At 45.8% G+C, this 144,179-nt stretch overlaps 2 protein-coding genes across 2 annotated transcripts; both read right to left on the bottom strand.

Moving 5' to 3' along the window:
- Positions 1-43,531: 43,531 nt before the first annotated feature.
- Positions 43,532-45,383, bottom strand: FOXL3 (forkhead box L3; the record flags this gene model as incomplete). Its single annotated transcript, XM_080354152.1, has 3 exons — positions 43,532-44,014; positions 44,363-44,531; positions 45,277-45,383. The coding sequence occupies 3 exons, from the start codon at positions 45,381-45,383 to the stop codon at positions 43,532-43,534; spliced, it is 759 nt and encodes a 252-aa protein (XP_080210278.1).
- Positions 45,384-65,239: 19,856 nt separating this feature from the next.
- FAM20C (FAM20C golgi associated secretory pathway kinase) lies at positions 65,240-118,298 on the bottom strand (the record flags this gene model as incomplete). The annotated part of the gene is made up of 10 exons (XM_080354127.1): positions 117,262-118,298; positions 115,236-115,408; positions 106,798-106,876; positions 77,935-78,027; positions 76,065-76,180; positions 68,287-68,467; positions 67,557-67,666; positions 66,218-66,299; positions 66,060-66,119; positions 65,240-65,492 (listed from the first exon to the last, which is right to left on the bottom strand). The coding sequence occupies exons 1-10, from the start codon at positions 117,771-117,773 to the stop codon at positions 65,240-65,242; spliced, it is 1,659 nt and encodes a 552-aa protein (XP_080210253.1). The 5' UTR covers positions 117,774-118,298.
- Between the last annotated feature and the right edge of the window lie 25,881 nt (positions 118,299-144,179).

The raw sequence follows: 144,179 nt of genomic DNA, 5'->3' as shown, positions 1-144,179 counted from the left end.
ACTGGAGTATGGTGGGGGGCAGCATTCAGAAAAAATGCAAGATAATTGTCATGAGGAAAACTGACATTAACTCAGTTTATTCAGTTTTGCTTACAAAATACCGTGGCAGATGCTAGAGGTGTCACTTCAGCTCGGATTTAAGTGGGTCACAAGGGTTTACAGACACCTGGGTTCAGGAATATTGCTGTAGCCTATCTGAACACAATAATAGAGCGTACAGCAGAGCACAGCCTTACCTAAACCTGAGGGTTTGGGTTGAGCTGTGCTGAAAGTAAATGCCAGACTCATGATATTGATCTAGGATTAGCTTTGCCACAAAGATAAAAAGGTCTTGGATCCGGGATGGGTCAATTAGCATCAACTCAAGTATCTTCCAGCTAAACCCATGGTCGGAGTTGTAGACATTGTGATAAAGCCACGTGACAGCTTTGGACCTGAAGTTTGATCCAGGGCTAGTGTGGGGGTATAACATCCTTGTCACTGTGCTGATAAGTGAGCGAGTCCTTCTGCCCGGCTCCCTATGGTCCCTTCTCTCCGCATTGGTGCTTTTTTCCCCCAAATAGCCTGCAGACATCCCTGCTGTCCTGCGGGCTGCAGCTCTGCCCCTTCCTCTCCCTGCTGCTGCAAGACCTGGTTATCCCTGCTTTGTACCAGCTGCAGTATCTAAATTAGGGACCCTCACAATTAAATTAGCAACAAATAAAACCCAACTGCATTGAAAAGAAGCACTTTCTCTGACAAACAAGTAAGCAGTACGCTTTGGGACGGGTAGGTCTCCCTTGTCTTCCCCTCTCCCTGCCACCTCCAGCTTTGCTCAGGGTGCAGGAAGATTGGTAGGAACCTCAGAACAGATGTAGCAGTTCCTCACATGGACATTGGCACAAGGAGAGATCTTCCCAAGCATGAGAAAAGGCAACTACAAGAGCCTGGCTGATGTAAATAACTGAATCAGCACAGTAAGTAGTTGAGAGTTTGTGGCCTCCTCGGATTTTGTCTCTTCTCGCTTGCACAAGTCTTGCAACAGAGGAACAATTTGGATTGTTTTCAAAATATCAGTAACTCCCAAAGACTCTTGCACAGGACTGTGCAAAAAAGCTGTAAATCTCAGTAATATCTGAAATGGTGCCAGTGGCAGCTGGTGTCAAAGCAGAAGTTGCCTGAGTGAGCACGGAAGATACAATAAAAAAGGGATTTTGCCTGAGACAGAGTAGGCAGGATGTCAACATTCAGGCCTTGTCCTCTTCCTCACAGGACGTAAAGCTGATCTAATTATCATGTATTCGTTACAAAAAGGGGGAATGTTATAACTATACAGTTAAAGTGACCCAAGAAGTGGAACTGTCCCTGAATAATGCAGTCATATAGAATCTATCTTCATACAAACGCTGCTGGTTTGGCTGTAGAAGAAAGGAAATTAAGATCATTAACATAAAACTTAAGGAAAATAAAGAAAAGAAGCTGCCTTTTGCAGCCCCATACTCCTGCTCCTTACAGTTCCTACAGCAGCCAACGCTCGTGGTCTTTATAAGAGTTATCTGCACAAGTATTAAATGAATCAGAAGAAAGTCACAAAGTTAAACATGTACCGGCTAATGGCGAATGTCTGAATGTATCTGCAATTGATGTGGGGAGGAAGCTGTTCAATTTACTCAAACCATGGAGCGATTGGAAACGGCTTGCTCAGTGCTTTCGAGTGCTCTTCCAGCAGCATGGCATGTTTCCTTAATAAGAATCTGTATCATCCCATAATACATCATCAGGATCTTCATTCTGCCATACTCCAGGGTTTTAACACTGCCATTGCACTTCTCAGAAGACCTTGATATAAGGCTGTGGAAGTTAAAGTGACTCTTTTTTTAGAAATGATTGTCTGGGTTATTCAGAAGCTTCTCTGTAAATACACTCCTAATGGATGTTTGCATAAGTAGAGTCCTTTGTGTATATGATATCTTGTGGCTTAGGATATTGATTGACCTATGACATACTGTAAAATCCAACTGGACTGGAGTGTATGTACATTGAGCTTGTATTTCTTTTTCTCTCCTTGCATCATATTTAGATAAATTCAACACAACCTCGTTAATCAATGTTTCTCTCTATTGAGATTTTACTCTTCAAAATTCATAGCACTAGTACTAAGAAGTACCCGGATGTCTTTGACTTGTACCCTCTACTGCAGGGCATACATAATTTGCTCATTTAATAATGATTTTAAAATGTTTAAAATCTAAACAAAACAACAAGTTCCTACTCTTGTATTCAGGTGTGATTTATCCCTTTTTCATGATGAGACAGGCGTAATAATTATATAAGCCCTTGGGCTAGTATACATGAGCATTAAAGTGAATTATGACATGATCAGACTGCTAAGGAAAGCCACAGTTATTTTGCAGAAACGGGGCCAAATTCTGCTCCCCTGTAACTAATTGCAATGCTACAGAAGTCAGCAGTTACTTTCCTGCAAAATTTGTTCCATGCAACCTAATGTAAACTTGAGATTTCAGTGTTGTCATACTCGTGCACTCTGCCATCAAGATAATAACACCGAAACAAGATGATAATTGTTCTGTTTTACATTGTAAGTGCACCCCTAACACTTTGTGAAACAATGGGAACAAAACAAGTGATGACTCAAATACACAGATTTAAAATATGTGTGGTTTCCGACGCAAAGCATGAAGGGGGAACGTGAAAGAATTCTGTAGCTACAATAGTTTGACCGAAGATCGGAGAAGTTAATGGGAGTCTTTCCATTTTTCTTTCAATAAGATTTAGATCAGATCCCTTTGGGGAGTCATAATGAAGTTTATTTGCATTATAAATATACAGTTGATATGTCAAATTATACTACTATCATGAGAAAAAGATTACATACAGAGTCACAGCCCAGCTGAATTTCACATGAAAGAAAATTACATTAAGTTACTATTGCCAAATTCTAAAGGGAATGACATTTGACAAAGAAAACATTCATACTTCTGAGTTACAGTCACTACATTTTATTCTTGCTGTGGCGATACATATATTGCATTCACTAATGAGCAATCTGTCCCTTTTAAAGATGGCTCCTTGCTGACCTTTCTCCATATCTTCCTCCTGATCTTATCATATGTCTTAATGGGAAAAAACCCATATGTTTTTACTTCAAAACAGTTGACTGCTATTGGAGATTGGGTAGGTGGACTAGTGGCAACTGACTTATTTTGAGGTAGAAATTGTTGTCTCCATGGACTTCTTAATTCAATGACTAGATTGATTTATAAATTAGCTTTTCTTTTTTTTATTCTCTAGTGAAGACAAAGCATTAGTGCAAAGGTGATCTCTTATTTACAGTCACAAACTAGGCTGGCTGATTTATGGCTTTCATTCTCTGAGTATTATATATGTGTAAACCACATCGTGCTTTTGAGGAACCACAAGTTTTGTGAAGACCTCTGCATTTAAAAATGAACAAACTCAACCAACATGTTATTATTTACACAGAAAATGGAGATGGAGAAGAGCCTTTGACAAAATTTACATCAGAATGTGTTCTTTCACTTTAGAAAAATGAAGTGATTAACACGCTTTCATCAAGCACTCAAAATCCAGAATTTTCAACCATTTGTACTCATTACAAACATAATTTGGTAGGTGGAATTCTCATTGAGCTCTGACCTGCTTGATGTGTTTTGGTAAGTGAAAAACGAAGTCAAAATCTCAGCAATGTGGAAACAAGCACGTTCATTTTCCCAAATCACCATACTGAAATTCTCTTCCTAAATTAAAAACATTCTAATATATAATGATAAGTTTCACATATCTCTAATTTTGAGGGATATCATTCATTTTGATTCTAAATTACTAAGCTCTCCCTGTATTACATATTCTCTCATTACTGTATGTAGTGACAGGTTGGAAAGAGGACGGAACAGAATTAAGTCTAAGAGAAGATTGCAGCAAAGGGATGGAGGAGTTTATCTGTCTGTTTCCTGGAGTCTTCAGATGGTGACTAGATGCCTACAGATAAGACATGTTTTAATCAAGGAGTTAGAGAACTCTGTAGTTGAAATGACATTGAGTGAGTCACGCAGTAGATCAGACCAGATCATCCAACAAAATCTTTGGTCATTGGAATATACCTCCCACCGCATACAGTTAATAGTATTTTCAAAGAGTCAGACCAGATCTTTCTAATTCAGTCATTTCAGTGAGAAAAGGAGCTTCAGGGGACCTACATGTCATTTCTAAAAGACCTAAATGTTAGAGCTGACCTAGGATAATGTGACAAAAGGCACTGAATTAAATTCTGGCTCCACGGAGCCCAGGAGGGAGTTTGAATTCAGTGGGGCCATGTTACCACCCAGTGTGTCAACGGGAAAATTGCCAGTTTAAAGGAAGATAAAATGATATAAGATGTTTAACTCCTGGAAGCCAAATAGAAAATATATTCCAGTCCCCAGTACCCCACTTCCTATCATCCACTCCTCCCAAACTGGGCCAAATGGAGAGTGACATCAGATTTATTGGTCTGTCTCAACACAAGATATGTGTGAGGCAGGTCTCAGCAGAAGACATGAGGCGGGAAGGTATTTTTTTCTTCTGATACATAGAATAGGAAACTAAGGGAGTGAGAAATGGCATATATTGGACAAAAAAACGTTAATCGGTAGATTCACTGCGTCACAGAGTGGTTGAGGATGGAGGTCATTGCGTCCAATCCCCCTGCTCAAGCGGGGTCACCTAAAGCACGGTTCTGTTTCACAGAAACATCCAAGGACATATTCCAGTCTTCACCATCGAAATTCAGTGGTGATGCCATCAGACCTTTCTTCCAGGTGCAAACTCTTCTCCATCTCTCTCAGTGCTGCTGTTTTGCATTCACCCACAGGTCTTCCAGCAGGAATTGTTTGACATGCGGGTAGCTGGTAAACCCACAGTCATTACGAGAGTCAGAGGAGAGCATAACTCTAATTACAGGAAACGGGAGGAAGAAGGGGGGTACTTTCAGCGTGTTTTATTGTGATTTAAGTAGGCTTCTAAGATATGAGAAGCCGGCAATCATGTCAGAGGTTACGAGGAGTTTCTGTGCAATTGCAAGTCCATATTTCTCAGTCCTAACACACAACCTGGGAGAAGGGCAGCCAGAGGTGAGTAGCAGAACCAGGAGGAGGAAGAGAGCTGTTAGCCAGCTCTGGTTTGTCTCTCCCGCTTATCAGATCGTAAGTTCACAGGCAAACTCCCCATAGCCCTTCCAGATTAACTGTCCAGCCAGACTCCCCAGCAACGGGCAATTGCAGACACAGGAGAGCAGGTAGGGAGGTACGGGAGCAGATCTTCTGCCTACGATGAGCTGCGTGGGATCCCACCATGACACAGCTCGGTTTCCTTTGCATGCAAAGCTCACAGGTTCCCCAATGGGCTGGACTGGGTTAATTGGTTATTTGTTATTAGGAAAATTCTGACAAAGATCAACACCATGCTGTGAATGTTCGGTGGGCACCTCTCTGTGTTTTTTGGCTAAGGTTTTCTCTGCTAGATGCATATTTCAAACTCAACTATTTCATGTTGGTAGACATCCCAAAGAATGTAATTGAAAGAACTGAAGTCATTTGGGATACAACTTGGCATAACAGAACACAATTGCTTTGCTGAGATTATTCCAGTTTTACATCCACTTACGAAATTGTAACAGAAATTTGTCCACTGGTAAGATTTTAACATTTGAATTATTATTTCAATTTCTTTTTTTTTTTCCTTGTCAACCAGCTTTTCCAACACTGTAGATGATATTTCCTATTTTAATCCATCTGGGGTACAATTGATTTTTTTCTCTTGCAGTTCCCATGGCGGAAAGAAGAAAATGGGCATCGGTTTAGATTGTCTCTGCCAGGAAATACATAATAATGCTGTCATTCTTAAGAGAACTCCGCAGCAGCAGGCTCAGACAGCTACAAAGTAGAGCACATGTATGGATTTGTCATCCTGCCCTACTCTTAAACAACATTGGCTTCTTTGTCAATTGTGAGGAAACAAGGGGGAAAGCCCCTTGGAGGCGAGCCACACTTTTATTTGTTCCTGAGCTCTGATAGCAATGTTGGCTGCAGCACAACCCTTTTTTTAGAAAGGAGAGGTGAGCATCTGTGCAACTTGCTCAGAAAAGTCAACAGATATGTTTGACAAACGCATTTTCTTGACACGCGTTGACTTGCGACATCCAAGGACAGGATGTGTGTGACCATGTAAATCTGGAGTTCATGACAGACCAGGAGTGCTGCTACCTGTGCCCTCCAGCTCCACGTCTGGTACGCAGCAGCTGTTGGGTGTGGGAGTGCCCCACCACGCTGCCGACACCGGGTGAATCACACCTTGGTGACTGGGTAGGCACAAACACCCTTTTTGCTCTTCTGTAACACGTCCACTGTTTTATTTCTATTTAAACCAGTGATTTAGCAGGACTGGATCTTTCATCAGTTTTAGCTGATTGTGGCAGGTCCTGCTGAGAGGAGACGTATCTGACTTTACCTCCTTCTTTTTTACTATACTCAGTGTATGAAGAGATTCAGCTCAATCTTCTTCTTGCGGCCCAGCAGACACTAGATCCATGGAGCTAAAGTCCTACCAGTTCCCACATGCCTATGACTGTTTTATATCACCTTTAGTTAATCACAGACTGCCTTGTAATAGCTACTTTGCTCTCTAAGTCGATGTAGCTGCAGCTCATGGAGTATGACAATGAGCACTGGTAATACCACTGCTATAGTCCTGATAGCAAAACACATTTCCCTTGAAAAATGAAGGTCGCGAGTGATGGATGAAACCTGGTTGAGTGATGCACTTCCATATGCGTTAGCACATACTTTGCCCAGAACAGACTGACATCATTTTAAAGAAAATCTCTGCAAGGGAAGGGAAGGAAATACCCTCCTTCCTTTTTGGTGCTTTAAGAAGGCTTGAGATTTCCCCACTCTCCGCTTGTTTCTAGACATTCAGCTCCTCTTAAAGTCACAGGCAGCACTGAATGTCCATTTCCAGACCTCCTGTATAAAGGGAGATTTCTGTGCAGTGCCCCAGTGGTTCCCAACAACAAGAGAAAACTAACAAAATTAATGCATTTAATAGCACACGTAGCTCAGAGAACATTTGATGAAGCAGGCCGGCTCTTTCGCTATTGCTCATTCACCACACATATCCCCAGCAAGGGGAACCAGAGCTACCAGATAACCCTGTAAAGCAGCTGAGGCCAGTTGCCAATATTTAGGCATAGTTCAGGTTATCTCATACTAAAAAAGATGCAGGAGAAGCTGCATCAAGTGCAACCTGTGCCCTCCTGGAGCCCCACAACATCGTGCCACTGGAACACGCTCTGCATCACCTCTCCAGGAGATGCTGTGCTGCTCCAGAACTCCCTCCCATCAGCTCAACAGCTAGTCTGAGCCTCACGTTGATAGATAAAAATAAATAATCATGATAGAGAGTTAATAACTAGCTAATCGAAGTTTAGAAAGACTGGTAAAACCATCACAGAGCTAAGAAGCTTTCCATAGATTAAGTCTGAAAAAAAGTTGACAGATGAACAATGTTTAGCTTCTAATCCTTCTCTATCCCTTGCTCAGTCTCAGGGAGAGAAAGAGACCTTTATGTCTTTCTTCTCTTTTAGATTTTGTAGTTTTCGTCATTAATCTTGTGTTTTTCCTCAGGTGAGTCCGGCTCTGTTTCCATTCAGCCTGAAGGCTGGGACCCTGGAAAATATCTTCCGAATGTTCAAAATCTATTTTTCTCCCTCATCATAGTTCTTATTCCTCTCTTCCCTTAGGAAACATAATTCATTAAAGATCAAGAAGAGTTTAATTCAAATTTAGCTTTTATTTTTAGCATTTCTCCCTCCTCCCCTTCCCCAGCCCCACTGCAGTTTCTTTGCATATTGTGTTTTCATCAGCTGGACTGTGCTCCCAAAACCAGCTTTCCGTCAATGTTAACAGAGTTATTCTGCATTTGTATGGGGAATAAAGATCTCCGTTTTATACCTCTTCATCATTGAACCAGAGCTGCAGCGCACAGGCTCTGCAATCTTTCAAGGTTTCCTTAATAAGGAGTATTTACGCTTGCCACAAAAATATAACCTAAGGATTATACAAGAATAAAACTTCCTTTTGTCTTTTCTTCCAGGTGTCCGTATGTCTGCAACAGGGAATCCAGCCAGCTCGCAGAAGCTGCCTCTCCTCCAGGAGCCGCATACTGAGGCAAATTCCCAGCTTATTAAAAAATAGTTCTCTTATTTTGCCATCTTGTTTGTTCTACGATTCCACCGTATTCTTCCCCTGTCTCTTTTATTTTGCCTCTGGCTTTTTTTTTTGGGAAAAAAAAATAATAAAATAAACAACAAACCCCAAGAAATTCTTGAATAGATCTTGATTTTGGCCTTCATGTCACTTCCAAACTTGTGTAGGAATTGATAGGAAGGTCCAATATCCAGATGCTCTTTGTCCTGTGAAGAGCTGTTTGCATGAAGAAGCTCATGGGAACTTCCAAAAAAACCCTAAAAACCTTAAGGTATACCATAAACTTTCTCTTCAGCTTCTGACAGAAGTGCCTAAAATGCACTGTTGTTTAACTCTTAAATCAAAGCTGGGGTGGCTAAGACTTGACTAACGCTGCCACAGAGCTTAATGTGATACAAACACTCCATTTCTAAACTGAAGTTGGGTGTTTTAGTTTTCCTGAGCGATTCCCGAGACAACTTCTTAATTCAATGGTGGAGTTTGTCTGTTTGTTTACCTCATAACTTCCACAATGTTTTTCTAGATTTTGAAGGTAAAACCCAATTAGGTTGAGTTCCAGAAAACGGACCCATCAAAATAAAGGAAAATGTGATGGTCTGCAGGTTAGTTCATGAAGACACTGAGTTGACCATGGCAACCTATTACATATTTTAAATTATCTTCCATCTTTCATTACTTTTTGAAGGAAAGGATTAACATAAAGGGAGCAGAATACTTTCTTCTTTGAATGCTATAAATTAATTATTTTTTCCTAATATACACTGGTGAAAAATGGAAAAGACAGTGTAATATTTCACTGTGAATCATGGAAAAGGCACCCAGACTGCCTGCTCTGGGACAACAGACAGTTGCACAGCTATTTGTAACTTAATTGAATTTTGCAATGCGGTTTCACAACGCCACTTTCTACCACTTCGTTTTTAAGGATACGGCCGCTCGCTACTCAAAACATCCCAATTAGGCTCCTGAGGGAAGACTTGCAGCTCCGCCTGCTCCTGGCTTCTCATCATCTTTCACCGGGCTGTACCTGGTGCCCGCCCCGGGCTACGCAATCTGCACAGCTCATCCAGGGCTGTTGTTTGATTACAGGAGCTACACCTCCCCATCATAACACATTCTTGTCCTTTTACATCACGCAGTGAACCGGCAGCCTGGTTCAGTCATTGACAGCCTTTGGTGTCTCCGTTGCACAACGGTTGTGGTTTTCATACGACTTCTTGCTTTTTTCTGCTCTACCATAGCGGAACCACAAAACCTCCTGTACTCCAGTGGCAAAACGTGTTGTTTTGGTAAACTTTTCAACCCTCCTGACATGCTGTAGGGCTGAAGGGTGGGAAGAGCTCGTTATGCCTTAATGGCCTGAGTGGATTCAGCATAGGGCTGAGGGTACAAGTGTTTATGGAAGGAAGAAAAGTGAAAAAAAGGGGTTTACAGAGGGGTATGATGTCACCCAGATCACAGCCTATTTCTGGAACTAAGCTGTGATACCCGTGATACGTTCTGACACATAAATGTTGCCAAGTAAAACTGATAATATAATTGTTAATATGGCAACAGCCAACTGTTTTTCAGATAAAGAGTTAAACTCTTCTATGCAATATAGTATTTGTGGAACGTAGCACCTAGTCAGTTCCATGCTTTCATTGGCTCTGGGATTACTTACTATCATATTTAAATAAAAAGACTAGATTATTGGGTACCATAAGAACAATGGATCGCTTAATGGTCTCGCGGCATTTATCTTAAGTCAACACAAAAGTTTTGAGTTCCTAAGCCTATGTCAAGGGCACTGAAACAAGGGCCACATTCAGTGAACTAGTCATTTGTTTATTTTTTAATGCACAATTAAGTATCTTATTTTGGGGACTCAGATATACTTAGATGATTTGGTTAAATGTGGATTAATTTTCAAAAAAATCGTGTCTGTCTGAGGAACAAAATCTGATAGAAAAATATTAAAGGTTATTATGTGCAATTTGTTCTAGACAAGAGTAATGATCAAACAACCTCCTCGTCTCTTTGCCACAGTGCAAATTCCCTGCTGATAGAGGTCCACTTTGTATAGCATCCTTCACATCAGCTTTGTTCCTAAAAGCTTGACAGGGCTCCACAATATAATTAGAGTCATTAGGAGTAAGTAATACCAGATAATAAGAGATACTCTAGAAGTGTAGATATAGAAGGGAAGGGATGGGTTCAGATACGAAACAGAGAGAAATTGTAGCCCAGAGACACAAAAACTGCTCAAGGGGTCTCAGGACACAGAGGCAAAGAATGACAGCCAGGACACAAGGTGTGCAGGGAACAAATGGGGGACCGAAGGGTGAACTGCACTTGAAAAGCAAGTGGAGCATCTCCAGCACCTGCAGAAAACGTAGGCAGGCCAGAGTGTGCAAGATTTTTAGGTGACTACGTAAGAGTTTCAGGGAATCAGAAGTGTCCCTGGGTCTCAGACTCCCCTGTGCTCTCCAAAAGCTCAGACACTTTCGAGTAAAAATTAGAAAATCTTGGAGTGTTTAATTTTATGAGTCAATGCTTTCAACCTCTTAAATTCTGAAATTTCTGATTACAATGAAATAAAATCAAGCTTTTGTTCTGGTCTGAAGTGGGTCACTGCAGTTCACTTGCAGCGATGGCAAATTTACTCCACTATAGAAAGAAAAATAGGTCTCTTGTTGAGTATTTCCTTCAAATACAGAATGATATTAGAACAGATTTGCTGTGTGATCGAACGATTCCCATCGGCAGCGGTGTCACAATCAGAAAACAGGCGGGCACTTCTGCCATTCCCCAGCCCATGGCAGCCTGCTCTCTTCAGTGCTTCTTCAGAGTTCTTCTTCTCTCCGAGACACTTGCAAAGTTCACAAAAATCAGCGAGAATTAATGTCGGTCACATTTTTCTCACAAGCACAACCAGTAATTCATGTTGGGGGAAAGAAATTAGCATGAAGGAAATTGCAAAAGAAAAGTTTTGCCTCTTCGCTTGCTCCCCTGCCTCCTGAGGTGCCCATGGCGGCTGGCACAAGGGACTCAGGATTCCCCACCACCGGAAAGGTGGGATCTGCTGTTGGCAGCAGCAGCTTCCAGGGTGGGGTTTGTCTTGGATGGAGAACGTGTCTGTCTTGGCAGTGGCTGATCCGTGTGACATGTTTCTCCCTCACCCCCATGTCTGCATCCTCCTCCTGTGCCAAAAGCCAACTCCACCACTTGTGTGCCCATAGCCTAAAACAGCTGGTGGAGGCCACATCAGGGAGAAGATAGGAGGATAGGTAGGATTAGCGGAAGACGGGATAGCATTGGTGACCAGAACAGTGCGGCTAAACCCCTTAGCGATGATAAACTAATTATCTTCGCCCAAATCGCCATTAGTGAGCTGGTTACCACTGGACAGCCCCAAAAGCAATGATTTCTTTAGGACAGCATGGCCAGGCCATGTGTTGGCAGAGGACGCTGTTGAACTGAGGCCACTTCCCAATTCTCACCCACAACCTGGATGAAAATCTCTTCCTCCACTTGTCAGGACAGGCTCTAGAGCTTCATTTCAAAGGCAACGTCAGCCAAGCACAGGTTTCTGTTCCACAGGAATATGTTGATCCTACTGCTTTCGTGTGGCTGAAGGAGAAAATCATTTGATAAATCTGCAGAATGTTTTTATTGTCATGTCAACAAAATATTTTCTGCCTGCACAGACTGTGGAAGTACTTAGCGTGCAGCATCCGTCCAGTTTTGGAAAACGCTTGAAAACCACCGACAGAATCTCACTATTCCTTTTTTTAGCTACATAATGAAAAAGCAAACAAGAAATATGCTGATTCCCAACACGAACTGATTTTTTTTTTTCTGAAGCAATTTAATTTCTAGCTTTGATCTGATACCAGAACCCAAAGGACTTACTATTTCTAAATAATGAGTCTAATGTTTATGCTCTGAGCCTGAACTTTTCTGGTTTTGGAAAAAATGTGACTTTACATAAAAGTCCTTTGATTAAGAGATCTGCAGTCAGAGAAGTTTTCGATACAATAATGAAAAGGCCTTTCAGATCGCTAACTTGAACACTGCTCAGCATGATATTACTCAAGAAGGGGAGAAGCCGACAGAACAATCACACTATTAGTCTTTGCTTTGCCAAGTGTTGTGTTAGTCATATTCCTGGTCAAATCTCCCAGAAGCCTTACATCGCACGGAGTGATGCACGCCTGATAAACGCACCCTGACCTGGGTGGTCTGTTGTGCCGCCTCTCTCTTTTTATTGTTTTTTAATCCTGTTTCATTGAGGCTTTAGGAGGTGATCACTATAAAGAGGGATAGAAGAGAAACAGAGGCTATTTTCTCTTGCTACGGTCCATATTCCCCTGCACCAGGAATGGTACCCAAGTCAGGCTACAGGAGGCTTTCCTGCCAAGCAAGACCGTGGCACAAAATACACCCATTCTCCGCCCCATGAGAGCATGCGAGCATTGGGAGAAGGGCTGCGGTACCCTCATCTCCCCCTGGGTGCTGGCAGCATCCCGCCGCTGGGCTCGCCCTGCTCCCACTGCTGCGGAGGTCGCCCCGCTGCCCTGCTCCCCGCTTTGCCAGCCGTGAGATTGACGGAGCGACTTCCACCCCTGCTAAGGAGGTTGAAGTTTCGAAGTCGAACGCCTGTGTTATTTATGCAGAACTGACACGTCTCTTTGTCCTGAGCCATGTGGCCCAGATTCCAGCCCTTGTATCTACAAAACATTACTCATGTGCGCGCTCCTCTTTCAAGTCCTTGATTCCAATGGGATTACTCACATGTGCAGGCATACCGCGACGCTGCGCCTGATCGCGGCTCTGCAAAGCAGGGCTAAATCCTGCTGCTTTCAGCTAATTTACACCAGTGCGCTGGAGATAAACATCTGAAACAGGAGCGGCTCACTGGGAAGAGAAAGATCAACCTAATACCTTCTCCTCCTTATTTCCCTTCCACGTTTCCCATCTCCGCCGTCATCGGGGCAGCTGCGGTAAGGTCTGCTCTTCTCTGCCATCAGGGCACTGCTGCGTACTGGGGGTTAAAAAGAGAAGGCACTTTGGTTTTGGAGATTTATTGCTTTCCTCCTGCTATATTTGTAGAGCTCATCGTTACACTCTGCCATCCCCAACCCTGCAGCTGTCTGCACATTTTTTCTCTGGTTCTAGAGTTGTACTTTACTGAGGAAATAATAATTATTAAAACACACAAGGTCACGCTCTAGATGAACTTGGAAACAGTTCAAATATGTTTCAGGTTTTAAACTATTTAGCAGCTATGGCCAAGTGGTGAGTTCATAACAAAAGAATGGTTAATTTCACACTTCAGATAACATTTCCCCTGGAAAGCAGTAAAGCATGTTGGTACAGAAATTGTTGAAGGTTGAAAAGACTGGAGACACATAATCAGTCATTAGTGCTGATAATTAGATATTAAAGGCAGGCTCGGGGAGTGGGCATAGTGGTTGTCTCTGAGCCCCTTACATTTAAATCACTCTTCTAAACTTCTTCATGCTCAGAAAGGCACTGTGACTTTGTGGTCTCCTACTGTGGGACATCTCAAGAGCTCCCCCGCAAGTGGCACTTCTCCCCTGTTGCAGATGACACAGCCCTTGTTGTGTGTCACTGGACAACATCATCACTGGAACTCAAATTCACAAACCAGGCACTGAAATAGCAGCAAATAAATCACCAATGTGCCTCTCCCCGGGTTCCCTTCCCCTGTGCGCGGGGACGGCGGAAGGCAGGCAGCAGCAGGTGCTTGTGGCTTCCCCATCAATCTGCATCAACAATAATCACTGTTTTTCCCTCGCATGCTGTGAAAGGGATTTTGACAAAGCAGGTTTTGAAAGATCAAACCTCCTTTGTTCAGACAGCAGCCTGAAATGGTTCTCTGTAAGCCTGTGTGAAATCTGTGGCTAAAGCAGGTTGATCTTTACTGGTTTTCTTCCAAAACTCAGGCTCTCGCATGCAAACCTCCCCTCCTCCATTAACCTGGATTTCAGTGTTGAGGTTTATCAGCAGCTCTTCAAAAAAATCACTTAAAAGAATGTTTCTCTTAAACAAAACAAAACAAATCCCCCAACTATCTGTGCCTTCCTGGGCACTGATATCCAAAAATGAATGCTAGATATGACAAATCCTCCCACAGCAGCTTTCCCCTAGGAAGAGCAATGGCCCAGCCAGGGTCACCCAGGCAGCCTCAGCCCCAGGTCCCCAGCCCATCCTGCACCGGGGGAAACACACGGCACAGTTGACTTCTGCAGCTGGAGTGGAGAAAACCAGGAGGTGACCAACTTTATGAGCACATCCCTGAGGCATGTGCTACTGCCACCCACGTGTCCCGCTGGCGTGACGGGGGGTGACACTGGAATCCAGCCTGTGGCTTTGGGGAAACCAGTGACAGCCCTGGCTGCTGGGGCTGGTGTGAAAGGTGATGCTTTGTCTGGGTTATTGCCCTACCTGGGGATGTTTTATTTTCTCAGCTGTGCACAGCGATGGACATGCCCATGGACTGTCTCTGAATCACGTCCTGGTGCTGGCTATTCAGCTGCACAGCAAGGAGGCCACGAGGCCCAGCTCATTCAGCACTAGTTTCATTTTTCATCACCATTACCAAGGTTTGGATTTTAACTTTGGAATGTCTTTATCTAAAATGAAATCAAATAAGCACTTGGTGGCAGGGTGTCCTACACTCCCTGCTCACCTAAGGGAGCTTGTGCAATGTGCAGCACTCGCCCCACTGCTGCGTGCATGAATCAGTTCGCCTGAGTTAGCGCACATACCCGTCTACCTGCATGCAGTACCACACACACATATGGCTGGTAACACATATTATCCACGCTCAAAGTTTCACACCAGAGCAGGCTTCCCAGCCTCTGGGTATGGATAAGGATGGCTGTGGGTGCAGTTAAGCTCAGAGAGAGATATCCAAACAAAATTAAATACATTTAAAACCCAAAGTATGTTTTAAACGAGCCTAGTGTGGCACAGGGCAGGACACAAGCAGGTTTCCATCCTCATGATTCACGCAAAAGCAAGTTCTGCAGAACAGCAAGCCCACCTCTCATAACTCTAGCCATAGTGTGGGGACCTGGGAAAGGTTTTCCTTTATTTGGCTTCATGACCCGTGTTCTTCTATAGCATGTCACCAACTCTAACTGCTGTCAAAAGCTGGACACAGGAAGAAAAGGGCACAAGGACCTGCAGATGGACCAAACCCACCACATGACCAGACCACCCAGATGGGCTCCATGTTTGTGTGCCCACAACATGGACAACTGGCAAGTTGGAGCTGGAGAGTGGCCCTGGGCCTGGCCTTACTCACAGGAGTGGATGCAAACACCTCGTTTTCTCCCAAAGCCTTTCACATTGTGAAAGCTTGCAAACAAAAGCAAGCTGATTCCTGCCTTTGCTTCTACCACAGGAGGGATGGACAGAATGAGAGCAAGCGTTATGCCATCTGCTTTCCATGGGGTGGGGAGAGCTCAGCTGTGTCCCACACTCAGATTTGGGAGAGCTGAAAGCCCTCTGGTTTCTCAGCAGCTTCCAGGCTTCCTTTTCATCCTGAACCTAACGGGTGAATGGCAGCAGAGCTCATGAGGATTTCCAAATGAGCTCAGAGGAGCTTGTTCATGAGAACTTGAATCCTTGGCAAATAGCCCACAATAGCTGATATTTTTCCAGTTTATGGGGGAGAGTGTTTTTCAGCTATACGTATTTTTTAGCTCCCATAATCAACACATTATTTTAATGCTAATTCCCCCTGCATCCCTTTTGGAACCATGTACACTCTTTGGAAGGACACATTCCCCCGTCTGCAAGATTCACAGGCTTTTCACATGAGTGTCTTCTCACCCACTCCCATGTATGAAGTTTGGTTCCTGGGTAACCTCAATGGGTTGTGTGGAAAGTGGATCTGCCACAGGCTGACAAAATGAAACACTTAAGCCTCTAGGAGGTGGGTGAATGGCACATTGAAGTTAATAGACAAGGGACATGACATACTAAATAAATAAAAATAACAAAGAAGGGAGAAGAGCAAGAGGAAGCAGAAGACAGGTCCCTATCAGCCACTTGCTGATGTTGCCCCCTGCCCAGTCGGCTGTAGACTGGAGTGAACCTATTCCCCATCTGCACCCACACCTCAGCACCACCCAGGCTGCATGGAGCTGTCTGACTAAATCTCGCTGCTTTTGTCTTTTAGAAACATTGGGACTATTATCCGCAATATTCCACCCTCGTGTCATTGAAGAAGAATGTTCTGAAAACGAACCGCTGAAGACTATGGGGTTTATAAATACCAAGAGCCAAGAGTAAGCTCTTGTGTAAATCCATTGCCTTGGATAGAGTTACTACAAGGGTGATGCCCCCCCCCACCCCATCTTAATCAGTACCATTTCACTCTAATTTCTGCAATAGTTTGGAAGTAGCACTGGGAAAACCTCTAGCTGCCTTTTTTTGTTGTTTTGTTTTGGCAAAACTGTGGATTCAGCAACATGAAAAGGTTTTGTGAATTTGCCTCGTTTCTGCTGAATTGTTCCTGCCGTGGCAAACAAACAAACGTTCCGAAAAAGCACCCTTTAAAACTGAATGGTTTGATTTTTCCCTCAGAACAAATATATTAACACTTGCCACCATAGTTAATGACAAGTTAAAAACATTGAAATTGTAATGAAATTTCTCCAACTTGAAGGGAAATGTACCATCTTGTCCCAGACAAGCTATTCTGTTGGTCTCAGAGCGAGCTGTAAATTTATTTGCTTTTACAGCTTGCTAAAGTATGTAAACCTTTGTTTTCTGAGTTGATCAGTTAATTTCAGCATTGGTTTACCAAATCGTCAGGGGCACAAACCAAGAAATACTAACAAGCAAACAAACAGTGATCTCATCTGGCTCTACATGGGCGGCTGGAAGGAGTGAACAGATGTTGACTTGCACCACTACAAGTTCAGTCTGCAAGCGAGATGGGAAGATGAGACCATCTGCTCCAAAGAAGACCACCAGCAATATGTTGCCTTCACAATGCCACTCCAGCTTCCAGAATTACCCAGTTGTGACCAGGATTGGAATTCACCTGTGCCATTTCAATATGTTGATTTTATGCCTTCTCAGTTTGTGAAGTTTGCACCTAATCTGCTGTGTTGTTTCTTTTCAGCATGAGCAATAGCAGAATTGGTCAGTAGAGTGTTTCAGCAAGCCATGGTCTCATCTCACTTTTACTGTTCCGAATCGTAACGTGACTGCTATAATCAGTGTAGCTATATAAAATAACCCTGGGGTAGTCATTTCTCTTTCTTCCAAAATCAGGGCTGGAAATTCAGCAGCAATCCCCTGATTTGGAAAAGGTTGATTTTTCTTGGATTTCCTTGCATACCAGGAACAACCTTGAAAGCCAAGACCTCACCCTCACACACACGAGTTAATGTGCTAAACAATATCAAAGTTTCACTCCATTGCTTCTTCTTCCAGAAGCAATGAACCGACTACTTAAAGATGAAAAGCTGTACAAACTTGTACAAACAACACCGTTTACAGCACAATTTGCAATGCTTTTGTTCAAAACCAAGGACTTCTCCTCCGACTTGCACCAAGGCTACTTCAGTATCTCTCTTCTGCACCATATCCTTGGCAATTCCCACCAATAAACCTCAATGGTGAGGAATTGTCAAGATTTTCAACTGGCGAATCACTAAACTCTTCTTTTCATACCTGCGTATCTTTTGGCATCTCATGTTCACAAGCTGCTCTGCTGGAAACACGAACCTGTGTTTCATGGTCATCTTTGGTGAATTCTTTTGGGAGGTTGCAAACACCAAGAAAAGAGGAGAAACGGATGGATCTGGAGAGAACAAGCGTGTGGATGTGAAGGGGGATGCTGGCTCGTGCCAGACATCGAAACTGCTACCCCCGCATCCCTTATACAGCGCTTCTCTCTGCAAGGAAAACCCCAACCTCTTTGCAGCCTGAATTAACAAGTTTACCTTGAACTGCAAAAATACACGATGTGGACACAAATCTGATCTTGTTTACACTGCTGAGACATTCTTTTCATTGAAATTAAACCATTATAAACATAGTATAAATGAAAGGGCACTTTAGCCCTGTCTAGTTTGGTAAGGGCTAAAAGTACTGTTAGTCTGTAAAACGATAGGCTACCACCGGATTTTAGAATACCTGGGTTTCCAGTCAGGCAAGTAAAATATTGGTCAGGTTGCAAGGACAATACCCTCTCAGAGCAGCTTCTTTTGTGCTTTCCCGGTTCCACATTCACCAGCAGAGCACATTGGAGACAGGCACAGCAATGAGAAAGTGTCTTCGGAGCCCAGAGTGCAATGTAAATTAACATGGCTTCACCATTTCTCTATGCTCAATTTTGCACCAGAACAAAATGAGTCAATTTAACTCATTGAAGAGGTGCTGCGTTACATGTGGGACTGATTCAGAAACCAAGAGAGGGAGCTACTTGCTTGCTGTGAGAAAATAAATCTCCATTCAAGTTAATGGAGTTACACTAATTCACTTCCATGGGGATTTTCTTCTGTTCCCTGAAGTATCAGCTCACAGTAGTTAATGGGCGCTTTGGCACGGATTTAGGAAAGCCTGAATATTGTCCCGGTTAGTAGGTGGTGATATTAAAAATAAAACAAGGATAAAATTGGACAGGTAGAGCGTGATTTTAGTATTATTCAATACATGTAACTTGCAACATAATTAATTCATTAAAACTACACTAGAACTGGATATTCCAGGTACAGTCTGCGTTGTGTCAGCCTAATGACATCTAAGTGGGTTATGCACTTCATGACTTGTCAATCCATAGTCATCCTGCTTTTACAAAGCTCTAAAATTGATCCAGTTAACTTTGTCATTATCTAAAGAAAGAACATGAGCGACTGAGCAAAGTGCTCTGAACTCCACGGCTCCATCCATCATCTTGCCCTAAGGACCTTGCTGTCTTGCTCTCTTGGAACTGTTCAGAAAGAGATTAAGCAGCAAGTCTTCGAGAGCAAGATTAAAAGCAAAACTGCGGGGTGTGCTTGTCTTTGTTCAGCAACTTCTCCCTCCGTTCTTCGGAGCCAGGAGAGGCGGCTGGAGAAGTCGGGAGCTGCAGCTGAGCAAGGCGGGAGGCAGAAAAAATCACAGTGTTGGAGAGAATAGTGTGCGCTGGCAGGCACTCCGTTACAACCGTGTTAACAAGCAGACCTTGTTCAGGGGAAACGTGGTAATCAGGTTTATCTGCACACTGTCCCTGTTCAGGTTTCACAGTCGTGTCCCTTGTCCCTGCAGGACCTGGCTGAGGCACCCACTACTAACAATGGGAATAACCGGGCACCGTGCGCTCCTGTGTCAGCCTGACCCTCCTTTGCTCTTTTATCGCTATGTTAGCTGAACATATTGACTGTAAGGAAGTTTTAATACATCTAAACATTTCCTGCTGCCTGAAATACTTTCTGTTCGACACAGCAAAGACAAGAGCAAAACTAAGAGAAATATCCAAAGAAACTAGGAATTTCTAATACCCCGTGTAGTAGCCAATCTGATAAGGTGTCCATTAAGGCCCTGCATGCTGGGAAGGGATGTAACACACAAGACTGGATGTTGCTTTAGAATGTTTGATGTACGCAAAGGGAAATCTTCTGGAAAGCATCACTTCTGCCTACTGGAAGACCGGCAGTAACATTTATAAAGCAAACTAACAACACAGCTAATGATATACCTACACCAATAAATCATATCATGGGCCTGATCTAAATGACACTCAACTGCATGATGCTGCTTAGGACAGGGCAGGTGCGAGCAGCGTGAGGCTGTGGGACCCCATGGCCTTTCTGTCAGGATGCACAACCTGGGTGTACATTGGGGGCTCCAGCGCTGGTGGGTGCTGGATGGGCTGTGAGGCAACAATTCCAGGCATAGAAAGGCACTGTTGCTCAGTTCAAGACATAATACACTTCAATGCATTTTAACAACAACAACAACAAAGTAAGTGTGGCAGCCTAACCCTCCCTTCCTCCTTGCTATCCAGTTTTGGAAGCTGAATTTTATCTGTCCTTCCCTGGGAAAGGGTGAGGCAGCTCTTACTATACGTGCCTGGTAAGCTACTCTCTATGCGGTTTAGGTCGCAACTGATGACCATTTTTCTCCTTGATATAATAGGTTAATATGGGCTCCCACAATAATGATTAAGGTGTCTAAGGAGGAAATGGGGTAAGGTCTATGTCCTCCTTGGACGTGTTGTTCAGTTAGCTAAATGATAAATAAATCATCAGACGTCTGTTAAAGTGTGACATAAGGAAATAGCCCACTAAATTGCCTTCCTGGTTTCTTCTGCCGTTTGAACACCTTCCAGGTAAACTCTCCGGGATATTAACAGCCCTTGGAGAAAGAAAGGATTCAGTTCAAAGCACAAATAGTAGAGCAAGGGCACACAGAACAGATGTACCGGAGGGATCTGCTCTGTCCTGAGCAAGGACGAGAGACTCAGGAGCTCCAGAGCGAAGGATGTCTCCAGGGATGTCCAGATCCAGTAGGATCTTGTCTCCCCTTATTTAAAAGCAGACATAAAATTCGGAAAGCATACCACAGGGTTTCAGCTCACACGTACTATTTGCATGTGTGATAATTGTTAACCTGGTTAAATGAGGCAGTTTCAGTAAGAGATACCAGCACTATTTCTTTCTGGTCCTTCCTGAACGATTTATGTTAATTGTTCAGGAAAACCAATATAAAAATACTGGTCCTTTGAGACTACAGGCTTTGTGGCTGTCTCAAGCAGAGTACAAATAACTCCTTGTATATGGTTTAGCAGTGGGCATGCAATCTTATGCAATTCGAGCGGCCAGGAGCAGAGTATTTTACTTTTTCAGTTTAGGGCATCTGTCCAGGAATTACATGTTAAAGAATTGAGAAATGAAATCCACTGGAGTAACTGATGTGCTGTTGTTGTTGGACTCGCAGGGAAATATTTCAGCCAAGATTCCTCCTCAGACACAGAGATCAATTTAACTGATGGCTCCTTGCTTGGAATCATATTGCATCGGACATTTGAACCGCAAATAACATTGTCCCTGAAACGGAGCTGCCGGATGGCCCGAGCAGTGCGCAGGCACAGCTACTGCGAGGGAAGCTCTGCATCCTGCGCGGTGCAGGGTGCCTGGACTCAGTGCTCAGCCATGTCAACGGGCACAGTCCTGCTTGTTTCAGTGGTGCTACTGCAGTTTACAGCGGCTGTTTGACTCCTTCAGGGCTGCCTGGGGAAGGAAGGGCAGCGCATGAGGTTTGGGAGAGAAGTGGTGGATGGTCACGGTGGAGTGATGCGCGGGGAGCTGCCTGAGACGATGCAGTCTGGGCTCCTGGTTCACATGTTTGCCTCTAAGAACAGGCAGCAGTAGGTGTTAGCACTGGTGGACAGTCCCGCACCATCTGATAACTGCTCCTGGTTTTCATTCGATCGGTTTTAAAGCCTGACTCAGGTGACACCTCACTTCACCCAGACACCTTGGTTACTCCCGAAGGTGATGGCAGTAAGAGGTGTGACAGCAGGTACATGGCCACCACCAAAACCATGGCGAAACAGTCTGGGCAGCTACCAAAGGGGCCTGAGTGATGTGGCAGAGTGTGCTACCCTCCCTGGCCATGTGAAAGGACGACAGCAGGGTTAACGCTCTTCACTGAGGGCTTTCCTGCTAAATCTGCACCTGTCTACCTGCACATGTCTACACAGTAATGGAGTGCCTGGGACACATAAATAACCGGCTTCCTGGCAGGTCATTCGAGATGGTGTAGGACGGTATGTTTTTATATCATTCCTTCCAGTCCTGGAGATATGAGATGATCTAACCATCAAAGATAAGCAGTGTCAGGTCTGGTCAGTATGGAGATGAGAGACCTCCAAGAAAAACACAGGTGCTCCAGGAAACGCCGCTGCTGATCCAGCGGCAGCAAATCCCCCGGGAGAGCCATAAATCGCTGGCACTTCTCAGAGGAACAGGGTGCAAACTCGTATGTGTGTCCTGTCGTGATTCCTGCCGGAGAGCGCGCTCCGGCTCCGTGCTGCTCTCCTGCAACGACGGGTGCACCCGCGCGGCTGCAGTGGGCGCTCCTGGAGCCCTTCACCATGGCTGTAGGGTGGTTCAAGAGGCACAAGTCTCTCAGATGAACCACCATATGCACAATTATTCGGCTACCTAAAATATGACCCGCACCCTGTGGCTTGTTTCGCTTCCTGCGAAGGTCGCACACTGTGCCTGGTGCAGAGCGGCTCCCCGCTCCACCCCAGAGGTGGGTGAATGCCAGTGCTGAATCTGTATTCCTGCAGATGACAGGAGTTTATTATTACCTCTAGAAATGATGTTGCAATATTGGTCAGTCACCACTAGCAACCGGCTCCGGATTTATTCTCCTTTCTTGTTTTGGGAGGAATGGATGTCGAAGCAGTACTTTGGAGATGAAATCATAATTCATCTCTACAGCGCTGCTTTTTCATACTGTTTGGTGGTTGGGTTTGTTTTGCCATTATTTTTTTTCAATTCTGCTGGCAATTAAACTAGTAGACAAATATCTGACCTTCCTGGAAGATACAGGCAACCCTTGTGTTTTGAAGTCTCCCTCAATTGCTAAAGAAAACTTGAATGTTGCAATTTTCCCAATTCTGAGAACACAACCTTCTGTGAATTAACATTTCACAGAAGCTGCAATTATGTGTTTTGGAGGAGGAAAAGGTGGGAGGGAAAATAAGAAGTGAAGAAGATATTCAAAGAAATCTCGGGATTGCCTGTAATCCTCACCAGATGCATCAGGACGAGAAGTGGACCCAGTTTCTAATAGACAAGGTGTGACAGCTGATTTCTCCACACAGAAAAATAGAGCTATATTGTGCCACAAGTTAGACTGAACAGCAACCCAGTTTATAGTTAAACGGCTTGGGAGCTTCCAGAAAAATCTTTTCTGCCAAACCTTTAGTACTATTGCCACCATGTGGTGAGATCTGATGAAAGGCTCCTCTAGCTGCCACAAAGTGTATTTATTCTCTATGAATCGTCTCATATCAACCGCATTCAGAGAGATTTAGAGATCGCTATATTTGTAATGATGACAGGAATGGCAATCTTTTTTCTGCCTTCTTGGAGAAATCCTTGCATGGGCTGCAGCCAGCTCCTCCGAGTTTTAAGTCTCAGCCTCCGTAGTAAAGTTACCCCAAAGGAGTTGGCACTTTCAGCTGGACCCGAGCCCTGGGCATGAGGGACCCTCCAGCTTTCCTGCTACATCCCAAGGCTCTTCCTAAGTGCTCAGGCTGTTGATAAACCCCCTCTAACCAGCCATCTCATGGGTACTGCAGGAAAATAATGCATTTCCATCCAGGAGAACTCCCCTAACCTACTTCTCCCGAGTACGCAGCCGTTCCCTCCTAATCCCCCGGCACCACCGTGGGGACTCGAACCAGAGCGGAGAGTTCCAGCTGGTGCAATAACCCCCATCACATGCAAGGCCATGATGAAAAGACATCGGATGATATGCAGCCTGATGGGACTGAAACCACAGGGCAATTCTGCTAATTGTCCGTAGAGCTCTGCTTTGCTTCCCCTGAAAACGTCTCATTGAGATTTTCCAAGAGAAGAGCAGACAGAGGTCTCACTACTAATGCAAACCGCAAGGATTTTCAGAATAAAACGTTTCATAGAAGAAACATTGAAATAATCTACTTCATCAAAATTATTCCCTTGCCTTTTTTTTGGCTGTAAAGTTTTCAGGACAGTTTTGGTTCTGTATTTTACTTTTTACTTGTTGAAAAAACAGAAACTGACTTGTTTGAAAAATTGCCAGACTGGGAGAGTCTAAACACTCCTGTCCTTTAAACAGACACGTCTGTTGTAGACAGTTATAGGTGCAAAAGAGCAGAAGAATAGGCTAAGGGAAAAAACCATACCTCTCTACTGTCCTGTGCTTGGCCATCTATTGATGTGTGCTGGCACCATTGCTACCCTAACAGCCTTTTTCTGTGCTGGCTCATCTATTGCAGAGCTGCTGATCATTTCCTATCGTAGCAGGTGGCTCACCCACCTCCTAACGCCAAAAAATTGCTTTGCTCCCCTCACCTGGCCCTTGTCTGATGACCCCAGTGGTGCCTTTTGTAATGAATCGTGTTATGTTACTGCTTCTGCCAACCAGCGGTTGTGTCTGCCCAAATCGGCTCCTCACCCCCAAATCCTGGGGTGAGGCCTGAATGTTTTTCCTTTTTATTTTATCAAGTGTATCCATGGAACCCTCTGACTACTTATAACAACCACAAAACCCCCATCAATTCACCAAGAAAGCCTGCCATAAGTCTCCTCAAAAGATAATAGGGCTTTAATCACAGCAAGACTCACCCTTTTGAACTGTGCTCTTGAGCAAAAACTACATGAGGCAAACACAGTCCTTGGCACATCTACATGGAAAAACTTGAGAGTGCTCCACGGCTTGGCCTCCGAGCACAAGCCTGAGCTCTCGCTTTGTCAGTCTGATGGGATTTTTACTACAAGGGGTTTTTTCATCTCTTTTTTTTCATGTGTTTATTTGCTCCGTTGTTGGGAGAGAGGGAATCTCTAGTTGCCAGATACCAAACTGTGTATGAGCTTTTCGAGCAGTCCATGAAAAAACCTCTTTTCCTTTCTATACGTGGCAGTGAGAGAGCTGTTTCTTTCTCCAGGCTTTAGCTGGTCTTCTTTAGGCTGGACTTAGGGAGGTTATAATGACAGTCATTGAGGTTCATAATAGAAACCCAGGCCCAGATTCTCAGTTAGAAAAAAGTCTTTTGCAATTAGCGGCAACTTTGTCCCAGGATTTCAGAAACATCGCCCAGGTTAAAGATACTGTTCTCAGCAAGGAAAGCTGCTAGTGGGGAATTTAGCAGCTATTCCAGCTGAAATAACATTGGGATTTTCTTTCTCCTCTTTACAAGCAGTGTGACTCCAGCATCTTTCCTTCCAGTGTCATTCACCCTGTTTTTTCTGTAAATATCGGTACATATTAATATTACAGACAAAAAGTATGTTAAACTAACATTAAGAGTTCAATGCCAGTAAAAGGAAAAAAAAAAAACCCAACACACCAGCATTGAAACAATTACTTGACTTTAAACTCACTGCTTGTTTCTGGCAGGGTACCAAAGCATATGATTAGCAAGGTCATGCACTTTGATGAAGTTCCCTGGCACAGTGGGAGAGTTAAAATAATGTATCGTAGTTCCTTTTGCTGTGGGGTAATATTACAAACGTTGTTTATTTGGTGTCTCTCCTGCCTCCAGCCATCGCCACTTCAGACCGGGAAGGCACCAGCTCTCGCAAGGCAAACAGGGTCAAAGCCGGCGAGGTGTTGGGACGTGAACCGGCTGAATGTTTGTGGCCAAATATTTTATTAGCAAAAAGAGAAGAAAACGTGGATGTGAGTCCCTCTGACAGGCTTGTAAATTGAATTTCTCAGGTGCTTCAGCCAAGAGAAGACGATAGCTAACAGTAATAACTCATAATGCTCTACTCTGCACTTCACAAGGTTCTCAAGATTAAGCTTTGGTTTGCTTTGATTCCAACAGTTTTGATGGAACTTTTGTTTAGAGAGAGTTCTCAACATGCTTGTGCGTCAGGGAGAGAGGAACAAAGGAAATGATTTCGTGGCAGATTTTTGCTCGGAATGTTTTGTTCGAGTGAAATTTAAGAGTCTTTTTTTCAGTTCAAGATTGTTTATGTTAAAAAATCAGGTGGAACTTCATCTTGTAGGCTGGTCAAAAACCTGAAGTCCTTTTCTGTATGGCAGAGGGAATAGTCCTGGAGCTCCAGTAGGTAGGTGCTTTCCCTTAGATAATGTTGATTCATTGCTTTGGGAAGTTACTTCCTGACACCTGCTGTTCAAAGCTAAAAATGAAGTGCTCTTTGCTTGCAGATACTCGTCCCCTGGTGCTTCTTGAGAAGGCACATTTGCTAATCAAGGACAGTGCGTAGTGTCTTCACAACATTTCTCTAGTATCCTGCTTGGCTGCAGCATCCTCAGAGCTTTCGGCTCTTTGGATCTCAATGGCAACCTCACCGTATCTGGTGTATAAAAGTGCCCCAGCTCCCAGAGCTGTGTCATCGTGTGACAATTTCAGCTTTTCATTATGAGAACATCATCTTCAACCCTCGGGATTTATGTGGAGCAAAATGTGTCCCGAGTCACACCTCATTCTCAAAAGCCAGATGGCAAATGGAGAAAAGAGAAAATGTGCAGAAGTTGTTGACCAGGGGGAAGGGTTTGCACAAAATTGCAGGTATTTTAACCAATTTTTGCTTTTAATCCTTGAAGTTCTGGATGCTGTAAGACAGGCAATGAACACTCCATCCCTGGATGTTCCCTGCATGTTGCTCACTACACCTAATTAGATACTGGTTGCTTGCCTGGAACTGGCTTCTTTTCAGCAGCCTTTCCTGGTTTTCTAGTCTATTGAAAGGTGCTAGAATGTACCTTAGTACGGTTAGTTTATATTCATTATTATCTATCATGGTAACTTTATTTACAGTTGATTAAAGCTCTTGGTTAGGGAGGCTGAATTCTTACATGCAGCTCTTGGCTGTTCTACATTAAAGTGAGGCCAATATTTATAGAAAACAGAATATGGCAGCAAACTTGGGGTTTTGCGGTTACTACAGAATGTCCCCATTGTTTTCTTTCCTGGTGTGCTTCCCTCACCACTTGCCTTCAATGGCCAGGTTTGCTTTAGTTTCTTGACAGAATGTCTTGCCAAAACCATTGTTTTCTGACTAATATCACAGCCTGACTGTACTTCGGATAGATAGATGGAGCAAATAATCTCTTTGCTTCTCAAAGAGAAAGCAGCACTGAAAACGTCGTGCTGGTCCCTTTCAGGTGAACGGTGCTGCAAAACAGCCGGCTTTGCAGACAGTCAAAATCCAAACCAAGAGCCTGGGAGGAGTAAGGAGCGTTCAGCCTCCCCCAGGGAAAGAGTTAGTCTCCTCAAACCTAGATGGTTCCTGGCTGGAGCATTTGCTTTTCTTTGCATTTTGCCTCTCAAAGCTGGCGAGGAGCAGGAGATGGTGTCCCAGCTCCAGGAACCATGGAGAAGGTGGAGGTGTGTGAGGTGTCTCTTGCTCTGCGCGGCCTTGACGTGGGGACTGTGGTTTCTGCCACTTCTCCATGTGTGGGTGAAGGACATGGTAGGTGTTCTAAGTGGCCCTCTCTGGAGATACTTTCCTTTGAGGATTGCAGTGGGCTTTGCTCAGTTTCTGTTGGTGCGTGGTTGGGATCTCCCGCAGGCTCCTGAGAGTGGCTGGGTGTGCGCACATCCGTCACACACAGCGTGACAACAGCCGTGTCCCCTTCCTCCAGCCTGCTCCCACCATCTGCCCCCTGCTCCGGCACCAAACCCAGGTCCCTCTCTGCCCCGCAGACCCCACCGGCTGACTCAAACCCCAAACCAGCAATGCGAAGCGACCCTGAGAGCCCAAACTGGGGCCCTGCATTTAATCAGGGATTAGTCTGAAGGAGGAGGAGAGATTCTTGTAGCTTTCCTAATTTTAACCATAGTTAGTGCCTAATTAATGAAACACTTAACTTGTCTGGGGCATGGGCTTGGTGGGGGGAGTGATACCCGAGGCCAATCAGCACTGATGTATTCTGCTTCTCTTGCACTAGGGCAGAGCATTTCTAAGTGATGTGTGTGTGATTGCTTCCAGATTTACAATTACTTCCATCCGTTTAATGCTGGATAAAAAAAAAAAATTGTAATAATAATAAAATACTCCAAAGAAGTTGTTTTGGCATAATCTAATTTTCTCATGTGAAACAGTTTGTAGACCAGATGACCCCAAACAATGGACGAGTTTGTGTCAGCCTGTCTGTTCTTGCTGCAGGGAACCTTCCCCTCTACTGTCCTCCTATAACCAAATGTGACAACTGTCCCTTATTTGTACTTGTCAGCTCTACTTGAGGACTCGGATGCTCCTGCTTCAGCCAGGTTGTAGAGCTGGCAAGTGATGAGCACATTCCAGCAGATGAGACTGGACGTGTCTCCTGCCAAGGAGGAGACCAAAACCAGACTCAGGCAGATTTTTTCCCTCACTAAACAGCAAATGTTGGGAATTCTCTATGAGGCTAGCCAGAGGTTAAGGGACACGGCCTTGGACTTGGGTAAGATGCAGATTAACTCAAGAGCTTTTAAAATCCATCTATCTGAATTGCGTCTTAAACATCTCAGTTCGGATAGATTCCCTTAGCTGAAAATCAGTATTTCATCCAAGGAACCGCTGAGGGACTTCTATGAGGACCTCTTGGCTGGCAAGGAGAGAAAGGTCTTCGGTACTTCAGTATTTGTGTCTGGGAAGAGGAAGACCCTGAGGTGTGAAGGCTCCAGTAAGCTCTGCACACAGCAAAGACAACGTCCTCTACTAGGATATGACCCTGCTACTATATGAGAGTTAGTTTAAAATAGAAACTAAAACATTTATAAGACTAAAGACCTGCATACCTGCACTACCCCCTCCCTTTAATTTGTTCCACACATTTACCGTGTGTTCCTTGGTTTTCATGCAGTAGCTCTGGCACCTAAAATTGTGTAAAAGGGACTTTGCTCCCTCTGCCGAATTCAGACATGGAGAAAGGGGCTGGAGCTGTGGTGGTGCCCTCACACCTGGTCTGGTTTTGGCCTTTGGTGCTGTAGATGTCACCAGCAGCGCAGGGGAAACAGCAGCTCAGAGAAAAGAATTAGCAAATAGAAAGAATATCAAGTTCTTTTTAATTCCTAATGAGTAATTTAGATCAAGTTCAACTCTTCTGTGATCAGGATATGAAGAAGAAACTGGGACTCAGCAGTCGTCCTGCTCCTAGCTTCTGTGTCTGTGTCTTCTGTTCTTTTTCCTTTGCGTTTTTTTCCTTTGCTAATTGATTTATTTAATATAGAAAATAATTCAACTAGACAGAGGAATGCATGTTTCATTCTGAAGGGAAAATGTTCTGGATATTTGTATTTGAGTATCCCAAGATGACAACAACAGGATAAAACACAGTGTTACTCTTACCTTCAGACACTGTTGATGCTGGTCTTGCCACACCATGTAAAACTGCAGATGAGACGTTCTGCACATGATTGAACAGGATCACACCAGAGCAGGTTCAGCAAAGTAGGCAATATCGCTCCAGGGGTCTCGTATGAGAGAGACAGGAGGATTAGTTCATGGACAACTGTTTCATTGCACAATTCCTTTCTCTTCGCATGTTATCAGTTATAAACAACGTATAGGGTACAGAACCTTACAGGAGGAATCTACACCTTCTAATCCTGAGCTGGCAAATCCAAGGGTTTGAATCAGTGCCAGAGAATTCAAGGAAGCGATTTTCCAAAAAAATTAAGAAAAATAAAGAAAATAAAAAGTCCAGTGACATTTAACTTTGAAAAATCTCACCAAAGAGATGTTTCATCTCAGGTGATCCAGGGGTGAAGATGGAGTAGGAAGGAGCTTTTCATCATCTTCAGCTGACTGCAATGAAAGCCTGATAACACCCAGCTGGAGCTGATGAGACTCATCATCCTGGGGTAAAGATACAGCTCAGGTCCTAAAGGGTCCCCTCCCTGCTTATGAGGGGACCGCAGCCTCTGCACGCTTGCCCTGTTTGTGTTATCCTCACTACTGCACTTTGCCCATGGGACAAGAATGTGACCATGGTAAGTGGTTAAGAAAGTTGGCCTGTGTATTTCATCTGTGTAACAGTGGGATTATGGGAAGAATTCCCAAAAGCTGGTGGTTCCAGAGGTCCCTCTCCATCCAGCACTCTTCATTATTCATGGCCTTGAAATTTACACTAACCACATGGGGGTTTTTTGTGTTTGTCTTTGTAGTTTGTTTTGCAATCCTTCCAATTAGTATATGAGTAAATGACATAGTAAATATTAATATGATTTTCATTTATTTCCAGAGACAATAGCCATGTCAATCAGCAGGACTCCACTCAGCTGAAGATCTCGGAGTTGCTGAAGCGAGTTTAAAAGGCATGGGAACTAGTGGCTGTACAGTAAGTCATTATACACTCATCATGTTCACTGTGGAAGGTGAGGTGTATTGAACGTTTGATTAGAAACCTGTATATAACTAGAGAAAACATAGCTGAAAAATCTGTGAATTTTAATCTTACATTAAAAAATAAAAACAATAATAGAAGAAACCCCCAGACAGAGTGTGGAGAGACAGACTCATGTTAGCATAGGGGGTTGATCTTCCCAGCAAAATACATCGTAATGTTTATCAGCATGTCTTTCCTGTGTGTGGATGCGTGGTTCACGTTTCACTGTGTTGCTTTAGATTACAAAGTCACTTTTCCACTTCCTTGTGAAGGCAAAACACAAAGCTGCAGGAGCTGCTTGGAGGCCAGGGTGGTCTTAATCTCCTTCTGCATCTCTCCTCCTCTGCCCTCTTCCGAGGCCCTAATTTGGATATCCACCACACGCTGTCCCCAGGGCTTGGTGAATGCAGCACCGTGCAGATCTCCCACCCTGCTTGCAAGGCCACATTATCCTCTGTCCCCACGCTCTCTGCCTTTTCCCCAGTTTGTTCAGCCTTCACAAGCCCCTTTGAGCTGCTATGGGAGGGCAGAAGCAGAAGATGCAGCCAGCTAAGCTTGAGGATAATGTCTTTATTTGCTGCCTTCTTATCCAGGTGTCTGTCACCTGTGCTCTGGGCTGCAGAGGACAGCAGGACTTGCAGAGAGGGATTCATATATGTCCTGGAATTTCCCTCCTATAATTTCATATTTAGGCCAAGTTCTATTGGAGGTTAAGTGAAGCATTGCTGAAGTGTCTCACTACATTCATGAGGCATTTGCAAGCAAATGTGAAAACTAGGCGAGTAAGGAATGTGTTTTATTCTGTTGTAATCTGTGTGCACAAACGGAGGGAGATAGGCGATAAAATCTGCTTTTTGAGGTTAATGAGGTGGTGGCTCTGGGGTGAGAGCCGTAAGGAGTTAACTGATGTGTCCATATGGGAAGGTGCTGCTGGCCCATCTCTGCTGCTGAAGTTCTCAGCTGCCATTGCTGAGCTTTGAAAAGTCTTGTTACTGCAGAAAGAACAACTTCTGGAGTATTTTCACCGAGTCTTGTGCCATTCCTTGTCTTGATCTCACTAGAAGCATTCTGGAGGTCTGTTGGGATCGATGCCCTTCAGGAATTTGGGGGAAAACATTCCCGCTGTTGGCTCTGCTAAATTAAGCAAAAGAGAATGATTGTGATCTTCTACCTGACTGCCTTTAAAATATTACTCCCACGCACTTCTTGTAGCGATTATCCTGTTAAACTGTATCATTTGCCATTCTCTCTAAGGAAGAAATATGATGCAAAGATTGAGCCAGGGACCCTGCAGTGTTTGGAGGTGCAGAGCACCCCCAGCTTGGGTGACCTTCGGCACCCTGCCCACCCGGTGATAACCTCGCTACCCTCCATTCTTGGCTAATAGGAACCTGGAAGTGATGCCCCTGTCCTTGAGGACTTTCTTTTGCAGTTTTCTTGGACAGGAAAAGCTCAGAAGGTTGGTGGTGTTAATATTCTGAGCTCTGGGGACCTGATTCTCATTTGCGCACAGTGAAGAATTCCTTGGCCTCGCGTTTCTCTCATGAAGAGTAGGGGAAATAAATGGTTACATGGGTGACCATCATGATCTTTTCCTTGCTATTTTGGCGTCGATCACTATATTCCATTCTGATCTAATTTGTGGCATTTCCTGCTCATATTTGTTGTTTTATATTACATATTTAAATATGATGCATCCATAATATAGAAAATATGTTCTATACTTCTGACCACGTTTATACAAAGGCTAATTCTTATGCTTTAATTTGAAAAACGTGAATAACAAAAAAAAAAATTAAAGAAATGACTGCCTTAAACAGATTTAAGGGAATAGTATACATTCAGGAAATACAGCAGTGTGTTCATTGCCATACCATGTCAAATGTACCCTGGAAGAAGACCTGGATATTAATATTCATTCATTTTAAAATTGGTGACATATTGTGACTCAAACAGAATGAGGTAATCAATCTTTATATGGTTATATAAATAAAACAAACTACTTAATTTGTTTTAAGTTACAAAGACCTGGACTCCTAACAGGAATCGAGTGCATTTGTGAATTTATGTAACAAACATATCACTACCAACACCAAATTACATCTCAATCAATGTTAAAAGGCATCTGACATTTCCCTTTGATTTATGGATTAACCTTTCCAGTTAATACAGTCTAGCATTTATTCTTTTCATCAGTTTGTGGTTTGGTAGCAACCCCAGAGCTCATTGTGGGGAACTGACTAAATTAATAGCTTTTCCCGCCACCATCAAACTACTAATGAAAAGCTCTGTTTTGCACAGCTGGTGGATGCTGATATTAACCAAACCAAACAAACCTTTATGAAGGACAAATGAATCTTGGGTCCTGATTCTGCTCAGTAAGTTACTGATCTGGGCAAATCGAGGTCTCCTTACTGACTGGGGTTAAACCTGGCTGAAATGTAACGTATGAAAACCTAAGTGACAGAAAAGTAGTCTTGAAGCGGCAGCCAGAGGAATAAGTTTTATTTCAGGATCAATGTGCAGGCAAAATATAGGGAATCTGCAGCCCTTGTTTGAGATGTTCTCTCCTTGGCATGGAAAAAATTGGGGAAAAAAATTACAGGTTCTGCTCTCATTAATACCATTTGGATACTGAGGGATCGTGTATGAGAATGACAAAGGATTAAGCAATTATCCGCGTTGTTTTGTGGAAATAATTCAGATACAAAGGAGCGTTCCTGAACAAAGCGTGCCACTCCCTGAACCGACCCAGCCAGGCCTCCACGTTACCCCGACTGGGGACTAATTTTCTGAACAAGAAAAACATTGTGCAACTTAAACTGATGTTAGTGACGCGAAGACAGTTAACCAGAGACTTTTCATTTGAGGCATCATTTTACATACATTTAATCAACATGAAATTTCCATTGACTTTCTTATGGCGAGCAAAAAGGGATTAGCATCCGGTTGAGAATAACACAGTCTGGCTCCACACAGACCATGGAGAAGAGAGGACAGGCTTTCCCAGTTGCCAGGTACCCTTGTCTTCCAGTTTGTCATGATCAAAGACAGACTGAGCCTAAGTGCTTTGAGAAAACTGACAGATTGGGTCACATTTGTATAACTCTTTGGAATTTATCTCGTTTTTCTCCTAGACACCTCATAGCAGGGGTGGAATTTCCTCTCTCTCTCATTTGGAAGAAGGAAAAGTTCACTAAAAGGAGTGATTTTCACAGTGTTTTGGCATGTCTGCATCCTTGCTTTCTCAAATACTCACTCTTCTTAATGTTCACAGAAGGTTTCCAAGTCAGGGTCCATCACAGCTAAGCTCTTGTTTGAGTTGCAAACATTTGGCAGTGCAAATAGATGGTCCTGTACTGCATCCTTGTAGCTGATGGTGGCCCCAACAGATGTCACCTCACACCTTCAGCAGTGGCTACGGGTGTGGGACCTCTGCAATGATGGGGCGGTGGTATCTGTTTTACTCATTCACAGGTAGTTCTTGCTGCAGCTCAGTCACATACGCAAAGCCCCAGGGACCTCAGAAGGACAGAGCTCATTAGTAAAAGCTCCTTTCTCACAAATCACACAGGCAAGTAAAACAAAAAAAGCCCAAACAAGTTTCCCACTTGTGCTGAACTTTTCCTCTGGAAAGGTTGGCCTGTCGAGGAGCCGCGATCCATGACAAGCCGCTTTTTCTCAGGCTCCGTGTAGCGGATGGCCATGGATCATTACCCCAGGATGGTACTGGGTTTGTAGCAAATGTGAAGTAATGAGCTTGCGTCGGTCTGGGAAATTTCTCTGAAGGCAAACCCAAAGCTCTCTTCTTGTCAAGCTTGTGTAGTTGGGATATCGAATCCTCCACCCTCTGAGCGGAGTTGGGAATATCACAAGAGCCAGGCTGGATTCTGCTTCCAGGGAGCATGCACTACAGCAAAATTATCTTAAATTCCTTCATGGATTCCTTGCATTTGAACAAATATCCTGGCAGGAGAGATCCTTTGGAGAGAGGGGTTCAGAGTTCAATAAACACTGCAATTCATCGTTGCCAGTGCTAGAGACTCCTCTTGAAGTTACAGGAGTTCTCTTCTATTTTTACTGCTCACACAAGGGGGTTTTGTGGGCCTTTTTCATTGTAAAATGCTTCCGTTTGCTAATGCAGGTGGTAGCTTGAGTTAATACGTGGTGAAAGTTTTGTTTGGCTGGAGACGTGGGCATGCTTGTTCTCATCTTGAAAATAAGGAACAAGAAGATTACTTAAAGCAATAACATTTCCAATCCTTGTGGCCTGATTCCAGTTACCTTTGCATTGTGTTGTGTTTCTTAACATTTCTGCACCTGGAGTGGTGTGAAAGGGAGAGAGCTGGTAGTTTTTGCACATCTATGTGTGACTCCATCCTCTGCACAACTGATGGGCGGCAACTGGTCAGCGGCAGGATGGATGGATGGATGGAATATTCAAGCACTGGAAAAGACTGAAGCAGAGGCAGGAAAGCTGGCAGCAAATGGAGAGAAGGTAGAAGGTCAATAACCTAAGCTTGCTGATATAGCACAGTCCAACAAAATGCTTTGCAAGACTGAACTCTGCACTGCCTTGCAAAAGGGGATGTGGAGACACGGAGATATAAAATGACTTGTCCCAAGGCATTGCCCATGCTGGAGCCAAAATACACCTGAATCTCTGGAGCCAGAGTATTTTCTTCTTAGGATGTTTCAGAGAAAAGGCTGAAATACAGAAGTAAACAAAAATGTTTTATTGGGTGCAGTTTAAAAGAGAAATACAGAATTTCCTGCTATCTTGAACAAGTGCATTGCAATGAGAGTTATGATTAAATCTAATGAAGGAGGCCATGTGCCACCACCAGCAATGCTCCTTTTGTAACTGCCTCCAGCTATTGCTACTAGTAGTTCAGATTGCAATTTCCTTGTACAGTATGTCAATATTACTGAATCACAAGCAAGGAACAGGAAGCCTGATAATCAGTTTTGGTAGCTATACAGTCATTTAGCTTGTGAGTTCGGCACTCGGAAAAATTCTAAACGTCGGCTCTAGTAATTGCAACCCAGAATTTAGACAGATATCGATTTCATATGTTCTGTATCTGTGCCCACATGCCCATAGAGTACACAAAAAGCTCACTTGCTAATAGGAATATTCCTTACAGGAAGAAGTAGCAGCTGGGTTTGCAGCTTGAGTACGGTCCTAACTCTCCAAATTCAGCTTATACTGTTGTCATGGTATAAATTATTCTGATTCAGCCAGGCTTAGGAGTAAAGAAAAAAGTTTGTATACACTCCTGAGAGCTAAATCAGGTGATACCCGACTAAGGGTGGCCTTTGAGGTATAGGCTTTTGAGGTATATGTGACTCTTGGTTGGCAAAGGTCACCCCAGGTGTCTGTAAAACACCGCGGGAGAGCACACCAGTGGAAAACATGCATTTTCAACCCCAGATGTGAGGGCTCCTCAAAAGCAAGGGGGGTCTTTTCTAGAGAATAGCTGCACCTCTGCCTTGTCAGGGCACTCTGACGTCAGCAGCAGGGGGTGCAGGGGCTCTGACATCAGCAGCGGGTGCGGGTACTCTGACATCAGCGGATGCTCTGACGTCAGTAGAGGGTTCAGGCACTCTGACATCAGCGGGCGCTCTGACGTCAGCAGGGGGTGCAGGCGCTCTGATGTCATCAGCCCTTCCTTTGCGTGGCTGAGGCTGGAAATCAGCAGGTTCCCAGGGCGCTGTGCTGCCCCGGGGCACCGTTTCCCTTCCCGCTGTGGCTGCCCTGATCCCAGCTCTTTCCCAGCTGCTCCCTGGAGCGTCCCACCCCACCCCGCTCTGGTGTGGGAATGGGCTGCCACTGCCTTTGGGTCATTTTGCTCTGATTGGCAAGGAATCTATCTTCTCCCACCTCAGCAAACCTGTTTGGATGCGCATGCCTAGCTGTGTGCTTTCCACCTGGTCTAGGCTTGGCTTGGTTTCATGCACCGGGAAGAAGAAAGAGCCAAGTTTCCTTTTGACTTTAGGACCAGAACCTAAACCAGATTAAAATGTTGCTGCTTGAATTTTAAAATGTTGTTTTCCATGACATGATTATGTGACCTACCTTTGTTTATTATAAATCTAATACCACAAGTTACAGTTCAATGAATTCGCATTTTATTTGAAATTTTTGTCTGAAGTAGCCTAAAGCTCTTCAAGAAAAAAATGCACAAAACCATATGAGAGCTGCTAATTTATAATCTACAGCATCACAGCGCAACTAGCTTTTCATTTGGTTAAAAGGAAATGGTTACTTAGAACAACAAAGCAAACCATGTGTCCATAGTTTATATTCAATCCCCTTGGTATTTATTAGGCATACACAATGTATCATCTTGAAAATATTTATTTTCCTGTAATTTCAACAACAGCAAAACAAAATAGAAAGTAAGCCAGTGTCATCCCGTTGCCAAACTGTAGCAGATCTTGGGACAGTTTCCTGTTGAAAGAAGAGCTGAGATCCCAAGTCTGGGTATTAGCACAGTGTAACTTGTTTATTTGAGTGTGTCCACCAGCCCCAGAACAGAGATGCTCTCAAAGAACACAAAAACATCTTTGCACCAGGAACCTCACCCCAGATGCCAACATCTGGTTCTGCTGAGTTCAGCCCTGGGGCTTTGGGGAACTTCTTCTCTATTTGGACACATTTCCAATTGAATTCAGGAAGTATTTTGTCTGCCTGGAAGACAGCGCTGGAGAAACCTGTGGAAACAAACTGCCATTCTGTCTTGAGAACACACCAAGTAACTGCTAGAAGGTATTTAATTTTCTCTGAGGTCCACATGGCCTTTAATCTGATTAATTCTATTCCTGGCAACAGGAGAGCAAGTCTTGGTCCCTTGAACCTGATGGCAAAACTCCCATTCATTTCATGAGAGTCAGGATTCAGCCCATGAAGCCAGTCCCAGATGCTCCAATGCAGAACAACGTTATGAGCTGATTAGTACTGAAATGCCTCCCCGTGCTTGATAATTGCTCATGTAGCTCTCAGCCCCGGCAAAGCTTGAGACAGAGCAATCACAAACCACAGCTCATTGCACCTGTTATTTTCCACATTCACTTTTATGGAAAGAACCGCTTCTTTGTCCCAGTCTCAGAGAGGCCATGCTGGAACTGACAATGGCAGCAGAGGACACTGGTTGCAGTCAATACCAGCACAGCGTGACACCCTGAGGCAAAGAGGGGAAGACAGGGAGCAGTTTTGATGTAGGAATAAATATATGTGACATGAAACCTCAAAAAGGATGTTCAGCTAGAGCAGCTCTTGTTTGGGACAGATGGCTAATGGTCAGCGGAGCCTTTGGGCTCAAGAGGAAAGTTGGTTCTAACTGAATTTCTTTCCCAGCTGAAGGAAAGCATGGCAGTGTTTCACCATTAGCAGCTATGGAAACTGCAGCTTCAGGGGTCGGTTGGATCTGCATGCACAGGTTTGTAAGGCCAAGTGCAAGTACTAACAAAATGTTTTAATGACTGCGGGGAGGAGTAGCATTGGTGTAGCTGTGCAGACTTTGGGAAGCCTAATTTTTTAAATTAGAGTGACTAATATCACTATGAAAATTGAACAAACTTCCAAGCCTATTAAGTCTTCATTGTATCTTCGACACAGCCCTAATAGGGAGCTGCTTTAGTGCAGAAGAGTGGTTTTGTGGAGCCGTAGCATCAAGAGAGCTGCACTGAGCTGCACCACGCAGGCTGACAAGTCAAAGAGCATTTTGGTTTCTTACTTCCAGCCTGCCCATAGCAAGACAAGATATGCCCAATGTAAATGCTGCTGATGGAGAATGACGGTTCAATTCTGAAGTGCACAACTTTTTTCTGAAATACAACAACCCACAGAAGATGAAAGGCTGTTCCCGTTGCTGCCCACTGCCGAGCCCTGCTGTGAAGCGACAATGAGGACACAAAAACCACTTATGACAGAAAGGCAGTTGGTGTGACTTACTGCAACTTGTAGTTTTCTTCTCTGACCATACTCTGCAAGTGCTTATTTTCAGTTTCATGGTTATGGTGAGAAACGTGGTGTGTTTTGATTCTTAATTTAGCCTGTTTATCCTGAGAGATTCCAGGATCTTCATTTGAAAGATAAATTCAAACCTTGTTTTTCCTTTGCAGCACACATTCCATAACAAAAACATTGCATGCCATACTTCCATTACAGGGCTTGGAAGACCTTCATGACCATAAATTTAGGAACTTGTGGAACACAATGGACTTGAGGATGGAAAGAAGCCAGTTGGCCTATCTGGTCAGGTCCATCCCTTCTGTTTGAATTAACAGCTGGATTTCACAGTGGGAGAAATCCGGCAGTTCTTTCTCAGGCAAAATTCTCACAGTTGGATTTGCCTCCAACTGTTGTAGCTGGGGTGGGAGGGAGCACAACTTACTTTGTTATTTTATGTTAGCTCTCTGGGTAAAAAATTCCAGTCCAAGTTCCATAGGACTCGGACCTACCCTGTTCTTTAATTTAATAACCCTAAGTGCAATAAGAAAGACACTCACAGTGAAACAGAGACAAAGAGTGTGTACTAGGTTCTTTGTGCATTGCTGTGCATATGGTGCCCATGTTCTGGAGAAAGCAATTAGAAGCTGGTTGCTGAGGCACAATAAGGATGCAGGGCCATTTGTTACTCTGAGAATGCTATCTAGGAGATAAGTTGCTGGCACAGTTTGGCAGACTGTGTGAGTAGAGATAATATGTGAAGTTCACTTTCACACGTGCTGCTTCAATTCCAAAAGTCATTGTACCCAAGTTAATGGATTTGTGAGGATTTACACCCTCACAGCTGGGAGGAGAAGATGCCCCAGAGGAGCCAGAGAGGGGAGAGGCCAACTGGAATGAGCAGCGCAGGATTTCCACGTCTGGAGTTTGGGAGCTGAAGTGCTGGTCGCAGACGGGGATTTGTGTTACACTGCCAGAGGTGAAGATTAACTTCCTGTGGGGTAGCTTCTCTTCTTCTCCTGAACCTGGGTGTGGTGGGACACTGGGGAGATGTTGCCCTTGATTTACAGTACAGAGACTTCATACACAACCCCAAGAGCCTTCACGCTGTACCGCTCACAGAGTCCCAACCAGCTCTGTACTACTGGAAGACATGTAGCAGAGCTTTTCTCCCCAAGGCTTGTCCCTCCAAATCCCTTTTCCTCACAGTGTGTCCCCTCTATTGGTAGAGACTGGCAGGACACACAAGATTTGGACCTGAATGGGTAATCGCTACCTAGAAGGAAAAGGCTCTGTGATCAGAGAATGGTGCAAAAGTCTTGATTCAGCTTGAAGGGAACACGCAGTTGACCTTCAAATGCTCTTTGAACACAGCTTCTGTTTATACAGGGAGTTAATGGGTCTTGACTAATAAGATCTATCTGATTTGTAGAAAAACAAGGGAACTTGGCTTTCCTGGCAAAGAAACGGTTTGTTTTCAGCTATCCTACTTTGCATTAATGCTCCCAGAATGATGAGGAGTTTGTTCCCATGGGTGAGGTCAACCACTGGACTGCCTTGATGTTATCTGAGGCAGAGCATCATCTTGCTGTACAAAAACCACTTCTGTGACACCAGTGACAACAGCCTAAGAAATTAAATCATTGGGAGTCAAATGGCTGCAGAATAACCTGGTGTAGCTCCATCAAAATCATGGGAAGCCTTCCCTAAAGGATGAATAAACAACACACCCCAGGGTCCTTCAGCGAGGCCGAGCCTGGCTTCTCCCAGAGAGAAACCTCTCAACGTTCCTTTGTAAAGGTGTTTATGACTCTAAAGGAGAGGACAGAAGGCTTATCCCAGGCTTGGGATAGGTGGTGACAACCCCCAAAGGGGGAAATCCATGTCTCATTCCGGGTCTCTCAAGGGAAGACCTCTTGAGATGAGGAATTAAGCTGAACACCAATGCCTTTTCTTGCTTTGGCTGCTGTGCGTTGCCCGAGCAGCCCCATGGTGGTTCGGTGGGGTGCAGCCCCTGTCCCACACTGCTCAGCCTGGCTTCAGCTCAGCTTTGAACCTGTGTATGAAACAAGCTACATCTGCAGAATATCCATCTGCTTCAAAACAGGGCAAAGAGGGACATTTCTGCGAGATTTGACTTTTTCTTCCATTCTAGTTTTATGTGAGAAGCTGACAGGCTGTGATGGGGCTGAAGAAATAGCTCTAGACTCAGAGTGCAGGGATTAAAGGAAAAAGAACTCGACTTTTCCCCCCTTTCCTGAGAAAAGGTAATTTACGTAAATTTATCCATGACCAGCATACGGCAATAGCTCACAACTTTGTTAATGGAAACCTGGTGATCCATAACACTTGTGTGGGAGACATTTGCTTGGGGGTAATACAATATTAATGCTAATATCAATGATCGATCAGAGGATTTGCAAGAAAGGCATAAAGTATTTAATTATAATTACATTGGGAATGGCTTTGTAATGGCTACGACATTTGAATAAGGTCACGTCTAGCCCTCACCCCTGTTATGTTGTTCTATATTAAATGCCATTCACTTTAAGTGCTGGCAACCTTTCTGGAGTCGTCAGAATATAATATACTGGGCAAATTGAAATGCGTCCCTTCATTTTTTGAAATATGATTGATATCCTTTGCAAAACAAATGTTAACACCTATTCGTACACAAATTTCTTTGATTATATGTTAGGGAAACTCAGTCATGACATCCTCTCCTAGCAGGCACTTTACTGTGGGCAAAGAACATGGCTGTTCGTGAATATTAATTCATCTTACTGAAAATAGTTTCATATATCTGCTGTAAATCCACCTGGGTGTATTTCTGTCTTTGCTAATACATTAATTCTATATTGATTAGTAGCCATAACTGTATCGCCATTGATCTCAGCAGCCTGCTGTAGAACTTCTGCTGTCATTGAGTTACCTTTTCCTGACAGCATTAGCAATGAACACAGAGTAAGAATCATATTCACACATTTCACAGCAAAAAATATGTATTTCAAATATACTGTGGATGTGTACTATAGCTATCAGCCCAACAGCAGCACTGCAATGTTTAAAACAATAAAGAGAAAAGAATCTGTATTTATGCATGAATATACAAATGTAGGTAGGATCCTAGAGGGGCACACATACCAACCCGCGAGTGCATGCATACATTGAAGTGCTAAATGAGGACATGCTCTTCCCACACTCATTTACTAACAAGCATAAGTACCGAAGGAGCCAATTCTTGTCCCTCTTAAAATGAGAATCAATGCATCTGTCCAGCTACCCCAGAGGTTTTCTCTTTTTCCAACATCAATGTAAACAGCAGATCAATCCGGTCTAATGAGCCGAATTTTGCTTTCAGATAATCACCGAGAATAGCCATTGATTCAAAGAGAATTGAAAGCTCCTATTTGAAGGCAGCATTTGGCCACAAGAAATCATTGCTTCAAAGTTTGGAAGACATGCAGCGATGGAAATGATAGGATTTTCCATTTTGTCCTTCCTGAAGAAGACACAAAGGCTCCTGTGTGCTGTGGAAACGCCTGAACATAGCAAGGTTTATAGTTTTCCAAAAAATGAGCATTTATTACCGATCAGTATGAAATACCACTGATGGTAAATTTTTATGTATATGGCAGGAGTTTCAGCATCATGCCAACATACATCATGCATTTTTACAACATATAAGTGCAGTGATATTGCTCCCTTTCTGAATAACAATATATAAGAATATATAGTATAAATGTACAGTATATATTAGACACAATGTAAAATAACTTAGTGAAATGTCAAAGCTTCTGCATAAAAATTCAAGTCATGCCTGAGCATACCGCTAGCACAAGTTTGCTTAATCTTATCTCATATACCTTCATTTACCTTTAGTTCATGTTGCAAAGATAATTTTATCTCTCTGTATATAATTGCTTAAAACCACCAGAGTCCTTGTCTTTTCCCCTTTGTCTGCAGCAGGTGAAGACTGTAGCATCCAAGCCAAACCCACAATTGCGTGGAGTCTTTGCTCATGTTGCTGCTGGGTCCTGGGAAGCAATTCATCATCAACAAGTTGTATAAAAGCAAGTTCTTAAATGCTCATTATAGTTCATCATTGTCCATCAGGTTCTCTTCTGAAATACCCCAGCACGTGTAGATGGTAATGAAACAGCTTTCTATAGAAACGCAGCTCATGATCTAACATTGCTATCTGTAAATTATAAATTTCTCCAGCTTTGCTGAAATCACATCAAGTACCACTTTGGTAATTGCTTGCAAGAAGGATCAATAAAAATGTATTTAATAGAAATACACCAGTTGTGCTAAAGCAGGTAGGTGGAATTCTGGCTTTGGTTAACACTGAACACAGCTGCTTGCAAAGCCGGGTCTCCCTTTGCACTTGCTAAATGAAATATGTTCAAGGGCTTTCCTGCAGTATCTCAGGAAGCTTCCTGATAGTACAAGGGGAGACGTTATTCTCTCTAAAAGCCAAGGCATCAGAGGCCTGTGCCTCTGCCACGTTACCACAGCTCAACACTTGCAATTGGCTTTCTTGGAATTACTTTGAATACGACTTCACTTCAACAGTCTAAACAACTCTGTCCTGAATAGCAACAAAAATATAATTTAAACACTTACCAATAACTACATTTTCTAGTTAATGATGAATTAAAGCTGCAGAACAGTTTAAACATTATTTTACAATGAAAAATTGAAAAAAAAAAAAAGGAAGGCAGAGTGATTTTCTGTGATTCCTTGTGAGAAAATAAAGCCCTCCCCCCCACTTACATTCTCAGCCCGTGTAGGTCGACAGACTTACACTGCTTTAGATCAGCTTAAGTTCTGACCTATATACTTCAGTGGAATTAATCCTAATTTCTACCAGTGAAAGTGGAATCAAATTCACTTTGTCTTTAATAAAGCAAGGAGTGATAAGCAAGTCTCTTTTTAACAGCTTGTGCTTGGGAAGGGAAATTCTTTGTGGGGTGAAATGATGTCCATGACAGTTCAGAAAACAAAGCTAGAATTTCATTAATTCGAGCATAGTGAAAACCCACATTGGTAGCTGTTATTTATGCTTTAATGTCAGCGAAGTTCTTTGAGGGCAGACGGGGTACCGGCTGGTGGATCGGTTGCCCTTTCCCAGTGCGGCTCAGGAAGAAAAGGAGGAGGCAAGCGGCTGATTTTCACTGACATGCGGCTGCTGAACTCGCTGCAGCTCAGACTCTGTTACCACGAGCAAATCGCATCACATTGTCCAGAACTGGAGATTAATTTGCTGCGTCTCCAGTAGATGATATTTATTTTCTTGCATATTATACTGAGATCTCAGGACCGGCAAAGGGTCAGGGGCTGAAAGGATGTAATCGATGCTGAATTTGATTTCGGAATCTGATTTTGCTAAGGAGGAGTTGCTGAGGCTCTGCCTGCTGGCCATGCCGTTAGGAGCAAAGCCACGAGGCTCCAGTAGTCTTGGGCCCGATTCAACTCTTTCGTGTTTACTTTCAGAAGATGAAATGCTGTTTAAAGCACAGTCCACAGAAGGTGTCTTGGGGGATGAGGGACTTTTCCCTCTGCCTGGTCTCTGCTCCTTGTGTTCCCTTTTCACATTCCTCCTCCTTCGTCTTCGCCTGTAATTCCCATTTTCAAAGAGATCCAGCATGGATTCACATCCCGTTGCAAAGCTCCAATAGTTTCCTTTCCCCTTCTCATTTCCCTCTGTTCTGGGAACCTGTATTTATTTAAAGGCAGTTCAGTATTTGTATGTGTTACAGATGCTGCTGCTTAACATCTGATTTCATTTACATTCAAGAATGGTGTAAACACATATGACAAGACTTTTAAGCCTGTTCTCTTTCATTATAGGAATAGGATGTAAACTCCATCCTCTCCAATTTGTTATCTATTAGCACGCATCAGACAAGGATACACTCTTTATAATTGACAACTCAGAGAGATTTTAAGCGATTTGCAGTTCAGCTGTTTGTTTCCCTTCTCTCCTAGTGATGAGATTATTCCTGCATAATTCTTTTTTCAGCCATGCACAGAGTGTGTGTAAATATACAGTTACTGATCTTACCTTTACAAAACAACTGTTAAGCGATAAGTTATGTCGGATGGAGTTCTGCCAGGCTCTTTGATTTGATCTGTAGTAAGGAAATTTCTTCATTATAAAGTCATAAATGCCAGAGAGGGTGACTTTATTTGAAGGACTTTGCTGGATGGCCATTGCGATTAAGGCAATGTAGCTGAAAAAAGGAAAACTTGCTGTTACACCATCTCCTTACGTACTCAGTTTTTAGGACCACATGGGTACATGTGTGCCTGTATCCTGCTTCCAAAGCTTGTCCTGGTGGATCTACACCCTGAGACACCCCAGGGATAAGTCGTGGTCACCGCCTCTCCACCCCGAGCCCTGGGGTGCTGCTCAGACACCACTTCAAATCGAGTCCCAGCTGGGCTGTTTGCCCTGGCGCTCAGCACAGAGAGCTCAGGTACAGGATCACAGAAACATCACCCACCTCTCACACCCCATCAGGAAAGTTTCCCTGAGCTGCAGTGAGACACACCAGACTGAGACACTGCCTAGAGACCTTGCCTGCTCATGGAAAGTACCTTGGGTGCCCCTAGGAACACCTGCACCGCGCATCTTCCCACCACACCGGGAACTATCTGCACCCCGTTCACCCACTGGCGCATTGCACATTTAATTCCCCTTCTCCTGGGGCTCCTGGAGGTCGGAGGGGACCATCCGAGATCCGGTGGCTCAACAGCGTGCCAGAGTTGCTGTGACCCCACACGGAGGAAACAAACCATGACCACCTCAAACACGGAGAGGGGCAGAAATCCGCCTGCTGTGATGCCCGCACTGGGGCCAGACCCGCTGCGCACACCTGGGAGAGGTGCAGAGCTCCCCCGAGAGCTGTCACCCACCATCCCAGAGCTCAGAAACCTCCCCAGGAGATGGGGGGACCTGGAAAAACTTCTTCTTACCTGTATGCCGGTCTGGTGAATTTTTTCTCTTCATCAGAACTACAGGTAGGATAATCATCCCCATCATAATTAAAGCAGTTATAGGGGTACTGCGTGTTGTCAAACATCGTCCTGCTCCTTGCTCAGCTCCTGTGGAGTGAGAGAGATGGAGTGATGTTTCTCAGAGCTTGGACTCCCTCCTCCCTCCTTCCCTCCCCTCTCTGTCTCGTTCCCTCTCTGCCCCCTCCCCACGCTCCCTCTCCTCCATGCACACACACTCTCCGTGGTGGGGTGGGGATTGTTTTTGCAATTCTCGAGTCCCAGACAGCCCGTCTGTGAGGATATTTTCTTGTTTTAAGGGGGGCGGTTGTTATTGTTGTTATTGCCGTTGCTTCCAAGGGGGCGGCGGAGCCAGGCGGCTGGTGACGGATGGGGCTGGCGAATTGGGGGTGAACCTTTGAACCGGGGTGTGCAGCGCCGGTAGCTCCGCTCGGCTCGCTGGGTGGTCCGGGCTGGAGCGGGGCCAGCGCTTCCCCGCCACATCCACAACGTGACAAAAGCAAACAGCATGATGTTCATAAATCACGCTTCAAGGTCTCCACTTGGAAATTCAACTTTGAGAGCGGAGTGCGGCTCCCCCCAGCCCCCGAGTGCCCCCCCTTTGGATTTTTCTCCCCCAGTGAGGCAGGGTGGCTTTCTTATTTATTTATTTTTAGGAATCCAACGTACAATAAACAGACGTTCCAAGCAGTAATGCATGCTTGTCCTGATCTGCAATCTATAATACGGTATAATAGACATAAATTATATTTCCATGACTAAAGGAAAATGTGTATGTTCAAAGAAAGTAGAACAGAGGGATATGAGGGACTACTGTCAAGCAGGAAAGTAAAAGGAAAATAGCTGTAGGCAGGAGAGCTGCCTGTGTGGGCTTTGATCTGAAGGATGAATTAGACTAATAGCCCCGTGTGTTGGCATCCAATACTGTAACAATTTAATAGTTTTTCAATGCTTTGGAGTGTTTTCCAACAAATGATGTGAACCAAAGGCATCGCACACCGTTTCAGAGGGGGACTGGAAAGGTGTATGCCACTCGATAATTAAACTATTTGAAGACTCTGTCCCAGGAACCAGCCCCAGGAGGAAATGGGTATGGGAGAGAGAAAGCAAATTGGTGCGCAGAGAGTTCACTGGGTGGGAATATAGAAGCAGACCCACTAGCAATGCAACTTTTGTTTTCTATAGCATCTTCCATAAAAAGTATGTCCCCAAAGCCCCTTTGGAGTTAAAGGATACGATTAGGGGAAAATGCATCCACACGATAAAGCACCTTTAAAGTAATGTGTAAGTGGTTCTGAGAGTTTTGACCAAGCTGGACACAAGAGGTTTTTGTGTGGGATGTAACAGTACACTGAGCAGGGAGCATGGGGAAATATGTGACACGAAAATATAGTTACAAGAGGTGTTTTCTTGGGAATATGAAGGCAGAGTAGATATCCAAAACACAAAATTATCTTCAATCTAAAATACATCAATAGGCATATGCATGAGGCAGCCACTGCAGAAGAGGTCTTAATACAAAGGGTTGGCTACCGCTGCCTAAGGCGTTAGCAGGGCTGTAATAGTGAGTAAGGCAGAGCAGATTCCGCGGTGGAGAATTAAATATATAACGTCTGATCTTCATTCATTCTTAACCCAGCTGGACTGAGAAAGCTTAAAGTAAAGAAGCAGCTGGGCGATGGACTGGGGAAGATTTTCCCTCACTGGAAACTGTGATCCTTCAGACACAAGTAAACATCCCCTTTGATTTTTAGCAGTGGCTCTTCTCTTTGGAGGTGTTTTACCCCACTGAAATCCCTGTAATTCGAACAGTCCTGCTTCTGATTGTCAACATTTTTATAACCAGAACTGGGTTAGTTGACTCTGATTTTACATAACCCGTTACCGACCTTTTCTCGGTTCTTCATGCTCTTTTTGTGAAAATTGCCTTGCAAGGCAGGACAGACAATAAATACACTTTGACCAAAATCCTCCCATATTTACTGACGGTATATAACAGGTGAAGTTCTCTGTAACGAGAATTAGAACAAATGATTGTAGTGCCATACATTTAGTAACATTATTTACCTCAAATCCTATGTTTTCTTGCTGTGGTGAGTGTAATCAGCTTGCCCATGGCTAGTATATTTATAACGTGGTTAAATGTAGTGTCTGTGCAAGAGCTCGTGGCCACTATTCCTCAGTAAATGTCTATCTCAGCAGCTGGTTTGGGAGACTAAATTGAGCAGATGGAGGTGGGTCACAAGAACCAGCGCTGGTGGCCTCGAGCAGCGTCCCAGGAGTGAGTGGGACCACGGGTGGGTGTGGGACAGCTGGCAAGATCCATCAGAAACCCCGGCCATTGCCCTTGGTGTGACACACGGCCTGCGGATAAATGTTATTTCCCGATAGCCAGAAGTGGAGGGTTTACTTTCTGCCTCTGTAAATATCACTAAATTCACCTGCTACATATTCATATAGACCATAAGAGGAACGCAGGCCATTTTTGAGTCCTACGAGGTCAGAAACAAATTATATGTTATCTCTCATAAGATTACTTCTGAAATCCAGATACGCAATACTGGCTGAGTATTTCTCAAGGTATTTTTTAAAGCCTGCATCCTGATGTTTTATCCCCAAGGGACTGTTTATGGTCCAATTATAATCCTTGAAAATAATACTCATAATGAAGTGACAACATGCTCTTGTATGTACCACGGTGGAGCCAGCCGGTGCCATGCTTATAGTGGCAAAACATGTTGTACAATAGCTTTTTCCCAGCATCTATGCAGCCATTATAGTTTAACTAGAGAAACTATAACTCATTCCTGTCATTATCATAAAAGTACAATTTTGCCAGGCTAGTGTTTTCTTACGCTGTATATTTGCAGAACCCAAAGTTGTAAACCACAAAAATGCCGCGAAAGATTTGCCTATTTTTTCTTTTGAACATTGATATTAAAAAGTGATTTGCATTTTTTTGTAATTACGACACAGATTATGGAATCTGTACGTGAAATTCAGACTGGTCGTAAATCTAAACAGGGCTGAATTACTAACGACAGCTCTTCAGCAGACAGCGGGTTGCTCGGTGCAGGGCTGCACCCCGACACCCCAGCCCTCCACTGCTGTATACTGGTGTTTCCCAGCAAAACAGCTTCTCCTGCCCTCTCGCTGACTTGGGAGCCAGAGGTGGTGGCAGTTTAGGACTCTGTCCCAGACCTTTTACATTTATTATGGAGTCACAGAATGGTTTGGGCTGCTGGGGACCTTTTAAAGATGAGTTAGTCCAACTCTCTTCAGGCAGGGGCACCTTCCGCTAGACCAGGTTGATCTAAGCCCTGTCCAACCTGGCCTTGAACACGTCCAGTGATGGAGCATCCACAAATCCAGGGCAACCTGTTCCAGTATCTCACCACCCTCACCATAAAGAATTTATTCCTTATATTCAATCTAAAACTACCCTCTTTTAGTTTAAAACACTGGAAACAAGTGATGGCCTTAGCAGGCTTTAGATCACGCAACAGTATTCTATACCACCAGTAAACTACTTTCTTTTTTTTAACCTATTTTATACTTTAAACAAAAAATGATGGAAAGAGAATTTAAAAGCTTGACAAAGAATTAAAAAAACAGAACCCCAACAAAACAAACCCCCACAAAACAACAACAACAAAGTTTAAGTGGGACAAATGGTTTGGTTTCACCTACAGGATTTTCAAAACTTTACATTGTGTCCCTGGTTTGCCCAGCACCTTTCTGCAGGTTAAAGGACCATATCTCCGTTTCTCCATTTGACACAGATACTTGAGGCTGCCTCATTGCCAGGCTGTGATTTGGTATTGGATTCTTCTCCTCCTCAGTGGCACAAAATTAAATCCTTCTCATTGACTTCGCAGATAGATGGGCTAGAACACAGCAGGGACGTGCAGGGTTCCACAGGACACCCCACAGATGGATGGGCTAGAACATAGCAGGGAAGTGCAGGGTTGCACAGGACACCTCGCCTTTATGTTGGTGGGATTCTTCCTCCCCCAGCTGTGAAAATCTCTGGAATCACTGATCCATGAGGCTTTTGGAGACAAGTAGGAAGAGCTGGAGGGTTTGAAGAGGGGATATATTGAGAGGTGATGCCTATTCGTTCCCACATAGTGCACCTCCAGGACCAGCACAACGATCATGCCTTGACTCATCACGCACTTGTTTACCAAAACAAACGTTATCGTTGTGCAGCTGCCGTACCTCGTCCATCTTTGGTCATTTCTCATTTCAGCTATGTGCAAAATCATTTGGCTATAGGCCTCACTTCATACATTGTTTGAATTCTGCACCAGACACAGCTAATAGCTTGGGCCAGGAAACTTGTTCCAGATGTTAATTAACTCCCTCTGCATTAAGTGGAATCACACAATTAAGGCCTGATTTTTTATAAAACCGTTGTGTCAAGAGAATTAGGAGAATGAACACAAACATCCTGGCTCACACTTTCACACAAATGTCCATGTGCTGTTAAATTGTGGAAGCTGGCACAAGTTGTCCCACACATAATTATTCCAGAAGAGAAGGGACAAGAGCCAGCCGGGCGTGAAGGAGCCATGCTGAAGCAAAGCAGCTCATTCCCATCCGAGCTAAGGTCTACTGCTGTGGCACCAACAGGCCTCGGAGATGCTTATCAAATATCCCATTGTGGATATCCTACTGCCGTAAATCTAAATGACAGAGCAGCCTCACTTTACCCATTCATGGATTGCAATGTTGTTAGTTCGGTAGGTACGGGGGAGGCAGAAGACCTGAACAGTGCCTGTGGTGCTTTGTCTGCTCTATGCCACATGTGCCTTTGTTTAAGGGACTTTTTGGGGGGTCACACAAACACTTGATAGACCCACAACACAGCGAATTCAAACCTGGCTCTCCCATTTGCTTTGCACACAGCTCAGAGTGGATGAATCAAGGAATTATAGTATCTGAAATTGCAAAATGGGGGAATACTAGGCAAGCAAAGACAAGGTGCAAGCCAGCCTTGCCCAAGCTGACCGAGCGCGTGTGGTCAGAGGTCACCTCCCCATGGTGATGTGGGTCACTGGCTTCTTGATGGATGAGGAGGTGGGTTCTGAGCTGCTGGAGCACACGTGCAGCTTCTCTATGTCACCTCTGTCTCCAGCCATGGGAGATGATCCCTGTGAGAAGCTGTGACCCTGCAGGGACCCTTTGACTCAAGTCTGAATCAAAGGGCCATTTGAACTGAGAGTCCCCTGACTCCTGATTCCTCCCTTGGACAAGCCTGTGAGGTTTAGCGCTGTGTGTTGAGCCAGGACCCATATCTGTAGGGCACAGACAGGCTGAGCGGTTGATGGTTATTTACTGCCTCTTTCTGTGTCATGTTCGCATCTTTAGTATTAGAAATCCTGCACCCTGGGAGAACAGAAAGCATAGGGAGTTATGCTATGTTTTGCTGATTTTATTTTCATTTGAAAGCAATAATTCATTCCAGTTCACTTACTCATAACCCTCACCCACGCAGAAGTTTTCTGGGAGCTGTATGAAGCATCTCAAAACAATGCAGATCAAACTGGCAGGACAAACGTAACTGGAAACGGGGCCCCAAGTGAGTGCTGTTCCCGAAGAAGGGGATGCTGGGCAGGGACCCCATGCTCGTCCATCACAACAGGACTGACTCTCTCCAGGTCTCCATCTACTGCTTCCCCCTCAGGCATAATCCTTTCTCATTTCTCCATAAGGTGAAATTTGTGTCTGTGTGAACTTCCTACAATATTGCAGTTTTCCACAATCCCCATCTTTAAAATGGGATCACACTTTGTAAGATATTTCCTACTTCTTATTTACCAAATGATAATAATAATTCTCCTTTAACAGCAAGATTTCTTTTTCCCATAACCCACTCCTCCTAACTCATAATCTGGCTTGGTATATGTTCCCCAGTAAGCAAGTTCAATTGTCAAGGCTTTTCTTCATTCTGAAAAAAAATGTCATTTTTTTTTTCCTGTTTTGATAATACCAATTCAACTACTCGACTTCATTCCAGAATAAACACTCCATGGTTAATATGTCAGGGACATCTGATTACGTTTTCCTCAATACCAGACATAAGCCTCCTTCTCTTCCTCTGAATTAGAATAATCATCCACAGTTCACAATTTATCATCCTTCAAGTATGTGGCGATCCATCACATGAAAGCAGCTCTCTGATGGCACAGAACCACCAGCACACGGGGATTTGGAGGTTTCTGCTGACGGCTCCTTAAAGAGGTGTAAACTCCCTTCTTGCTTTTCTGCCCTTTTCATCCCACGGGAGGCTTTGCAGTGCACACAGCAGAGTTTAAAGAGAAAGCGGCTTTGATCTGTGCCACCTGAAGTGCATTCTCACCATCAGTAGGTTCAGGTGAAAATATTTGTAGTGTAACGCTCGTTCTTGTTGCTGCACTCTCTGGGAAGGCTGGAGCTCTACTGTGTGTCTCGTTGTGAAGTCGTATTTTATGTTTAAGCAAGGTAAGTGCCATAAACAGAATGTATATATGAATGCAAGCCATCTCTGTTTCTGCGTCCTCCCATTGATTTGGCATCTCAGGTTACTTTTCTTCACCAGCGTTCCAGTTTGATCGGTTTGAAATGTCTTTGGGGTTTGAAAGTATCTGAAGCCAAATTGTAGTGCTAAAAGTTTCTGAGTTTCCTTCTGCTCAGCACGTAGCTGCCTTCCTTTGGACTGCTCAGTTTAACCAATTAAACCTTTAAGAAACTGGAGTATTTTAATGGAAGCTCAGCTTCTTCCTATTCAGCTGGTGTAGGGTGCTTTCAGGTATATATATGTATGTAAGTTCTCAATAAACTGCATATCTTGATAAAGAGCTGAAAATGTCCTTATTTGAGAGTAACCTATTTTTGCAGTGGCAGGTGAGACGAACTGTGTGTTTGCTCAGGTTATTTACAAACGTACCTCAGCTAATGAGCATTTGTGAGAGGAGTCTGGTTTTCTTTACTGTCTGCCTGATTTTCCATGTTGTTCATCAACTCCTATAAATAATTCTCAGGACTTCAGAATGTTGGTCCTAATGATTGAGCTCTGGACAGAACACTTGTGGGGAAATAGTAGAAGATGACTTATACCTATTTAACTGCTGGTGTGAATTTCTAGGCAAACAGCAATTTATGAAGCTTCAAGGCTTCAGGGACTCTGTTTGGCTGTGTCCTCAAAAGCTCACAAATAGGGTCTCAGAAATCGCAGGGAAACAAAGTCAGCAGTTTTACCATGCGAAAGATATTCCTAAATGCCACTGTTTATGTGCTTGTCTGCTCTAATACTGGTGAATCGTCCCCAGAGTGAACACGGCACAACATCTCTCCTCAGAGTTGCAACCCAGTTGTATGATGAAAAGGGTAATAAATGAGCTATTTTGGAGCATGAAGCTTCACAGGTAACACAGAGAGGTTTGTGCCCCGTTCACCGCCCACACAACAGTCTGCAGCCGCAACTACGGGAGCACCCAACTAGCCTGACATTGTACGTGGAAAACAGAAGCACAAGCAAAGGGTTTGGATCAACCCACACGGCAGCAGCTGCTTGGGGTGGACGGGAGCAGAGGAGGAGGTGGGTGGGTGGTGACAAAGGTAGTGACGTGACCCAGGAAACAACAAGGAATGTATCTATATTTAATTGCAGATCCTGGTGTTAATGATAGACTCAAGTTGGAAGTTCTGTGCTACTATTTGTAGGCTGGTCTATAAAGGGTGATCAGTGGGTAGAGGTGAGACACAGGGATGGTTTCAATTGCTCCTCCTTTATAGCTGCCTGGAAGTCCTGGCAAATTGTTGTTTGCCCTTCTCTCCCCTCACCACCCCATCTCCTTTCTTTCTTCCCTTCAATACAAGTAGATTTGGAAAAAAAGATAGGCATAGTCGTAAAAAAGAATTTTAAGTGCTCTGAGACTATTTAGCAACGCGCTGTCCCTCCAAAACACGTGCTGCCACTGCCTAACGCACAGCGTGGATCTGAGAGGACGCAATGACACAAGACAGTCTTAGTCTGGCTTCACGTCTCTAGTTCTAGCCCAACCAAACACCACCATGTGCATCCCAAAACAAGCAGCAGAGATCTGCAGTAGCAGCATCTGCAGGCTCCTTTTCCAGCGCAGCGTCTGAGAGCAGGAGGGTGAGCACGGCTCTCTGCTGGCTTGGCCTGGCTCAGATGCTCTTGGTCTTATTTATTCAGTGGTCTTGGGAAAGACTCGAAGGAGCCTCTTACCTGACATCAGGCTCTGGGTTGCTAAAGGCATTTAATTCTGCAGACGCAGCCTGTAAACAGGAACAGTCTTCAAAATCGCTCAGATGTGGAGAGACGCTTTGGTGTTAACAAAGGACATTGGAGTAGAATTAGGATTTCTAGGAAGTGGGGTGCGAAGCAGCCAAATTAGCACTTAAAATAAACAGAGAATTCTATTCTGGCACATACTACAGAGATGTCTCCTGGCAGCCCATCATTGTACACCAGCAGCTGAGAAAACTGGAGCATGGGAGTTCTACAGGCCATACAAGGTACTTGGGAGCCATTCTGCAGTAGGGAAGCTTGGGCAGAGAACGCTTCTCTGTTTTATTTAATGAGTAAAATCAGACACTAGGATGTGAAGATCATGGCAGGGCCGCCAGAGTCATGAAGTCTGATTTGCATTTTGAAATACGACTCAACAGAAATCTTAGATCCAAATAACTCTAAATTTGGAGCATGCAGAATTCATATCAGGCTTTTTGTGGTTAAGGCTCTATAAAGCTCTCGCTAGCTTTTGTGGGGAAAACTGCTTTTAAGGAAAGGCATCACAATGCTTTATGTTTGTTTGTTTGGTACGGGGCTGAACAGCATCAAGCAGCCAGCCAGAGATGTGGATTCGTTCCCCTGGAATACGAGTGGGGCTGGACATGTTCTTGATTAAGACTTGCAGTTTAGAAGATTGTTTCCCAAGGTTATTTTTGGTTGCTTGTCGCCTGGCTCCAACCCCAACGCATTCATATCTGATTTAGGCAATTTAGAACTTAATCTTTATTTGGAAGTAAAGGAGAGCAACCATTCACAGATTTCAAGGCATGTCCCTAATTTTCCTTAGGACAGTGTAAAGATCTTTGAACAATCTGAGTCTTACAGATGTGGAAGGAATGGAAGAGGCCTGGATACATGATATTGTATAAAGATTTCTTACTGATTACAGTTTGACCATAATAACAAAGGGTCAAAGGAAGAGCCTGGTGTAATGAAGAGTCAGCACGCTCAGGTTTATGGCTCTGACGCATCCCGTCCTGCTGTGGTTCACACGGGTCCTCGCCTTTCTGCAACTCCACGGCCGTTCACACAGGGCTGGGAGAAGCTTTTGGGGCGCACAGGGTCCCGCAGAGCTGGGGCCGGGGGACACAGGGGTGTTTCCTGAAGAGTGCGATGAGAAGGGTCTCTGCCGCGCCGGTGCCCGCGGCGCGGAGCCGGTGATGCTGCTGCCGCCCTCTAGATGGTGCAATCTGCTAAAGAATTCGAGGAAAGACTCTGATTTGCGTTGATTGGGGCCTCTCCCTCTTTCTCTGGGCAGAGATTTTTTAAATTCCATTTACGGGAGGGCATATTGCCAATGGCTTGGAACTGGAACACCGCGCTGCTGGTAGTTCCCTTCAGTGTTGGGATGAGAGCCAGATGCAGGATGCTATATGCATATGTCCTAAAACCTGGTGCTCTGTGCTGGATTGTACCTTGAGCTATTTATTTTGCGTGTGAAGTTTCTACCTAAACCACTCTGAAGAGTGGTCTCTGAAGAAAGATTGATAGAGACAGTGTGAGAGAGGAAAGGAGAAGCCGGGGATTTTCTTCTGCCCCCCTGGTGGCAGTGAGTTTTTTAAAGTATTATCAGAAGTGAAAGGCTACGTTTAAAAATGTATAAGCAGGGACTTTCAGCATTGCATGTCTTCATTCATAATTCACCAGCGCTCATTTCTGAAGAAGATATTGTATTTTTACAAGGTAAGTGTACTTTAAAACCTTTCTTTACTTTGCAGTGATTGCACAATTAAGTGAACTTGCTGAGAAGAAGGAGAGGGAAGCAAGGTTTAGAATAGGGTCACCCAGATAGCCATGAATTGGCTGTGATTTACATGTAATTCAGCTGTGATTGGGAAATGCTGCGTTCTTGTTCATAGCACAGCCGTGGGTTTGGTGCGGGTAGAGTTGCTTTTCTGAAAAGATCTCCAAATTGTTGGCTGGTGAGTGTTATTATCTGCACCTTTATGCCCGAAGCAAAGGAGCTGCTTGGTGGAGAGGACATCATTCCCATCTCGCCCTGACATGCTGGAGACCCACATTGCTAAAATCAGTTCAGCAGACTGGTCTGGCCTGAAAGTTGCACCAGAGTGTCCTAATACCAAAACAAACCCCAAAGACCGGTTGATACATCAGTAGGAGACAGAGCTTGGTAGATGCTAAACTAGACTTTGCATGGAACAAATTGTCCACTGAATATAAGACCGTATTCTCAGGAGAAGAAACAAAAAGGTGCCCCCAACAATAAGGCCTCGCTTTGCTCAGCAGTGGTGGAGTGCTCAGCTTGGGCTTGCTGATTCCTGCAGGCTGAGAGAGATTAACTCGTGCTGCTTGCTTTCCTCCCATTGAGCGAGGATGCAGGCTGAAGTTTTCCAAGTTTTAGATGATCTTCCAATGCGCTCCCTCGGAAGCAGAGACGATGTTTTCCTATAACTCACTGGGAAAGAGCTATAGCACATCACAGGTCACTGTAAGGCAGGACCGGAGTGGACAAGCTGTTGCAAAGCTGGGGCAGATGTCAAGTCAGAGCAGTTCAGGTCTGGTTGTGCAACACAGCTGTTCACCTCAAGGTACAGGAATGTGCACCTTGATTTAGCTCTGCCGCGAAGACACGCTAAATTGCTTTGTCTGAGGTTGCTGTCTGTGGCAGAATAGGGAAAGGGACGGCAGTTCAGGCACAAGCTGGATCTGACGTGTGGTGTTGTAAGGACTAATGTGTTACACCAACATGTAGCAGCCCTCTGGCTCTCATGCTTGGCACAACAGATCGGTGCCATTGTACCTCGAGGATCAGCTCCAAAACCAGCCAGATTGTGGTCTATGAAGGCAGAAAGACTCTGGTGCAGGACATGGAGCCCCCTGAAGTGAGGATGCTCGGTGCTGGTGGCAATACGTAACTCTCCTGCAGTCCATCATGTCCAGGCTCCTGCTGGCACCAGCCGGCTGGTACCTGCCATGCTCCCACCTGGACATGCTTTGCTTGCCCAGGCCCCGCGTTGCATCGATCTGAGCTGAGAGAAGGACAGAGATGTTTACTCTAACAAGAGATACCCACTGTTTCAGTCTCCACAGTAATTAGGAGCAAAGCGCTTTTAAAGCACCTTCCCTGCACCTATTATATAGGCACAGTGAGCGGTGCAGTCATTAATCAGACAAGCTGCTGGAGACAACTGCTAATTGAGAGCAATCCGACTCCCTGAAGTTTCCCTCCCTCTTTCTACCCATGCTGAAATACATAATTTCTTCTGCACTCCGGTGTTCGAGGGCAGGTTGTGGTTCTTCACTTCCACTGTGCGGGAAATTGGAGGAGGGCATAAGCAGTGTGTGCATAATACAAGTGTGTGTGCGCTCCGTGTCCTGTCCACGTCGGTGTGGTGGTGTGGATGCTCTGTGCTCATATTTCAGTTCTGCAGGAAGAGGTGAGAGTGGGTGGCTGACAGGAGTCAGCTGGAGAATTTCCACAGACATCTGATTTTGAACGTCCAAATCGGTGGCCACCAGCTCACCAAAGCAGCACCAGTACAAAGAGTGTTTCCAGGTGGTGTCAGAAAACTCTGCATGCTCAACCCGTTCACTTAAGGCAAGATCGTGTTGCGATTTCCAGTACTTCAGCATAAGGAGGACTTTGCTTGCACTAGACATCCTCGTGAAGTCAGAGAGCCAATTGTGGGTGAAAGCACCGCTCACCGGCAGAGCTCCAGGGCAGGACTGGCCCAGACTACATAGAGAAATGAAGAAGAAAACATCATTTTGTGTTTGGCTGGATGAACCAGGTGGAAAATTCACGGAAAGCACTGGAGTTGCAGCGCAGTGAAACCAAAGTCAAGCCCCATGTCCCCAGATGTGCTACACTGCGCCCAGCAACCTCTGGACAAGGTCGGTTCTTGCCCAAATGCTGTGCACGTGCACCTCTTTCTTTATGTTCTAGGCAAAATCAGCATTTTCATCTTCGTTTTCTGCTGGTGGATGCGTTTTTCCCCCACAATGATAGTGCACAAAGAGTGCTGTTAAAACCTGCACTAACTCAGAATTAACCCAGTTAATGAACTTTTGACTTGATGTACCTGTCTTGAGCGCTTTTATCCTTCCTCTTTGCTGCTGGCTCAGGTGGGTGACGAGAGATTTTAGCAACTTGGGCTCCTTCTGACAGAGGCGGATGGGACGGTGTCGGTCCCCTGTGTTGCATCTGGAAGGAGGCAGGAACCGTCGCTGGTTGGACCCAAGACAGCTCCTTGCGTGGGGTGTTCCTGCTTGGTTTTGTCCCCTGCACAACTTTGTTAGCCAAAGAGAAGTGTTTCTGGTGGAAAGGCAAGGAAAAAGCCTCACCCCTTAACGAGGCCGTTTGGGGACAGCCTGTGCCTAAGCTTGTTCCCAATGAGATATGGCTTTTTTTCCCCCTCCATTGCTCAGTTCTTCATCCTTCAGGAGCTGCTGAGGACTCAGTGATGAAAACCCGTCTAGTTCCCTCAAAGGATCAATTCCATTCAGCCTGTTTGCCATCCTGATGGACGTTTGTATCTATTAATTGTCTTCCCTCTCAGTTTCTGATTTCCCACTGATACCACAGAAAGCGCTGAAGAAACAACAAATTTCGGAAGACAATTTCCCGCCTCCAGTGTTTGTGGATAATTAGAAGATTGAGTACAAATGGCTTGCAAAGCTGCTTATTAACATATTTTTTTCCTTCCATTACTTAAAATAGTTAATTTCTCTGTACATTTTAGACATCCCAAGCTCTTTTCCATGCAAAAGACAGATGTGACCTCCTCTATGCCTCTTGTCCCTGTCCTGCCAACTATGATTTTGAGCAATATCATATTTTTAGCATTTACTGTGATGATGACGCCCGGTATTTACGTACTGCTTTATCTTCCACATGCATTAGCAAGTGAGAACGGGTTAACCCACGCATTTCCAAGGCAGACAGATCCCGCGAGCTTCCATAGATGGACAAATTGAGGTGGAAAAGTGCGGTGACATGATGAGAATGCAGGAGGAATGGAGATGAATTCTGCAACTGGAGATTCTCCCACCCAGTAACTTTTGGCTGCAGCTGCAGGTCCACATGAATCATGAGATGGGACTTCGACAGAGCCAGGGCTGGGAGTTCAGTGGAAAAAGCCTTTTGAGTCACAATACATGGCAAAATCATATTCAGGACAGATGGTATTTTCTAAAAGTAGCTGTTTACTCCTAGAATTACTAGTCTTCCTTCCTGTGGCATTTCTTCCTCATCCCGTGGTGCTTCTGCCCACAAACTTGTCTTTTTCAGCATATTTCTGGTGTCAAATTTAACGATCTTTAAAAAAAATCAGCTATAAATAAACCTCTCTCCCTGTCTTGGTCTTCTTACCTTCCTGTTCCTGTATGGCAATATCCTGCCCTAATTATGGCTAAATGTACAAAATGTAGTTATTTTGGAAGATGTCTTTTGTCTTCATATGGGAGGTATAATTCTTAGTCCACCTTGCTTTTTGTACAGCTAAATGTCATGCTCTCTATTTGTGGCGTTGCCTTTGTTTCCACCTGGGTAAGGAAATCAAGAATAGGTCGCAGAAGGGAAAACTTCTTCTCAGTGAGGGTGGCAGAGCCTGGCCCAGGCTGCCCAGGGAGTTGTGGAGTCTCCTTCTCTGCAGATGTTCCAACCCGCCTGGACATGTTCCTGTGCGACCTCACCTGGGCGTTCCTGCTCCATGGGGGGACTGGACTAGATGACCTTTTGAGGTCCCTTCCAATCCCAAACATACTGTGATACTGTTAGACCCTTTATAGGGCAGAACTAGACCCAATTAAAGACCTTGAAGGTGCCATTCTGTGTCAGCCTCACAGTCCTGTGACAAGACTCGGCTTTTGTATTCCTCACTCACAGTCTTGAACGTTACATTTTCTGTTATTTAAGCCGTATTTTCTTTCAGTTTGTATGACGGCGACTTTCCACCGGCACCATATTCATTAAACTGCCTCTGAGTCCAGAACAGTATCCAAAAGTGTTGCTCATTAAATCTTGGAAAGCAGACAACCTTTCCACTTGTATGTAATGAAAGCACTTGTGGACGTCTTCCTTATAGAAATAAAAATAGTACCAGAAGCACTGGGGTTTTTTCAGCTTATTCCACATAGGTCGCTCTGCTAACAATTGCAACTAATATTGTCTTATGGTATTTTTGGATTATTTACAATAATCCCAGAGTAATTTAGCAGAGATTCTTTTCTTCATATTGTTAACTAGCATTCTTGCTCTTCTGCCTCATTTGTACCCACCATCCTGGTTTCAACACCCATTTCAGAATAAAATTAGAGACATGGATGCTGAATGTTGCACCATTTACAATGCTAAGTTTGGTTTTGTCTGCTCTTATCTTTTAACTCTACACTTGCTATAAAATTCAAGATCCCAGCTCTCAAATTAAGTAGTTGCACTTATTTTAGGGATAATGGAGCTGCAAATGTAGTTATTAACTTGTTTGCTTGAGAGTGAGAGGAAAAAAGAGAATTATTGTTAGTACTGCAAAAGAAATATGGAAAAAGTGCCGGCTTCACATTACATGTAATATGTGACTGAAAACATGGAGCCAAGTGGGAACCTGCAGTGCCGAAGTGTTTGCTATTAATCTTGGCTCACCAAAGCTTGAAAGGTGGATTTTCAGCTGATGTGTGTTACACAGCGCCCTGGAACAGGTCGGCAGCAGCTCCATCCCTTTGACAACATGGTTGTGTGTCAGAGAGGAGTTTGTCTGTGAAGGAGACGGAGCTTTCTCGGAGGTCACGTACTGTGGTGCTGCAGGAGAAAGGGGCCGTGGGACCCCCCGGCTGCTTCCGCTGTGATCCTGATGTGCAACGGCTACTTCTTGGGCTTTGGAGTCAGAGTAACGGGATCAGCTAAAGGAGGAAAGAGTCCTCAGACAAAATACACACTCTGGGAGGGCGAACTGCATTGGTTGAGACAATTGAAAAGCAACCGTGTTCAGTTCAAATGCTGCAAGGCTGCGTTTTAGGAAATAGATGTCTTTATGGAGATTTTCAGAATTTTCTTCTTGTTCTTGTAAATTTTACCTCTGTTTAAAGACAAATGTCCTTACTATTCATTTGACTTTTAGTCCCTACAGTGCTATTTTCATAACCGTTTTGTTTAATTTTCAAAAAAATGGTTATGCTTTCCCCGCTGGTGCAGGGATTGGGATTCCTGGAGAACACAAGTCCCACTTTAACTGAATATTGAATATATTTCAGGACCCTCCTTCTGCTGAGTTTCCAGTGCAAGTCTTTCCTCCTCGTTCTCGGCTGGGTTCTTCCCAATGTCTCTGCCTTTGTTAGGGTTCAGTCTTATATCTCCCTCTCTATCTTATCTGTTGCTGAAATGAAAGTGTATAAATTCTCTGTTGAAGTAGTTGCCTTTGAGTGAGGTTTTCACCATCACAGCCTTTTTAACAAACCTGGTCATGTAGAACTTCAACAGTACTTTATGCTACTTTAAGGGCAGAAAAGAGCAGCTTCTTTCATTCACAAGCACCAAGCGTGTTACGGCAGTCAGGCACAGTCCGATGGTCTCATGAGCAACATTTATTTCCACTATTGTTCATGCTCATACCAAAGATTAATCTCTTTGCCTACAGCAGCCTATTTTCTATTTATTTCGGTGTATGGAAGGGCCCCTACCCAAGGCTCTGGCTCTGTGCAGTCGTTGCAAGGACAGCCAATTATCAGTTCATCGTTTTACTTTGATCAAATGACTGTTATGAGGAACAGCCCCACTTGTATCGTGTCCTCTGCTCTTTTGTCTTGCTGCTAACACACATTTGGCCCTGGCTGCACAAGAGACCAGCCCTTGCCTGAATGCAACGGCAGCTGAACTCAACAAGAGCCTTTTTAGTGACTTCAGGGGACCTTGGATCCAGCCTCTGATGTGAAGTATCATAGGCTGGTAGTCATAATCATTAGCTTTTTTCAGTCACAGGAAACTCCATGCTTCTAGATACAGCCAGCTCCAGCAAATACATATTCAAACGAGAGCATATCAGAGGTGGAAAGATCAATATAATTGCACCCAATTTTGCACTTGCACTTGTCCTCCAGGAGCTAAAATGAGATTTTTAATATACTTATTATGAATATGTGCATCTGCTCTGCCATTTTTGCATAACGAGCATATTCCTGATACTTAAAGAATGAGCTTCCTCTCTCTCTAAGAGATAGGCAAAATGAGGCATGCTGTTATTCATGTATTTATTTATTCATTCATTATTTTTTGCCTCAAGCATACTGGGCAATCCATCTTGTTCCCAGGAACACGCCAGAGGATATGGAGAAGGCTCAACATTCAGCTCCGAACTCAATTATCACAGATCTCACGCTATAAATTAGAACTTAGAATTTTAGAGTTTATTCAGGACAAAAAAGCATCCATTAAAAATGGAAATCCAATGCAAAGCAGTGAAGCAAATTGCTAGCAATATAGAGAAAAGATAAACAATAATAATAAATTACTTCAGCTTATAGATAAGGAAGCCATGAGAAAGTCAGAGAGACTATTCATCTGTAAACGGCGCAGTGGAAGAAGATAATGGGCCTAAATTCTGCTTCTGTAAAACTCTCACTGACTTCACTGATTAGGAAGGAGTTTAAAAATCAGCTGAAAGGGTTCTGATTTGATCTGGGAAACGATGTGAAAGTCACTCAATGGACTCACCAGAAAAGCCTTTTATTTTCACTATTTCTGAGGCGCTGCCTGTGGCACAGATCCCGGGTGCTGCTCTAGGCGGCTGCCCCGCTGGCAGCGGCTGCGCGCTGGGGACACGCCAGGGGGAAAGCTGCTCCCAACTTTGAGCAGCCCGATTTGCTTCGTTTCAAATCGGAAGAGGATTTGTCCCTCGTTTCCAAAGCTCAGCCTGAGATCAGAGCAATAAGTGGTGCTCCTGGTTTACGTATCAGTGTCTGCAAAAAAGGGTTTGACCATCAACTTGCCTTTGCCATTCAGCGTTTGTGTTTTTCCCTTGCACCTGGGCTTCCTCAGCTGCATTGCTTGCATTCTGCTGACAGCTTTAACTTTCATTTGTGGTTTAGCTGTGCATGGGGACTCAGAAGATGCACACACATCGTAGTGCTGGCTTGATTTATGGCACTTGTGCAGGCACACAGGTGCTCCGGCGGCAATAGGGATGTGCAGGGATGACAGAGTGCAGGAGGCTCCGGCAGCCGCCTCCGGGGACACATGGCTGGCCATGGTGCGGCTCCTGCAGCTGGAGGGAGGAGACTTTAAATTGCCTTTCGGGTAGGATCTATCCTAATTCACCTTGGGATGTATTCTGAAGTTATGTCAGTATCACCTAAAGCATGTAGGTGGTTTTGTACACGTGTCTGTCAGTGAGCACCTTTCTAGAAGAAGTGGCAGAGGAATTTATGTAGGGATCCTAATGTCATTCATTGTCATTGGAGACAAACCGATTGGATTCTGATGTTTATTTATCTTCTTAGAGTGAACCGTTTTGTCTGGTAGGTACGTAGGGCTCCTGAGGAGATGTTACACCGCATCATGCTAATCCTCCTTAGTTCATGGATTACTGCCCTAATGCGCAACGACAGCCCTTCCGGAGCCTTCGTCTTGCTCTGCTTTAATGCGCTGCCGCGCGTGTGCCGGGGTGCACGACCCCTGCACGCCAAACCCACCGCGGAACCCCAAAACCAAGCTGTTCTGAGCCGTTCCCAGTGCCCTGGTACCCCCCAGAGCCACAGTTCACCCCCCGGCTCCAGCTTCCCACCCTGCCCACATAGGAAAGAAACACGAGGCAGCTGCTCTTTGCCCTTCCCAAACATCTAGAAAATGAATACGAATCTGCCACAGGTGGGTCTTGGAAAGTGAAAAAAAGCCACAGAAATGTTCCAAATCCATGGACATTTGTGTTATCTGAGATGTTCTGTTGTCTTTAAACACGGTGTGTATGAGAGTCATGGGAATTTGAAATGGGCTGTATAATAGAAAAAGACATAGATTTAGTGTTAATACATCAGCCTAAGGAGTGAATGGGACTATGGAACAACACTTTCTCTCATTCATAATTTTAATATGTCGAAATGCCTACATTTTATTCTGTCATCTGGCTACAAGCTTTTAAAGTATATGTTTATAAATCCCTGAGACAAAAGACATAAAACGAAACACATGACAGGTTTGAATTATAGCTTGGTTGAACATTGTCATAATAAATTCTCTCCTCGTCTAACAGAGCACTGAGGGATTCGCTCCTCCCGTACCACCCCGTGTTTTCACAGCCCAAATCCAGCCGCTGGCTCCATTGACGTTTGCTGGGGGGCTGACGGTCTGCACACACACTGCATGAACCCAGCTGAACATCATTCAAACTACCCGGTTAAGAATGCCATGTTTCTAGATCATTTAGGCTGGGACTTTCTGAGCTGTATATATAGATTCTCTGGGCAGTATGTCAAGCCATAATCTTTGAGAGGTGTTGCTCTACAGCCCGTTTCTACGCTATACTTGCAAGAGGAAGGGATGCTGAAATGCTAGTCAAAACAATGCTTTCCTGGGGAAGACTGGCCATTTTCAGCACCACAGTCATTATCAGAGTTTTAATTTACATTTAGCACCGATTCCCTGCTTTAGCTGGATTCGCTGTTGCTACAAAAGGGGATGGCAATTGAAACAGCTCCGTCCGAAACGCCTGGTTGGTGTGCACAGCTTTGCTCTGAACAGCATTTCCAGGGAAAATGAATCCATTTAGACACAACGGCTACACATTTTGCCATATCTTTATTGCACTTGTACCACGTTGCAAACAATTCCACAAAAATGCTGCAAAAGTAAGCCTAGAGCTGCTGAAAGCAGCTTCTTACCCATATATGTATATATTTACACAAAACTATCAAAAGCAAAGTTGAAAAGTAGCAGCTCAGCTATGATAGTCTAAAAAGATAAGAGCTGCCACCTCCTTCTGGACAAATAGTACAACTCGTCATTTACATCACTTTGTAAAACCAACATTCAAGTATTCCCGTCAATGCACAATTAGTGAAATTCCCTTCTGGTAACCACTGTATTTATTATTATTATTATTATTATTATTATTTTTTGCCTTTAAAAGTTTGTAATGCCTTAACCCTTTAAATGCTGAGTAGCTGGGGGAAAAAAAGCATTCGATTGAAATAAGATACAGTGGATTAGAGCACTTCAAGGGTTAACACAGAATAGTAAGTGGACCGTCAGCACAAATAAAGTGTGAGTCACAAAACCATGTCAACCCTCTCAGTTAAATTTGGTAGGTAGGTCTGGGGTTTCATAGATATACCATATATAAATACAAAATATTAAGTAAAGGCCTCCTTTCTATACAAAAAGGACAGGAGGTGTTTTGCGGTCAGACTGTTGTCTGCCAATGAGCTGAGCATTTTCTGAATCTTTTCATAATCTCTCTTTAGGAACTAATGAAAAGCATCACATTAGACTTATTTTTCTTAACGAACTAATCCTTTGCAGAGTCTATACTTTACCTACTTTGGGAACAATTATATCTCATTTCTGAATTCACTGAATTCACAAAGTGGCAAACACAGTCTTTTGCAAGACTTATTGATTCTTTTATCTTTGAATCTTCTTTACTTGGCTGGTAAGAACGTAGTCTTGCGATTTCACTACCTCTCGGTCGTAACAGTGTTAACATCAGTGTTCAAGTCATTTTCGACCACATTGTCATAACCATCCTTTTCTATACAGTCACCAACAGCCCTGAGGACGATCCGCAGCCGCCTGTCCATGGCCTCCAGGTGAGGCTGGTAGAGAATGGGAGCTATTTTGTCCTTTAGTAAAGATTCCTTCATCAAGAGGCTGAGTTTGTACTCCTCCTTGGCTAGCAGCTGTAAGCGCAGATAGGTCGACTTCCTTATTCTGAGAGAAAAAGGAGAGAGAAAATGCAGATCAGTATTCTAATCGCTATTGATTTTGACAGGGCTAAAAGGCTTGTGGTCAGCATGGCGAGACCAGCATAAAAACCTCATTATGTGATCTGAAATGCTGCGAACCAGGCGCTGTCACAGCCCTAATGAGCAGCTGGCATTGTCACCTTCGGGAGCCCTTCGAGGGGGGAGGTTTGGAGCACAGCTCCGCTGGCACTCTTGGTGCTCCTGGGCTGGGTACGGCAAGACCCAAACTCAACATCACCCATCCTCTTGAAAACACGGCTCATGGGCACCATGGGAAGCCATTGTGAAGCCCTTGAACAAGCTACAAGTTGTGCCACTTCCATGAAATGTGCATCTTCTCTTAATAAAGCTTCTCTCACAACAGCCCCCAGCCACGCAGGCCCCGCTCTCAACAAAGCCCCAGCGCCAGCCTGGCTCCGGCGCCCCGGGCAGGATCGTAACAGCTCCTGCTCTCCATAGGATGCAGTATAAGGTTCAACATTTCAGTCCTGTTAGTGGAAACAACCCAAATGACCCCAAAGATGAAACATACCTGCAGCACTGGTTTAAAGGCACCAATATGGAAAGTTCGTCGTGGGAGTATTTTCCAAACCTATTTAAAGGAAAGACCAAGAACACAACAAAGGCTGTTTTAAAGACTAACTTTTTTCTTTTTTTTTCCCCCCAGAAAATATTATTAAAGGTATTTACCCTCTTCCATTATCCAAGTGAATAATAAATGTTTCATTTCCAAACTTCTCAAAGGTCTCGTAGTGATGTCGATCCATGTTACCTTGGGGACAACGAGTAAAAAGACCATTCTGACTCTGAATTGCAGACTCTGAATTTGACTCTGGGCCTGCAGGCCAGGACAACAAAAGCCACATATAGAAGAAAGCCCGTGCTCCCCAGACGCAACGGCTCTGCAAGGCCACGCAACGAACGGATCTGCTGAGCTCCATCACCTCCAGTGTGGGAACCCCCAAGTCCCGAAAGATGGACTGTTATGCCTCTGAAGCTTTTCAAGGTCTTTGTAGCTTTTCCATCCATACGACTTTGCTAATTTTCTATTAAACTTTTTGAACTGCGACCAAACATTCTGTTTTGCCTCAATTAAGAACTTTGCCCAAATTTCTGGCTGCCTGGAAAGTCAAAAAGGTATTACGGCTCTAACATATGGATCAGGTGCAGCTCAACAGCTCTCTTTGGGCACTCGTGGCAGGCAGAACTCTCATCTGCTTTTTAAGGTCAATGTGCAGAATACTGGTGCCAACCTATTAATTTTGTCTACATGGTGGGGACCTTGAGCCACTTATAGATGCCACGTATGGCTCCTGAGCTGTGATTTGGCCTCTCCTGCTGCAGACTCCTGCAGAAATCTCCGCAGTGCCAATGGCATAGGAAATGTACATGCTGGCATGTGTCTGAGGACCAAATATGTATGGTGGCACCTTATAGGTATATTAGCTGCAGCAGAACAGGTTTCATATGAGAATGAGTCAGTGTAGACACTGAGTACCTTTGGAATAGGTCACTAATACCTGCTTGTTAATAATTATTTCATGCTGACCAGGTTACACATCTGTTAGGAAGTTCTTCCTCTTTACCATAGCTTCCTTCCTGAAAATTCTATACGTCTCCCCCCTTTGACAGTTCCTAGGGCAAGCAGCACTGAATGCTACTGCAGGTTGAAAACAATGTGCTGGTCATGAACAGTCCTTGCAAGTGTGTGCAACAGCCATACGTTATAATGGTAAAGCACTCACTAAGCAAACTGGGAAGCCCTTAACCATTGTGAAGGAGCCTGGCCTGACCTGCGCTCGTCATCGCTCTGCGCTTCTGAACGTCTTTGTTCTTTTCATCGGCACTGATGGGAATACATAACCCTGTACGTCTGCATTTTCTCATAATCATCCTGAACGGCACACACAGTAAATGCAGCTTCAACCTCGCTTTAGCAAACTGCTGAGCTGTGCAGAGCGGTGCAGAAAGAAGTGGTTCTTATTCTAATTAAATGTTGCATTTAATGTTTGAAAGAGATGAAACATACCCATTAGGAAATCAAAAACTGTCATATCCATTATATCCAGAATTCTGGTCCCACTGTCATACGGGGGTGTTTGTTTAACCTCTTCACAATAATCTGGATCAACTTCCCATCTGGAAAAGACAATATTTTGATATTTTACGTGACATACAAAGCTTACTGAGTATTTAAAAAAAAAAAAAAGAAGAAGTTATTTTTCAAAGATCCAGTTGCATCACATTCAATTGAGGGCAGGGCCGGGGGGAAGGCAGCAAAGTCTTCAGGCTGTTTCCAGTAATGCAGGCGACGGATAAAGATTGTGACTGATGGAAAAGGAAGAAAATCTCAAGATTGAAAACTATCTGGCTAATAGCTGCAAGGGTTAGGAGATCAGCTGCACCATCGGTCATATGATGAGAACATCTGAGACTTGTGTAGGGCTCCTGATAGCTGTGAATCTCTCCCTCTCTGATAGGACTTAGGTCTTGTTGCAACCTGTGGTCCTATTGCAGCCTGTCAAAGCCACTGGGGAATCTGTCCCATGAGGGATCTACGCCATTGAAGGCCCTTTTGGGTTGAGCACCACAAGCTGGAGCTCGTTGCAAATGTAGGTGTTCCATCCCTTCCACTGAAGAGATGCGGGTGCTCTCCTAAGCCTCGATGCTCGGGGCCAGGCAGGGGCAGGAGCTGCAGCACTGGTCTGTTTCCCTATCGCCCTTGGCAGCTGCTGAACCCTTTGCCCACCACTACTCACTCTGCTTTCTTGCGCTTGTGGTAGGAACGTCTCCAGGGGTTTCGCCAGGTTTTCCTTTTAGCCAAAGACAAGTCAGGTAGGAAAGCAGCCAGGGACCCCTCGATCTGATCTGGTTTTCCACACAGGGCGTGCTCTGTCGAGCAGTAGTAGGAGCATTCCCCATAGAAGCAGATGTTGTTGGCTGGCAAACAAAGGAAAAGAGTTTTAAACCTACCCTTAAATTAGTGTCCAAGAATTCATAAAAATCACTGATGTGTGTATGAGCAGAAATAAATCACAGACCCAAAATCCTGTTACCACGCATAGTTTTCTTCCACTGAAACCACTAGAAAGACACTCATTTCGGTGACTGGGATCATACCCTACACTGAGCTCTCTGGGACTATTTCCAGTCTATTTATATTAAAAAAAACACAACACATTTTATTATTATTTTTAATCTTTACCCTTCTGCATTCACCTTCCCAGACCGATACATCCTTTGGGATATATTTGTTACCCCAGGCTGAGATCGCAAATCCCATTGCTGAGCAAGTGGCATGTGCCCCAAATTAAGTCACCTTTCAAAACCGTGGCTCATTGCTTTAAGAGCAGACAACAGCATTTCATTCATTTACTTGTCGGTATGAGAAGACGCGGCAGTTTTACCAAGGAGAGTTATTTACCACGAGGACTCATGTGGGGGTGTATGCGGACGGTGGAAACAGCACAGACGCAGGTCTGTCAGCACAGTCCCAAACACAGATTTCTTCCTCCACACATCACGTTACTCCAACAATCACAGAAAAAAAACCCCAAAAACGCACCCTGCAGTAGGTTTTGGAGTGTGTGTTACCTTAAAAACCTCTCCAAAGCTGCCATCACGTATTTCTGCACCAACAAGAACTCCCACCTCTTTACAAGAATTCCCTTCCCACATGAATTCAAATTCCTACCAACGCTGGCCTACGAACAAGAATGGGAACACACTGCTGACCTTGTAGGTGTGCTACAACTCCTTTGACATTGCTTTATGCACATAAAATGTCATTAGAGGAAGACTGTGCCTTTTCCTTATAGTAATGCATGAAGCCAAGAAGTCACATCGCATCCTAATTCCACATGAGGCCCCTAAATTCTAATATTGCTTCTGAGCTACTCTCCCCTTGGGCAGGCTCAGTATAATGAGGCAGGAAGGGTGGTGAGTAGAGGGGGGTGATTTTGTGCCTGCCACAGAAGCCCCTGTGGCTCGGAAAGGTGAGCTGGTGGGTTTCATGGCAGCGATGGCCTGTAGGTCACCCTGATGTCCCCCCAGCCCACGGGTGGCAAAGCGGCCGGTGGAGATGGGGCAGCGCTGGTGGGCAACGGAAGGGAGACGATGAGTCAAGAGGACAGGGAGCAGTTCCAGCCCTGGTGCTACGGAGATAACAGGAAAGGGGGAGAAACCAAGCAAGGAGCTGCGACCGGAGGAGTAGGAGAACATGGGAAAGCAAACAAGTCTTGTCATGATGTTTTTGATTGTACTAATTAGCCGCACTATCTGGGTCTGACTACTAACCACGGAATCACACCAAATAATTGGACCATGAGGTTATGTGTTACGACTTGACAGTCTGTCTCAGCTCTTCATTTCACAGCCTCTAGTGACCCCTCAGATGTCTCCATTAAGCTGTGATTACTTTACTCTGGAGACAGACTTCTGCATCCCTCTGCTGTGACCGCTTCCTAAGGGCCGCCCATCTATCTGTGCTCAGGAACAGCTCCAACCCAAACCGTGTATTTACATTCACAGCACTGGCTCATACCCGTTAAATACATCCTGACATAGTCCAGAAATATTTACCCTGTGGTCAGAAACCTCGGTGATGATTACTGAAAGAAAAGTACTTAAGGGAAGAGAAAATAAATAATAGAAATTAAGAAAGGAAGGAAGGGAACACTCGGCATGTATATACTTCTAATTTTGTAATTTGAAGTGTTTTGCCAGGCAGCATATCCTTTCTTAAAAATAATTTCAAGAGCTTTTTCTTACCTGGAAGGCATACTTAGTCCCTTAACATTTTAATTAAAGGAACAGTAGTTTGAGACTCCCCATGAGCTAAAAGTGACCACATCCTTGGCCAATAAGCCACTCGGATTGGCTATTTCCCACGCTGAGGGTGAAGGTTTGAAAACCCGTTTCACAAATTGCGTGGGAAAATAGCAATCACAGTTAGGGCAGCTCAGGTCGGAATGGGCTCCAGAGGGCTCCACTCCAAGCTACATCTCCACGTTAAAACAACCTGAAACCATCAGCTCCTCCTTGCACACCAGCTGCACGACCATCTCAGTAGCCCTTCTTCAGACTCACTCATTTCATTAGTCTAAAATCAAGTGTAAAGCCAACATCTAGACAAACCCAGCCTACGGTAGGCCCTGGGCGTGCTGCCCTGCCGTCTGCAACCCCTCAGGCATTTCCTTCTCAAAAGCGCTGTTGCATTACGGACTCGGCACAGCTTTTGCGTGGCTAACACAGGTGCCCTGACTTCGCTTCTGATCATCTTGGCAAAACCAGGAGGGCCTCACGCCTCCCTGTGAACCTCTTCCATAATTCAAGATGAAAGCGAAGAGTTGTCCAAGCACCTGTGGGCAGCGCCGCCAACTGCAGATGGGCTGCGAATGGGACATCATCCTGGGCCACTAGGAAGGTTGGGATATTCCCGGTCAACAGAAACCGGGGAGAAACATCTGTGATTTATACCCTTGAAAGAAACCATTGCAGACAAAATATTTCAAAGGGTTGCAGGCTGCCAACAGAGCTGATTTACAAGAAATCACATACAGATGCTGCTCGCTGCAGGTTAGCGCCGAAGAGTGAACAGACACCAAGAGGGTTTGTGTCTCACCGTGCTCCAACCCAGCGGTGGCAGCACCACCTGCTCGTCTGGGGAGGGCGTGAATCCAGCACATTTATCTTGATCGCCTGAGACAACTTATCTTTGGGGGTTTCCATGACCTGACACCCAGCGGCAGCGGGAAGCCGACGCTCAGTTATCTGCCGTCCTAACGGCTTTGTAAAGAGCAAAAGGCCCAGCAACGCCCCTACCTCGCTGCCGCAGCCTCTGCTGCTCACTATGTAAATCTGACCTTTCAAAAAGGAATTAAGCCCAGCATTTTGCACAGTGGGAAGATAAATACTGTGTTTAACAGTTTGCTTCTGAATTTAACTTTGGGAACAATGAAACTCTTCTCCGTATTGTCAACAAAAGCAACTGGGACTAATCATTTGACAGCAATCGCACGTTTGTATCCAGATAAATCTCCAGGACAGCTCGGGGGCTGTGCTGGCGCTGGCTGCAGGGACACAGCTGGGACGATGCCGTCTGTACCACATCCCTCTTCACCCTCCAGCTATTGATTTGCACACAGAGCCCCCGCTGCCTGCAATGGGAACCCAGGATGCAGGATGCAGGATGCATCCTGGCATTGAGACAGCAAACTCGTGCTAAAACCACAAGTGTATTTCTCAGTGAGAAGTTACTTTCCACGGCAAAGGTGCTTTTGCCAGCTCTTGTTGGGCCTGTGGGCTCAGCCTGTGGTACATAATCTCCACGGCTCCTGCCCGGATTCTGGGGCAGTGGAGGCGAAAGGATGCTGTATCTCAAGTTACTATTAAAGAAATCAACTGCTTTGATTGATACAGAATAGACATCCTGATATGCCTACCCTAGTTCCTATATACAGGTAGTGAGACAAGACAGCCTGAATTATCCGGGGAAACATTTTCTAAGGTTTCTTAAAAATGCAGGAAAAAAAAAAAAAAAAAACTATAGAAAAGCACAGTTGTCATTTAAGACTTGGAGGTGCGGCAGCAAGATGCTTTGAAACCTAAGTAGGTGACCCACATTCTGCACAGCAGGCTGGGGCTGAATTTCCAGCCAGAGACACAAGCAGCAGCTCCACGCTAAGAGCAGGGTTTGGCCTTTCGAAGGCATAAATAAGAGGGAAAGGGGAGATAAGGTCTAACTGGACTGTGGTCCTTCTCCCAGTAAAATTTCCCAGCCCATATGTTCCTCTTCCACATGACACAGGTGTTTCTGTACAGACCTCCATCCCTAAATACACCTGCAAAAGAAGCGACTGGCAGGAATTTGTGCTCCTGCAGAGTGGGTAGAAGCGGCAGCAGCAGCAGTGCTGGCAAAACTGAGAGGAGAGGATGGTCATACACCCTGAAATGTTCAAATGCTGCAAGTTTGCAATGCACAAGCTCTGTCTTCATTGAAAACCAAAACTGTTTCCTCAAAGCACAGGAGGCAAGAGAACCCCGAGCGGTGTTGCAAATGCCTAATTTTTGTTATCTGAGGATGAATGGATACGATTCATAAAGAAACCCATGCGAAAATCATGGTCTGGTGATCGGAACTCCAACTAATTACAACAATTAAGAACCAGAGTGTCTGTGCGTCATCCTGAGAGCTGAACAACAATTCTTGTCAGGAAGCAAAGGAACAAGTAGAGATACCGCAAAGCAAGTTGCTTGGCAGAGCAATTCTTCCATTGAGATTTGCATGGCTGTTAATAGAGGACATTTAGCAAGCTATACAACTGGAGTATTGGAAAGAACCCTGAACATTTACTAAAGCAATGCATGAAAAGATCTTTCACCTGCTCAAAATAATAGCTTCTTCAGAATTGCTATTGTTTGCTGAGAGGGGAAAAAAGAATCCATAATCCCTTGGAATTGGTGAATATGAACAAAAACGCAGTGCTTACTAGCTATGTAACATGGATTTCTTTAAGCTGCTGCCTCAATGACTTCCAAAACGAAAGCTGACATCATTAATATGTCTCTTTTTTCCTAGCAAATGAACATTCATTTGTAAGAGGAGCAGGGCTACTGCAGCCTGCCCTGCTGCGAAGGATGTGAAATTAATTTCAGTAATTACTGACCTAATTCCATTGCTCACGTTCAGTCCGAAGTGCCTGGCAGTGCACTTCTCCGCAATCTGCCTCCCTTCGCACGCCGCCCGCCGCACCGACCGGCCCGTCTGCCGCCGAGGAAGGGACGAACCTGCACGTCCTGCAGCCTCCCGGCACCGGCGGGCACTGGTTCCCATCCCCATGGGACAAGGGACGTGGCCCAGGTGTGCAAACGCAGTGAGGTTTCTTCCAACACACCCCCGCGCTGGTCCAGCGAATACTACAGTGTATTGATGAGCACCATCTGAGGGTTTCCGCTGCAAGCAGCAGGCTCCCAGCCCGAGGGGAGATTTGTTTAAAATCCATCACATTTAGTGCTTGTTTAAATGTAAGAGATGTATATGGGTGCATGGAGAGGGAAACATTGCCAGCAGACACGATGTGTCCCCAGGACCATTGTTGCTGGGCGCTGCTGGGATGGAGACGCGGAGGCACAGCCACCTCAACGCAACTCTCTGAGCGGCCTCAATAGCTTAACACAGGCGCACAGATGGCAAGTATTGGTTCTTCCAAGCGACTGCACGTCACACCACAATCTCTCAGCTTTTCAGCCAGTTCTCCCTCAAAACCAACTGAACTTGCTGCTCCCGTCTGCCAAAGGGACAAACACAGCGCCCCTCCTCGCCCCCAGACCGCACGGCTCAGCCCAGCACCCTCCTCTGCTCCCTTTCCCACCCTCCAGCTGCCGCCTGAGCTCAGAGCCAGGCTTGTGAATTTCTTTCTAAATACTTCATTTAGGACCTTTATTACTTTTTCATTAACATTAATTAATGCTCGCCTTTTAAGGTCAATATGAAATACAAGACAGAGGTTGGGCATATGTTGATGAGAATCCAACTAATTAAACTGGGGGCTTGTAGGGAAGAGCTCAAGTAACCAACATAATTTAAGCAAAGGGTATTGATTTAAGAAATGTAAAATTGAACTAAAAATTAATTGCTTAAGCATTTTATTCTCCAGAAAAGCCTGATTCATAGTAATCAAATATTTAATTGAATTTATCTGAGGCGTCGAAATAAATTTGAATAAAGGATTATGCTTGGATCATCCCTTGGACGTCTGGAATTTCATAATGACAAGATAAAGATCTTCGCTCAAACCAGCAGCCTTAACCACGCTCCGCATGCTCTGCCCGCTGTGAGCTGCTCGCTGCGGGAGCACATTCACCCTTCAGCCCTGGTACGTAACCCAGGAGGACTAAAAAGCAAGCAAACCTACTAATCTGTGCATTACTTTGCTAAAACAAGAATAAAATGGTTTATATTTCCAAAGAGACAAAGTGCCTTGTGCACACAAACAGCCACAAGATTTTTTGCCACCTTTTGTGTGTGTTTGTCTACAGAAAATCAAGCAAAAAAAATGTAGAGAGAGACAGAAGGAAGGGGAAAGAAAGTGGCTGAGGCACAAATGCTGAGCTGGAGCACATGGAAATCAGGTTTGGTGAACACTGTCACCAGGTACTGTCACCAGGTACCGTCACCACTGTCACTGAGACTGCACACGTAAAATTGGAGTGCTCATAATAACACAGGGTAAGATGAAACCCCTTGTAATTCTGTAATGTATTTTACAAGTGGGCATAAATAACTGTCTGCTCAACTGCGTCCTACAGAGCTGAGCATCAATACGAAGTTAAAAATAACAGCCATAATAATGACTTTATTGGTGATCACACAAGTGTGATAAACATTTGAAGAGAGAAAGCTCTGCAATGACAATGCTCTGGTTTCTAGCTAACAGCAATAAATTAGTTACATCGGGAGAAACCGTAATTAAGTCTTTGGATCTTGACTTCAGGGACTGGGATAAACAGCTTCTGGCCAATCGCAGGCAGAGCGAGGGAGAGATCTCGGGAGAGCTCTGCTCCAGATTGCCTGTTACACAAGTCACCGCCCCAGTTCAGCAAAGCGCATTTGCACACAGCTCAAATAATATGCATTAAGCTCCCTGGAACACAGCTACATGCTTTAAATCGAATGTTTCCCTCTATATTCTTTCTCTAAGAACATACTTAAGCATGGATTTTTGTGCCTTTACTCAGAGCCGTAATTTCTCCATCTCAGCATCCCAGATGCTGAACAGAGATGACAGCACTTTCTCCCACCATGTGCCCACCTGCACCTATTGCAGTTGTATATTCTGGCGAGCAGGGCAGATACTCTGGTTTTATACAATTCGCAGCCTGTGGAGCTCCACACCAGATGTTGTGGAAGAGTGAAGAGTAATAGCAAGTGGAATCGGTTCCTGGGGTCAGCCCCCAAAGCAAGAACAAGGGCTGGGAACAGCTCAGGTCACTCCTACACTGGTCTCTGCCCACCCGAGATCGGGAGCTGGAAGCCGGATACGTTACACGTCTCTGTGATTGATTTCTTTCAAACTCCTGTTGTCATAAAAACTGAAGTACACGACTTTGAGAAAATTAGGTTTTGGTCCTCCAGTCGAAACGGAGAAATAAATGCATCTGACCAACAGAAGTGACAGATCACAGCGCACAGAAAACAAAGCCTAAACAACCAATGGGCGAAGGAATAAGGTTTGGGGTAAACTGAGAGCAACAGAAGAAATTGCTTTCGAAATTGCTCTACGTAAAACATTTGTTGAAGACATTGCTTTCGTGAACATAAAAGCCTGTCTCTGCGGATAATTTGTCAAGGGGAAAAGGCACTCAATTCAAAACAATAAAGTCTTCTTTGTAGGCTATGTCTCCACATTTATTTTTATTCAAAGGTCTTGAAGACAGTTCTATTATAAATACCTGAGCAATTAAGCAATCTACACATCGTTCCCCTAAGTACGTGTTCGGCGGGATAGAAATAATAGAGTGTTATTTCTGAGACTACCTGGGGAGATGAAGAATGTTCTCCAGAGTTTCTTGTCCCGAGTAACGTCTCGTATCTCCCTCGTCATGTTCACCAGTCTGCCCGCGACCGGCGGCACGCGCCGGAAATCCAGGATCCTGGAGGAGAAAGAGCGCAGCTCATGAGGAGGATTAAAATACAGCGATAGTGGCAGGTTTTAGCAAGGTTCATCACACTCTGAAGGTACATTTGTCTGTGGTTTTTAAGGCGTAAAAAGCCCATCAGCTTTAAATTGGATAATTCTTTGTAGAATATATTACAAAATATGTCCTGAATATGATCACCGCTGACTTACGTACCTAGTATGGAACATACACAAGAGTACGGGGACACGTTTTTCCACAAAAAACCAAAGAGACATGCAGTTCCAGAAAGAAGACACAGTAGAAACTTAGTTTTGACCTTGTGCTACTTCAGGCTTACAACATGCATTATGTATATAGAACATGCATTTTGCTCACCAATTTTCAGGGGACTTGAGGAATGGGATTTCAGCCTCTTTCTTCCATAAACATAATCCAACAGGTTTGGTTGTTTGTTTGTTCTTCTGACAGTCTTAGTATTTTATGTATTTGCTTCTGCTTCTCTCTGTTCTAACACCCTTATACCAACCTAAACAACCTCCCTGAGACTAAAGATCTTCCCATGGACAGTGGTGGGTAGAGCCTTTCTCTGCCCCAAACTCCACTGCCTTCGTAGATCATTAACAGCTCCCTACGAGGTATTGCTATTAGATACAGTAAAAGAGTGAAGTCCCCATACAAGCCTCCCTATAGGTGGCATTTTTTTGTCCACTATCTGCTGATAAGATTTTCTACACTGGGTCGCAACGCTTTTTCTGCTTAGTGTGTGGATATTCAACACACCTCCCTGCAGGAACTCCAGGCTTGTTTTTCCTACAGCACCATCTGCTTCAAATGGCAATATAAAGTAAAAAGCAGACAGGATCAACACCAAGGCCAACAACAATAAAACACACAAGATCCTTGAAGGATCTGACCAGGATGGCTCTTTAATAGCAAATCTACCCCACGCCACCAACCGATAGGTTCCCTCATCCTAACCATCAACCCAGACGGCAGCAATACTACACGTACCCCCAAATAATGTATAGTCCCAAAGCTTCAAGCTTTTGAAATGATGTTTCTTGGCACTTCAGGGTGTGCAAGATGCTTCGGTTCTAATTCAGTCTATGAAATGCCCTGTTTTCTAGACATACTGTTAATAATTCATCACTAGTTATAAACTCCTCATTCTAATTTGGGCAGGCTGAGGGCAGCCGTCCCTTCCCAGCCTTGGGTATGCACCATACCCTGCACTGACTCTGCCTGGGGCCAGAGCTAACAGGAGCACGGGATGACCACCAGCGTCCTCTGCTTCCTACGGTTCAAATACGCTCCTGCTATGGGACAGCCTCAGCTCTTTGCTGTGAAACCAGAACCCGCTCCCCACGCCAGTGATTCCTCCTCAATACTCGCTCGGGTTTGCATGTCCTGGAGCTGACCGGGTGAGCCAGACCCCCGTCACATGTCCGCGACACATTCCCCCGGCAACGGCTCCTCTCCATCGGCACTTCAAGATCGCAGGGGAAATTCATCCCTCAGTTCTCTTTAATATAGTCTCTCTTTCTTTTTGAGAATTAGTTATTGCCAGGTTTCTTATTCTCAGAGCGAGTCACATTTCCTAATTATTCATCTACCCTTTCATCATCTGCCATTTCATTTATTCATGGCACTTGCCCACCTTGTTCCATTTTCCCCTTTTTGAAAAGTAATTCAGTGCCAGGCTGGCCAAGTGCACAAACTTCTCACAACATTCCACTTCTCTTTCAATGCAAATCCGTTTTACTTGCCTGTCCAAATGAAACGCTGCTATTTCTGCATTATGTCTTTCATAGTCTGAGAAATAGAAGAAGTCAGGTGGGGTTTCTTGCTCTCTGGTTTGTCTGCAAAGAAAAACAAGGAAAGTGTTTAAATGAAGGGTTAGCATTTCTACGGAGCACCACTCACTCATCAGCACGGTATTCTGGAGTTCAGTATTGTTTGCTTAATGGAAGGACTTTAAATAGTTCATGTGTGCATTATTTGCCATGTAGCCCTCATTTTAGCTTCTTTTTTAAACTACTGAATTCCAGACTTGTGCATGCCGGCTGCTGCCATGGAACTATTCCACTCACCACTCGCACTCTGTTTTATCCTTCTCAAACATTTCATTAGCGATAGCGGTGACGACAATGTCATTTCATTAAATTATCATTAACTGTAATTTTGAAATTTCCCAAAGTAATAACGTTTTTCTTTCCTCTTTGGCAGCCATTGCAGCTCCAATCTAAAAGATGACTCCCCCTTCACATTACTTAGAGCCAAAAGTGACATGTTTTTCTCCTTTCAGAAGAAACGGGATCATTGCAGTTTGACGGCCACGGCGCAGGTCATGTTGCAAACAACATGCTCTAGAAAGGATGCAGAATTCATTGTTTCTTCAGTTTAAGAACCAATAAAAACTGTAATTCTGATGGAAATAGAAAGGCTAAAGCTTCAACACCCAACTTCAGGGTAAAGAGGAGCAAATCTCTCTCACTTCAGGCAGTTTCCAGTCCTGATGGCTTTTGGATGGAGCACAAGATGGGCAGTTGACCAGTACCATGTCTGGCCACCCCTCTACCTGCATCGCACCCTGTTTCATAGTCTTAAATGGGAGATAAGCAATGCCGAGCTGTTCTGCAGAGCATCTGCAAGGGAGGACATCTCCCCAGAGGAGGAAAACAAAGCTCCTCCTCATTCCCCGCTGTCAGCTTGTGTGTCACCCGTGCTACACACTGCCAATTACCACACAGCTTCTGCACCGGGACCTTGCCGCGTGAAAGGCTTCGAGGTGGTGCTGCTGCAAGGGTCGAACTTCCAGGGATTTTGCAGTAAGTCCTAATTCTGGGGCTCGCTGGGAACCCGAAACTGTGTCCACCAACGCTCACTCACACAGCCCAGTGACTGCCGGGACCGGTACCTGCCTGCAAGCCCGCCCGCAGCCACCGTGCCGAAGACACCAGATGAGTCTCAGGTTCTGCAGGGGCTGCAGACGGCGGGGGAGGATTTCTGGCAGTGGCTCTTATTTTGCAAACAGTTGGAATCTGGTGAGTCTCTGGAGAAGGGTCTGGCAGGTGTTTGCAACGGCAGGCGGGGAGCGCTGGGCAGGGGCAGATGGAGAACTGCTGGGACTGCACACACCTAACAGCTACACAGTGGCGCCCGAGCAGCGACAGCGGGAGGAGAGATCAGCACGGTAACAGTGACAGCATGAGGAGAGCACAGATCAGCACGGTAACAGTGACAGCATGAGGAGAGCACAGATCAGCACGGTAACAGTGACAGCATGAGGAGAGCACAGATCAGCACAGCAACAGTGACAGCATGAGGAGAGCACAGATCAGCACGGTAACACTAGCAGAGGAGAAACGAGAATCAAGGGGAAATCAAAGCCCAGGAAAATTTTCCCACCGTGACACAAGTAGGAGAAAACACAGGAAGAACCATTTTAAACACGGAAGGGACACGTTTGCATTGACACAAGATGAGATGCAACTGTGATCTGATCTTGCGGCTAGAAAAGCAAATCACGCTTACAAATAGGAAGAATAAATCCACTCTGATTAGTGAACGGAGCCGTGAATAAACCTGGTGAGTCAGCTCTATTCTGGCTGTGGTTGGGACCTGTTGTGGTGTTCAGTAGTATTTGGATCAACCAACCTAGTGATTTGCGTGCAGAAATCATTGCAAAGCCTCAAGCTTCTCTTAAATCTTCCTGCAAGTATTTTTTTGGCCGATTACTTGATCCCCAAACTCCAACATTAGTGATTTCTTGGGGGTTTTTTGCTGCCATTCTTTAACATCATCAGGACGGTCTGCAGGCTCTGCGGACCCACCGGCATTTCAGGAACAACATTACAGAAACTAAACCTTTACCATGGAAATCTATATTTAGTTTCCAGGATCCTTTACATACACCTGCCTAACTGCCAGTATTAATACCCACCAGGGCCATGTATTACTCGAAAGAACCCTGCCTCGGTGCCAGACTTCTTCTGCACTGGAGGGGTCCTGTTATCTGTAGAGCAGCCAAAAAGCCAGAAAACAGGGCAAAGAGCCCAATGCGAGTGAAGTGTTCTCCTGACAGACACGTGCTGACCCCTGCTCCACAGCCCCGAGACATTCCAGAGACACCTTTTGTGTCAAACTTATAACTAATGAAAGGACACGTCGCTGATTTGAAACCAGCTCCTTTTAAATAGGCTGCAGTCCTGTTCTGACACGTAATCCGGGGAATCAGCCGGAGGGATTAGGGGTGATTATGGATCACAACAATGAGCTTTGCCACTGCAGGGAGGGGGTTTGACCGTGTTGCAGACAGAGACCCTGACCCTCTCCTGCCAGGGAAATTCGGCAGCACCAAAACCACTAATAGACATAATAGGCCAAGGAGGCACGGTAATTACAGGGGCAGGGCCACGAGAAACATTGATAAGAGAGTAATTTGGCTATTGGCACAGATAACCGGAGATTATCTGGTTCTACTCATAGCTATATGTCACTATTCTTTCTCCACTGGAAAGCAGCTCGCCTCACTTCCAGTGAAGTTATTTAAGGTGTTTAAATACCTGCCCTGGAGCTGATTTGCAGGCTAATATACAGCATTACTTGAATGATAAATATAGCTAATACAAGACGAAAAGGCTGCCACTCAGCAGTTTGCTGCTGTTTCCATCACTTTGTGGCCTGGGAGGGACTTGGGGACTCGCATTTGCAAGGACCACAGTGGGGTCTTGCAGGCAGTCCCTGGATTCAGCAGCAACCAGAGCACAGATGCTCCATCATGTCCAGAGAGCTTTTCTTCCAACACAGACAGGCGAGAAATCTCCCCCAACTCCCCACGAACTTCTTTGTACTGGTGGAAAAGTCAGACTGAAAGTCCAGTGTCTGCTTGCAAGATCTTCTCCCCCTTCCCTGCAACCCTTATGTCAAAGCGGATTGTGCAGCAGTGGGATCCAGAGTGCCCTGAGATCATCTACAGCTCATTATTCTAAGTGAAGGAGGCAGCGGGTGGCAAAGAACGGTGTCTCTGAGCAGCCGCAGCCCTTCGGAGGGCACTGGGATTTTGCATGCAGATCCGGATCATCCAGAAGGGCTTTCTATGCACTTGGCACCGGTTAGAACAGGGGGAAAAAATGCCGCTTAATTTTATAACACATTTTAGTGACTTAGTAGGTCCTTAGGAATATAAATGATATTGCTAATGCAGCTACATCTACAGTAGCGAAGATATCTGGTGCTTATTTCTGCCTCCTTATGGAGTCTTGGCAGCTGACGGCTCTGGCTTTATCAAGGCTTTGTGCTGCAAAGAGCACCCCCAGGAGCGAGCCGAGCTGTTTACAAGAGCAGAACATGCTCCAGAAATGAGCGGCCAACCCAGGGATGAAAAGACACGCAACTGAAGTGGTACAGAAAGGATGTTTGGCCTGTTTCATCGCTATCATCCAAATGACAATATGGGCCTCTGCAGGATATTCGGGCTTCTCCTGCTTAACCAGCAGTTCTGCAGCTAAAAAAATGACAGAATATTTACTGTGGCAGAAAGACAGAAATTCGCACAAGGATGCGAGAGCAATAGGAATAATTAGCAAACCGCCAAAAGGATAAATACCGAGATGGTGCTATTGCTTGCCAGCCCTGCAGCCCTTCTCTCCCGAGCAGACGGGGACAGCTTGACAACAGCACAGCTCAGGGACCGGCCAGCTTCACAGAAACCACCAACTTCTGATGCGGAGAATGACAGGAAACCTCCAAAAGAACATTTGCATACTTCAATATCTCGTTACCTGGCGCAGGAGGATAGTGAGGGGAAGAGGGAGAGAAAATCCACCGGGAAATAGTATATTAAGGTGGCTTTTCTTTCCATTTCCAGTCGCAGAGTTGAAGAAAAAGAGGCTCAGGAGGTCACCCAACCCATCCCCAGGCCCCAGGGCGAGACCAGCGAGACCTAAACCGTTCTTGACAGACGTCGCTATAATGCGATCTTCAAAATGTCCTTTTGCAATCCTATGGCCACAACCCTCTCCTCCTTGCCCCCATGTCCCAGCCTCACTCTTCTGCTGATTTCCAGCCTCGCTTTTCATCCTCATTGCACAACCAAAGCAAAACCACCACAGTGACACCAGATTGGAATAGTTGTGACAAACGTGCGAGAAAAACTGGCTCCCATTCCTGAAAAGAAAGAGCATCCCCCAAGCCAAGACGTGGGAAATAAGACTCAACACGTTTAGACTGCAGATTCCTTAGCTCAGAGGCCCCTTCTTTACTCAGCACAATTCATTTCTTTTAAATTCCTCAAAAACCCAGCCAACCCAAAGCCCCGGAATCCTGCTTTAGGCTTTCCCCGTAAAACCAGCTCTGCTCCTACAAGACAATGAAGCAACCTCTGAGTGTCTGTGTAAAGGTTGTGCAAATCCAGCCCCTTGCTCAGAGCAGCACCAGTGGAAGGCTCCTGCTGGTGCATGCACAAGATGCAGCAACATATATATATATATATATATAAAAATATAAATATATATGCAGATTTTCACCTGAGCAGAACCAGTCCTGACTACACAAGCAGATAGAATATGAAGGGATGAATAATCAGGGTAACTAATATGATCCAAGAATATGAAAGATTCATTTTATTCTCCACTAAAACATAAAAATAATAATAAAACCAGACGTTTTCCTCCTCTTTGGGGCTTTTCTGCTCCTTCTAGTGAGCTGGATTTGGTATTAATATCTCAGAATGCACCCTCTCCATACCGTTGCCTTCACTGACATTGTGCTGACAGTAAAGTCAAGGCATAATCTCGCCAATCATCATTTCATTGTCTATCAGGACAGAAGAATAGCTCTTTTTCTTTTTTCATTCATTCTTTTGTGCTTCCAGATACATTAGACATGAAGAGAATCTTTGAGCAGCACAAAACACATCAGAGTTTGATCAACTGGGAAAATTCCCTTCAGCAATTCAGAATCTCACTTCCAGCGCTGCCTCGCGAGGAGCCGCCTGTCACCACGGGGAAAGCAAATGGGAAAGAAATATGAGCGTGAGCACATTTGTCAGGATGTCGCCCGCGCTTTTCGGCACGACGGCCGCGTCCCTCCTCGCCCAGGGACTGCGGATGGACGGGCTCTCTGTGCTGGGGCCACCCCCCACATCTCAGATCCACAGCTTATGTTGGTTTATTATGACCATTATTCAGCTGGCTGAAAAGAAGGCAAAGTGAGGTGTTACAAACCAGGTATGCCACGCAAAACCAGGGAGATGAGCTCCAGTGCCACCGAACTGTGGGGCACTATGGTGGGTCCGTGGATTCCCTCACGGAGGGCATGGGAACAGAAATTAGCCTTGAAGATATGAAGGCCTACCCGTGAGAAAGATGGGAGTAAAGGAGTATCCGGAGATGTTAAGGATGCACCCATGAGAGAGAAGGGAGTAGAAGAGTAACACTGATGACAGCAAAAACAGCCAATGAGATGTTACTGCTGTAACTTGTAACCAACAGTGAAGAGACATATGAATTGGTAAAACCGTATAAAAATGCACTTGTGGCAATAAATGGCATCTACTACTTGTATCTTGGAAGAACTTGGTCTATGTCGTTTGTCCGTCTCAACCACGACATCGAACTCTAGATGGACAGATGTCTGTGCACTTAATGTATAATCCACCACATACATCAATATCTAACCCCGCCTGCTGTGGTGGTGGACGTGATATGACCAGATAAGTTGGATCATTCTTCATAATATTTGCCTGCATTTCCCCTGCACCCTGCAAACATCTCAGATCTAGGAGGCAGGCACCGTGTTGGAAAGCACGCGAGTTTCAAATACTTGGTGAGACGGGTTTTTCCAGCATGACAGGATGGATGCTGAGCTCAGTTATGACCGGAGAGCAGCACCACTGGATGCTGGTGTATGTGAAATAAAGATGCTTTTCATGACTGCTTCAGTGAGCTGCGTACAAGCTCCCCTTGTCAGCAATGGCACACACGGCTACTTTCTGGCCAGCAGTGGGGACTGAAAGGTGTCATGTGTGGGATGCTGCGAATTCATCTTTGTGTCCCTCCTTTGGGATGCTGGTGGGAAGAGAGGATGTGGGACTGGCGCTGGATGGATGCTGATGCCACTGTGGCTACATGGCAATGCCTGTTGGCTGGGAATTTTGTTCTACCATCCAGAAAAAGCAGGGCATGTGCAGGAAAACAAACGTGTCAGTGTAGAAGAGAAAGGCACGCTCTGGGAAGACCCTGTCACTGATTTACTTCGCAGATAAAAATATTCTTAGCCCAGAAATGAGGTTTGATTCATCTTTGAGATAGAAACCTGACCTGACAGACCGGAATTGAAAGATTAAGAGGTACTTGACAGCGCAACAAAGGAGTTCCCAGTGCCAACATTGATATGGTCGATGCTGTTGTCACAGCAGGGCGAAAAAAGCCTCATAGCAATTAAATAAGCAGAAGACATCATTAATGAGGTGCTACAATGACATTTTGTGCCTTTCTTTAAGGTATCTTCATTAAGAAACTATATTCCTATCATTATTTTCTGCCTCTCTACGGCTCGGATTCCTTTGTGCTCTTAAACAAGTGGTGTGAGCGTTTGTGTCGCGCCAAGCCCATGGTTCCCGTCATCCTTCCCCTGGGTTCATCCCTGCGAGGCTCTGTCGGACACCGCCTGCGAACCACACACTGCAAACACGAAACCCGATACAGCTGCAGAAACTGCCTCTGGAAAGCAGGCTGTGCAAACAGAGCTCAGCGTGAGCCGGGTGCTCCAGCCTTCCCTCAGGGCTCCAGAGTGCTTTCCACAGAGATTTTTCAATATATAACATTTGCAGAGCTCTGAGAGTGCAGGAAGAAAAATACAGGTAAAATTAGAAGTCTGAAGCATTTATTCAGCCCTCAGAATGTTGTTTAATGTGTCTGGGGTCATTAGGGGTAGGGATTTACCGGAACGATAACATTAAACATTAGAAGCACAGCAGAGCTCAAATTTCATTTGGCTTGTTGGATGCTTTTCTTGCTGCTGTACGTGATGTATGTGCCATTGAAATCAGAAGGTTCACAACAGGTTCCAGTTCAAAACAGGTTGGAAAAAGTAATTCCTGTGAATCTGATGTATTGATGCATGACGACTTCCTTTTTGTTCATGAGTTTCCCTCCCATCACAACGAGAACCTCAAAATCTCCCAGGAGCAGGAAAACATGAGCCCTGTTTTTCAGCAGAGGCTGCAAACCACGGAGCTGTTAAGGATTCAGCTCTGCCCCGAGCGAGCCGCTCCAGCCGGCCTCATCGAGCACACGCTTAACTTTGGGCACACACAGAGCCAGTGAACTATGTGTGTCCTTGACAGACAAGCACAGACTTAATATTTCCTTGGAGCACTTTTGTGCTCAGCATTTTGCAAGAACAAGCCAGCGATAAGCAGCAGATCCCCACGGCAGCTCATCCCGTCCACTTCCACACTCACCCCGTCCACTTCCACACTCACCCCGTCCACTTCCACACTCACCCCGTCCACTTCCACACTCACCCCGTCCGCTTCCACACTCACCCTTCTTTGCTTTCTGCTTCTTCCACCCACAACAACTACTTGGGGGAAAACTGTGTCATTCTGCCACACGTACAAGTCAGGCTGGCCACGGGCTTGGGTAGATCCCAGATGTCACCTTCCAGGCTGACACTGAGGGCTGCAGGTCCCAGATGTGCTCAAGACTCCTTGTACCTGAGTAACCGCAGCATGCAAAGCACGGCAGCTCCGCTGGGCAAAACGAATGACCGCTTGTCTTACTTCTATTGCCAGACTAACCAGAAAGAAGACTCAAATTCTGACTTTCAGTGTGTCTTCTGCCCCACAAAGGGAAACCATCATCCCAAAGCCCCGAGTACCTGGGAACAGCGTTTCTCAGCTGCGGTCGGGGGACGCCCCAACTTTTCAAGAAGGAAGAAAATCCATGGATTGTGTTAGTGTTAACCCTGAGGTTTCACTCCCTGGCTAAATTGGAATTAACCAACTGCATCCTTCTTAACCTTGGGTATTCATTTACTGCAGGAGTGTGCAGCCCTTTAGTAGCCATTTCACAGATTAATTCTGCTGCCTTACAAAACTATAAAAAACTTTCTCTCTAAACTTCTCTTCCAGGCTGGAAACCCCCACCACTAATCCGCGCTTTATATTAAGGGAGCGGCATGAGTCACAAATTACATTGAAAATTACACATCAAGGTCCTTTTAGCTTGCGAGTGCGTGGATAAAGGGGGAGTTAATGCTCCGCAGCCCACGGGGAGTCACTGTGCTGCTCCCAGGGAAAAATCAGGGCGAATTAGCATCTCTTCCCGCTCGTGCATCTCCACAGAGAGGGAGGATTTTAACCCCCTGGCCCCGCGCGGGTCCTGCTGTGGGGGTGCTGGGCGCGGGAGCAGCGCAGGTCCTGCTGTGGGGGTGCTGGGCGCGGGAGCAGCGCAGGTCCTGCTCTCCTTTAGTCCCAGCTACACACCGCATCGCAGGGAAAGAAAAAGGGAGCTGAGGTTTCGAGAAGCATCACTTCAAAGGACAGAAGGACTCAGGACTGACCGAACCTGCTGCTCTTAAGGAAGAAAAGGCCTATTGAAACCTCTGAAAAATATCCCATATGAAAAGACAAAGAGCAGAAGGACGCTGGGGGAGCTGCCCCACAGCACTATAAGGGAAGAGACTCTCACTTGCTTGGCTGCTCAAGGCTGTTGCTGGTTCATACGAACACCTCCCATCAAGAGCGATGAGTTCAGTGAGCTCCCACATTGAAGGTGCAGAGAAATCTCCACGCTTGGTGGGTCACAAAAACGCGTTCAGCCAAACTTGGAGTGAAGCTGAAGGAGGCAGATGTGTGTGCACGGGCATAGCGAGGGCAACGCTCCTCACCTGTGACACTCAGTTAAAGTTCAATGAGAAACAGCTGTGCTCCTCTGGACAAGACTTGGAAATGAGCTCCAGCTGATTTCCATTGACAAGCCTACCTATGGGGAGGCTGCTCGGTAAGGGGAGATTACAACAAAGTATGTGAGGGTTGATAATAAAAGATGAGATTAGAAAAAAACCTCAAAAAAAATGAGAGTAGTGGACACAAGAAAGGAGGATGAATCTGCAAAGGGTGTGCAGTAAAACCTCCAGTGAAATGACGTTGTTGCTGATTTTTTTTTATGGAGCTGATTTATGACATGCAGCTGCTTTTCTCTAACACTGCATGCCTGGCTACTTCTCCTTCAGTTTTTATCTGTGTTTGAATGTCTACAAAGTCTGAAGCTTATCTGTTGTAGAGTGCGATAGGTATGTGTGTGCACAGCCCAGGGGGGTTTGTGGGAGTCTGGTTTCAAAGACGGGACTATGTGTTTCCTAAAGCCAAGGACACTTGTGCTTCAGTTTCCCTACCTGTTGATATGGATGGTGAGGACAAGTATACGGCGGAGCAAAGCGGTCGCATGATTTCATCTTTGAACTTCATCATCTCATTCCTTCAGCACTTACTGTTGTTCTCTGGGTCTGATCCAACTTCTCTCCTATTCAGCGAAAGGTGTCCCGCTGAGTTCAAGGTGAGCGGGATCAGGAAGGACATAAACTGGGACCTGACCTGCCCATACTCCATTTAAAGCCAGCGAAGTCATGGGAAGAGCCTCCCGCTGACTTCAGTGCAGTGTGGAGCTGATGCAGGTTAAAGTGATAACTAAATGAGCCACCTGTGAGAGCAAACACTCGGTGTTGTCCATGCCTGGATGTGGGGGACAGAACACATAACCTCTCTTAGTGTTTAGTTTAAATACCTCCACCATGTCTTCCACAGCTCCTGCTAATATCAAGGTGGATATTGCAGGATCAAGCAAGAGCAAGAGTAGAAGGGTGTTAAATTAATACTGGAATTTCAACTCTGTCCAAGCACTGTGTGTCTGAGCCTTTCAGGACTGAAGTCTTGGATGAAAGAGAGCACACAAGGCATCTCCTCGTGTTTCATTACAGGTCCCTCAAGTTCCCTCCTCAGCAATCTCCAGTGGGCCGCTGCTACCAAATGCCTGCCTAAACTCCAATAGAGCTGAGTAAAGACCTTAATTTTATCACAAATATTGGTAAGAATGAAACCTGTTTGGTTTGGGGTTTCTGATGGTTTTGGTTGATTGGTTGGCTTGGTTTGGTTTGGTTTTTCCTGGGTACTGCTTTCCAATAAATCACAAGCAGTGATTTATTGACAGAAATGCTCGACAGCAATATGAATGGCAAGAAAGTATTACAGGATTAGTTACAGTCAGACTTTCTGACTGAATTGGCTTTTTGGGTCAAACAGGTAGAAGGGGAAAACAAAGGAAACAAAATGAAGTGGGTTCATTGCTCGCCTACAGGAATACCTGCAAAACGGCGCCCAAAGGTGCAACGCAGGATTAAATTTGCCATTCCATTTTCTACACATACATAGATCTTTTTAGTCACATGTTTAAAACATGTTTCCAGATATACCTTTTCCCCTAAAAAAAACATACAGTAGGTCTTTAAACTACACCCTAAATCCAATTGCCTTCGAAGCAGGCCAGTAAGCACCGTGGCCAAATAGCAGATCTTTTTCTCGATATGACCTTAGTATTTAAATCCTGCCATTAGGTACATGCACACAGCTCCCGGGAGCGTAGCCAGGCCTCTCTTGCATCTTGCAGTGCTGGTTTCGCTAATGATTAATATTTAGTTTTGTAAGTTTAATGAAAACATTGTTTCCACTTATCTCCAGGTCAGATGGCAATTGCAAAACAACTTGCTTGTTAGATGGCTGCGGATTCCCTGCTGATGCGTCTGATTATTTACGCACAATGTGCATTTCCAAATAGATGACCACATTAAATTATATGCTCTGCCTTATTATTTCATGAGTTTTAATGGTTTTCCATTCCTTTTTTATCAGAAAGAAGGAGTAGTCACTCATGCTAATGATGTGCGGTAGCTATAATTTACATCTGCATCTCTATTGAAACTTCTTTCTAAAGGCATATCAAAGAGGAACTGCCTGAAATTGTTGATTTTATCATAAAAATAAAGACGAGAAAGGAGACTGGTTGTCACCCAGAGAGCCTGGCTCCATCCTCCTGACACTGCCCCTTTCCATATTGATCCCCAGGAATGAGTCCCCCCTCAGTGTCCTCTTGTCCAGCTCCAGAGCCCCAGCTCCCTCAGCCTTTCCTCACACGGGAGTTGCTCCACTCCCTTCAGCATCTTGGTGGCTGCGCTGGACTCTCTGCAGCAGTTCCCTGTCCTGCTGGAACTGAGGGGCCACAGCTGGACACAAGATTCCAGGTGTGGTCTCCCCAGGGCGAACAGAGGGGCAGGAGAACCTCTCTGACCTACTGACCACCCCCTTCTAACCCACCTCAGGTACCACTGGCTTCCTGGCCACAAGAGCCCAGTGCTGGCTCATGGTCACCCTGCTGTCCCCAGCACCCCCAGGTCCCTTTCCCCTACTCTGCTCCCTAATACATCATTCCCCAACTTACATTGGAACCTAGGGTTGAAGAAGAAAAGCACAAAGACACACAAAGCTGCCTTGTTGGAGTCTGAAGTCTTGTCTCTGACCCGCAATTAGATGGGCAGCCCCATGGCATTTGGGATCCAGCTTCTCCTCCAGGGACACTGAGTGGGGACACGAATGTTTGAAATGAAACCCAGCACAAAAGGTCTGGGAATTGCAGGATAATTTTCTTGCTTCTTTACAAATGCAACTGCTACTGTAATGTTATTTAACTAAAAATAACCAAGTCAGTTCTAGCTCAAAATGTGATCAGCCCTTAAATAGTTAGATAAACTCCTTCCAGGCACATCATGTACTTGATTTCCACTTGCAACACATACTAAAGCTCTGCTAATGCATTAGCAATGCCTACCAACGGTGGATGGTAAATTTTCCCTCTTGAACACACAAACCACTCCTGCCTTACTAAAAAAGGGGACACGACTGTGCATTTATACGCTGGATAATCTTTGCTGTTTAAACACAGCCAGAGCAACTACTGTTTTTGCAGAGGAGATGTTTGACCATCTGAATTGCAGATTTCAAATAGTGACATGGGCTCTCAAACAAAACCAAGTCTGTGAGGACCTTTTGTTTCCAAAACTGCTCAAGTGCGGTTTTATTTTGATGCTGCTTATCGACTGTGGCCAAGGAGGCTCCAAAGCTCTTCAGTTCCCTTCACCTCGTCCTGCACGTCCAAGTCCTGACCCCAGGTTACAAACTCAGAGCCCACTTTGAGGGAACACAGTTTGAGCGCCACGGTGTTCAGTTAAACAGCAGCCTCCTTCCGCGCCATAATTACTGCAAACAATTTCGTGGTCTGAGGTGTGCTCTGCAGCTTTAATGTATTAGCTGCTGCTGCTTCTGTCACTGTTCATCACATGAATATTCTCTTTACCTGCTGCGTCTGTGTGTGCCCGAAAGAACAGCAGCATTTTTAATGGCATAATTTCCTGGGATGAACTGAAAAGCAGCACAGCATGGTCTGCATTATTTATATGCTGAGCCCTACAAATGGCAGGGAGAATACTGTAGATTTCCTGGAAATAAATATATTCATTATACTGAAGCCTCGTGCATAATGGACTGTCACTGAAAGAATGTAATTACTACCTCAAAAGTACCATCATTTTGCTAGATTTGTAACCAAAAAAAGAGTGTCTAGACACATTTTAATTCAAAGACAAATGACTCCTTAACCTATCCAAAAATATCTAATGTTGATAAATCTAGAAACGAGCCCTACTGTTGCTGCTAATCAGGAGAAAATTCTTAGCACTTCTACAGCATGAAATAAATTGTAGATTGAGCCGACTGGGAATACTAATGACAGAAGCCATAAAACATTTTGTGACATCAATTACGACTAAAGGAAAAGGACTTGCACCGTAGATCAGCGGAATATTTTGCAACCATGCTTCATTTAAGACTATGATTCCTAAACATGATCTGGGAGTTGATTTGCCAAGAAGGATGTTCAGGAACAGGTAACGGGTACCTATGTGATGCGGGTACTCGTGCAGCTCAGCCGGAGCAGCCGAGGGAGCTCCGATGGGAGGATGCACGTCTGGAGAACCTCCCGACAAACCTCCAGACACCAGTTGAGTCTTCCAGTCATATTGGAATCAATAACCCGATTTGGGACGTGGCCTCACAACGGTATGTTGGGTTCAGTCCAGACCTAACAAGCCATCTGAGAACCAACAAAATCCTCTTTTTAAAGCTTAGATTTGTTTCTCTGCGGTCCTCATGGTCACGCACAGACCACCTCCCCGACCACACTCCAGAATCGCATTCCAGGGAAACGACTATTTCTGCTTTCTGACATGCTGGATTTTCCAGAGCAGGCCACCATTTCCTGCTTTACACACTAGCATATGCACTACAATTAATTTCCATTGTAATTTCACCAGCTTGGTTTTAAAAATCTACTTATGAAGGTCCTTCCATCCAGACAGAATTGACATTTTAGAAACAGAGAGGATAACAAGAGGAATAAATTGGAATCGGGGTTGTCACAAGCAGAAAAGTGACGGGGAAAAAAGCAAGAGCCAGCTTTAAAGTTCCTTCCCTTCCCTCTTCCCCACCACACAAAAATTATCTCCTTGCCCCAAAACAAACAAACCAGTGGATTCTGAAATAGCGTATTTGAAAAAGCCTGTTTTCACGCTGGTGTGGAATCCATTTGCAATATCTACACACCATGGGAAAACGGTTTCCCCCCAGCTGCAGTGGGATTGCTGCCGCTGGCCCCGCCGCGGCTCCACGCTCGGGACGGGCGAGATTTGGTCGCAAGGCGGTTGAACTAAATCTCTCCCCAACACAGAGGAGTTACCACATCCAGCCTACAATGTTCCAGCCAAACAGTGCTTTGCTAACGATGTCTGCAGTTAGATGACAAATCAGGCTATTTAAATTACCTCGGCACATTCATCCTTTCCGCGCGGGGTATCCAGGTAACGGTTCCAGCACCGCTCCGGGGTGGGAGGGAGAACGCAAGAGCTCATTTCTCCAGCTAGGTGGAAAATTAATCCTGGAGAGACGTGTCTGCTTTGGTATGGTCAATTGGAAGAAAAACAATTTAAAAATAATTATTTGAAGATGTATTTTAAAATGTGTAGTTATGCGGGAAAGGACAAAACAATTGTCCTTCAAAAACACAATAATGGCCAGGTTTATTTCTGAAAGTAATGAAAAGTAGTTTAAAGCCTTCACTGGGACGGTTTTCTGTACTTTAGTACATGTTAGCATCAAAATGCTTCAGACTACATGAAAAATATCACTTCAGAATTTCAGGTGCTGCTGCCAATCACCTTTTTGTATGTTTAATGCTGACTAAAATATCGAATACTAGACTGGCTGGTTTTTCCTGCCTAACACAAGCTCAATAATAATTTTAACAGCTGGTTAAGCAAATGTTATTACTGACCAGTATTAGATGCCATTAAGGCTTTCTGATGGCCTTGAGAGCCTTTAGAAAGGTTTACCTACATCGGTGATGTTGGTTTGGGTGGAGATGGGGGACAAGGCACCTTTTTGCTGCCCTGGCCTGGGCTGAGGCTTGTTCAGGGTTTCAGAAAGGGTTTCTCTGGCTAGGAGCCACATGGATAGGATAGGATAGGATAGGATAGGATAGGATAGGATAGGATAGGATGGATAGGATAGGATAGGATAGGATCATTCCAGTTGGAAGAGACCCTCAGGATCGTTGAGTCCAACCATAACCTAACCTAACTCTAGCACTAACCCATGGCCCTAAGGACCTCGTCTAAAGGAGAGGCAGGAGGTGGGACGGGCTCCTCATCCCCACTCTGGTCTCCAGTTTGGGGGCCCTGGAATTTCTCCATTTATGTGATTCCCTCCTTGGGCATCCTGAATATCTTAGGGCAGGGGAAGGGGATTCCTCCAGCTGATTCACAAACAGAAATGCTGAGTTAAGACAAGAGGCCAGATCTTGTTCCCCACGAGTGTCCAACCATTGCACCCGCAGAGTCTCAATAGCTCTGGACACCCAAAACTGATGTGACCCCTCCCATAGTCCAGCTGAGGGACAAGGGGGGAAAAAGCCTTTGGCTCCTTCCCCATGCCCACCCAAGGGACAGTGCAGTATGTGACCCCGTGTGACGGAAGGGAAGGGAAGGGAAGGGAAGGGAAGGGAAGGGAAGGGAAGGGAAGGGAAGGGAAGGGAAGGGAAGGGAAGGGAAGGGAAGGGAAGGGAAGGGAAGGGAAGGGAAGGGAAGGGAAGGGAAGGGAAGGGAAGGGAAGGGAAGGGAAGGGAAGGGACCACCCCAATGTGCTCCATCCCCGGGGCTCAGCAATGCACACTCCCTTGCTACACACCATTTAAAGCCATTCACCAAGGCAATGGAAATATTCACCCTCTGGTGTTGTCTCTCTTGCGACGCAGACCGTTTTTAAGTGTTTAGTAGATCTATTAAACAGGAAAATACAAACAACTTCCATATCCCTTTCTTTGAAAACTATTTTGGAAAATATGGCTCATTTACTCCTCTTCTGAACAGGAGAAGTAATATTTTCCAGCACTCCCTGAGGATGCATTTAACCAGAAGCTAAGCCAGATGTAGAAAGGTCTGCAGAGGTTTCCGTTCCTCTCACAAATAGAAGAGGAAAAAAGGAAAAGAAAACTGTAAAGCAACAGTCAAGGTATTATTGGGTTTTAAAGCACTGCTGGCCTTTTGATCACCCTTAAAATCAGATCACATCCCAGAGAAAACACAGCGCACGGCCGGCTGGAGAAGGTCACATTGCAAAAGAATGCAGGTGGTCTCGTTTTTTAACAGCGAACGTAATGGGAGCACAAATCCTCCAGCCACCAAAGCGCCGCTCCTGCTTTGGCCATTGCCACGTACAACATCTGATGAACGGCCATGTCTCACTGCTTAGGGATGAAATCCCAGCAGGCAGGGGCTGCAGGAACCGGCTACACAGTCAGAGGGAAAAAATCTTGTATTATTATAGCAGCCACTTATTTTATTCGGCAGAATTAAAACCTCTCCACAGATAAAAGAGGGGATTTCTTTTCATCCCACAAAGCAATTTTAGATTTCTATAGAATCATTCAAAAGCAATTAAAATCCTGCTTCTGTTGATGGATTTGTATTCGTTGCTTGCAGTGATGTCAGGCTTTGAAATTTGGGGCTGTTGAGTGTAATTCTTTGGGGCTTTGGAATCATTGCTGAGTGCCAGAAAATACCTTCCGTAAGTTCACTGATATTAAATGGCTTTGGTAACACCAAAATAGTTTCAATGCCTGTCGCTGTTAAAATCTAGAAGATGTTGCAATAAAGAATCAGCGCAATGTCAGGCAATTCAATACACTGCAATTTCACCCTTTTAGTGAGTGAATTTTTAGGGGAAGGGAGAGAAGAGAGAATCCAGTACTCTAATAACAGTACAGTTAGATAAGAAGGACCAGGGAGCTCTTCCAAAGTGTCCTGCTGCCTTGAGACTGACGGAGCAGGGGAAGGCAAACAGGAACGAGGAAAACCCTTCACAAACAAGTCAACAACCCACAAGCAGTATCTACACAAGAATTATCCACAGCCCTCATCCCTTTAAAGGTCTGTGTTATTTAAACCAGAAAGTGAGGCCTCCAATACCAGTGTTTGGTTTGGCTTCGTTTTACAGAACAAAGGAAATTGTTGTTAAAAATGTAATTCGGATGTCAGCAACGTGAGGCCGTTCCCAACGGCCGAGATGTAAATGGCAGGATTAATACCGCTGTGCCTGAAATCACACGGGAGGGATGAACAAAAGGAACAAGCCAAGCCAAACACAATGGGGTTTAGGCATCTCCTGCAATATAGGTACCATTCTGATCCCTCAGAAGGTCTTTCTCCTGCCAAAAGATGTAGCACATAATAGGAAAAAAGTAGGGTCAACAATATTGGACGCAAAACCTTGCAGAAACATCAGCAAAACGCTGATCAGTGATTATGACTATTGGCTTATTGGTACCACCGATGTTTTATCAAGATTGGCATCGCCCCAAGAATCTGATGTTTGTGGATAAACAGGACAATTTCTTTTCTTAGTTCACATTTAGTCTACCGAATCGCTGCATTGTTGCTCCGTGAAAGGCAAACGCAGGCAAAGTTAGTTAAATAAAGCTCTAATCATGCTGCTGCCTGACAAATGAGACTGTTAGAGGCCACCAGGCAGAACCGGCGGAAGACACGGGCTGGCTCCAAACGATGAGAGCTAAACGAAGCGCTCAAGGACGACAGCAAAGCCCAGCTGAGGTGAGCACGGGGAGAACCTGCCCGCTCCGCTCCGCTGCGGCTGCGGGTGCAGCTCAGCACCGGCACAGGCTCTGGAGCGCGCTGGGGACGTCACCGCGCTGCAGCTACAGCCGAGAGGAAAGGGCACTCTTCTGTCCTAACTTGGAGCTTTCACTCCATGGCCAGCCTGAAAGGAGGTAGGTGACCATCCACATGCAGAGCCAGCATTTTATATACATATATATATATATACAAAAATATTATTACATTACAGACAGATCCCGTATCCTTCACAGCATCGCATCCCACACAGCGGGGAACAAGGGGAGGCTGAAAGGCAACGTTTTTCTTCCATTTTTCTCTTCCTCTAAACTCAGAGTAATAGATAGAAAGTCTTGCCCCTGCAAGCCATGCTCGAACTGCAGCTGTCAGGAAATGAAGGTGGTTGATGGGGCTGTATAAAAGGCTGTTCATTAGTCCTGCCTTCTTCAGGAGCTTCTTTGGTCCCAAAGACAGATGGGTTGGGGAGTGCAGGAGAACAGGGGACACGTGTTCAAAGAAATGACGGGATACAGGTCTGCAAGGAATTCCTCCCCTATCCCTTCAGATTATGGGGTTAATTAATAACAGTTAATTAATGATGTGTCAATCATCACGAAATGCACGCCTGTGTGAGGAAAGCTGCCCCTTGGGGCGATAAGCATTAAGGCCTTCGCTGGAGTTACGTTTTAAAGAAAGCCCTCGTGACAATTTCTGCGAAGCCTCAAACAGGGTTTTTTAATCCTTTTATCTCAGGATTCAGTTGTGGCAAGAGCCAGCAGCTCGTAGGAAACCACCCAGCACAGGTCGTTAAAAATAGCTGCTGTGCTGTCGCCTTCAAGGTGAGTTACCTGGAGGACACAGGACAGTGCCAGGTGCTGCTTGTCCCCAACAAAATGGGGATCTTAGGCTGAAAGCACCTCAGAAACTACCTTGTCCGTGGTGACGGGGCAGCAGGAACCGAGGGAGAATGTGAGGGTATCATGGCTGCTGCGCAATGCCTTGTGCCCAAACCAGCCTCCCATTGCCATGCCCGTTCTTCCCATGGTGACTTCAGGAGGGACGAGCATTTGGCCACGAGCACCGAGGAGCTCTGCTCTCGCTGCCCTGCCAGATGAGCATCCCGGGCTCTTGGCTGCCAGGACGCTCATGCCCATCTGCTCGCGTGGCACGCTGCCCGCTCACAAGTTGTCAGACAGTTTGGCAGGTGCCAAAAGAGCCTGGATTTCAATAGGTGGCCTGGATATGCTGCAAAAAAAATCTCTTCTGCATGGCCTCACTGATGGCTAACGGAGCAGGACCCGGCTGCGTTCACATGGCCCAGAGCCGCGGACTCACTCCGGATTGGCGCTGCCCCCAGTACCGCAGCACAAAAGCGGAGTCTTCACCACTGCTTCAGGCAAAGCGTCAGTGCCCTGAGTGCTCCAGAAGTGCATAAAAAGCAGCTTTTATACCAAAATACCCAGTGCACGCCAAGATAACTTCAAAACAACGTGATGCAATCAGCAGCACAAAAGCCCAACTCTCCAAAGCAAAAGCACGGGAGGAGCAGAACCCCCCCTCCCGTTTCCCATGGGCAGCGACAAGTGGGTCAGGCAGAGGAACAAAGGGCTTGTTTTGGGCTAAATTCTCCATTACCCAGCCCTTGTACCTGGGGTCAAGAGGCTGCAAAAATAGATGGTTTCCATTTGGAGCTGGCTCTGGGAATCAGAAAGTGAGGCGGGCAATGGGGAAGCAGGCGCTGCCCCCGCGGGCGCTCCGTTTGGCCGCTGCCAGAGCCCAGAGGTGTCAGCTTGGCCGGAGGCGCGTGGTGCCACTGGGTCGGTGCCAAAGGGGACAGCTGCCGTCCCCACCTGCCCGGGGCTGGCTCAAACCCGCCTCGCCGCATCTCATCCTAATGCCAGGAACAACGCCCGAGCCCCACATCTCAATCTTATGGAGAAAACCAAGATTATGCCTTAAGCTGCCTCTGCCCTGTCAGCCCCGGGCGGCAGAGCCGGCGCTGAGCCGCAGCAGCGCCCGCCCCTCCTGGCTCAGCTCAGGGCCCCGACGCAAAACCTGGGCTTGCAACATGAAAGGCTGAAAAACCTCTGGGTTTTATGCCCCTGGAATCAGATTTTCTGCTTAATAAACCCCTAAAGAATCAGATGCAAAAGAGGTTTGTTTGAAAATTTTGGCCAGACTATCATATTGCAGTGATTGAAACGGGCACAAAATGCAGGAAAACACAAATACGCCGGGTCAAAATTCTCTTCTTAGGCATCATGAGATAGAATCAAACAAAATACAAGTTAGTCATACTGAAAACTAAAGGAAATCATCTCAATCATTGCTAGATTTGCCCTTAAATCTATAGATTCTTTATAATGTCTTCATTTCTTTTGCCGCTTCATGCCAGCGAATCAAAGCAGTTTAAAATCCATATACAGACTGTGTGTGTCTAAAATCTCCGTGCAATATTTCTGGTAACTACGACGGGTCACCATGCACAGCCACGCTGTCCCTTGTCCTCTGGCCGGGGGACGACCCCGCCATGAAGAATTCAGACCATCGACCAGCAAGGTTTACACAAGGGGCTTGAAGCGCTAACAGGATCAGCTGGATGCTGCTGCTGAGAACAGTATCTGGCTGATGTGCTGCCTTGGCGTGTTTTATTATCCATAGCGCATAATCCGGCATTTTAAACCACTTCTATTTACAACCGTTTTGCTGTTCCCCCCTACTCTCCAGCTCCCACACGTTTGCAGATGCTATTTACTCCGGGTTTCTGCCACTTCTTCAAATGCAAATGAGTCTTTTAGGCTTTCTCAGTTTTATTTGCCCACATGCCTAGCGTTACAGCAGGGTGGAAAACTGCAAGTTAACGAGTACTAACACTATTGCACCAGACACTGAAAATGGAAAAAAATGAAAGTCAGAAATGTCCAGTGCGTCCTGGAGCTGTGTTATTAACAGCCATTACGGCTATTTTAAACACGTTTGTTTGTCTGTTTGCAGCAGTGAGTCACCCACAGCACCAGGCCAAGGGCGGGATTTGGATCTGCTCCTAAGCCTCCCAGCTTTGCCTAAACCTTCCTGTCCCGACCTGCAGGACATGGTCGCTCCAGTTGGCCTCTCCCAGCGGCCACCCAGCTTTCCCACCACTGACCACGGGCCTGTGTCACCTGAACCAGTGACCTCAGGCAAAGCCGGACCCGTGTCCTCAGCCACTACACCAGCTGCTCCATCGCATCCGTTCCTCTGCTGCTCATCTCATCTCCTGCCCCTCCCGACAGCCAGCAGCCTTCACTCAAGAAACCTGTAGAAATACTGAGGGCTCGAACAAGCTGGATGTCATAAGAGCCAACAAACTTCAAACAAATATCGGCGTGAGTGGCCAAATCTCCATCTGCATCCTCCAGAGCGCTGGGATTCCCAGGGCGGCCCTGTGTGAGATAAGGTCCAGAGGCAGAGAGGGAGCAATTCAGCTCCGTATAACACCCAAAAATAACTCTTCCCAAGGGGACTGATGAGCACGGTGCAGCTCGTCTCCAGGATTAAGCTGTGTTTGTTGCTTTAGAGAGAAAACAGCGTCAGCCTCTCTCTGGTTTACACAAGTCTTGCACAAATCATTCTCCCTCCCTGGGTTTCAGCCTCTTGAGCCTAGCTTAAGGATTATAAATCGTAGAGAAATGGAGACAAATCCCCATGAAATGTTTTAAGGGAGCGGTATCTGCATACCCCACTGAAAACATTCTGGACACATTTTGTTGCTTAGATTCACTAAGGACATCTTGCCTCCCTGCTGCACCACCGAGTCCCCGCGTGCCCAGCGCTGTCACTTAGCAGTAAATCACAGGTTATGCATTTCATGCCAGCTCTTCCCCTGATAGCGTTTGCTGCTTTGCTGCACTGCTGGTACAGGGTAAAATGCAGGAAATAAGAAACTGAGGAACCGAAAGTGGGTCTCTGATTAAAGGACAGAGCCACAGGACGGCATTTCTTGCTATGTATAAAATTAAAATGAAGAAGTAGCCTGATTAAATCAGACACTGAAGATGCTTCTGTCCTAATACACTGTGGTAATGTAAAAAAAGGTGTTAGCTGCTGCAGTAACTGGCTTTTAAAGAAAAAATAAACACCAGCATGTCTTTGTTCCCAAAGACTAATTAGCAAGATTCTATAAGGACTTAGAAGGCAGCTAATCAAGCAGAGACACTTCACTACTGTGAGATACGACTGCCCACTCAGCCCTTCCTTCAAACGGTGGTGAGAGGCAGGTACAGTCAGTACCTGGGGCCATTTCTGTCTGTCTAAGACATGAACAAAAATAGATATTGAGCATCGTGTTATAATTTGCCAGAAAAACCCCAACAAATGAGTTGAAGAAAAATGCAAAGCTTGAATTGCTTGTGCAAAAAGCCCCAGTCACAGGGACTTCGAGGGTGAGGGTTTCTGTGAGCTGCAGAGCCAAGTCTTCCCTGCCAGGAGCTCAACGCGCCACGGGAAGCCAGGGGAGAGGGATCTGGGGAGAATTCAGCAGCAGTGGGGGATGGGGCTGAACCCCATGGACATGGCAACATCCCCCAGAACAGCCCTGGTTTGCTAGAGGGGGGCTCACTGCTCCCACCCTGGGGCTTATAGCACAGAATCACAGGATGTCAGGGGTTGAAGGGCCCTGGAAAGCTCATCCAGTGCAATCCCCCCATGGAGCAGGAACACCCAGATGAGGTTACACAGGAAGGTGTCCAGGCGGGTTGGAATGTCTGCACAGAAGGAGACTCCACAGCCCCCTGGGCAGCCTGGGCCAGGCTCTGCCACCCTCACCCCAACAAGTTTCTTCTCGTATTTAAGTGGAACCTCCTGTGTTCCAGTTTGCACCCATTGCCCCTTGTCCTGTCACTGGTTGTCACCAGCAGAGCCTGGCTCCATCCTCCTGACACTCCCCCTTTCCATACTGATCCCCAGGAATGAGTCCCCCCTCAGTGTCCTCTTGTCCAGCTCCAGAGCCCCAGCTCCCTCAGCCTTTCCTCACACGGGAGATGCTCCACTCCCTGCAGCATCTTGGTGGCTGCGCTGGACTCTCTCCAGCAGTTCCCTGTCCTTCTTATTGTCCCAAGCCGGCTCCGAGCAGCTCATGCCCAGCTCCAGGAGGGGACGATCCAGGGCAGCTCGGCTTGGGACAGCACAACAGAGCTGGCTCAGAGAGGGGAAGAGGTTTGTTTCCCCTTCCTGGCTGCCAGCATGGTGAAATGCCGCTGTCACGGATCCCTGCAGATCCTAATCTAAATGGACAACCTTTGAGCTACCTGGACTTTGCAGACTTTGACTCTGGGGTCATTTCGTAAACATGCTTGCAGAATTTGAGAACGAATTTCTCCTGGGCTGGATGGATCAATATTCAGGCAGCAGCTGCTGAGCTGTGGCACAGGGAAATGCGGCACAGTGGCAGACACAAGGCTGGATTTCACTGCTGTCCAGGGGCATCAATCAGCCTCGATCTTCATCCAGCTCCCCTTGAAGTCACTGAACATTTTCCAGCCTGCATAAAGGAGATTTGGGCCAGAAGCACCGCTGAGTCCTAAACCCCAGTTTGCATTGAAATACTGAAGAAGCCTGATCTGATGAACGGGATTAGCTATGAAAGAGAAAAACAGTTCCTGCATAATGTACTAAAAGTTAAAGGACTAAAATACTACACAGCAACCTCTACTGTCCTTATTTAGGACCACATTCAAATCTCATGCACTTTAGATATCAAGGGATATAATTAATCCAGTTTACTCCAGATTTACTCCTGATGTAAGTACAACCAACCCTGCCTGCCAGCCTCACTCAGTACACACTGCAGCAGGGCTTGGTACGTAAAGATTTGAACGCCCTCAAAAAGCCTGAAATCTCATTGACGAGGCCCACACAATATCTGATTACTGATTATTACTTCCAGCAGCAAAGGAAACATTTCTTCTTCACGATGAAATGCACCTATATAAACTGAACACCGAGATGATCAGCTTCAGCCTTCCCAACCGGTTCAATCAGCCTCAGGGCTGCAGTAATAAATACACCTTGTGCAGAACCAGCCTCCCCCAGTGACCGGTACGGCAACGCGGCTTGAGCCGAGCGGCACCAGAGCAGCTGGGTTTGTGCTCTGCCCAGCGAGCGCCCCGTCGGGTTTCACGCAGCACGCTCCAGGGTGCCAAGTGCTAATCCTGGACGGCTTTAGCACAGCAGCTACTGTGTGCACATCTCACTTCTCTGGCTGCTCAGAGAAAACATTGCAATTTGATTTAATTGCTATGTTGACTTATAGCAGTATGTTTATACTGGATGCCTGCCAGCTGAAATGCAACAGGTTTGCAAAATGTATTTCCTCAAAACAGCATGATGTGCAATGTAATAGGGAAAGCAATCTTCCCGTGGCCCCGATTCTGAAGTTCATTTCAACTCCTCTGACTTGGAAGGAATGCCACCAATTTGGAAGAATTACACCAGCCTAATTGATATGATAATCAGGCCTGAAGGCTGCGTTTCACAGGTACAACAGTCACACTGCAGCTTCGGAGAGGGAGTATAAATGTAGGAAATTAAAGCAATTAACAGTTGTTTGCATTATGGGGATTGTTTGGCCTATTTAATGTCCCTATCAAAAGACGCAATATTTGTTCAGCAATCCTACAAGAAAATAAAAGAGAAACTTAAAGAACACTGTTAATCCTTTGCCACTATAAGTGTGGCATTTAAAAGCCAGCAATAAGCCGAGCTTTGCAGATCAAAACAAAAGCACTGCCATCCCCATGACCTTGGCTGCCACATTCCAGCCCAGCTACCAGCACCTATGGCTCTGAGCCAAGGGATATGCTATAGGACCACGACAGAGGCTGAGAGGCGAGGGTGCTTGTTTTATTCCTGCAGAGCACCAGCTTTGCACCGGACCGTGCCCACCGGCTTGTTCTGTGCCTGGCCCGGGGAACCAGGGGCTGCTCCCAGTGTGGTTTCTGTTGCCGCTCCAGGAGGGGCAGCAGGGGCAGTGTCACCCCTGTGAGCCGCAGTGTTTGACCAGGCCATGAACGGGGCTTCAGGAGACGATCACCTGGGGTTCAAGGAGACGGGATTTCACGACCTCAGCAGTCCCTGCCGGCCCGGTGTCGCTGCTGCCAATCGCTTCTGCTTTAAGGCTTTAGCAGCAAACTTCAGCTACTGAAAGAAAGAGCCATGTGGCTCCTACTAATCCTGTACCATGGCTTGTAGGAACAAAAGAAAAGGAAAAAGATATTAAAAAGATCAGGCAAAACCTAAAGTTGGAAGAGAAATGGCTTTTGTCTCAGTTTCAGTCAAAAGAGAGTTCACTAGGTACAATAGTATGGAACAAATTGAATGGAACAAATAAACCTCAAAGAATTTATAATGAATCCCGTTTCTACACGTTTCTACAAAGCAGCCTATAGAACTAGGAATGAGAGATGTCGTGTGCGAACACATACCACAGCACGCTTTTCTCACAACTACTATAGCAAGATATCATTTTATATTCGATCCTATTTGTTTTTTCCACAAGGAACTGTAAAAACCTCTCTTAAAATCCTGGCAGCAGCGTGTGCTGTAGGAATTCTGACACTCATTCTGCTGGAGCACAATCTCCCCCTTCAAGAATAAAACCTCGCGAGGGGAAAACCAGTGTGTTGGGTTTGTTGCTGAGCCAGCTCTTTAACTCCAGCAGCCAGCAGAAACAAAGGGAAGCCAAATAACACTATACCGTGTGTGTTCCTTTGGAACAAAAAAGCCAAACCCCTTTGAAATGTATGGTTCTACACCATCCCTACCTGATAAACCATTCAGAAAGCTGCGGTTGCAGATAGCAGCGATCACGCAAATACATTTCATTATGCTGTACGACACGAGGACAGTTAGAGACACTAATCACGGCAGAAGGGGAGGCTGCTATTTTTTTCCTGTCCCATATGGTAATAATTTTCTATGATTGAACTGTTATGAGCTAAATAAAACTACACATTTAACTGTAAGATACATTGCAAATACATTAAATCTTCCCTGGACTTTTAGCAAATACTCACTTTTTCTATGATGTATTTGGAATTAGCAAAGGAATTGACACCAGGCTATAGGATTTATAAATAGATTTGGCTTCCTCTGTAATACTTTACAGGCAATTATTTCAGAAATGAAGATGCAGTGCCACAAATAAATAAAATAATTGCGGCTGATGAGGCTTCATTTACCAGTCTCACATCTCCCTGGCTGCTGAGCTCCCCTCCTCTCATTTGCTCCACTAGCCCGAATCCATGAGCAGCTGAAGAGCCGTCAGTTAATGTCAAACACTGAGCACAATCGGTGCCAAAGGCGGATTCTGGTTTGCCCAGCTCCAATCCTGCTTTCCGGAGCTGGCTTGCTCCCTGGCTCAACGCAATGTGGAACCGGGAGGCCGGGACACAGCGGAGCGAGTCAGTCGAGTTCTGGTTTCCAGCCATGTGCCAGGGAGCACATCCTGCGGTGAGTGCCCTGCAGAAGTCACTGCCAGGTCACCAGCAGGGGCCCGGCTGTGGCCGGAGAGGTTGCATGGTCCCCTCTATCTGCCGCAATCCTGCTCAGACAGGTATCAGCTCAGTTTGGAAGGTGCTGAGCGCAGCTGTGTACAGCAAACCAGCTTCCCAGGCCGTTCACGTGAATCACCCCCGGGTAGAGACTGGCCCGGTACCTACTTGTTATCCTGCATGTGCCTCACACCACTTCAGTACTTCGCATCTCAGACAGCAGGAGAAACTCAGGATTATCCATTTTCCTTGGTATTAGGCCTGAAATCCTACTGCTGCCAACTCTGTTCTCTGAAGAACAGTGTCTCAGTTCAGTTTAACGCAGAGACGCCACCCACACTGTCCCCTCCAGAACCGAAGAGATGAATCGAGGCCCTGGGCACCCAGTGCTATTTCATGGCTGTGTGACCTGGGAGTCAGGAAGAAGGCTGCTTGTACGAAGAGGCTTATCGACTCAGAGAAAAGCATAATTTCTGCTGTTTTGAAAAGCCATGGAGCTGATACCACAGTAACAACTGAAACGCGTAGGGTACCCCGCATGGAGATGGCCTCACTATCCTCCAAGGGCTTCAACAAGCAGAAAACACAGAGCATCAGAAAAAGCCTGGAAGGAGTTTAGGACCTGAAGAAGGTCCTACAAGAAGTCTCCTAACTTTAAAGCCTGATTTTTTATTGTTTTTGGTAGTCTAGGCTGCTTATTCCTGTATAAAGAAACGATGCTGCACACCCGTCTGAGAATGTCATCAACAACCGTCCACAAGCTGGTGAGAGGCCAACGGGACCAGATGCCAAAGGAGCCGGGATGATTTATGCTAGCCAAGCATCTGGCTCCCTGTTCCCTGCTCCCAGAATGAAGACAAATGCTTGCAAACATCCTTATTCAAAACCAGTAATGTGTTGAGGAACGCTCAGCACAAACGCAGCAGCATTGCCACCGCAAGGTGTGCTGCCTGGGAACGCAGCTGCCGAACGCTTTAATGCTGCTTTTCCCAGTGGCGTATGGAACGCAAAGAGCAGTGAGAAAATAGGGTGTTGCTGCCCTCCAAATCAAGCAAAGGGAATGATTAAGACATCACCATTTTCTGTTATTGTTCTAGCGGATGGTGGTAATTGCTTCTACACAGGATCGTGGCTGTACCTCTACTGTCATCCATCATCTTGCCACGGCTGTGTATAGTACAGTAGAAATCCTAAACTTTGGATTTGACCTCATTAGCATTCCCAGAATTACAATGTCACGCCAATGATAAAGATTGAGATTATCTGCATCTGCGCAAATGGACCAGAGACAAATGACACACTGAGCAAAAAGCCAACAGCACAACCACAATTCTGCCAGATGCTTAAAGGCTGCTTGAACCTGCCTAGTTCTTGATTTCACATGGGGGACAGGACACAATTAGGAATTGTGCTAATAGGCATCAAATTTACAGATGCAGGGGGATGGACCCATGCACTGATGATCTGAGGATTCCGAAAGAGGATGGGAAGATGGTGGAAGATGCTCCCTGACACCACCTCCTCCTGACTCATCAGTAGTACCCGTGCTCCGTCTGAGCTCTCCCAGGCAATCAGGGGTCTACTAGAAACATGGAGAAATTCGCGTGCAGTTTGGGAAATAACACAGAGCCCTTTGGCCTTTGCGCAAACGCCACGTGCTGCCTGGAAGTCCACAGGATTTCCTTGTGATTCCTGGTATAAATGCACGTAAGGAGGGTCCCTACTCAAACCTGGGCTGAAGGAAAGTGGGTCAATTATTTGGCCCTTCTGGCAGTCAAATAAGATCAAGTCAATGTGTACGTGTCTGGGGTCCGTCTAGAGCAAGTTCTAGAGCGAAGCAGGGCATTCCTGAGCCTGCAGGCAGCAGCTCAGCCCCCGCGCTGCTCCCTGCCACAGCTGTAACACAACGCCAGCACATATTCCAAACCACTCATTCTCAGCTATTTTAGTCTTTTATGGACCATCCTAGAGGAAATTAACTGAACTTCCCTACAGTGGAAACAAAAGAAAGAAATGAATTTATTATTCCAGTAGTACCCTTGATACAGATACTGAGTAGCTTCATTAAACATTTTGCAGCCCCAAGTGCCTTTGCTAAACCCTCTACAATAAGCACAGAGTCGTTTTCCTTATTACAACACAAACATATGGGTCAGGATTCAGAACTCATTTACATCTGCTTTGTATCTGAACAACTTCCCCCATCTCAATGGGATCTGGGCAGGTGCAGATCAAGGCTGCATCATCCCAGTCCCTTCCTTTCTCTCCAGATTCATTACCTTGCAGCACCACTTTCAGATAAACTCATTTTCACAGTGTCAGCAGAGCCACAGCCAAGTGACTAATACAACCCCTTAATGCAAATAACAATAAATCAACGGATTAAATTATAATTTATCAGACAAATACTATTTAGCTCTTCCCAAAGCTGTTGTGAACTCTCTTGCCTGGTCATATTCCAGAGGCGCGCTGACACTAGATAAAGCTCAGACCTGCAGAGTAAGTTTACATAAGGAAGAAACGCTGAAAACATCCTGTATTTATGATGGGAGATTTCACAGAGACTGGAGTGAATAACATTCCTGAGAAGACTGTAATGGATCTGAAGTCTCCTCGGTATCTCTTCCAGAGACCAGTCCAGCACGGCCAGGCTTGGGCAGCCCCTGCGCCCCGCACTCCGCAGCAAACCCGGGGAACCAGGCGCCGCAGCTCTGAGATACCACAGCAAGACTTTAACTGCTTAGGAAATGGCAACAGGCTATTCCACCACAATTTCGCTTTGTAACACAGACTTCTTGAACTTACTTCATTGGTTTGAACAACGCTTGTCCGTAATTCTGGAATGTCATGATCAGCTTCAGCTGGGTTCCTCCTGATTTCATCGCTGTGGGAAAACAAAGCAAAACAAAAAACTGCTTTAAAATGCTGCGTGTGGATGTACTTACATTTATCACTGAGACAAAATCCTGGATCTTTTGCTCTGTATTAGACTCAGCACTGTGGTATCTGAGCACCAAGCAGGGTAATCCTAAATGGACAACAGATTATTCAGCGGGTGCAGAGCAGGGGAGGGCTCTGAGCTGCCAACCAGAACTAAAAGTGGATTGTACTCCCTCATATGTCTTTGTCTTCTTCAAATGGCCACGATAGGCTCCATAAGCACCCTAATTGAACAGCATGTATAGGAACAGACCACTGGAGTCTTGTTTTCTCCACCTCCAGTCGCTTTTTTAGTTTCTTTTGACAAGGAACACACGTTGGGAAAGGAGATGGAGAAGACAACTGCAGCTGGGATGTGCAGCCCCATGCGCAGCAGACATCCTTAATTAAAACTACAAACAGATACTGCAGCAATCTCTGATCTCTGCTGCGATTTGAATAGCTGTTGCTGAGCAGTAGAGATATGTAAATCCACCTCCTCTGTGCACACAGAGATGTATCCAGGCCCAACCGTTGACCTGGAGGGGTCCCGCGGTGGCGCACAGCGCCAGCAGCGCTCTGCGTGGCGGCTGGCGCAGGGACTGCACCCACGTCACACGCCGAGGGCGCCTTTGCCCAAACACCAAATGCACTCACTTCCCCGTTGGGAGCCCATGCAAATTTAAGACTGACATTTATTCATACCAACACAATATCATGTTTAACAGTCAGATTATGGTGTTTCTAAAGCCAGAGTGATTTTTTTTTATATATATATATATAAGAATTCATAAAAATGCATTTTACTTAATGATAAGGTTGCTTAAGAAAGATAAACATATACTTGGGCAAATCAGCTGCTTTTTTAGCATCTCTATCAAAACAGCTCTGAATAAATGAAATGACCCATACCCTGACTCGTAATTCATTTCTGTGTTTGGAAAGGGAGGCCGTGGCCGTCACGTCTGTGTGGATGAGTCAGTCCTTCGAAAACGCTTCCTACAAATGATGGGATAATCAATCCTTCTTTACAGTTCTGACAAAACCTGTGCCGACTGGAAATCTGCACCAATGGCAAGTTACCTTGCTCTGCACATTTTGGCTCAGAGTTGCCCTTGTTCCACCTATACAGCTTGTACATTTTTTTCTCTCTAACCAATGCCATTAGCTACACGCCTTTTTAATTACTCATCTCTATGCCTTATTACTGGTAGGTCATCAGCTCCCTTTCTGCACTTGTAATCTATATTTTTGCAACAAAATGCTATGCAAATCTGGTCAGTGTAATTATACTTCTGGAATAAAATCCCTCCTGCCTTGCTGTTTTGCTGATCCCAGCCTCCTCTTGCATTTGCAGTTTATCCCAAAGGAATAAACAAATAATTAGAAACTAAAGGGCATTAAATAACCTGCACTGAACAGGTAAAGCAGAAGCACGTGGCTTTTGCAGATTAAACTCGCTCTCTTGTGCAGAACGGGGCTGTTGATCTGCACCTGAGGGAAGAAGGAGCAGGAGACCTTTTCATAGCCAGCCCAGAGCCTGCAGGCAATGCAAAGCAGCTTAGAGATCAGCTCCGGCTCCTCTGTGAGACACAGATGTCCAAATACAGCAAAGATTCTGTAAACCCATCAGTGAAAAGGGAAGGATAGAACCTATTTTGAAGTACAGCTGGGAAGCCAAATGTTTGAAGAAGAAAAAAGGATGATCCAGCACGCCCTTCTCTAAGCTCAGAGTTTCAGACAGACTAAGAGGACTGGCTTCTCAGCAAATCGAAGCCACTCGGCGGATAATGATTTTGTTAGCAGCCGAACTCAACAATGACTGTGTCATCATCAAGCAGGGAAACGCATGAAGAAGATTAACAATTTGGAATAATTCTTCCATGAGGCACAAAGGCCTGGTTTTCTGTCAGAAGGAATTGAGCTGAAGTAAGACAAAAGCATCTCCGTGGTCTTTTTAGATCCATCTTATTGTATTGCCTTAATTGGCTGCAATAGTAGCCTCGACCAAACACAAGTTTTGCTGGCGTGTTGTTCCTCCACGGCTGCCAGGAGTAAACTTTGGACGTCCCCAAAGCAGAGAGTGCCACTGGTGGGAATGGTGTCCCATCCTGCTTACGGTAGGGCGCGCTGCAAGCCACCGCATTGTGGACAACAACCCGTGCCAGAGCTCCTCGTTGCCCTCGCCCCACGTCATCCAGACTCCCATGCACATATTCCCAGTGTGTTCGTTCAGTGACACGGATGTGCTGGCCAGGCTGGAGGTGACTTAAAGCCACCCTCCAAGTCTAGACTAGTTGGAGTCTAACATTGTAATCCCTGCAGAGAGGGAAACACCTGATCTTAGACTGTCCTTTTGAACTCAACATGACCCTTCATGCACCTCTAAACTAAGCGGGCTTGGGAGCAGTCCAGTGTGCCCAAATCTGGGGAGTGGCAAAGCCAGGAACAACCAGATCTCATTGGAGATAGTTCACGTAGACCTCTAGCGCATGTTACACCCCTTGTCCTAACTTAGTGCTACATCTGCTTACTGGCTTCCCTCACATTTCTGAGCTGTATTCCTTCAGGATCTCCATTTCCTACTCATGCCTCAGTTAAACACGTCCCTCTGGCCATTATGGCCAAGCAGTGGGAGCCCCGTCGTCTTCCAGGAGCTTATGCCAAACAAACATTGTTTGCTTATGTGGAGATGCCCTTCTCCCTTTACCTACTGCCCACAGGAACATTTCTGAAGGATTTATAATACCCAGAAGCAACATATACCATTTACAAAGAAACGGGAGGATGGCACATCATTGCAACCTGTCACATCTACGATCAGCAGGCTTAGGTATGTTCAAGAAGGCCTTGCAACGTACGGCAGTACTGACTCCAAAGGAACCGCCAGCCACTCTCTGAATTCACCTTCTCTTTTAAGGTTTCTGAATATACTCTAATATAACAGGCCACGAACAGCTCTGTAAAAGACTTCATAAATCTGGTAGCTCCCAGCAGGTACCTCAAATCAAATCTCATACAGCTTCTGGACATGCTGGCACAGCGTTAAAAACAAATCCCCATACAATCATTACTTTGTCTCTTCAGGCAACTCAAAGCCTCTCTTTTCCCCCCAGAGCAGAAGGGAATGGAAAGCAGCATTAACCTCTCCTGTTAACCCAGTGCAAGGGCTCCTGGGTGTGATCAGAAATCTTCCGAACTTCAGGAGGCCTTGCAGAGAATTCCCTGAGATATCTCTTGTTTGAGTGCCTATGAGACCAGAGGCTTTTCCAAAGACGAGGGAAACTAGTGCGATTCCTTCTGTTTTCTCTGACAGACTTCGGATCAAGCCTCCAAAAATCCCCGCTCCATTGACATCCATTGTCATGGCCACGTGCCGTGTGTGCTACTTCCCCACTTTGTCCTCTCACCAGTACAAGAACTGAATTCCCCTCCTGAACCAGACACCATCCAACATGAAAGACACACACCTATCCTCTCCCTATTATCTTTTTATAACTGTGTGCTACAAGCTTTCTCTCTCTTCTAAAGCATCTGGTACTACCCCTGATAAAGACCAAATGCTCCCCAAAGGGATTGGACCCAAAAGGATCTGGAATTTGAATTGATCTGGCTTTCCAGCTCCTCTGTTTGCTGCACAACAGCCCTCATCCCACTAGCCGGTCTAGAGCCTGTGGTGCTCTGATGGGGAGCACCAGTCCCAGCGGGATCTCTGAATCCAGCCTTTGGCCAGAACCCAACAAGTCTTTGAAATGTATGTAATTACGCAAGGCTAACGCCTGAGAAGTGAGATCCAGTCAAAGCCTGGGACGCAGTAACATCTGAAACAGAGGACATCCAGATCCATTTTGGATTCCTATTTATAGATCAAGCTTAAATCTAACATAAACATGTTGATTTGCTTTAGCAAGTAATAGTCTGCCCCCGGCTAGAGACACGGCTCTGCTGAAGCTGTAAAGAACACATTTCAAAACAAATTCAAGCCCTCATCGTCTCTTAATTTGTTCTTGTTCAGCCCATTCTGCTAACTTGTTTTTAGAGGCCTTTCTTGGTTTAGTCAAGACGGTAAAAGCCTTCTGGAGGGGAAGAGACCTCCAAAATCATTCAGAGGCTTTGTTGTACATTTTAAGTCGCCCCCTTTCATCTGGAGTTGTACATTAAATCAATCTCTTGACTTTTGGCAGAGTCATTGTTTTCTTATACAGTAAATCAGTGGTGCTACATTGCATTACGTTTTTCACATGTTCTCAATTGCACTTTTTCCCTTCCTTTGGAGAAGATGTTTATAATTTCCTTTAGCACCACAATCTAGGTTCAATTTTTAGCATCTTGTCTTTGTCTTTCCCCCCCTGATTTGCAGCAGAGTCCACCTTAGTTAATTACAGCATCCATCCACTGCCTAAGTAGTGTTGCGTGCTTGCTTGCTAATTAGTGCCTCTATGAACTGAAGGCATCGCAGGTTCAGAAATTAACTCTGTCAGGTAATATTTCCAAACCTTCCCAACCGGAGAATGTGAAGAATAAACAGAGAAAGCTCAGCTGAACAGAGGAATTCCAAAAGCCTGGTGTGCTCCCGGGCAGCCCCGCGACACAGCTCCAGCAAGACCGAGACCACGCTGCCCCAAAAACGCACCGCGCCACATGCGCCGCTAAACTGCTGACGGTGCTGCCGCAATTACGCACAGACATCTTGTAAGTATGCAAGAAAACAGCTAACGATGGTTATTTATGCATGCAATAAACAGCCATGAAAGGCAAAGGAAATATGCAATTGCCTGTGCTTGTGTTTCTTCCGAAAACTGGGTTTCAGCGCTCGGTGGAAAAACAATTCTCCCTGGGCTCCTATTTATGGCAGGAGGAAATTTTCAGTGAATTAAATCAAATTAAGAGCTATCCCTTTATGCTGTACAAAATGAATAGGAAATACACATATCGATGCAGGGCACAGAATACATCCTCAGCTGGAAAGCTCTGGGTAACCCTGTCCTTTTCGGGGCCAGCTCTAGGTGTCACTGTGGGAGCTGCATGTGACGCTCCTTCCCATCCATGGATTTGTTCCGTTTAAACTTCAACATCAAGAAAATGTCACCTTGGTGCTCCCTGCTCCTGGGAATTGCTTCTGTCACAGCTTTCACTTTCCAATAACACTGCACAGAGTCGTGTGAGCAGCTCTGATGGATGGAGAGGGATCAATCTGGTCACCAGTCTCCTTCATAAATAATGCAAGCTGAGCACAGAAATTACAATGTGGCAAGAAGGCTGTGTCGCTGCACTTTGGATCTAATTTCTGCAGATACCAAGAGCCTACACAGCAAATCACCTAATTCTGTCAGAGCCAAAGCAAATCTCAATACTGCAAAGAAACTAGATAAAGCAGTATCCCATTTCATCTAATGCACATAAGCCTGTATATTTAATTGTCCTGCTTGCAAAAAGCAGCCTGGAGATTGGGCATTAGGAAGATTCCCATTTATTTTATACTTCTAATCTCACATCTTTGCAGCTGCCTTAAAAAAACAAACAAACAAAACCCAGAGAAATTAGAAAATATGCAGGAATAAGCAAAATAATATAACAGCCCTACCTATAAGTGTCCTTTGGTCAAATATATTACCCTTCATTAACCAGCTTACATGCTTTTGAATCCCTGCTGCTGCTCTGCAATAAAGCTGAAAACTGGCAGGTATTATTTTAAAAGATGTAGTTTTAAACACCCAGAGAATCTGCAACGGAAGAGATGCTGCACCATGTAAAAAAATGTTATATATATATATATATAAACAATATGCTCTTTCTTGCTTTCCAACCTGACTGAAGGCTGCTGAACCTCCACAGAGGCAGGCAGAGGTTCACCACCAAAATTCAGATCCCCTTTCATTTCCATAGGTTTGATTTTAGACTGGGATTTATGTGTGGGAATCATTCCCTGTCAGTTCCCACAGCGACCAATCCCAATCCCAATGTACCTCGTGGTTTAGTTTATGGGAATTATAGCGAATCACTGACAGAAACCATGGCTCTATGTTATTCTTAGCGGCTCAAGAGGCCCCACCGTGCTCTGAAGAGCCTTGTTCAAACATTAACAGAGAGACAATCCCATAGGAAATCGCTAATAACAATCATAAATCTTCCTCTGTGGCCCTTTCCCCCCATTGATCTGAAAGCTCCATCAAAACCATAATTAACGGAAACCTCATGACACATCTCTATGACACACGAGGTGAAATCATGGCCCCAGGGAAGTAAATGGCAAAACTTCCACTTACATCACCCCGGGCAGCATTTCACTCCTGGTTTTTCTGATGCCCGTTTTGCTGCTGGGTTAACTGAAGCATCGAGAGGTTAAGCAACATTCCCAGAAGCACAAGCGAAGATCAAGCCCAGAAGATCAAGGGAAGAGTGAGTACTAAACTGCGCTGCTCATTCCTACCTCCCTTCCTCTCCCACCACCTTCTGCATCCCCGCATCAGCCTTAAGCACCTCCCTGCTCTGAGAAGTGACAAACTTCACAGCTCCAACGCCACCACGTTTGCTGCAAACACCGCTCTCCTGCACAGACAACACCGCTGAGCTCCGCCGTGTTGAAGAGGTAAATAGAAATCGATACACTCAGCAGCCGTGCAGCACGAAACACCATTACGGCAAATGCATTTAGTGTAAACCTCAGTAGATGAGCCAGGAGATGGTTGGTTTGAGCATCATCTCTGCACAGAGCTGGGGATGGTCTGGTCACTACCAGGGGCACTGCTGCTCTCTGCGAGGGACAGGAAAGGCACGGCCTCCATCCTTTCCTCCTCGATGGATGTGCTCAGAAACCAACGTTAACACACGTGTTACGAAGTGCTGGCTCAATCCCCAACCACACGTGTCACTACGTTCCAGAAATCATTTGGTTTTGAAGGGAGAGGTGGTGGCAGGGGAGGGCTATGGCAAGGACAGAATCCCCTGGTCGTGTCTGTGCGGTGCCCAAGTTACCCCAGCACAGAGCAGAGTGGGGCAGAGCCTGCTGCTGGCCACCTGTCACACCTGAGCCGGAGAAGGGTCAAACGTGAGCTCCCTGATGAACCACTCCAACCCAGAGCTTTGGGAATAGGAAACCCATGACAGGTTAAGAAACAGGCCTACGTTTGCTCTTTTTCATGAGCTCGGTGTCCACTGGACTTTTGGATACAACACGTGGGATGGCACCTGGGTGCTGCAAACTGCTTTAGCCAAACCAGAGCCCAGCGCAGAGCCGTGTGCTGCGCACAGCTCATCGAGGAGGCCAAGTTCTCCTCTGGCGCTCTGCATTCCACACCTGCTCCATCCGGATCAGCTCCATCAGCCCACTCTGGATGGCCAAGGATGCCCCTTATTCCTGCTCAGCAGCCCATGATTCACACAATGGGAACTGCAAGCCTGGGGCTGCTCTGGCTGTTCCCGCGCAGCCCGGTTCCTGCTGAAGCCAGGGGAATTTTTGCCTTGCAGGGTTACAGACCCGCTGACCTCACCCGGCAGCGCCAGCACACCATCAGCACTTTCACAGAGCTCCTGCTATTTCATCCCTCTGAAACAGACTTAGCAACCTTGTGGTCAGCGTAAGTAACTCAATTTTCTGCGTGGCCGGCAGGAACCGCTGGCTCTGCTGCAGCTTTCTGCCTCTGGAAACCACGGGGTGTGCATTTGTTTAGCATCCCAGGGGTTTCATTTGGGGTTGTGCTTTTTTTTCCACTCTGCATCTACGCAGCTAAATTCAAGGAGACACACCGTGCCATTAAACAGCCCTGGAGAAAAACCCCAGACTGTGTCACCTTGTTTAACCAGAGCCAAAGGCTGACATGGGCACGTCCCCGTTGTGCATTTACAAGCAGGACCAGCAGAGCCGGACTCTGCTGAGCTCCCTGCGCGCTGCCCGGGGACGCTCAGCTCCGCGGAGCCCGTGGCGCCCGATGCTCCCGCACCCATCGCTGCAGGTCAGAGCTTTTAAATCATAACCAGCAAATAATACAAATCTAGCCCGTGTAAGATGCTATCTGCTTTCTGCCTTCTTTGTTTTTGTTATTGTATCTATTTCAAATAACCAAACCGGGCACTTTCAGGCTGATAGTGACTAAAAGATGTCTGAAATGAATGGGGTTTGCCTTGCTGGCAGATTTTTCAATGATTCAGGTGATGCAGAGCTGGAGATATCTCGTCATGTTTAAGAGGGAAAATGAGCGCACAAGTCAGGACGCAATGTGGCAGCACACCAGAGAGCAGCCACGCGAAACATCAACACTCAAGCAGCGACGAGATCCTGAACAATGAGCAAATCATCATAACAAATTATATAGATCCAAACATACCAACACTGGTTATCTTTTGGGAGACCAGGTCTTGTAGTAAAGCTTCAATTGCAGGATTATGTCTGGAATACAGCTCGTACCGATTAATGCCAATGTGGAATTTTAACCAGTTTGGGTAGGAGTCTATGGAGGTTTCTCCAGTTGGTAAAAATTCTTCATTATCTTCATTTTGCCTACCACCAAAAAAAAAAAAATAAATAAATAAAGGAACAGCATAACAAAAACCCAAAAATGAGGAGAAAGAAACAAAGTTACAGTTTGTAACAGTCATCGAGAAACAGGGCTTCACAATGTGACAACCTGGGGAGGCAAAGCACTCCAGACACCGGGCACTGGGAATGCCCCCGGTTCGTCCCTCCTACCTGGGGAAAGGGGGGACGGATTTCACCTGCTCTCTTCATGCCTGATTTAAAGCCCATGGAAGCCAGGAGCAAAATTCAGGGTGACATCAGTGAGCGTTAGAGGCCCTTCCATAGCAGAAACACAGAGCTGCGAGTATCCTGCTGGGTTCGGGTTGTGTTATGTTGCACCCATCTTTTACAAGTACGTATGACTCAAACAACAGCATCATCCCCAACATTCAGTTAACGGGGAGCTGGCTGTGGAACCCAGGAGTGCAGCCGTAACTTGACCTGCTGTACCAAATGCTCCCACCCTCTCCTCTTCTCTATTTTAAATAGCGAGAATGAGGAGAAACTGGATCACTCTGAACTGGTTGCTAAAGAATAACTCTGGCTGGTTTTGCCCTTCCCCAGCAGTAGGATAGTATTACAGAAAGACTTGTTAAAATGACTTTTAACTCCTAAATTTCATGTTAGTTCTGTGAACTTTGGCTGCAGTCATTAAGGAAAATATGTACAGCAGGCAGCTGCATGTGGACATCAATGATTTCACTCTTCACCTACTGCATATACTATCACGCAGCTTCAGTCCAGGAGTCCACTGCTATTTTTAGTCATCTCCAGATGTTCAAAATTGTGACTCTTTTTCTTCTTTTATTTTTTCCTCTCAGAGAAACCAGAACTTTTTCAGTTAATTTCGCTTCACAGTCAGTTTTGATCATTAGATGGCAAGGGCCTGCACAATCCACATGCTCATGGGGCGGAAATCAGAACCATTTATCCCCTTTTTCCAAAGGTTTAGATCATGCTGGCTGCTCCATGGCCTGACAGAGCTCTTTGCACGGTACAATGCAGCTGTTTAAACATCACAATGTCCGTGCGTTTGGAAGAGGGTGCTGTTGGATTAGACAAGCCTTTGGATTTTTCGGTCACTGAAATTTCTCAGCGTTTCTTACAAGCCAACAGGGCACACGATTCACAGAGGCAACTGGCTGCTCTCAAGGCTGGAGAGCAGCAGCGGTGCTGGGACACTGGGAATTCATTGAGGGTGAAAAATGTTGCACAGAGCAGACCCAGAAGGCAGAGATACCTGCTGGCATGAACGCCTTTGGGATGTTGGGCCTTGCTTTTGAGAAAAGTTAATGTATTACTGCCTGGCCTCACTGCTTGGCCCCTCCGCCCCTGCGTGGGAGCGGAGGAAGGCACTGGGGAGGGCTCACTGTGGGCTTGCCCTCTTTCTTACAGTTTTTCCAGCAGCATCTGCCTCTGGCTACAGCTGGAGCTGGGATACGGGCGTACGGACCCCTGGCTGCAGCACTCCAGCCTCCTCATGCTCCTGTGTTTATTCTGCATTTCACAGCATTTATTTTTGGAGGAACACAACTGGCCAAGCCTGTGTATGATTTCTCCTTTTCCCGGTGACACCGGATCGCTCTGTTTTAACCCTCTGCCTACTCCAAACCAGCCAACACAGCAATTCTCATGACCCCCCCGGCTAAAAACCTACATGATAAAATGGAAGGTAGCGACCCGGGGAAGCGCAGTGCCACGTTTCCACATCGGCCGCCCAGCACCCCGCCGGGCCTCCCCCGCACCCCGGGGGCACCGCTGCCCGGGGCAAACCGCACGCTTGGTCCCGAGCCGAGCCAAAGCGGGCCGCCCCCCGCCCCCCGCCCGGTACTCACCACTCGGGCTGCTCGGCCGCCCGGGGGTTGAACCTGATGTCGCTGTTGACATTGAAGAGGAGGTCGCCCTCGGCGAGCGGGGGCAGGGCGGCGCGGTACAGCGGGTGCTGGAACAGCGCGGCCAGCGGGGCGGCGGCGGCGGGGGGCGGCGGGCGCGGCGCCCCGGGGTTCATCAGCCGCCGCGGCCGCGCCGCCGCCGCCTCCCCCCCGCCGGCCGCGCCGCCGCCGCCGCCGCCCGCCGCCCGCTCCGCCGCTTCCCGCGACTGCGAGGAGAGGTTGGAGCCCGGCTCGGCGCTGAAGTCCTGCAGGATCCGCAGCGTGTGCTTGCCGGGCCAGCGCGGGGCGGCGCGGGGCGGCGCGGCCGCGGGCGGCGGGCAGGAGCAGCCGGGCCGGCCCTCGGTCCCCCGGCGCTCCAGCCGCGGCAGCAGGTCGATCATGATGTGCATGGTGCAGGCGACGAGGAACACCATGAGGATCAGCACCCGGAACTTGCGGACCAGGAGCATTTTCATGGCCGGGGCGGCTAATAAATTACCGGGGGAGGGGGAGGGAGGGAGCGCTTTAGCGGAAAAAAGCCCGGGCGGGCGTGGGTCTTGCAGCTCCCCCCCGGGGCTTTGGCTTTCTCCTTTCGGATCGGGAATCGAGCGATCAAGTCAATAAAGTTATCTCCATAGGCGCAGAGGAATATACGGGCTAAAAACAATAGGTCCTCATTTCTCAGTATCATCAAGAACTTAGGAGGGGGAAGGAAAAAAAAAATTAAAAAGGAAAAAAAAAATATAAAAAAGAAGCACCGGAGCGAGCCTTTAAAATCAGCAGGAAAACAAAGCCAGCGGCATTGCAATATATAAAGCCATCTGTTCACGATTTCTCTCTCTTTTTATTACAGGGATCACAACAAATAGGGAAAACCGGCTCTTGAAGAGAAACCGGCATCCGACGCTAGCTTAGATTAAATAATTTTTTAAAAAACGGAGAGGAGGAGGAGGGGGAAGAATAATATTAAGAAAACCTGTGCGGAAAGGCGACGGAAGCAAAAAAATCATCCATAATATTTGGCTGTGCTGGAAACGCTGACTCCCTGTGAACTGACCGGTGATGCAGCAGAAGCGCCCTCCGCTCCTCTCGCTCCGTCTCTTCTCTGAGGCTGCTTAAGAACATTGGCTGGAAAACAATTTTCTTAGAGTGGTTCCTGTTTCTTCATCCATCGCGTCCAGTGCTTGGGAGAGATTCGTGTGTTCAGCTGAGCCCGAGCATGGGTGGCTGCTGTATCCGAGCTGCGCTTTTGCTTTGGCTTGGGTCGGTTTTTTTTGGCTGCAAAACTGTCTGATGGCACAACTGCAACATAAAGGTTAAATATGGCACAGGAGGGAAAAAAAAAACACAGAGGGGGAGGATTAGAGGAAAGAAACTAATATAAATCAGCAGAGGTTCTTTTCAGCAAAGAGGTCCCGTCTTTGATCTCTGCTGGGTCTTACAGAGCTGCCTTTTAGAGACAGAGAAAGGAAGAGAGAAGGGCGTGAGAGAAGGGAAGAGGGGAGAGAGATCTTTGGCAGGTGCAGAGTGAAACCTCTTTCAGCTACACTGAATTCTGGAGACTGGTTGGACTAGTAGCTCTGCAGCTCCAGCTTCCAGTGGGTGTGTTAAATATTATGAGCGAGCCATGATTCCTGCCTTCCTCACGTCATAGTTAGGAGATTGGCTAAATAAACGCTACAGTGATAGTAACAGGAAAACCTCAACCAAAAGCGGTTTTTTTTTTTGCTTTCCTCTCCTCCCTCCTTCCCAGCCCCCTTTTCATTCTACTGCAGCTCCAAGTGGGGCAAGGAGAGGGCGTCTGTTCCACAACGGTTTGCAAAATTAAAAATAAATAAATAAGTAAAAATAAAAATAAAGAAAATAATAGTGAAGCGTTAGCGGCGAGGGGAACGGGGAATGTGCGCTGAGGCGGCGGAGCGGGAGCGCGGCTGCGTGCCCGCGCTGGGAGCGGCGATTCTGCTCCGTCATTGTCTGCGCTGGAGCGCCCGCAGCCCCTCGCAAGGTCAGCGCGGGGAGCCGTGTGCGCCGCGTCCTTAGAGGAACAGGCTTTGTTCTTAATCCCAGGTCCTGCGGGCTGTGATAATCCGTGAGCGCCCTGCGGGGTTATCCGCCCTCCCTTCTGCTGCCGTTAGCTGCGCAGGCGACGCTGTGGCTGGGTGGCCTAATGGCTAATGGCGCCGGTGGCCCCGGGGCCGGGGCGGCTCCGGAGCCCAGCGGGTGCTGCTGGTGGTTTGCTGAGGTTGAGGGCAGGCCGGGGTGCAGGACGAGCCACTCCAGTGGTCTTCAGGTGATCAGACAGGGGTGCTCTGGGCTGCTGACTTTATCTTTGGGAGGGGGCTTCCATGGATTCCATAGTCCTTACCAGGGCTTAAACACTTCTCGAGTGGGGCTGCAGGAGGAATGAGAAAAGTAATGTGATTCTGCCTACAAAAGCAGAGTTCTACAGTCATCTCAATGCTGACCACGCTGGCCCATTTTTCCCTGGATTAAGCAACATTATTTATTTCTACCAAAAATATTTTCCCCCCAGGCTCCATCTAGTACTGATCCCTCAGCGGGAGCTTCTGCAGAGCCGTGTGCTCCGCACCCCCTGAAGCACATCCCTGCACTGCTTGGCTGTCACCATGTGTTGGACAAGCAAAGTCACTGCTTTCCCAACAGGAAAAAAAGACTGAGGAAAATAAAGAGCTGGCAGGGCTAAGATCCTGTGGACTGCTCTGTACCTTCATGGAGGAACAAGACTTGTGGTCCTGGGGGACCTCTAGGTACCATGGTGCAGAGATGCAGCTCACCGGAGATGCAGCACTTTGGTTTCAAGGAAAGCCGTTATTGTCACCATGGGTCCTTCAGGTACAGGTGTACTTATTCACAGCAAAACATTTTGCTTTGGAGCCAGGAGCAAAGCTTTCCATCTTTTTCCGCTTTTTGACCAAGGTCAGCTCAGTCACAGGACATGTCAGTCGGCTGTGGGGACAGTGACTCGGGTTCCTCATGTGCCATTCCCTAGCACCATTGCTCAATAGCAGATCTGCACGGTTCTGCTTGGGAAGCTGGGTTTGATGCATAAGTTAACTGCACCTCTATGCACTGAGCTGAAGTTCAGCTTATTTTAAGCTAGTTTCGCAAGCCGGCATTTTAGGTCCATTGGGAAGAGCCTGCAGTTTTGTTTCAACTGAGGAATCCACCGCTGCTGGAAGGGGATACGGTATGTGATGGAGATACAGCAGGAACGGCATGTGAAGACCATGTCTGTGGTTTGGGGTTTTTTGCCTGCCTATGGCTGCAGCTTTTCTCCTGCTGGGCTTCTGGTGCTCTTAGGGAAGCCAGCTGAGCTGGATTATCAATCAAGCCCAAGGAGACAAAAGGGGGCAGGTGGACAGTAAAGACTGGGCACATGGAGGAGAGCAGCCAGAGCTCCAGCATGGGTGAGTGTGCGCTTCTCTGTGTACTGTTTGTGTTTGCTTTGCTGGGGCTTTTTAATGGGATTTTGGATGAGCTTCATGTGAGGGTGGATAATATGATACATTATCTATTTTAGCGCTGCACAATAGGGTTTATACGTTACAGGTTGTGGCTATAGAGATATTTTTCCTAGTGTCTGACCTACTAAAGCTGAAGGCCATGATGTTAAGTGGGAGTGAGCCTTAGAGAGACATGATGGGAAGTTGAAAACTATTTAAATGTGTTCTTTAAGTTAAAAGTAATTTGAATACATCTATTGCTCTGCAGTAACAGAACATTGTGTCAAAAATGTAATGAATCTGCATATGAGAGTTATACAATGAAGGTGAGGTTAGGTTTGAAGTGTAAAATGATAAATGTAATTAACTCGATGATTTTCGAAAGGTGGAACAGCAGTGTCATGAAGAAATAACTGAGTCCTTGAAACTGGGTTTTTGTTGTTGTCATCAGTATGACCCTTGGTGCGTATTGGCTATCTGGTTACGTATGGATTAATCTAAATTGTCTGCCTGTGAACTGAATCTCTCTGACTCTTCCATGCGCCTTTTGTTCCTTGAGTTTTATCCAACGATGGGAGGCCGGTGGGTGCACCCTCTTCCCCTCTGGAACTGACCTTTGTGGACAAGCTTTGCCAGGACCAAAGTGCCTTAGAGATGTTAATATAGGAGAGCTGTCTTAACTCTCTCTCTTCACTCACCTTCCTCCTCCTTTGTGGGATTCAGAAGAACTGAGTCGTGCTTTTGAAAGATTGTACTTAGTACTTTAGGGCAGCTTTTCTGTAGTGCGAGTAGCACCCATATGGCACTGAAATCATGATGCTGGAAGAGCATCACCAGCTGAAGAATCTCCTGTGGTGGTCGATGATGGAGTTATGGCTCTTAGTCTGTAGTGAACAGCTCTACAGTGCCCATCAAGGGCAAGAGATGCCTCAGCCCAGTCTGTTAATTACGCAGTTACACCTGGTTTTAGCAAGTCTGTCTAAATAAAGACCTATGTGGTCTTTCAGTGCGCTGTTCTCAAATGCCCCTTGTTCTCTGGTGACTTAGGATGAAGAGCGTTGGTAACTGGTTGTGGGCAGCGGGGGGGGGCCCTCCCGTGGGTCACCCGTGGGTCGCCAGGGCCGTTCTCACACGGACAAGAGGATGATGGGAAAACACACATTTTTGTAGTTGTTGATTGTTCAACTTTTTCTTCACACAAGCTTTTAAACACAGACCCAGTGTGTATAGAGCCCCAGGGTCTTTGCAGTAACGCCTGATTTGGGTAGTTTCGGGAGTTAGTTGTTTATTATTTTACTCTCCAAGGTCTTGGGCTCACTGAGAAAAATGTAAATATTTCTCCTTATCTAAACTCTGTCTTCATATGGAATTCCAGTACATGGGCAACGGCTTTTCATTTGTGCTGCATGTCGTACCAGAGTTACCACTGTAATTGCTCACATTATGTAAACAAGGAAATAATTAGTTCTTAATGGAATATTATGACATTAATAAGTTATTGCATAAAGCTCATTTCAATAATTTCAATGAAATCAAGTCCCTTACATCAACTCCTTATGTTCTTTTTTTGGCCATGGAATTAAACTGTCTTTCCTCTGTTTTCTTGGAAGTATTTGAATGTTATAGGAAATTTTATATTGAATTACTACAGTCACAAGCCAAGATTGCTTTGGATCTAACAGGCTTTTTAATTGGATATTACAAATTAACGCCAAGCACTTTTCTTGCGTGCTCTACCTTGGCTTTTATTGAATAATACAATCTGGAATTCAGGAGCGGTTATTGTTGTATATCCTGGCATTTCTTCATTGTTTTGTGCATGAATTAATAGGTTATCTGCTGCTGAAATCTGTGTAGCTGTTTATTTTCCCCATTTTTGTCTGCGTGCCTCGCTGAGCAGCAACAATGGTCAGTGTATGTGATAATGTATTCAGGTAAATAAATCAAGCATGGTTTGGGGTGAATAAACATACCCAGCTATTATTTTCTGTTCTAACAGTTTAGAGGCCTCTGAAGCGGAGCCCGAATGCAGCGGGGCAAGCTGGAAACAGGCCTGAGCGCACGCTTTCAATCAACGTAAGATTTTTATTGTTACTTCTAATGGAAAAATGGGTTTTCCCTTCCGAAAAGCTCTGATGCTGGAGGTCCTGGGGGCATCACGTGCCGTGCTGGCCCTGGTGCTGCTGCCTGGGCTGCTCTTTGTTCTCCCTCCGAAGATTCTTGTACTGACCCAGTTTATCGGCGCTTTGTCTGACACACGCGACCTGATGGGTGCTGTGTGTTAACCTGCCACACTGGGGAAATCATTCATGGCTAAGGAATACGCTTGATGCTGAGCAGAAGGCATCTCCACGAGCTTGACTTCATAGTCAACTTCTTATTGGCGTATGGAGGATCAGTGATACCTGTTTGAAGTGGTGTGTTTATATACATTTATTTTAGAATAAGCAAACTGATGTTATCTTGGTTGCCTTTCAGTCCAGAATTTTGTTAGCTACATTATGTTTTTGGAACAAATTTTGGCCAGATCTCCTCCCCCAAATCAAGCAGATAGCAAAAGCATTACAGGAAGGAATGGCTGCCCACACTAAGGTTGACTGGAGGGGTGTTGAGCTGCAAGATTGAGCTAAACAGTGATGAAATGAGGGGACGTGTCACTGGCTTCACCTGTACTGTCACCTCATCAGGGCTGGGCAAAGGAAATGAATTACCAGCCTCAACTGACTTCAGAAAGCCAAGACTTCCAGCTTCAGCCTTTTGGTTTGAGTGTTCCCACTTTATAATTTGGGATACAGTATCCTGGGGGGTCCAAAGACCCTGGGATTGCTTGAGAAACCTGTTGAAAGCAGAGAACTCGTGATTATATTAAGGCAATGAAACAGAAGGCTTTTCCTTGCCTGTTTATTACTCCTCAGCTGTTGCGGCTGTGGATCAAGGGTTAGCTCCTCAGCTGGTATCAGCTGGCTTTGATTTCAATGAAATGCCATCTAATTATATCAGCTGAGGATCTGGTCCACAATGCTCCATTCTTCCATTGACTGGAACAAAGAGCTGCCTGGCAATGCAAGAACAAAACCTGTTATTGTTGTTGCTGGAGCCGTGCGATTGGCCTGCGGAGGGACCGCATTTGTTCTGGTCGTTCAAGTGGAGCAGAAAACTTGCATTATAGCAACATTTCAGAGGGGCTGAAAAGTTACCTTGTCGAGTGTGGGATGTCATAAAGAAAATTAACTGTTAGGAGCTTGTGTTCTTATCTATAAAATGATTATTTAAACCAAGTCAAAACAAATGATCTTGATGTGCATGCCATAAGAGCATGCGCTACTTGAGTTATTATAATTTCGTCTTCCTATAATAAGTGATTCCTTTAAGAAGAATTGTCATCAAATAACCTGTATTCCTTGTGCACTGAGTTCAGGTAGTAATGCATGAATCTTTAAGTGTATAAAACATGGCTTGCTAAATTACACATAAAATCATTGTGCAGATTCATTGAAATCAATGGAGCTGCATGATGTATGGCTGGAGAAAATGTCCTGATGCTAGAACAAGATGTAGTTGCACATGGGCGGCTTGTGCAGACACAGACCCACTTGAGTGCATCCTGAGATGTGAATGCATGTGCACATGAGCAGTTTAATTGTATATGGAAGGAGCTCTTCTGGGGATTCTTCTTTTGTTGCTGTCTGATTTTGAGTTGTATGGATGTTTTGGCTTCTTAACTTGAGCTTTTTTTCCTCTTGGCTGGCTAAATTTTCAATCAGATAATTTTAAAAAAACCTGAGGAAGTAAGAGAGTGAACCACGAAGCCGTTTTGAGCATGCCACAGCCTGAAATAGGAATTAAAATACTCATAAAACTCTCATGGGAGAGCCTGGCAAGCAGGCAGTGGAACCTAACAGGCTGCAAATTACTGTGCCCCAGGGGCTCTCCCCGGCCTGGGTGCTCCCTGGCTGTGTGGGGCTGGGAAGGTGCTTCAGTTCTGCTTCCCCATCTGATAGGAAGGATAATCTAGAGCGTTTTGAGACCTATTAATAAAAGGTACTACAAGAGAGAGAATTATATTTTAGGTCTCAGTTCCTTGGAGAATAATTCGGTCTGACTTTAGTTCTACAAGAAACTCGGACTCTTAAGAATATTCTATAGCGAATGATCTAAAGGCTGAGACTTTGGGTGAGTCCTTAGACTAAGAAGTTAGTCCTTAAACTAAGAAGTTTCCTTACATGCGCAGTGGCAGCACAGTGTGACTGGAGTGCGGTAAATCTCTGTAGAGAGAGGGGCCGTGAAAGCCCCTTGCAGCTCCTCTCTTCCCCAGGCCCCTCTGTTCGCGTTCTCTACTGTGGTTTTTGTTTCATCCTGTCCTTAGAGTGTTTTCCTGAACACTGTGTGGACACAGTTGTAGATCCACTTCTGGTGAATTGATATTGAAGACATTTAAAGCTTTGACTGCAGATGATTCCTGTGCTAATAGCTATCACTTAAAACAATCCCTCTGTTCCTGACAGCTGCTGATATTTCTGTCTATCAAGCTATGACATGAAACTCCCTGCAAGCTTGGAGAGAAGCACCTGAAAGGCAGGTGCGTGCAGAGGGTGCTCAGTCCTCCAGCAACACTTTTTGTTTCCCACCTTATGAATCGCTGCTCAGTAGGTCATAGCAAAAACATAATTAGGTAAAAAATGAAGTTAAAATGTACCCTCAGTGTTCTTAGTTCCTAATAATTAAAAAAAAAAAATCTGTTAGCTTGTTGTGAGATTCCTTTGTAACAAATTGCCCCTTGCCATGTGGTTTGGGCTCCTCCTTGCCCGATTCTACCCAGGCAGCAGCTCTGATCGCAGCCTGCACAGTTCCTGCTGCACACCTTGATGTCTGGATTAAACCATTCTGAGTTAAGCTGGGCCTAGGGCTGGCTTGGCCTTTCCCTTGGTGAAGATGAGGGCAGTCTGCTGTTGACTTGCCAAGGGAGGTTGTGAGCGCCTCTTTCCTCCCTTCCCATTGGCAAGATGGGGCTTGTAGGGATAGTTCTGGTGTCAGTGGTTTCCACTCTTTTGGTCCTCAGTTTGTCTTTGTTTCCCTAAGGGTTTTTTCACACTGTCTCACTTTCTTGGGTTGTTCTATTGATGTGTTGCAAGAGTAAACTACAGCAATTAAATGGGGTTATTCTGCATTTGCTGTTGGAGGTGGGAGGATGTGTGCAGCTCTCATGGTAAAGCAACCATGCTGTCACGAGAGGGAGATGATCTACAAGTATAGAAGTGTGTCAGGGTGCTGGGGACATGTTTGTTTTCTGGCTCTTTTATTTCTTGTCAGCTCTTGGGCTTCTCCAAGGGATGGGCTCAAACGCTTGAGGCAGTTTAGGTGCCTGAGCTGGAAGCGTAATTGCCATAGACCCCCTTGTAAGTCCGATGTAATTGCCTTTGGGGTTGTCATTCAGTTGAGAGAGACCAGCACAGATTTCCATATATAGGTTGGAGTAATAAGGCTTGATTTATCTGCTCCGTCTCTTCAGAGGGTGAATGCTTTTTCTGTGTTTGTACAATGCCTACAGCAAGAGAGCAGAGTCCTGGGCTGGAATGCAGGTTGGAAGAAGGATGGGGATAATATATACGCGCAGAGCCTGTAATCCAGTGGTGAAGGCAGTTGCTCACTCACCTTCTCTGCTGGAAGACACAAACCTTGGGCAGTTGCCAGGAGATGTGTCAAGGTTCTAACTCTCGGGTGGGCTGCGAACATGCATGTCGGACGTGCAAAGCGAGAGTGGTTTCAAGTGCAGCCTTTCTCCGTCTCTGGTTCTTTGAAGATTGAGGTGACTTCAAAAGAAGAAAGGGGGGAAAAAAAGGTTTCCATGGAAATTTTTGAAACCAAAGGAGTGCACATTAGCATGTGCTTTGTTCTGTGTTCTTCACAGCTGATAGAAGTCACGGAGTAAATGGATCTAACTGCTGAGTGACCTTTGGCAAAACCAAATAGGAAGTCTCTGTTGTTGTCAGTGACAGTGGCTTCTTTTTTTCCAAGGTAACAAGTCTCTTTCAGTGAAGTGATTCACTGGTTTTAACTGAAACTTTGAGGCAGGGACATGATGACAAGATAGAGATTGCAGCGAGTAACAAGGCTCAGTCAATTATTGACTAGCCCATCGCAGCGCCTCTGTTTTCTTTGCTGACAAAATATCACGACCTTTGTCTACTGAGCTGAGCCTGCGGGACCCAAGCGCTGACCATTCCCGTGTCACTGGGAGAAATGAACCATTTCTTGTTATAAAGTGAATTGGATTCTCTCCTTGCAAAGCTCTTGCTATTATCTTTTACATTAGCATTCTGTACATGGCTGTCTGCCGTGATTTCTGTCCTTTCTCCTAGAAAACATGCAGAACAGGTACAAGGTGGTGCAGCAGCTGTTGTCTTGCAAATATTTCGGAAGCTCAAGTGAATTGGCTGGAGCAGGGCTGGGGTGAGCAGGATTTCAGCTGGGACCCTGGAGATGGCTGCCATACATACAGATGCCAGTATGGAGACTTGCACAAACATGGATCCTTCTTCAAATGGCAGATCTGCTCTTTCTACTGGAGCAAATGGTTTTAAGAGTGCAAGGAGTTCATAGCAGCAGCATCTGCAAATCTCCGCTGTGCTCGTGCTTTGCTGTATGAAATGATGCATCTCACCCTCTCTTTTCCAGCTGTCTTCACATACCCTTTGAAGGGTACCCAGATGGTACCTTCAGGCAGGTGAGTCAGGCACAGGGCCTGGGTTTTCCTGCGCCTTTTGCATGGGTGTCAGTCCTTTCAGCTCCAGTGTAGACAGAAACCTCTGACAAAGGGCTAATGCAGCAAGGTTCCTGGTATCTGGTTGCTGCTGTGCTACAGAGAACAGCCAGCAAGAGAAATAGTAATTGCATGAAGAGAAAAGTAGCAGCAAATCCAAAAAATGCTTCAAAGACAGCGCTGAAACTGGGAGCGTTTCTGGTGTGGTGGTGGTGTGTGGGTTTTGTTTTAAAGCTTTTGGGAAGAAACATTAAAAGGATAAACATCAAAGGAAGAGCAAAAGGAAATAAGGACAAATAAATTAAAAAACAAAGTTGCGAAGCAAAAGAACAAAATGTCTTATACAGGACTGAAAATGAAGGACTTGAAGTGATGAAACAAGGGAGTAACGGTATGAGATGCAGCTTTGAGTATCACTTGTGTAGGTGCTCGCAGCCCAATGTGAACACTTGCTTTAGACTTTCTACTTTATTATCTTTCATTTATTTTCTTGTTCCTTAACCCAGAGAAGGTAATTGTAGGTTTCTTCTATAATAATTAGAGGTAGGCTGTGCCTTCTATCTCTAGTCTCTAGGGATAACCCAGAAATAGCACTGGGTAATCACGAGCTGCTGGGATGTTTTGCTTGGTACCACAGTGGTGGGGGTGCGGGGCGTTGGGATGCGCTTGAGTTCGGGTGGGACTTGGTGGGTGGAGGCTGAGGGAGGATGGGGGACTCCCCAGGGGGTCTTAGGTGGAGGTCTGACTGGAGGTGGCAGGTGGGACACACATTGAGGGGTGCAGAAGGACGTATGAAGTACCACTGCCATTAAAGTCTATAGGACTATTTATGCGCTAAGGAAGATGCGTTTCCCAGCCTCTGGCACATAGCTGTAACTTGAAATCTTGATGTGGAGATCAGCATATAAATTAGGGCCAAGAGGTCGTGCTGTGCAGCTGCTGCGGCCGCGCTCCCCGGCGCTCAGGGCGCGGTGCGCGCCGAGGCGGCCGCGCTGGGCGGCTGGAGCAGATGCCCAAGCGCACCCCAGGGTGAACCCATCACAGAGGCAGCACAAAAGTCACGGGGCTTAATCGCTCTATTTCCCACCTGTTTTTGTATTATAAACCTCTGGCAAAATGCGAGTGAAATGGCCAATGGATCTCATGAGTCCAGCCAGACCCAAACTGTTTCGCTCATAAAGGACTTCAAAGAAACCAGCTGAACCCCCCCATACCTGCTCTAGCATTATATTTTCAGAAAGGAGATGTTGGTGTTGCTGCAAAACAGTTCGGGGGCAGTGAGGATGCTGGAAGGCACTGAAATGAAAATAGCTTCACCCCAGAGGGAAATATTGGCAGTTTGTATGCCCCTGTAGCCTCTTTTCCTCCATTAAATTTATAGAGGCTGTGTTCTGATGCAGCAGCGCTTTCTCATCTGCTCCTTCATTGCAGTGGCAGCAAGAAATGGGTGAAGACTGCAAACACGCTCCTGTTTGTACCCCACAGTAAGTGCCATCTAAAGCAATTTAGTTCTTTTGCTTACTGGCACCTGACAGCCGGCAGAGCTGAGAAACAAACAGCGGAAAAGGAGTGAGGAGAAAAAGGACTGAGGCTTGGGGAGGTGAGAGACGCAGCGGTGACAGCTGCTTCTCAAGTCCTTTAATAGAAAGGGCTGTGGAGAATTTTGTGCTGTTCTTGGCTCTGCAGAGCCCGGTGTTCAAAGGGCAGGTGGTGACTCTGCTGATCCTCCAGAACGGCTCCTCTCCTGTCTTGGGGGGGCTAATGCCAGCGGTGGGAAAACTTGCACTGGGTGCTGAATGTGCACACTTGCATTCTTGAAACCCCAGCTGAACTTCTGTTTAGTCTTTGAGTCATGATTCTTGACAAAAAATAGTAAGTAGGGATCATAGTTGTGGAGAAAAGCAGCAGAAGCAGTGTTCTGGCACATCCATATGCAAGCCATATTTCTCCAGCAGTTGTTTCCCATGGAAGTTTAACCTCTGAAGAGCACTGAAATTCAATTGAACTTTAGGTTGTGTAACATAAGATGATATTGTCAGTCTGGCAACCGTAGAGTGGTAACACAATATGAAATAAATGGTACACCCACATTTAGAACAAAGACCCAAGGAGCTCTACCCAGAGTCTGCATTAGTGCTGCCATCCCTGTGTGACTATGGCCATGTCATTTAATTTCATTGCATCATCTGAAAATGGGGGAGAAATTAGTACCATATGCAGCCAGCATATAAAGGCCAGGAGAATAAATCACAGTGAGAGAAGATCATATTGTCCTCAAAGGGGCCAAATTTGAGACTGTGCACATCTGGATCAACTGTGCGTTCTTATCTGCCCGGTGGGTGCGTGGGCAGATGGTGCTTGTCTTGCATGGGTGAGGGAACCCACTGGCATCGGTGTCATCGTCATCATTAAGGTAGATGAGCCTCGTCACTCGCTCTGAGGGCTGTGCCCTGGTTGCAGTGGGCTGGGACCCACGCGTGCGGGGGCCTGGGGTGGCCTGGCCAGCCAGATGTGCCTTTGCTAATAATAACAGGAATTGCCTTTTGAGCAAAGCTCCATCTGGGTTGCTTGCGTAAGCCGCAGGGTTCGGCTCGTCTTCTCCTGGACAGGTTATGTAATCGCATCAGAAATGAAATGGATCATTTGGATTTTACCTTTTCTGAACATCTGGCTGTTTGTGGTTTAGGCCGGCTGGTTTCATAAGATTCCCGGTTAGAAAGAGGTCTGTGCGTGTGCAGGCATGGAAGACAAGTGCTGAAAGTTTGCCAAGCCTATGACCTTGGAGTTAGTTTTCAAATCCAAGTGAATATCTTTGTGTTCTCCATCCAGCTCGAAGTTTCCTTGGGAGCACTGTTGTGGTGCCTTGACCTCTCTTGCCCTAATTCAGCTCTTGTTGAAGAGGGTCCCTCTTTCCTCTAGTCCTGCATTGTCAGCTTTGAAACAGGCAGAGAGCACTGGAGCCCTGCTGGGGGCCAGGGGGTGGCATGGAGCTGGTGGCATCTCCAAAGCGTCCAGGTGACTTCGGTCGGCTTTGGGGTGAGCTCGGGAAAGGCACAGTGATGGCATTGCGGTGTTTTAATTTCCTCCCTTTGCTATCTCAGATAATCGGAACCTGCTGACGTTTGGTACACACTGACCATCTTCTGCTTTCCACCAGGGAAGCAAAACCCAGGGCAAGTTTTGCTGGAGAATTGTCAAAGAAGTGCTTGCAGCTTTTAATTTGCTTGACTTACTGGCGGAGGTCCCTGTTGGCAGGTATTTCAGCAGCTCTTTGTTGCTGGAGGCTTTTCTCAATGTGTGTTTGTTAAAGCTGTGTTCTTTAAAGCTGTGTTCAAGGTATCTGATACACCCTGATCTGTGTCCCTTTTACAGCCAGCTTCGGGATCCCCGGCTCTAGTAAGTGAGGTTGATGGCGTTGTATGTCACACAAAGGTTTCACAACCTTGTTGTTAATGGTTTTCAGCCTGGGGACTTCAAGGAAATAATATAAGTATGATAGCCTGTTCCTTCAAAGCACCCCCAGCATTTTAAACGGCGTTTCTAATTATCATGGCAGATAACAAATACAATACATGCACCCATGCGCATAAACCAGCATTATTTTGTGCTTAGTCCATGTGTCTCCTGCAGAAAACTGGATGACAGCCAGATCAGTGAACGACTCTGATTTTTAATGGCAATCAAAACATAACAGATGTACTGTATACTGAAAAGAGTTAAAAATAACCATTTGTGATCTTTATGCTTGCTTTAACCAAAATACATAATATACAGAGCAGTGGTTGTTTAGCATATGGTGACTTTAACATTAATAATTACCTCCCCCATTTCGGAGAGGTTGCCAGGTTTATGCAGCGGGGCCTTGAAGTTACTGACAAGTTTCCTGGACAGGATTTTGAACGTTTTAAGCACTCTGTCCGTGTTCAAACCCTCTGACTGCTGTGAGCTCTGAAAATCTTCATGACCACCCTCATGTTACAGTAAAGTTTGTGCGAAGATGTGCCAATGGCTAATAGAAGTTAGTGGCCACCCCTGCACGGTGGGGAGCTGGGTATCTTTATTTGGTTTGCATCTGGGTAAACTGAGAAGTTAATTTTGAGTCACACAGCAAACTTTGTAATGCTGGTGCCTGTTTCTTATGGCTGGTACCAATTCCTTCCCATTATGAGTCAGAATAACTAGCTCAGCATTCCGTGGCGGATTGGCTGCATCTGGTGAAACTGGATTAATTCCAAGCCGCTGCGTAACTCTGGGCCGGCTGCGATCCTGGGAGAGGAGGAGCGGCTTGGAGTTCAAGTGCTGTCCCAATGTGAGCATCTTCAGTGCGCTCAGCCCCAGTGCAGCTGTCGGACGACTCGGGAGACTCTGTGTAAATCACTTTGACAATGCACATTTGGAAGCTGCTGGAAAGAAACATTTTCTTCCTTTTTGGATGTTGTAAAGTGGAAGAGCTGCATTTCCACATTGTGCTTGTGCTTTAGCGCACAACAGGTTTAAATAGTCTACATGTGAGACACTCTGTGTAGCCTCAGAAATGTTTTAGGGAGCAGTTAACTACCTGAAAGGCTGTTATTTTAAGAGGAATTTTGCGTATTTTTGCCAACTTCTGGATAGTACATTTTGATTCAATATATTTCTGTTTAAAAAAAGTTGTTTTCTTAAAGTGCTAAAAAACCCTTTTGAAACACCACAAGACTGTAGCGATGAGTTATGCTAGAGAAAGCCATATTACATCTTTCCTCATTTGTCTGGCATCCTTGCCAGGCGCCTGATGTAGCAGCATGCAGTAGTGACGCGAGTGAGCCAGGATCCCTCGGTGTGACCCCCGTGCGGTGTGGAACCCGGGCGATGGGAGGCTCAGCCTCTTCCTGCCTGCCCTGCTCCCTTCCACTGGCTTTCCCTGCACCGCGTGCTGTGCGGGAGAGCCGTGCCTTGACCCGCACCGTGTGCTGTGCGGGAGAGCCGTGCCTTGACCCGCACCGTGTGCTGTGCGGGAGAGCCGTGCCTTGACCCGCACCGCGCGCTGTGCGGGAGAGCCGTGCCTTGACCCGCACCGCGCGCTGTGCGGGAGAGCCGTGCCTTGACCCGCACCGCGCGCTGTGCGGGAGAGCCGTGCCTTGACCCGCACCGCGCGCTGTGCGGGAGAGCCGTGCCTTGACCCGCACCGCGCGCTGTGCGGGAGAGCCGTGCCTTGACCCGCACCGCGCGCTGTGCGGGAGAGCCGTGCCTTGACCCGCACCGCGCGCTGTGCGGGAGAGCCGTGCCTTGACCCGCACCGCGCGCTGTGCGGGAGAGCCGTGCCTTGACCCGCACCGCGCGCTGTGCGGGAGAGCCGTGCCTTGACCCGCACCGCGCGCTGTGCGGGAGAGCCGTGCCTTGACCCGCACCGCGCGCTGTGCGGGAGAGCCGTGCCTTGACCCGCACCGCGCGCTGTGCGGGAGAGCCGTGCCTTGACCCGCACCGCGCGCTGTGCGGGAGAGCCGTGCCTTGACCCGCACCGCGCGCTGTGCGGGAGGGCCGTGCCTTGACCCGCACCGCGTGCTCTGCGGGAGGGCTGTGCCTTGATGGCGACTCCAGCCCTTCCGAGCACATAGGACTAACAGCTATGTTTTGAGTTAATAACTCAAAGTCCTTTCCGTGGGACAGGCATGCTAGAGAAAAATGTGGTTGGATTATTTTGCAGCTCGAATGTTCTTGGGGTCGGTTTTTGTTTGGTTTGGTGTGTGGTTTTTCTTTTTCACAAACACAGCCTTGTCAGGACGGCCATTGTCAAGTTGTGGGACTTGATATGGGACCTGAGTGAATGCTGAGAGACAGTCTGTTGACATTTTAAAATTGCTTTTTCCTTGAATAGATGTTGATATCTTTATATTTGTCTTGCCCACGCATTTTAGAGAGTGGTCGGTCCATATGGTGCGGGTACAAAGGGCGACTGGGAAGCACGCACACCCTGTCGGATCTGGCCCCATGGATGCCGCAGTTGCAGAAGGGCCCGGGTGACTCTGTTATTGGTGAGATGTGAAGGAGCACCAGCAATCTGGAGTTCCACAATTGCTACTGTATCCTAATTCACGTGCATTTAACAGCCTTCATCAAGGAGCGGTAATTTTTAGCTGTTTTGTAAGTGCATACAAGGGCTCGAATTCTTAAAGGGTCTCTTCAAAAGACAAAGTCCTTTACAAAAGACAAAGTTCCTTCCAAAGTTGCTGCCAAGTTAAGATTTCTTCAGAAAGAGCTGTTTCAAGTTGGTCTTGAAATTTTGAGTCTTCTAAGTCACTGCATGTGACCATTACCTGCTTCAGGCTCCCAATGGAAGCGAGAATGCTAAAATTGAACGTGACTTCCCCAATGCAGGGACACCTATGTTTCTTTAGATTGTGCAAGATGATGAATCCTATTTGCAAACATATGAACTTAACTGTGTTGATATGTTAAATATTCTGTATTTGAGTTCTTTCTGCGTCTATGCTGCAGGATGATTGCAGCACAGGTGCTACCGGAGCGGGAGCTGAGATGCTGCAGATCTGGGGGGTTTTGCTTCCGTCGGCTGCTGTGAGGGTGTTCAGTGTTCATATTGGTTTTAGGTGTTGCGAAAAAGTGTTTCCTGAGCTCTTAACACAACTCTTAACTGTATAAATTCACTTCCTGCAGAAGGCACAGGAGAATGTGGTTGCATTTCTGAAGGCATAGTTCCATTTCAGAGCTACTACACAAATATTGCTATTGTAAGGTCCAACTACGTGACCCTTCCCCACCACCGTCTTCATATGTCCCTGTTTGATAGGGAAATGTGCCTTTCAGCCATTGTCTATTCAGCAACTATGGATGAAGTATGATTATTTTCTGGCTGTGACCATGGAACAACACAATGACAAAAGATGTTACAAACTCCCCTTGCATTTCTGGAAACTTCTTCATGTCTTTCCTAATTACCGCTCTGGTTGCTCTATGTTGATTCTAGCTTGTGGCTCAGCCCTGCCCTTGTTTCATGCTTGAATAAAGGCAATTTAAGCAAAGGGCTTGCGCATCCGAGTGGGGTCGTACAGATGCAGGGACAGTCACCGCTGTCACCGCTAACACAGCTCTCAGCCGCCCTTGCTCACTAATGGCATTAACTAAGCTCAATAGTCTGACAAATTCCCAGACATGTCATTTCTTTCCCTTTCATAACTGTGCTTATAGGGATCCACTGTGGTGAGGTTAATTCTACATCCATGCTGAATGAATGTGGTTTTTGTGTTTTCATGCAACTGTCTGTTTCAGAACTGCAATGTCACTGTTTAGGAGCTTATATAGAGGTGAGACTACCAAAGCTAATGGGTCATTGTGTATACTCTTCATTTGCTTGGAAATTGAATAATAAGTTGGATATGCAAGGAGTATCATTCTTTGGGTTATGGAGATGCTGCGATCTGCCGTCTCCGGGTGCTGCAGCACCAATGGTGTTTCTCATGCACCCCAGTTCTTGTGTCGTTCCACAGCTGCATGAAGTTCCAAAGCACAAATGAAAACGCTTTCTCAGAGTCCACACTAAGAGGAGATAACAGCAGGTAATAGAAAGAACACACTTGGTATGAAAGACAAGTCAGTTGTGTGAAAAGCTTGTGTGATCATCCAGGGGGAGTGACCAAATGTGTTGTCTCAATGAGAGCACGTTGGATGGGAAGCTTAGAGTTGCTGAGGAAGGGCTTGTAGGGGAGGTGCGGAATGGTGCATCAAACCCAGCAGATGCTTTGTGCTCTGGGGCAGTGCAAACAAACCCCGTCCCGCTCCCTGTGCTTGTAGTAACTGCCTTGGAGGGAGGGGGCCGGTCTAAATGCTGCCTTACTTCGAGTTTTGTCAATTAAAGACTGATGCAATTAGATGAAGCCATTCCTCTGTCTGCTTGACACTGCAAGATGCTGAGCAGACTGGCCATGATCCAACAAAGCACTTAAGTGATTCCATTAGCTTAAATGGCACTACCTGAATGCTTAAAATTAAGCACGCACTTAAGTGCTTTGCTGGGCTGGTGCCAGTGTGTGCAATGGGTGGCGAGATCAGATTCGTAGTGATCACCCGTCTTGCTTTAGTAGGTTTGTATGGTTTCATTTATTGTCTCTTCTGGCCTGCTCTTCAAGTTGTGATTTTGATAAAAATAAGTGGTGACACTAAATAAATCGGCCCCCAAAAGTGCTTCTCTCACAGAATTTTTACAACGTGCACTATCAAACTGTTCACTCAGTAAAGCTGAACTGAGCCGTTCCAGGTTACGACACTGGAGTGTTTGAGGCACTGAAATACAGAGGCTGATGCTTCGTAACCTATGAACGCTGTTTGGGATCAGCTGAAAAATATCCTTTGAAATGGCTGATGTTCTTGGCTGAACGAAGGCCACATAGCCAGATGCCTAATGACATTCTTAGATGAAATGGAGCTATATTCCATGTATAAATGTGGTAAAACTGTATCATAAAATATGATAATTGTTATTACTTGGTTTCTATACTGTTGTTAAAAAAGCCCAGAGGCACTGTTAATGCAGAAGTAAGCACGTCCACCAAGCCTGGGAAGTGAGAGGTCACACAGGTGCAAAGGTCGATGGAGAAATTTGAAATTCTTTACCCTAAATTAAAGAAAATGGGTTTAGAGGGAACCTCAGGAGGTCATTTAGTTCATCTGCCTCTTTGCAGCGCCAGCACCACATATTCCCTGCTTTCCCCCAGCTACCTGTTCCAGGGCATAGCGGTCTTTACCATTAGAAAGCATTTCCTGATGTCAGAATTGAATTTCCCTTGCTTTAATTTTCTCTCATCATTTCGTGTCTCACCTACCGCACCCATGCAGAATAGACTGTTCCCTCCCATCGGCAGCCTCGTTGCAGCAGCGTGGGGCGGCGCTGAGCTCCTGCTCCCCCATGTGCGTCTCCCTCATTGAAGATTTTTTGTGAGTCTTCCCATTTTGCTGATTTCTGTCCCTCTGGGATCTGGCCTTGGACAGCCAGCTGTGCGGGACTGGGGAGGAGCACGACTGTGCTCCTGGGCTGTGCACAACTCATCTCTGCCTTGCCATATCGCATCAGAGCGTATCGGTGCCAAGTCCCAGTGTGCAAGCCCGTGCGTGTGGCTTTATTGAGATAGTGCTTTTTATTAAAGAAGAATTTAATTCTCAACGGACTAATTTATTTTAGGTAGCGGTGAGTGGTGGAGCAGAGCCGCGGTGGGACGCGGCTGCTGCAGGGAGGGCTGCACCTTCCCAGGGAGGCGCCTGGTGGGTTTGCTCTTCTCTTTCCGCGTGGCTCATTCCCTGCTCACAGAGGAGCCCCAGCGCCGATGCTGAGCTCTGTTCTGTTGGTCGAGAGGCTGAGACCGGTGCTGTTTCTGCAAGCCTGGGCTGGTCGGCCCTTCAGGAGACACCGGAAAGCCTGGGAGGGAGAAAACAGGAGCAGAGAAGAGAGAGCAGCTCCCCAGAGCCCTCTCTGCTGCTTTAGCTCTGATCCAAGAGAGCCTATTTCAGGCTTGGAACTTTTCTATTAAAGATCAGAGGTTCTTTTACCAGCTTGTCGCATTTGGTAGCCCTATCTCAGCATTTGGACACAATTTAGGTGCAGAGTTTTCCTCAACTGGTGCTACCGGTATTAAAAAGAACCTTTTTCAGGAACATCCTGGAGAGCACCAGGAATTGGGAGGGCAGCTCTTGCATTGCACACGTTTACTGAGCAGCCATTCCCTACATATGCATGTGAGCTGCTCTTTTCCTCTCCTGAAGCACCTCGAGAGCTGTGCCGTGCCAGGCGCCGCTCTCCTTGCGCTTTGGTAACGCCATCGCGTTGACAGATGATCCTCACGTGGGTGCAAAGCCGGTTCTATTTACACTCTCCCAGAAGGCTCAGTGCAGTTGTCACAACTTGTCAGCAGTCAAGACCCAACAGTTTGCGGTCACTGTGGAGATATTTGCCTGTTACAGAACTTGGCATGTTTAAAAAGGAGCTGGGTGACTGTGATTATGAAGATGTAATCAAGTGTATTAAGGTGACTATTTTCTTCACCATTAATAATGAGAAACCTGGCAATATAATCTTCCCTTCATTCTCTTGTTTCACTTTTGTGGTGAGAAATGAAATGGAAGCAATCAGGAGCTCCGGGAGCGTTTTTGCACTGTGTATTTTTGTTGTCATGAAAATCATGAAATAACTACTTCTGTCGTGTAATTTGAGTTAAAAAACTTTCCTGGAGCAAATCTTCCCTCTATCACAGCTCCCGAGCGTTCCAGTAAATAAGAATTAGGTTCTTAATTCATCGAGGTGCTTGAGAGTGCTCTCCCTCCCCGCTCACTTGCAGTATGTACCCTTCCTCCTCAGGCAGTCTGCTCTGCTCGGACTTTCTTCCTATATGGTATATTTATTTGTTTACTAAAGCTGAAGTAATTTTACATCCTCCCGAAGAGTTAAGCAATTAGGAAATGATGGGTTATAGCATAATTTTAGATCATGTTTAGTGTCTTCAATGCTTTTCCACTGCAGCAGGTTGAATAGTCACCAGCCTTTACCTTATAAAGCCTCATTTAAACTTAATACTCCAAGATAAACGTTGCAGAAATTACCATTTAACACTTGTGTTTGACAAGGGCTTACGATGTGTTCTCAGCTGAGGAAAATGAGGAACCCTGAGCTGAAATGGTTGAATTCAATTATCTTTGATTCTGCTCTTTTTTAAAACTGATCTTTTTGCCGTTTTTCGAATGACTCCCTTGAGTTTGTTAACCTTTGTAATTATACCATTTAATTTTTCATCTCTCTCTTAAATCAATGTATGTAGTCAGATTCAAGACAGCTTCTTCACATTCTAGATTAAGCACCGTTCCCACTAGAACCTGGGGTTCTAATTAGACCTCCAAGGTTGAGGTCCTCTGATGGGCTTTTCCAACGCTGCTCGTAGGCTGATGTGACTGCACTAACACAGACTGGCACCTTCCACCCGGACACCCCACAGGTAATTCAGTCAAGTGGAAGGACACTTTTATTCTCACTTTCCAAAGTGATCAAGTGAACAAAAGGGAGGTGAAATGACCTATGGGAAGATAACAGAGGGTAATCCAAAAGTCCTCATGGTGAGTGGCAAGATCCCGTTCACCTCAGTGGTTTTGGACATAGTCTTCTGAATCAGGGCAAATGAAACTCAGTGGGTTTATTTTTAGAGGGTATGTACAAACCTTTTTTCTAACTTAATTTGGCTGCTTTTCACACTGCTCATGTATGTTCAGGTGCTTGGCCAGGCAAGGTGAGCTCGCTTGAAATATAGACCCACCTTCTCTGTTCTGGGTGAATGAGATCTGAGTCTTGCCTTCTTTTCTAGTTGGTTAGAAACAGAAGAATGAGAAGGAATCTGGAGCTTTGAGGTGGTGTGGGTTTTGACCTCTGAAACAACTAATTCCATGAGCCACAGCTGAAAAGGAGGGAATAAGAATGTCATGATTAAGATGTGAGGAAAATTCAGGTGATGAAGTGAATGCTGGTTTTTTGAAGTCAGTTTTCACTGACTTTAGGGAAATCTTGGATTGGGCTGCAGAACGTTTTCAAACACAGGTATACAAATGGTTTGCTGGGAATCAGACGTGCAAACTGGAACCTCTCCCCACTTCATGTCACAAGGCAACTGTGAAACCCAGTTCCGCAAACAAGAAGTCTAAAATCAGGTATTTTCATCATCATGTGGAGCCCTACAACCCATGAAGCCAAGATTAAGAACATCTTGTGCTACACCACTAGGGATGTGGATGATTTGCTGGCAGATTACGTCACTTCATGGTGTCTATTATCACAGTTAGTTGCATGTTCACAGTTATTAAGCTTCACTTCCAGCCAGCAGGTGTCTTTAGAAACATGAATGGGACCCATAAGCCTCCTTATGGGAATAAATGTTGGTTCACTAAGTGGTAGAGATGTTAGATCTTGCAGGTTTTGAAGGCTGTTGTTGTGAGAGCTCGTGTGCCCTCGCAGAATAATGTAACATGGGGTGCCCCGATGCGTTAGCCCTGAGTCTCCCTGCTGGTGTCAGAGTAATTGCCCTCAGCTCCCCCTCTGCTTTGTCTCTCCCAGTCCAAGTCTCTCCTCCTGGCTCTGGGGTGATGAGGCTTGTGAGCACAGGGCACACAGACATTTTATAGCACCTGCTTCTGACTGTTATTTCTCAATTGCCTCTGAGTACGTGTTGTGGAGACAGTGAGAAGAGCTGGAACAAATATGGGTTATCAAACTTTATCAGCCCTTCTCTGGAGGGCTGCACAGAAGTCGTGTCCTCCTTCCAGTGCTGCGCTAGGGAGATGGGGTTTGCCTCGGCTTTATCTCCTTTATTCTTTTTCCTCTCCCTAAGAAACCCCCAAACCCCCAGCTCTGCCTCTGGTAGAGGGGCAAGAGAAAAGCGCTTGTTAGTAATGGCTGCATAGAAAATCAGCAGTAGCACCGCAAGGATGAATTTATCTTGCAGCTCTTCTGCTTGTACTTTAGTCATACTTTGTCAACCAGACAATGCTCATCACTTACATATAAAACCCTTCCAGAGAATATACAAGCAAGGAGAATACATGCATAATGAAATAACAAGTCTTGGCACCAAACTTTCAGCCGTGATCAGTTTTATTAAGAGGAGAAACTACTAGAAACAATAGTGGCCCAAATAATTGATGAGAGAAGAATTTGATCTCTGGCTGGTGCCTGTAATAGATTTCTCTTGTTGGCTCAGTTCATTTGCTGCAGGTAGGAGCCCTATGCAGTGATTAAAGAAGCAAAATATTTTAGGCACAACAGAATGTAACAATTCTCCCAGTGAACTGGACAAAAATAGCTCTGCGGGTAGATAAATGAAAGAGGAGGTACTGCAATTTGAAGTCCCTATTAAATTAGGGAGTAGTTATTTTTGTTCCTCACCCTTGCAGGTGACAGTGAAGCAAAATGACATTCCTGGGGCTGTTGCCGTGTACAGACTGTCCAGGCTTTTCACGAGTGCTGTGGGAGCTGAGGCGGGGGAAGGAGGTGATGCCTTTCCTTGGCGTGAGGGCCGGGCAGGAACATGCGGGGAGGTGGCCAGGGAGAGGAGAGGGATGGTTGGACATTGCTGTGGGGAAGGGAAGGGAGAGCTGTGAACACTCATTCTGCTTTGCTTTCACTAGGGGTGGGGTTGGAGCCTGGATCTCCTCCTTCCCAGCATGGGGGGCTGGTGAGCTGCTGAGGGGCACAGGAGGGACCCTGCCAAGAGAGGGACAATGCCCACTGGGTGCCCACACCTATCATATCACCTCTATCATATGCAAATATGCTCTGTTTTAAATGTGAGGTTGCTTTTTGTGAGGGTACTTGGGTAGCCTGGGTTGGAGTCATGTATTTTAGGACACTAGGGAAAAAAATCCTTCATGGAACAGGTTGTCAGATCTCGGAACAGGCTGCCCAGGCAAGTGGTGGAATCACCATTCCCAGATGAGTTTAAAAGGCGTTTAGAGGAGGTTCTTAGGGACATGGTTTAGTGCTGAACTCGATCCTGAGGGTCTCTTCCAATTAAAATGGTTCTATGATTTTTAGAGAGTATTAGACCCAGGCAGAGAGAACCCTGTTGCTTTCCATCAGGCCAGTATAACAGTAGTAAGCACCATCAGGGCTGAAGACACACCAGTTATAACCCATTTAAGCTCTGCAAGAAAATGAGTAAATGACAACCCTGTCCTAAGAAAGAGTCAGCTTTAATGTTTCATTAATGTTTAATGAACATCTATCTCTTTTATATATATATATATATATATAAATTCAGCCTGCTGGGCTCTCCCATCCCTGGAGCTCTTTCCAGATGGGATAGTGAACACAGGAGACAGCGTCAGGGCCATCAGTGTGCCGGTGGAGCTACCGCGGGACACGCCAAACGATGCCTGTTTGCTGCTGAAAAGCTCTGTATTAGCACCAGCCTGAAAAGCTGCAGCGTTTATCACCAGCGAGTATTATTTGAAAAGATCACTTAGTATCTGTCATGGCTGCTGTAATATTTTTTTGGCCAAAAAAATTCAAGTGGGAAGCTGTGTGTGTGCACGCCTGCACTTCTGATTAATTGTAATTGTAATTCACGTAATGCACTCCTCAGCTTGACATTTTTGAAGTAAGGGGAGGTTGGTTGATTCCCAAAATTAATTATAATTCAGATTTTGGAGTGTGAAACGGATAGAGAGCTTTCTATAAGCCCTTTAGACACAGCTAGAATTTGGACTGATTTATTATGCACTTCTACCATGCTCTGCTGCTCATGTCATGAAATCTTTAGGAATTTATTGCAAGAAAATGGCTCGTTTTCACAAATTTGATGCAAGGAGAAGATGGAATTGGTATTTTAATTACACTTGGATAAAGGAAAACAAAGCCAGTCAGGGCTGTGGTACCTGATGAGCTGATCCTCTGTACCTAATTCAGAACGAAGAGGAAAAACTTGTACCTGTACAAGTTTTAAAAATATAAAAGCCATCATGCGTTGGGATAGCTCGTCTGCCTTCTTCTGCAGGAGTGAATTAGCAAAGGCCAAATACCTCCTAGCACTTCAGCAGGAGGAGTATTTTGGTAACTTTCCTTTAGGTGTTAATCTTTCTAAAGAAATGCATTAATAAGTTTAAATTGTCTCCAAGTCATCTGGAAACTGGCAGCAGAGGAATTACCTTGTGAAATGAAGGAAGGCCCCACTGCAGGTCTGGAGAGGATGTGTAGGAATGGCAGCTGTCTGTACAGGGAGCTCTTGAGAAACAGCCTGACAGCATGAAGACGGCTGTCTGAATCTGAATTACCTTCCTTGTGTAAACACACTAACTTTATCACGCCTAACAATCTTTAATGGAGAATCTTCCCAGCTAAGGATTACAATAAAGTAAAATCTTGGTGCTCAGAAGTCCAGAAGATGGAGGGAAGAGATAGTGAAATGCTGTCTGGGCTCTTGTAGAGCAACGTGGATGTGTGATTTGATCTAAAGGAAGGTTTGTAGGGTGCGATGGGTATCGGGGCCTGGCTGGGAGCTGCAGGCAGACTGTCACGGAACAACAGGATTTCTTTCATTAAGCTCTTCCCTGTTGGCCAAGAGAGATAAGGAAACCTCCTCCCCTACTTGACTGTGCAGTAGATAAGATAGAGATCTCTAGATATGATAAAACTGAAGTGCAGCAGGAACTTGGAGATCCATTTTCTAGGAGACAAACCTTAACAGGCATCAGTTTGTAAAAGAAAATAGGCATTGATTTATACTGTGTTATAGAAGAATTATGTTTCTAGTAGTAAAAGCAACTCCCATTTGTTGACTCCAGATGTAGTTTCTGTTGGGGACGGTGGATTGTGATAAAGGCGTCATCTGCAGGTTGTTTCTCCCCTCCCGAGCTTCTGGAGGTTGGGGAGGTTTGGTTGTTTGCTCCGAGATAGACTTTGTGCCATGGTAACGTGCATGGCAATCATTTGCAAGAGCTGCTGGCCTTAGCAGGAGGGAAGGCGTGTGTCTTGTGGCTTGAATATTGCTTGAATTACTGCGCTGTGGTGAGGAGAAAGACCTTTTGCAGGTTTATTGTTCCTCAGCCTTACCTAATTACTCCAATGACAACATCTCCAGTCATTGGGATAACTCATAACCAAAAGGAGGGTTTTCTTTTGTTGGAACACTCCCTCTTCAAAACAGTGACGGAGCAAGAGAGATTATCCTCTTTTCTCTTTTCCCTTTTTATTCTCCCTTGCAGATCTTATTTGCTTTTTCTTGCTAATCTACGTTGCTGGTCTCTGCATGTTACCTACTTCACTTGCTCTCATGAATATAGATTCTAGGAATTGTGCTAACACATTTTCCCTCGCATTTGGAAATCCAGTCAGTGGTACGTGCAATACTCTAATAGCATATATGGGTCAGATTGCATTCTGAGTTTGCATGATGAGCTCTGACTGAAGTCCCCTTGGGACAAATAACCCAAATACAGGCCTGTATTCCTCTAGTAACTTGGTTGTAATGCACTACTCATTACATGACTGCTTGACTACATGTACTTTCATTATTAATGTTATGTAAAATATAATTTAGGTGTTCCACTGTCTGCTCTCTCGGGGAATATTTCCCTTCTAAGTGAATAAATTCTTTGTCTCTAACTTGAATAAAGCAGTAGCATTTTTCACATTATCCGAGTACTCAGGGTTTTCTCCACTACCCTTCCCTTCACAGATTTTCTAGAGAACAAGAATTGCACCCTGAAACCTGGATTAGATTTCAGAGAAAGACATCTAAATGTTGACTAGATTTAAACAGAATATTGAAATGCATACAAAACTCTCCATCAAGCAGCTTTGTATGGTGACCTCACTGGAAAATGGTCAAAGCTCCTTTAACGGGAAGGAACACATGGACCAAAGGGGTTTTCTATGCAGTGCAACACCTGACCGAGGCAGAGATGCAGCTCGAGAAGGTTGTTTGCTGTTGGTCAGGTTGGACGTGCCGTGGTTTAGATGTGTCTGGAGCAGGAAGGCTGGGCTGGCCGCAGCTGGGGGGCAGCCAGTGGGGCGTCTTCCCATGGGAGGTGGGACACGGGGGCTCCAGGTTTGCTGAAACCACGTCATTAATGAGAGGATGAAAGCGAGAATGAGATGTGAAGGGTGTCCAGGTATCGTCATCGGGTATCGTGAAAAATGG

The sequence above is a fragment of the Nesoenas mayeri genome (genome assembly GCF_963082525.1).
Source record: "Nesoenas mayeri genome assembly, chromosome: 15".
NCBI classification, from domain to species: domain Eukaryota; kingdom Metazoa; phylum Chordata; class Aves; order Columbiformes; family Columbidae; genus Nesoenas; species Nesoenas mayeri.
This window is presented reverse-complemented; position numbering and strand designations above follow the sequence as displayed.